This window comes from Sphaeramia orbicularis, chromosome 15 (assembly GCF_902148855.1).
Source record: "Sphaeramia orbicularis chromosome 15, fSphaOr1.1, whole genome shotgun sequence".
Lineage (NCBI taxonomy): Eukaryota > Metazoa > Chordata > Actinopteri > Kurtiformes > Apogonidae > Sphaeramia > Sphaeramia orbicularis.
The window spans coordinates 36,832,614-36,945,037 of record NC_043971.1 but is presented as its reverse complement, the minus strand read 5'-3'; the positions used below and the strand labels follow the sequence as shown (position 1 = coordinate 36,945,037).

General features: G+C 36.1%; 1 protein-coding gene across 3 annotated transcripts; it reads left to right on the top strand.

Annotated features, from left to right (window-relative positions):
* Positions 1-3,910: 3,910 nt before the first annotated feature.
* On the top strand, positions 3,911-82,952 carry LOC115434793 (endothelial PAS domain-containing protein 1-like). 3 transcript variants are annotated; one of them, XM_030156932.1, is made up of 17 exons: positions 3,911-4,216; positions 48,667-48,859; positions 49,219-49,228; positions 53,574-53,710; positions 54,806-54,893; positions 58,625-58,743; positions 59,519-59,721; positions 67,182-67,288; positions 72,722-72,869; positions 73,255-73,463; positions 74,416-74,654; positions 75,025-75,135; positions 76,338-76,855; positions 77,631-77,727; positions 78,750-78,837; positions 78,926-79,093; positions 80,687-82,952. In XM_030156932.1, the coding sequence occupies exons 1-17, from the start codon at positions 4,191-4,193 to the stop codon at positions 80,836-80,838; spliced, it is 2,613 nt and encodes an 870-aa protein (XP_030012792.1). In that variant the 5' UTR covers positions 3,911-4,190; the 3' UTR covers positions 80,839-82,952. The 3 variants fall into 3 exon arrangements, with proteins under 3 accessions (XP_030012792.1, XP_030012793.1, XP_030012794.1); XM_030156933.1 differs by lacking the exon at positions 49,219-49,228 and having other exon boundaries at positions 48,667-48,857; positions 53,571-53,710; XM_030156934.1 differs by lacking the exons at positions 3,911-4,216; positions 49,219-49,228 and having other exon boundaries at positions 48,758-48,861; positions 53,571-53,710.
* The last annotated feature ends 29,472 nt before the right edge of the window (positions 82,953-112,424 follow it).

Sequence of the window (112,424 nt, the reverse complement as noted above, 5' to 3'; positions counted from 1 at the left end):
CACAGGTGTCAAACATGCGGCGGGCGAAATCTGGCCCGCCAAAGGGTCCAGTCCGGCCCGTGGGATGAATTAGTGAAATGCAAAAATTACACTGAAGATATTAACAATCAATGGTGTCAAAATCATTTAAATTCAGTTCCACATACAGACCAATTAGATCTCAGTTGGGTCAGATCAGTAAAATAGTATCATAATAACCTATAAATAATGACAACTACAGATTTTATCTTTGTTTTAGTGAAAAAAAGTAAAATTACATGAAAATGTTTCCATTAGCAAACTATCCTTTTACAAAAAATGTGAATTACCTGAACAAATATGAATAACCTGAAATGTCTTAAGAGAAGTAAATGGAATTTTACAAATATTATACCTGGTATTATATGTTTTGTTTATTTGTAATTGTAATGTAAGTTGTAACGCACATGCGCAAATGACAAACTGATAAACTGAGGCAGAATATTGTTAAAATGTCACTTGTTTTTCTTAAGACAATTCACATTGTTCATGTTATTCAGATTTTTAAGGAAACGTTGTAGATCACAGGTGTCAATCATGCGGCCCGGGGGCCAAATCTGACCCACCAAAGGGTTCAGTCCGGCCCCTGGGATGAATTTGTGAAGTGCAAAAGTTACCCTGAAATTACACTGAAGACATTAAAAATCAAGGATATTAAAATAATTTTAGGTCAATTCAATCTAAAGTGGGTCAGACCAGTAAAATACTATCATAATAACTTATAAATAATGAAAACAGCAAATTTTTCTCTTTGTTTCAGTTTTTAAAAAAAGTTAAAATTACACAAAAATGTTTACATTTACAGACTAGCCTTTTACAAAAAATGTGAATAACTTGAAATATCTTAACAGTACTCTAATTTTGCTAATATTCTGCCTGTTACTAAATGTTTTGTGTAATTTGTAGATCCATTGTGATCTGTATGTTATAATGCACATGTAGAAATTATAAACTAAGGCATAATATTGTTAAAATTGCACTTTTTTTTTAAAAAAAGAATTTTCAGGTTCGTATTTGTTCATGTTATGTTCAAGTATTGTTCGTAGATGTCAACATTTTCATACGGAATTTGACTTTTTTTTCACTCAAAAACATAGAGCAAACTTTGGAGTTGACATTATTTATAAATTGTTATCCCAGGGGTGTCAAACATGCGGCCTGCCAAAGGGTCCAGTTCGGCCCTTGGGATGTTTTTGCCAAGTGCAAAAATTCCACGGTCTTGAACTGAATTAAGAAAAAAAAAAAAAAAAATTAGCTTGAATTAAGGAAAAAATCTTGAATTAAGCAAAAATAAAAAAAATCTTCAATTAAGTAAAAAAAAAATCTTGAATTAAGCCAAAAAAATCTTCAGTTAAGTAAAAAAAATATCGTAAATTAAGCCAAAAAACATTTCAAATTTAGCAAAAAATCTTGAATTAAGCCAAAAAAAAAAAATCTTCAATTAAGTTAAAAAAAAATCTAGAATTAACAACTTATTTTATTTTCTGTTTTAGTGCAAAAAATAACACTAAATTATGAAAGTATTAACATTTACAAACTATCCTGTAACACTAAAATGTGAATTACCTGAACAAATATGAACAACCTGAAATGTCTAAAGAAAACTAAACACAATTAAAAAAAAAAAAAAAAAATTCTGCCTGTTCCTCAGTGTTTAGTGTCTTTGTAGATCTGATCCATAATGCACATGGACAAATGAGAAGTTAAGGCAGAATATTGTTAAAACTGCACTAAATTTTCTTACATTTTTGAATTTATATTTCAGTTTTTTTCAGGGTTTTTTTTTTTTTTTTTTGGATAGTTTATAAAAGTAAGTATTTTCATAATTTAATGTTTTTTTTGCACTAAAACAAAGACAAAAATTTTGAGTTGTTATTATTTATAGGTTATTTTATTATTGTTTTTTCTGGTCCGGCCCACTTCAGATCAAATTTAGCTGAATATGGCCCCTGGACTAAAATGAGTTTGACACCCCTGTGTTACCATCATCATCATCATCATCATCATCATCATCATCATCATCATCTTTATTTGCAGACTTGGGAGTCCATTTAAAAACAGACAAACAAGCAATCAACAGACAGAATACATTTAAAAACACAGGTTAAAAACACAGACAAAACATCATCTATATTATAAAAGACAAATGTACCAGTGTCGCCGCAGGGATGACTGGTATCGCACCGAACTATGACTGCGATTAATCAAAAGCTGAATGATGGCATTCTGAGAATCGTTCAATCGACAGATAAATTTGTACATTAAATTTCTCATAAGAGCCTGAAAAGTGTTCACTCCTACCTTGCAGAATAACTCACTTGCACTAGTCCATCGAGGTTTTTTAAACAGTATTCTCACGGAATCATTATATGCAACTTAGAGCTTCTGTACGCTAGCCTTTTTAAACCTGGACCATAAGGGGGCAGTATAAAGAGGAGTACAAAATGCTCTGAGGAGATTCTTCTTGACATTTTCTGTACACGGTGGTGCAGTGGTTAGCACTCGTGCCTCACAGCAAGAAGGTCCTGGGTTCGATTCCAACACCTGTCGATGGGGGGATGGGACCTTTCTGTGTGGAGTTTGCATGTTCTCCCCATGTCTGCGTGGGTTCTCTCCGAGTACTCCGGCTTCCTCCCACCATCCAAAGACATGCACTAATAGGTTAACTGGTTAATCTAAATTGCCCATAAGTGTGAATGTAAGTGTGATTGTTTGTCTCTATATGTTCAGCCCTGCGATGAACTGGCGACTTGTCCAGGGTGTACCCCGCCTTCACCCCTATGTAGCTGGGATAGGCTCCAAGCGACCCCCGTGACCCTAGTGAGGATAAAGCGGGTTCAGAAAATGAATGAATGAATTTTTTGTACACACTGAGAATTTTCTTGCCATCATATTAACCTGGGCATATAACATCCGACATTGCCTGTACATATCATCATCATCGGACATTTGATCCATAATAAAGTGACCTAAATACTTTATTTTGGTACTCACACTCACACCTGTCCTGACAGGTAAAATTAGGGAAGTTTAGGTCCTTGTCCGCTTTTGTTCTGCATATCAGAACTGTGCTCTTTGTAGTGTTGTATTGCACTTCATATCCTGTTATTTCTATTATTTTAGTGGTCCGGCCCACTTTATAAAATATTAGACTGTATGTGGCCCCTGAATTGAAATGAGTTTGACACCCCTGTTTGTAGATGTAAACATTGTCATAATGTCATTTTACTTTTTCACTGTAATTATTTTACTGGTCTGGCCCATTTAAGGTCATATTTGGGTGAATATGACCCCTGAACTAAAATGAGTTTGACACCCCTGTGTTATCCTATTATTTCTATTATTTCACTGGTCCGGCCCACTTTATAAAATATTAGACAGTATGTGGCCCCTGAACTAAAATGAGTTTGACACCCCTGTGTTTTCCTATTATTTCTATTATTTTACTGGTCCGGCCCTCTTTATAAAATATTAGACAGTATGTGGCCCCTGAATTGAAATTAATTTGACATCCCTGTTTGTAGATGTAAACATTATGATAATGTCATTTTACTTTTTCACTGTTATTATTTTACTGGTCTGGCCCATTTAAGGTCATATTTGGGTGAATATGACCCCTGAACTAAAATGAGTTTGACCCCCCTGCTGTAAATACAGATCATGTTCTGAAATGTGTCACTCGCTCATGGGTTTCTCCTGTGGGTGACTTTTTCCTCCGTTCCCTGAACACACCTGTTGCTGAGCAGGTACAGGAGAAACGGTGCGGAGGGGGCGTGGCCGAGGGGGGCAGAGGCAGTGGGCGTTTCCCGGCGCCACTCTCGGCGAATCAACGCGCCGCATCTGTGAGCGAGCCCGTTCCAGCTGAGGCTCAGTGTCAGAGGCTGAAGGAAGAGGAGCTGAGAGAGGAGAGCCTGGACCTGCGGACCTGCGGCGGACACACTGTCACTGAGCGTCCAGACCCGGCTTGTGTGGATCTCTTTCAGCGTGGGAGAGGCTGTACGATCCTCGGCAGTGTTCTGAGACCGTACGGCCCCGACCCGGACTCAGTGGACTGAGCAGGTCCACAGGTGGACCCATGTACACACTGTCCCCCTGCTGCTGACACGGTGTGGACTAAACTGGAGACTGCTGCGGAATTATTACAACTGTTACTGAGCGAAAACAGAGAAAACATGACGGCCGACAAGGAGAAAAAGAGGTAAGACACCGGACATGTGTGTGGTTTTAAACGGAGTCAAAGATAAAGTCTGTGTTTGTTTAGTCTGACACTGGGGACAGGGGCACGCGGGCAGACCTGCATGTGACTGGGCTGGGATTTCACATCAGACTGGGTCTGCAAAAAGTTTAGGATCCTAGACTGGGTCTGCTGGAAACCCAGTCTAAAAGTTTACTATCATAGACTGGGTCTGCTGGAAACCCAGTCTAAAAGTTTAGGATCCTAGACTGGGTCTGCTGGAAACCCAGTCTAAAAGTTTACTATCATAGACTGGGTCTGCTGGAAACCCAGTCTAAAAGTTTAGGATCCTAGACTGGGTCTGCTGGAAACCCAGTCTAAAAGTTTACTATCATAGACTGGGTCTGCTGGAAACCCAGTCTAAAAGTTTAGGATCATAGACTGGGTCTGCTGGAAACCCAGTCTAAAAGTTTAGGATCCTAGACTGGGTCTGCTGGAAACCCAGTCTAAAAGTTTACTATCATAGACTGGGTCTGCTGGAAACCCAGTCTAAAAGTTTACTATCATAGACTGGGTCTGCTGGAAACCCAGTCTAAAAGTTTACTATCATAGACTGGGTCTGCTGGAAACCCAGTCTAAAAGTTTAGGATCATAGACTGGGTCTGCTGGAAACCCAGTCTAAAAGTTTACTATCATAGACTGGGTCTGCTGGAAACCCAGTCTAAAAGTTTAGGATCCTAGACTGGGTCTGCTGGAAACCCAGTCTAAAAGTTTACTATCATAGACTGGGTCTGCTGGAAACCCAGTCTAAAAGTTTACTATCATAGACTGGGTCTGCTGGAAACCCAGTCTAAAAGTTTAGGATCATAGACTGGGTCTGCTGGAAACCCAGTCTAAAAGTTTACTATCATAGACTGGGTCTGCTGGAAACCCAGTCTAAAAGTTTACTATCATAGACTGGGTCTGCTGGAAACCCAGTCTAAAAGTTTACCATCATAGACTGGGTCTGCTGGAAACCCAGTCTAAAAGTTTAGGATCATAGACTGGGTCTGCTGGAAACCCAGTCTAAAAGTTTAGGATCCTAGACTGGGTCTGCTGGAAACCCAGTCTAAAAGTTTAGGATCATAGACTGGGTCTGCTGGAAACCCAGTCTAAAAGTTTACTATCATAGACTGGGTCTGCTGGAAACCCAGTCTAAAAGTTTACTATCATAGACTGGGTCTGCTGGAAACCCAGTCTAAAAGTTTAGGATCATAGACTGGGTCTGCTGGAAACCCAGTCTAAAAGTTTACTATCATAGACTGGGTCTGCTGGAAACCCAGTCTAAAAGTTTAGGATCATAGACTGGGTCTGCTGGAAACCCAGTCTAAAAGTTTACTATCATAGATTGAGTCTGCTGGAAATCACAGCAAAACAGTCTATAAAGTTTAGGATCACAGTTAATGTGTTTTTAATGGAGTGAGGGTAATGAGTTTGTATTCAGGATCATGTAGACTACGGTAAGTGATGAAAGAGGACATAATGTTTGCAAGTCACATTATCAAAGTGTTTTTATTATTTAATCTTTATTTATTTATTTAGCTTTATGCAACTTTTAGCAGCGTTTAATAGAATATAAACCTTTAACTTGAAATTAGACAGGTGGGACATATCACTTGTATTGACTTTAATATAAAAAAAATGAGCCTGTATCGAAATGTAAAGTGGGAAAAAAAAACTCATCAGATTCTCTAATGCAGCTCAAAATGATCTGTTTTAATTTGGTCTTTTTTAACATGAAGCCTGTATATCCTCACAAACCTGTGCAGACAGGATGCACAGCAGACAGGCAGTAGGCCTACTAAAGAAGTAGGCTTGCATCTGTTGAATAACAACACTGATGTGATTTTTTTTTTTTTTTTTAAGAAATTATTATGCCTCAGATTAAATGTGCTAAATCTTACACTAATGAGATGAATTGAAAACAAATGGCCAAAGTGCTGGTTAGCTGACGTCTTCAATCTATATGATAAAGTGTTATCACACATATATGTTGGTTTATGTTCATTTTTACAGTAGATTTAGGAATCTTCTACTTGAAAAAACCTGTAAAAAGTGTTTTGAAGTAGATCTAGTAGCTCTGAGACAAACATTTCTTTTAAGTAAAAACCATTCTTTCATTTATTCTCAGATTTTTCACATTTTGATTCCTGCTTTGATCTTGGAAACTACATTCAACTAGGAATTTTGACTTATTTTTTCTTTATTAGTGAGTCAACCTCGTTAAAGTTTCACTACTTTTATTCTGGAGGCATTTTACTCGTAGATCAGTGTAATATTTTATATAGACTTCTAAGTCCACATAACATTTTGAGCATGTAAGAGCAAGACAAAGTGTGTTTTACCACAGAGTTATGACCTCTCACCTCTTCTAACACTGTCTACATGAGGCTGTAACTAATAGTAATGTCAGGAGATAACACAGTGCATAGTCAGGAACTTTCCAGAGCCTCAGGTACAGTATAATGTACAGTAGTTGTCGTGCTGCTCTCCTGTGGAGAAGATCAGAGTTGGGTAATCAGCCGCCTGGAGTCGGTGCAGATCTGAAAAACTGCTGCTACATATTTGGTGACTTAGTCTGCGACGTTCATACACTCATGACATGTCTGTTCTTCAGTCTGCTGAAAGATATGGTGTTATATTCTGGTAAAATGTGTCATCATTCAGATCTTACAGTACCATTTCATTTCATACCTACCTTACACACAAGCTGCTTAACCATTTAGCCGCTCATCTGATTATAGCTGTAGATTTTTCACTTACGTTTTCTTGCTTTTAAACAACTTCTTTATTGTTTTGAAAGAGCATTTATGCTGAGTGATTTCCTCCAAGTGCTAGACCGGGTTTTGGTGGTTAATTGTTCACCAGCACTGATGAGGTCATGTAACTAATCTTGCATAATAATCCTTTACTGGTTGCAACTTGTAGGCGTGTGCATCTTCCATAACACTACCTCACCACTAAAGGTGGAGAATTAACACCTTACCTGTGGAGAAGGTGTTTACAGTCAGATCATGAGAATTTTGATAGTTTGAGACATGAAAAAACCCAAGATATGCAAGAAGTATGAGGAAGAATGTTCCTGAACAGCAGTTTTGTCTGTCAGCTCCTCATCATTTGTGACTCCCTTTGTGTCAGATTAGGCCTAAACATGAAGAGCGCAGGTATTGAGACACAAACTATAAGTGGACTGTGCTGTAGAGGATGAAAGTGTGTGTGTGTGTGTGTGTGTGTGGGGGGGGGGATCACATTAAAAGAGCAAATGAGTCCACCGAAGAAGTATCGGCCATTTTAGGAAGGGAGACCTGTGTGTGTGTGTGTCGGGCTGCAGATGAAAAGCGTCTCTGTGTGTATGTGTGTGAAAGTTCACAAGTTTTTGTCTGCTTGTCGATGTGTTGTGTGTTTCCCTGTGTCATAGTGTGTGTATTTCACAGTACTCTCAGCTGCTGCCTGGAAGTCCTAATTACTCTGATAAGTTGAGATTCGTGACGGCTGCCTGGCAAACACACACACACGCACATGCAGTGTTTAGAGAAGCTGCTTTACAGTTTGGGTTATCATGTTGATAGAGGAGGATGCTTTCGCTGGAATGTTTTATGTGATTGTCCACGACGAGTCTTCACATTGGAGTAAAAAAAAAAAACAGCTTAATAGCTTCGGTTACTTCAGATAACAACTTCCTGTGTGTTTGTACCACCGCCAAGGCCCCACAGTCCTGTAATTCAATCAGCTGCTCTATCTCTTCTCTGATAAAGTGGGGGGAAAAGTCCGGATTGACCCCATTTTATAGATCTGCTTTGAACAATTGAACAGGTTTGTTCTTGGACTGTGCCCTTATTTAATCTGTGCAGTAGTGTTTTTTTTTTTTTTTTGCATAATCCTGGTGATGAACAAACAGATACAGGTGATACCATAATCGCTCATTTGTTAATGAACTAATTCTGGACTCCACAACAGCAAGATCTCCAGATAAAATAAGACAGGGGTGTCAAAGGAACCACATTCAGCCCTATTTGATCTCAAACAGGTTGGACCAATACAATAACATAATAACCTTAAAATAATGTCAACTCTGAAATTTTCTCTATGTATTAGAGTGAAAAAAGTACATTTACAAACTATTCCTTCACAAAAAAATGTAAATTTCCTGAAAAATCTGAAATTTCTGAGGAAAAACACATGCAATTTTAAGAGTCTTATGCCTCAACTTATCATTTACACATGTGCATTACAACTTACAGATCACAGTGGATCTACAAAGGCACAAATCATTTAATAACAGGCAGAATATTACATTTTTGGAGTCCGGCATTTGGAGTTTGGAACTAATTTGAGTTTGACACACTTGACTGTTAATGACTTCACTATAATTTGTGCATTTCAGAAATTCATCTGAACCTTTGATGGGCCAGTTTTGGCCCATGAGCCATATGTTTGACACCCCTGAAATAAGAGATAAAAAATTTAAGTGTTAACTTCCTCAAGTGTCCTATCTGCTTTATAGTGTGTAATACCAGTCATATATGATAGCCAAAAAGAGAAGCTGAGATTGTTTTAACTTCTGATTATATTCTCATTTATTGGTGTAATAACAATAATAATAATTTAAAAAGTGGAAAGAAAAAAGTAAAATAGGCTCAGTTTTGGACGCAATAAACCAATTGTAAAGCTATTCCATTTAATATCACAGAAGGGCAAAGAAAACATTTAAAACTTCACATTAGAGATGCTGACACTGGAAAAATGAGTAATGAGGCAGATATGTCATGACTGAAAAGAGTCATCGTAACCCTAAAGGCAAGGACTGGTTTCAACATTTTCTTCATCCCATGTTTAGAGTTCTTATACTTTTGTGCAATCTTTAAAGTGACCTTGGAATTTGACTAATTATGCAAAATATTTGAGTAAAGCAAAGGTTATTTTCACACAAAACAGGATGACAAAACAGAACATTTCAACACAGCAGACCTAGAGTTCCCGTCCTGAGGCCTGTCTGTAGGTTTAGACAACAAACACTCTGGTTAGCCTCAAAAAAAGATGCTGGTTGTGCTTAAATATTTAAGCAACAACACCTCGGACCTGACCTAAATACACGGGGGGTGCTTCCACCTTCTAAGTGTTTTGAAAGTTATTGTCTATGCAAGCAGTGGCAGAAATGTAAAAAATAACAAAAACTAGAAGCACTCGGAGAGCGCAGACCTCCGCCAAGGCTGATCAGTGGCCCCCCCCGTGGGCCCCCCCACCCCCGATCACCACCAAAATTTAATCATTTCTTCCTTATCCCATTTCCAACAAACCCTGAAAATGTCATCAAAATCTGTCCATAACTTTTTGAGTTATGTTGCATACTAACGGACAGACAAACAAACAAACCCTGGCAAAAACATAACCTCCTTGGCGGAGGTAAATATGCAAAAGACACTGTGGTGCTTTGTTTATAGTAAAATCAAAAAGCAGGTTTGTTTAAAGTTGGTTTGTGGTTAAATCTCTGTAAAGGTTTGATGACATAACATCATAGTAATAATTATGTGGTTATGAAACAATCATGAACCAGTGATGGAATCCAGTATGCACGAGTATCCACGATTTATGTCATTTACATGTATCTTTTACTTTAATAACATTTTTCATACCTGCTTTTCTTGAAATTATATAAGTGTGAAAATGTGCAAGTAGTCATCAGACTGTGGTCTTGTCTAAATGTTATGGTTATTTATTTGCTACTACCACATATTATAATTTATAATACCCCCAGTTCAGTACGAAAATGAACTGTTGCATTTTATTTTGTTAAGATCCATGTTATTCTAATATCTGACATCAAGATTTTACTTTTTACTGCAACTTTTAATCACCTCCAAATGTCAGTTTTGTGTTGGTATTGGCTCATGGGTTAAAGAAACATACTTGAGAGTATTTTCCAGTGTTAACGTCCATCCGTCCGTCCACCCTAATCTCTTCACTGTGTCTTAACAAATACGTCATCAGACTTCTTTGTTCCTCTCATTCTTACTTAAACATTAAAAATGACCTTTCGTGGCTTTGTGTTAACTTCTGATACTGTCTGACACAACCATTAGATGTCACTTAGAAGCACAACGTGTATCTCTGCTCAACTAATAATGCATAGTAGGGTTGCACGATATTGGAAAAAATGAACATTGCGTTTTTTTTTTTTAACCCTGCGATATATATTGCAATATGAAAAACTACCCGGGAGGATATAATAGCTGTGTGGTGCCAACGTAAATGGTCAAAGTAATTAATTGTGTTACCTCTGGTTGTGGCAACAGGTGCAAGGCACTATCGACACCGAACACGTGTTTCAGTATCATCCTTCTTGTAGCCGAAATAATTCCAGATAATTGACGTTGCTTTTCTTTTTTTTGCACCAAGTCTTTGTTTTTGGTGATTTTGTCTTGTTCGTTGCTCATTTTTCAATGTTGTCACCAGCGACTCACTCCATGTGCAGGGGCGTGGTCTGCTTCGGCAAACTGATTAAGAACGATTGTGATTGGTGGATCGTTGCGTGCAGTGTGTGTCAGGTACCCTTGAAATTTAATGAGAACACGCTGAGTTCATTTGCCTCCTACATTGCAGGACTTGCAATGTGGCTATTGCGCACACAGACATCGCAATGATGATGCTCAAACGATGTAATGCATAGACATCTTTTAACGCAAAAATCACATCCACAGATACTGATATTTTGGCACAAAGTAGATCAAGCACATTGACTCAAAGCATTTTACCAATATACTCTGCATCAGCGTATCTATGAGGTGTCTAATACTTAACATTTTCTAATTATGTTGATAGAAACATAATCTGTTTGCCGTATTTACAAATTAGTTCTATAAATCACTTCTAACCAGACACTGTAGGCTGGCGTCCAGGTTTCGGATCAGTCTAACACCAGTAAACACCCCACCGCTTCAGTCTTTGCTGTAGTCTTTTGACACAATTTCACACACTCACACTTCAGCTGTGTTTCTCATGTTATTGAATCGCTTTATTTTTACATCGTGGCCCTGTGATACCAGAAATAAGTCGAGGGTCTGCGAGGAACCCTGCTCACTTCTTTCAACATGTGATTCCACTGGAAACAATGTTCAAAGGTCAGAGTCCAGAGCAGCTGCCAGACTGATATACATTACCAACAACCACTGGTGAGAGATTGATCCATTTTGCATATTTTCTGCCTTTTTTATAAAAGTTCTCACTATTACGTCTGGGCATGGTGAAACAGTAAATTTAACAGTATATATATAAAAAAAAAAACAAAGATGTGTATTTGGTATATAGAAGAAGTTTTTCAACTGAACAAACCAACTCTAGTTATTTTCGTACTTAAACACACTACATCAGTCATATATTTTATATTAAAAAAAAAGATAATATAATGTAAATATATAAGTAGCGACTACAGGGTTGTAACTGAGTTTTCCAGATGCTACTGGAAAGTTAAGGTGTTGTGAGGGCTTTATTTATTTGGATGGAAACTATGCACTTGGGAATGTTTTTGGATTGATGTTATTACAATAGTCAGAGAATAACCGGAAGAAACACAAAATAAATCTTACAGATGAACTAAACATCTGCAGCCATGATTCAATTCAATGAGTTCATTCGACTCTAATTTTTGCAATTATTTGTAGTTTTTAGGGTCTTCCTTAGGTTGTCACCTGTGTAATTTTTGACTTTTTGATAGATATTTTTTTATTAATTTCTACATTAAACACTGTGGAGACAATCTGACTTCAGTTACTTTATTTCTCCACTGTCAAGGGGAACCTGTTGCACAAACTCCTGCAGGTTAAAGTGGACAAACCAAACAGTTTTAATAGTGAAAGAATCATGAAAAATGGACTTACCTCACATTAACCCATCACCATTTACACTGTACCACACAATGATGCAACACTGCAAAATGCTCCACTACACTTATCACTCATAGTCAGGTCATTTATGGTGGACATTTGGGGAGTGCAGAGGTTTGGATGTCATTTTAAAAAATTTATTTATCTATTTATTTAATGACATGATCTGTTCAGTTTCTCTAAAAATCAGATCATGTGACAAAACTGTTAATTAATCAATAATTTCTGGTTTTTGAGACAGTAAAGGCTGTGCTGCTGCAGATTTGGATGATTTTTGTGAATTGTATTTTCCAAGTTTAGGATTACAACCTAAAATCGGTCAAGGTGCTATCCATCGGAAGTATTTAATAAATGTTGACCTCACCAATGTCATTCAAAAATGTGGAGTTGCTCAAAATGACAGAAAATGCAATAAAGTTAAAGGAAAAAAATATGTAAAAGATCTAATGAGACAAAAATGACACAAACAACAAAAATAAAATGTAATGAGGACAGCATTTTTCTTCAGTCTTTTGGGAACCGTTGGCATGTAAATAGCAGTAAATGGCTTTTTTTTTTTTTTTTTTGAGATACAGTTAAAAACCATAAATAATTCTAATAAATAATCCTTGACACAAGTCTTGTCCTAAAGTTCAAGAATAAAGTTTTAGACTCATCTTTTATTTCTTGTCTCTGCATAAAAATAAGCAGGAAGCAGAGCGTTGCATTGTAGTCACCTAAATAAATCGCAGTACCTTACAGTCCCAAAGTGAATCATACTTTTACCGTAAAGCTCTTCCCGTGTTATAAATCGCTTTATTATGTGCTGTCATGTTTAATCACTAGAAAACAACCACTGGACAAAAAACAAATTAAGTCCATTGTTTCCCTCCGGTCTCTGTCCATTTCCCTTTGTGTGTTTATGAGTCAGATTGATAAAGCGCTGGGATAATCAGGAACTAATCCTTCAAATAGAAACATTGTTGTTAAAAATGGCCCAGTTGTGCCAGAACACATGTTAAGAACTTGTGTTATGTATTAAAACACGTGACGGCTTTTAACGCATACGCAAAAAAAAGTTGAACAGCAAATTGGACACTGTACACTTAAAGTCTGATACAGGAGTGGTAAACATACAGCCCGTGGGCCAAAACCCACCGGAGGGTCCAATCCGGCTTGTGGGTTGAACTTGTGAAGTGCAGAAAATTAAACTGACAATATTAACAATCAATGATGTCGAAATCATTTTAGTTCAGGGGCCACATACAGACCAATATGATCTCAAGTGGGTTAGACCAGTAAAATACTATTTTAATAACCTATAAATAATGACAGCTACAAATTATCTCTTTGTCTTACTATAAAAAAGTCAAATTACATGAAAATTCTTACATTTACCAACAATCCTTTCACAAAAAAATTTGAATTTATTTAACAGAAATTAACAAGTAAGTGTAATTTTAACAAAATTCTGCCTGTTACTAAATGTTTTGTGTATTTGTAGATCCACCGTGATCCGTAAGTTGTAATGCACATGTGTAAAAGATAAACTGAGGCATAATATTGTTAAAATTGCACTTACTAGGTTTAGGTTGTTCATGGTTGTTCATGTTATTCTTTTTTTTTTTTTTTTGATAGTTTGCAAATGTAAACATTTTCCTTAATTACCTGAATGTAGTTTAATTTTTTTCACTCTAAAACATGACAAAAGATGTGAGTTGACAGTTATTTAGACAAAGAGGTGAGAGCTAATAAGCTATGCTTCTTCTCACTCCTTTTTGAATATGACTTTTCTTTTTCTTTTTGCATGTATCATTATTTTATCCTTCCTTGAATTTTCATTTCTATGTTATGTTGTGCAAAGAAGTCAAATAGTAGTAATCAGGAAGCTTGTATATCATATCCATATTTGAAATAAATCAATAAAAAAAAAAAAAATTCTAGGTTGTTATAGTATTATGTTACTGGTCTGGCCCACTTGGGATCATATTGGGCTGCATGTGGCCCTTGAATGCAAATGAGTTTGACACCCATGGTCTGATGTTCTGTCTTGATGTAATTCCTGGTTGCATTTAGCTCAAATTCAGTTTTGGATGGAGTTTGTTGAGTTTGCTGCTGCTTTATATGCTGAGATTGTTAGACTGTTTTTTTTTTTTTTTTTTTCCCAACTTGTGAGTAGAGAGGAGGGAGGAGAGGAACAAGTTGCAAAAACAAGACATAAAGAAGAGAAGGGGAGGACAGAGGGTTGTTAAACAGGAAAGAGAATGAATAAGGCGAATGCAGAGGTGACAGAGATGAAAATCAATCACGGCCGCTGTGCTTCATGCATCGCCGCGGCGTTCTGCAGAGAGGCCGAGGCCTGGTTGGCACAGCGCCGTCATGCCTCTTTTGTGCACTAACCCCCGGTCGGCCCGGCCTCCCAGCGCTACCCAAACATCACGCCACTTCCAGCGGCCGCTGGAGCTGCCCGCAGGAATGTAAGGAGACAGAGAGCCAAGCCAAAACACAGACAAGTACAACCATGAGTGGGTTTAAGACCACTTGTATGTTTTCACTGATGGGAAGAAATTAAGTACATCAACTCTGGCACAATGCAAACAGTCCTGCTTTAGTCTGTTTGCCTTCTTTTCCTGTCTGATCATTTCTTTGTTAAATGTATAACAAGGTTTAAGTGGGCTCTTACTTCTATATTTCAAGGCCCATTCATGCTCACTTTGCATACATAAATAGGTACGCCTGTTTCAAACGGTGTCAGGCGTCATTTCCTTCATACTTAGACGCGTCCATTGCGTTGGAATGAGCATTTGTCAATCAATCCACCAGAGGGTGCTGCTGTGAATTAACATACAAGCCGAATACTATGAAGAGTAAAGTTTTAATTGTTATTAATAATAACAAACATGGTGACGACAGAGTAGGTATAACTAATGTTGATACTGAGAAGGGTAGTCGTCAGAAATAAGTCGGGAGCTATTTGAAAAGTTCCACCATTTCTGGAAATCATTTTCTTCAAATCTCGACATTGCCTCCGTGGTTCCCATTGGTACTGCATCCACACACTCCCAGGGAACGGACAGAATCACACACATATTGAAGGCAGAGTACAGACTGATCCATATACGTATGCATCTTCAACATAGAGCATGAATGGGCCTTGACACTGCACAGAGGAATGTACTGTTGATTAGACTACCAACACAGATACTTATCATGACAAATATTTAATCTGTATCTTTCTGGTTCTACTGGAGTGAACCTGGCGGCTCAGCGTTGTGGTTTTAAATCCTTCACAAAACACATGACTTGAAAAGCACTCGGAGAGCGCAGAGCTCCGCCAAGACAGAATATTTATCAACCAGCCAACCAGCAGTAACCCACATAGAAACATATATAAACCAGATAGAAACATATGTAAATGAAAAATGTGTCGTAAATGGGATTTTCAATGTTAAATTGAAATATCCACAGAGTTCACATTCCACAGTGGATGTGGACAATTTTGTGCCAAATACAAGATATTGTTATAAGCTACGGGTGTATCAAACTGGAGGCTAATCGGAGTCGTTTTAAATTTTTTATGAATTTTCAAAAATTGCTCAATGATGAGAGATAGGAAAATTTGAGATTCTGTGACCTTGAACTTTGGCCTACATGGCCCAAAATTTAATGGGTTCGTCCCAGGGCCTAGGCCTATCTGTGTGTAAAATTTGATAAAGATGGTTGTAATAATTTTCCCGTAAAGTTGGTAACAAACACACAAAGCAAAGTGATCACAATACCTCCTGGTGGAGGTAACAAGATGAATATTTCGTTAGGCTCATAGCTTAATTGCCTAAGTCATATTTTTTCAGGACAAATCCAATGATGCAAAATGAAACAGCAGTGTTAGGAGAGTAAAGTTACACAGATATTACAATACTATTTGTTAGGCAATTATGGTATGAAGCTAGCGATTTGGTAAAAATACAGCAAGGCGAAATCATCATAACAGACACAGCTATTTTATAGTGAAATAAAATACATAACTACATGCAAATAACATAACTCTTGCATTCAGTTATTTAGCACTTATTTGGTTCAATTTATTTATTTATGTTTAGTTTTACAAAAAAAAATCCAATGTATGACAATGAGACCAATCTGTCAGCGTCAAAATAGAAATGAATACAATAATGAACTCACTATCTGAGTTTTTTTTATCACGCATTTTTGTTTACTCTGTGTAGACAAAGGTGTACATTTTACTGGATGAATTTGATCTTTCTGGTCAGTAATCCATTTATTGGAAAGCTTTTATGAGGGGTTTTGCAAGACTCATTTTCCTGGATCCTTTTGGGAAACGTTCACGTGACAAAGCTGAATACTGAACTTTGAACAGTGCTGATATTTTTCCTTTCAGTTCCTTGCCGTCCAACAGTAACTCATGACTGTTCCCAGACTATTCCCACCATTGCGTCAAATGGGATTTTATTCATTTTTGGGCGTTTTCCCACATAAGTCAGCTCCTGTTTGATTAAACAAACAGCGCAGTAGCAACTTTAAACACTTGAGTGTGTTTGTCAGTTTGAAGGGGCTGTTAAAATGTCTCTTTGTGCTCCAAGTCTCTGCTTTTTGTGTTTGGGTTTAAAACTCAGATTCAGAGGGTTTCAGTAGCTATAAACACTTGAACATGGACTGAGACAAAACTGACTGAGATGAAGGAAGAAATGCAGTGTATTCCAGTTATAGTTTTGTGGTTTCTATGATTAACTCTCTTAAAGTTGGACAGAGGAATCTTTGAAATCAGGGGTGTCAAACTAATTTTAGTTCAGGGGTCACATATAGCCGAATGTGATCTCAAGTGGGCCAGATCAGTAAAATAAAAACTTAATAACCTATTAATGATCTTTTTTTTCTATTTCTAAAAAGTTTTCTATTTGTTTTAGTGTGAAAAAGTAAAATTGCATTATGAAAATAAGAATACTGAGCAACTATGTGCAAAATGAAATTTCTTATGAAAAACTAGAAGCACTCGGAGAGTGTAGACCTCCGCCAAGGCAGATCAGTGGGCCCCCGTGGCCCCCCACACCCCCGGTCATCACCAAAATTTAATCATTTGTTCCTTGTGCCAGTATCAACATTTCCTGAAATTTTCATCCAAATTTATCCATAACTTTTTGAGTTATCTTGCACACAGACAGACAAACAGACAAACCAACACCGACAAAAACATAACCTCCTTGGCGGAGGTAAAAAATTTCAAAAATATTATGTTTCAGCTTATTATTAAAACAAATTACAGATCTATGAATGGACAAGACATGTAGCAGCAGACGTTAAATTGTAGTTGCATTATAAGGTTGTTCATATTTTGTTCAGGTAATTCAAATTTTATTGTGAAAGCATAGTTTTAAAATGTAAATATTTTCATTTTCATATATAGTTTTACGTTATTCAAATTACACCAAGAAGAACATTTGGAGATGTCGTTATTTATAGGTTATTATCCTATTATTAAACATGAGGTCACATTGTGTGACTCCTGAACTAGAAGTGTAATCTTTGCATTTCACAAATTCATCCCATTGGACCGTGTAGGCGGGCCGGTTTTGGCCCACAGGCCTTATGTTTGACACCCCTGATTTAAAGGCTAAAACACTGACTTAAGTTATAGCTGAACTGAGACAATGAAGGGCTTTAAACCCTGGAGCTTTATGTGGATTTCTCACATCGCAGAAAACACTTCAGAGCCGATTATAGACGAATACTAAACACTAAAGCCAACTGATAATGAAGAGGGATTTTTTTTTTTTTTTTATGTTAACTTCCCTTGCAAAATATATCATCCATGCAAACACGTGTGATTCCTTTAGGGGCATAAATGCAAATCCCTGTTCTGTTTGTGGACAGAAGTGTTTTGACTGTAAATGTGCTGCAAAACAGCAATGGAAAGCAGTGAGGAGCATCGTCTTATAATACAGTTTAGCTGCACAGATAAGCTCTATCGAAAATACATTATGAGTTCATCAAAGTAAACTACCTCATTGTTATAAGTAGATTTTTTTTTCCCGAATGAATGGCCAATAAAGGCTGAAAGTCTAAATATAACCATCTACTAGAAACCTCACAACACTGATTACTGTGACACTTTCAACATTTTTTTTTTTTTTAGTATTTTTTGGGGTTTTGTTGCAAGAAACTATGGTCTCAGAAAGAAAACTGCAATCATAGCATAAAACCAATGCAGCACTACATCAGCTATTTACTGATATCAGAAGAAAAAAACATATAGTTGAACTTCTAGCACTGAAAGTGTCATAGCCGCCTGTTTCACACATTGGTTTGATTTGCAGATTAGAGCTAATACAAGCTCCACTTCTAAACAATTGTTTGGATATTTTTGACCATATTCACATTAGGCCTATATTTATTTATTCATCAACCATTTTATTTGTCATCACAATTGAAAAATAAGTCTATTTATCCATGTGCTGTATATGTGCTGAAAATATATGCTATAAAAATATGCTATATGTGTGTTATCTGTATCTAAAAAAAAAATAGCCTATATGACCACTCGTTCCACTAACTTTACTGATTAAAGCCAAATGTATGAGTCAAACTGATGAAACCTTGATGACATTTTTTTTTAAAAGTTGCATTAGAGCATAAAAACATAAAGAGACATCTCCTGTTTACAGTTTAAAATAAATGAAAGCATCCATGTTTTCAGTCGGGGATGTGACCTTGGACCGTTCTCTAAAGTGGCGTTCAACATGAGGTCCTGCAGAGCGGATTGTATAGAAGTCCCAGCAGCCTCTTCGGGGAGAATTCGGCACAGGAGGAGGCGGTGTGGGAACCCTCTGCATCTTTCCATTGTTATTTTTTTATCTCTTTCGTTCTCACCCACCTCCTCCTCCTTCATCATATGCTTATTTTTTTCTTCTTCTGTGTCTTTTTGCTCATAACACATTCCCCCATATTCGTCCTCGACTCCCAGCTGTGCTCTTTGCCTTTCCCTGCTCCCCCTGTTGTTGTTGCCCCCCTCCCACACTGACATCCAACCCCCCCCTCCCGATCCCTGCATGTTTGAGGTCATCTGACCAGACCTCCTTCAGAACTCTGTCTCCTTGCCATTTCCTATTTCCCGTCCGGCAGCTCCCCTCCTTCCTCTTCCTCTGCTACCGAAATGGCTGAGCTCCATTAGTGTCACCTGGCTGAGCTCCAGACTCCTCTGTGATGCCTTCAGGTTCATCAAGAAACTCCAGTTTAGGAGACATTGTGCTTTTCACACCGACCTTGTTTGGTTTAGAGCCAAACCTGCAGGTGTGAAACCTCACCTGGAAACCACGGCAAACCAAGTCAACTTGTGAAAGTGTCTATAGGTCTTTCACGCCATTTTCAGCTCATGAGTGAAGCCGCTGTGTCATCGTTGTCCTCGTCTTTGTTAGCAATTTCTTCAAACATCTCCTCTGACCAAACTACTGATCAGATTCATTTAAAATTTCTGAAATATTAAACATTCACCTTTACTTCTAATGGGCCATATATTGATGGCTTATAAAATGGAAAGGGTTCCAGATATCAGTATAGTTACTATGAGCACTGATTGGAAGTCATATAGGGACTTTCACTGAATTAGTTGAGTTCTCCTCCAGTGAAAGTACCACCCACTTCTATTAGGAGATTCATCTCCTGCATCAAAACCACTGTGACATAGTGCTAGAACCTGACAACCTCACAAATTCAACTTGTTATTGATTCTTGATAGAACATGTCATTGAGATACAGGGACACTAGTCCTATTGTTAGTTTAAAACTTGAACAAATGAGTTGACAGAATTTCTTCAAATTTCAGACAATATGGTTCCCAAACTTTTTCAGCTCAAGACCTGAAATATTAGTTTGTTTTACAGACTCTTTCATGTCAAAGCACTATTTAATGAAGTCCACTTTGCTGGAATATGAGAACATTAATCATGGATAGAAAAATTTGATTAATAATCACTTCTAGCAGTGACAAGCAATGTTAGCCATCAGCAGACATGCAAATGTTCACAGAGTGACTGACCTGCCTGTTTTATTTTACACTGTTGTCATCTTGTTAAAAACAGATGCTGTTTTCATCTTGTCTTTTATGTCTCCTTTATCTCCGTCTCCTACATTTCATATGGTGTCAGTAGGTTGATACTTACATACACACACCTCCATAGAATGCACTTCATTGGTTTTAATCAGGAAAATAATTTCACATCACATCACATACCCAATTAAAATACCATTATGAACTGTTTTGGGTCCTGACCATAGACTGTGTAGTGGATGGAGGAGCCATGACATCATCCATAAAAGGTTAAAGGTTAAATCACTTTATTATCCTTGTAGGGAAATGCGGTTTCTGCATTTTACTCATCCTAATACACACAGCACCTAATACATAGCACACACTAGGAGCAGTGAGCTGCCATTGAAGACGCTTAGGCACCAACTCCAGATCCTCATCAGCATGGTGGTCAGGGGTTCTGACAGAAGAACTAACTTATATGTCCCGGTTTTTAATGGTAGGGAAACCCACACAGCATAGAGAGAAAAGGTACACACAACATAGAATCAAACCCAGAACCTTTTAGTCATGAAGCCAGTAGCTTGTGATTTGGTCATTCACATGTTTCTTTGTGGAGATGAAGTGACCGTATTTGGACAACAGGTCCAGAATGTTGTTAGTATGAGGGGTCATAGGTGAGCTAATGCTAAGCGCTAGTTTACTAGTTTGGTAAAATGATAAACTTTGTCGGGCATAACTAAGTCATTTTACAGTCTAGTTTGAGAAACCTATTAACCATAACTACAGTGAAGGCATCTGTCAGGAACGTATTATTATTATTATTATTATTATTATTATTAAACAACCAGAAACTTAGGAAGTCCATTTCAGTAGATCAGGGGTTCCCAAAGTGGGGTACGTGGAAGATGCCCAGGGGTACTTGAATTAAAAAAAAAAAAATGCATTAAATAAGTCATCATGCACTGAATACAAAATAAATAATGAAAATTAGTGCTGAAATGTAAAACAAATACATTCATATTATAGTTTCATTGTCAATCATCTTGTTTAAGCTTTGGTAACATTTAAAGAATATTTCTATTTTATATTATTCAAAATGAGTTTATTTGAGTGGCTAAGTAATTATTTTTTCTTAGTGACAGGTTCATTCATTAAATAATAAACAATTTTTCTTATCAATGAAAGAGGGCACTTTTCAGTTTATATTTTGCACACAAAATTTACTTGTAAGAATGTGTTAATTATTATGTATTACAGTTAAATATAGGTTTGTTTACAATGTTTTGAAAATGTAACAGATACAATTAGCACAGGATCAAATTTTGCCAAATTTTTTAAAATCAAAAATGCTGAAGCAAGAGTTGGGGGTACTTGGCTAAAAATTTATATTTCAGGGGGCACTCCACTGTAAAAAGTTTGGGAACCACTGCAGTAGATGAACGAGCTGTCATACCTACCTGGATTAAGGATGGACCACCATGTCAGCTACTGTGGAGTTCAAATAAAATGAGTCACACTGGAGTGATCCCTGAAAAAAATTACTGATATATTTTTAAGTCATTGCCCTGACCCTAAGTTTGGGTAAGGCAGACTAGGACTCAAAGACGAACTGAAAACCCATTTTTTTCTGTAATGTCAGACTTTTAGAGGCCAGTTATGAAAAAAAATCACACATGTAGTGTGATGTGATAATATTTTGTACGTGAAAGATCAACTTTGAGCATGAAAACTCAGCAATTATTCGATTGAATTATGAACTGATTAGATTTCAGTGGCTAAAGGTCAAAGGTTAAGCTTCTTGTGACCTCTGAATATACAATTTTGACCTTTACTGTTAGTAAATGAGAGAACTACATGAACAGAACATGATATTGAGACAGAGAGATGAAGAAATTACAGTGCTTTTCATTTTACTTTTTATTTGCTCCCATTACACCAAGTATAACAGGAAAAAGATACATTTTGGGCGCTACCTCTTTTGATGAGGAGCTTCTCTAGAAAAAACATTTTAGAATAAAATAAGGTGTACATGAAATTGGTTTTCATAGTATATTTAAGGGAAAAGCAACATAAAAAGGGTAATTCAGATCAATTTCTCAGTGAATCATGTGCTTTAAGCAAACCTACTATCTTGAATGCACTCAGTCACAACAAATAAAATCATTTTATTGATTAAATATCTTGAGTGTAGCCAAATAGAGTTCACCTGGAGGCTAAAAAGTTCATTTTATTTGTGTTTCAGCTCATGATGTAGGACACAAAATACCTGTACTGATGATGGAGCGGTATGTCAAACAAAGTCTACACAGATTATCGTATTGAATGTTCTTTCCACCTTCCAGCTTCAGATTTTTTACTCACTGTTTTCTTATCAACCATTGTCCTACATTTCAGTCCCCAAAGTGAATTTGTTGCCTCTCTGGATAACTAACTAGTAAAACCACACCACAGCTGAAAGCCAGACATTCTTAATAGGATACTATATCAGGCATGTAGAGCTGTGTCTGGGCTCGAATTCTACATTAACGCGAGGGGTTTTGGCAACTGAAAAACATTTTTGTAAACAACCAAAAATGCACCAAGAGGATTCATACCAACATTCAGTCTTCATGTGGTCTGAGTTATGTAACACACATATTCTGGTATCATGACTTTATACAGAACATGAGCGTCGTGACTACATCTAATCCACATTTATTTCTGTCTATAGCAAGGGGAAAAAAGGTCCCATTTCAGAAAGCTCTCCAGTTTGGTGACCTAGAAATGAGGGAAACTCCAGATCTTCACAAACTGAATTCAATTCAACTCTGTGGCAACTTACTCAGTGCAACTTATGTTGAGTGCAACTAACTGTAAATTTTTGTATTTCTTCATCCTCTTACTCTCTGATATGTTGCTTCATTTCATTGGATAATTTCACTGCACATATCAAAAGCATGGATGCATCAATAATCCACACGTGGTGATTATAGATCTTGCTTCATATATACATTAGCTTATCTGTACTATCAGTTTTTCCCTTTCCTGTTGTGTTGTTTTTAAACTAACTGTGTAATGTTGATATCGCGTCAGCTTGTCACTACAGTTCACCTCCGCAGAACCTTTCAATACTGTGAGTTTTTATTTAAACAACATTATACCTAGCACTATAGAGCTGTTGCCAATAAGTAAACATATATATAATATATATGCAGTTATTAGCTGCAATAAAGGGAAATTCAATTACATACTGGATAATGAGAGTATTTAAGTGTCAGCAGTTAAAATTATTCAGTTTAAATTTATGCAACAGTAGTGCTATAGAGGTCTGGTTTGTGTTCAGTTTTAACAAGATGCTGTCATACTGAAATTGCATAGCCAACTCTATGTAATTTCGTGAGTGATGGGTTTTGTTGTGTGTATGTACCTCCTAGTTTCCTCATGTTAAAGAAATGCAGCATAATCTATTGAAGTGCCATCTTTGATCATTTATTTTGCCATCACCTGGGACAAAGTCCATAATCACCTTTTGAGTGTAATGTTTTTCAAATGGTCTAACAAGGAACCTGAACCCTACCTCCCTCTGGACTCTGTTGTAGAAACTCTATCCTTCATGGCTGTTTGAGCTGCTCATAGGTGTTTTTTCAGACTGGGAGGGGTTAAATATGTGATTGACATGAGACATGAAATGGTATCAAGTCACTTGGACTGAGAGGAGAGAGCTGCAGAAGGAAATTGTGTGGGTTTTTTTGTGATTTGATGAATGGGAATGTATTTTTGCACGTTATATTTTTACCTCTAGAGAACTGACATGTTGGATCCACTGTTTGATTACCTGTTGCAGTTGTCAGTGCCTTTTTCATTGACACCTGTTGAACATACTGAGACTTGACTGATCAGCTGTTCTGAAACCAAACCACCTCAAGGTTTAGCAACTAAGAGTTGAGGGTTAACTTCAGTCTTTGTTAAACCCATCCCCAGGTAAATGTAAAAAAAAAAAAAAAAAAAGTCATTAAAACATGAGCTGACTGGCCTTTAACATGAGTGAAAGTATTGACAAAGTGAAAAGCAGACTTGCATTCCTTTCTCTTTAAGTCTCCATAATCCTTTCTGCAGATTACACCCAGTCATCCCCATTCCTAGCTGACATGAAAACTGGTGAATTGCCGCTTTCATTTTCTAAAAACAGATCTCGTTAAACTTAACCATAGAGTTCATTAAGTGAACATCACCCATCGACATGTAAAATCTTTATTTTAAAATTGCCATCACAGCCTCCAGCAGCTAATGCACTCCCTTATTCCTGTTATTAGTTCCCTGTACAATAACACCAATCTAACCCAAGACTTTTTACTAGAGTAGGGAAATAAAAAGTAAACATACCAAAATTAACATGAATGCATGAGTCTGTCACTGTCTGCAAAACGCTGCAGGTATTTTCCCTCTTCTGTGGGTTTTTGTTTTGTTTGAAGTTGTTTTAGATGATAGTGTAAGGAGGCAGGAAATAGAAGGATCTCTTGTACTCGTTCCAAACTTCTCACTCTGGACTTTTTGTGCATTCAGTGTAACTGTGTTATGGTTGTGCTGGTTGTGTGTGCCTGCCTAAATGTTGGTCGTGCAGTTTGTTTGGTATTCTGACGGGGGTCTCATTCTGGTCAGCTGACCTCCCTCACCACCTGTGGTCTCTCTCTCTCTCTCTCTCTCTCTCTCTCTCTCTCTCTCTCTCTCTTTCTCTCTCTCTCCCCTTTCTGTGCCTCTTTCAATCAGCCAGTCTATCCCGACCATCAGCGTGGCGTGGGCGGGTTTGTTTGTTTGTGCCAGAGAGTGTGTATTTGTGTGCCTCTCTTTCATGGACTATCAGAATCATCAGCAATCTCCTGCATCGTTCTTCCCCTGATTGAGCTGAAGTCGGGGCCCCTGTCTGGGATAGCTGTTTGTTCGGCTTGTGTGTGTGTGTGTGTGTGTGTGTATTTGGCTGTGTTTCCAGAACTTTATGTTCCTCGGGATCACAGATTAGCCAGTGCTGTATTGTTGCTCTGTGTTTGTGTTCGGCCAGGCGCCACAACTACAGGAAGACCCACTGTAAGCAAGTAAAGGTGTGTGTGTGTGTGTGTGCGTCTGCATGGATACGTGTGTATTTTGGGTGTGGGTAAACTGTGTGGCCTTTTTTGACCCTAATTTAACTTTTAAAGTTGAATGAAATATATTTGACAATTAAACTGAAAACAGCCCGACACAAATGTTGACAAATTGAAGGAAGATTTTGCACAAGTGCACAGAAATTAAAAAGACTTTCTTTAATTTAATGGAGCTAATTCATGACTCAAAGTTCAACAACGCTGAATATTTCCACAAATTAGTTTTGCTTTCTCAACCGAAAAAAACAAATCCAGCGCAAAGTATTTTCACTTACAAGGTTGGAATAACTTTACTGTTGAGTTTTAGTCAGGAAAAAGGATTTTTAAAAAGGGGAGAAGGATTCCCTTCTAAATTACTTGAACATGGGAAATGTGGTTTTGGAATGTTTTCATGGTGTAATGTTTTAAACCTATGGGATTACACATGAGATCTGTGTTACAACATGTTGCAACAGGTATCCAACATATCACATGGATCCACACAAGATTGATTATGTGTGGAAAGTAAAGGAAATTAATGTGCGGTTGTTGTAAGTGAAGAGTGATTTGAAGCGCTATACAGATATTTTAGAACTGAAATTGATCTTAAAATCAGTTCATATGCAAGTAGGGGTTGAGGCTGTGAGGGAAAAATGTGAAGAAGAAAAAAACCCTATGAAACCAGTGAACTGAGAACAATATTAGTTGCCGAGCAAAAGGGTGTTAAACCCATGGAAAGTGCACATGCACCTACACATGCACCTACACACCTGCTCTGGTTACTGGATCTGTTTCCTATAAGCACCTCTTGGCTTGTTATCACAACAGTCACACAGACACCAGGGGTTAATGTGGAGGCCTGTGTTTCTGTTTGTAAAATACATAAACAAATCTGACATTTTAGTCCAAACGTGACACAGCTGTTTGTATGCAACGTAAGAAAATCTTTTAAATAATTAGTAGGTGGGTGTACGCATGACCACTGTCAAGTATCCTGATAAATATTGTGTTTTTTGCCTTTAAAGTGACTGAAACCTTCACATAGTGCTAGCTGCAAATTAATAATTTTTTCATCTTGTCATTTAGATGACATTCTCAATTTAGTGTGAATGTTTTCCTCTTTCGAACTTTATTCTGTTCACAGTTAGTGCATAAACAACAAAATCTGTATTTCATTTTTACATCATAATATTACATCTTGAAAGATCGCATCATTTTCCATATTAGTTCATCCACAGTATTTGATTTTTGTCCATTACCACACATGAAATCATTCTTTTTAGCAGTACACTAATGTATAATAATGATTAAAAATGGTTAAAATCTGTCTGCATTCATGTCCATATGTAAAAACTTTGTTGATCTTGTTCCATCCCTCCACTCAAAAACATAAATAAACATATGTGAAGCTTATTTTCTTACTTTTGTACACGATGCACTCTTAGATAATCGTGAACAACACCCACTTTATCTCCTCATGTTTTCACGCAGATGCAAACAGATGAAGCGTTGTGCAGATGGCTGCTGTTGCTGCCGCTGCAGGGCAGAGCTGTATTAACAGTCTCATTACTGCCCACAGCAGCAGCAGCAGATACAATATGTCTCAAAGCTGTCCTGCCGTTATTGTTTTCATGTTTGCATTTGTTTGGTTATGATCCGGGCTTGAACCTGAGCGTCGTGCAGAGGTTTATTATTAGTGTGTTTATATGTGAGTGAATGTGTGCATGTAGGCCCGACCATCGCCCCGGGTTCCAGTTTAGAGGCTTCAACTGACAAGTTAAAAGCTCACAGAGAAAGGGGAGGTGATTGAAAATGCTGCAGGGTTTGTAGAGAATGAAAAATAAATGAAGCGACGAGGGCTAGAGAGATAGCTGCTGTCACAACATCTTCATTTAAAAGAATAAAATCAAGAGAAAAGTACAGTTAATTGTCTAAAAAGCACAGCGAAGGTTAAAAAAACATCTCCTGACTTGACCTGACCTGAAACTAATACAACTTTTCGGGTAAAGTCAAGTCAAGTACACCTTACTGTCAGTATCCTGCAAAAATACTTATGATAAATAAAAAGTACAGGGTTTCCACAAAGTCTCTTTACAATTTAAAAGATTTATTACAAAAGCAATTGGTGAGATATGTTAATCAGATTTGTTCTATGTACGGTTATCAATGGCTCATAGGCATGGTGCAGGAGGGAGTGATGAGTTTTATTTAGGGCTGGGCAACAAAATGATAATCAGCTAAAATTTACTCATGGGGTCAAATGAGTGGCCATTTTTGTCAAAAAAAAAAAAAAGTTGTAAGAATCGCATAGAACTATGTTGAAATAGTGCTAATACATTTGTGCACAGACTACTGATATTATTTGACAGTGGAAGCTATAGTTTTAGAAATACTGGATTTTGAATAGCACGTGGATGTGAAAACTTTTGCTGGTGGACGGACGTGACATTACCCATGATGATCTGGTCAGTACCAGTACTTTATTAGTAATAAACTTATATACTTACTATTGCTAATTCTCCTCTTATTCATAAATGCTAGTATTGTGGATCTAAAACAATAACAGCTGACACAAAAACACAAAATGTGGCAGTGGACGGATGTGACATTGTTGTTACGGATCCCATCATACTGATGCTCGGCAGCCATGTCACCGTTTCCACAAATGATCCCTGTGCAAAAACTAGTATCAGAATTATTTATTGTGTAGTTTCATCATACCAAAGAGTAAATAACAATATAGAATTGTTATTTCTTTGTAAAAATGCTTATTATTAGAAAACTGTTGATTTAAAAAGTGACGTGTGACATTCTTAATGTATGTATTGGCGTAACATAAGCAGGATGGATCAGCACCATACTCCATATTGCAACCTGTAAAAATAAAACATGTGATATGTAGTATAGAATCTTGTAAGAAAAACTGGGGAGTCTAAAAGAATAGAATATTTGTTTTTCAGGTAAATTCAGTTAAAATATAACTTGGCCATTTGTGACATGAAAATATAGCATTAATTGTGATGAAACTGGACATTTTTGAGCTGAAAACATAGTTCATATGACCATCAACATTTTGCAACAGAACTGAAATCCTGTAAATTTGCATAACTTGCATTTACCAACACAAAGTTCCTTTGAGGATTCACTTATATTGATTTCTTATGCACAAAGACATAAATAAGACCTCTAAGCAAATTTTAGCCGTAATGATATGTATCACGATACAACTTTTCCTCAATAGAAATATGATACATGCTCGATTCAATTTCGATAGATTTCTTTCGTCTATGTTTTGACAGACGTAAGAACAGCCTATCACAATTAAGTAGCGCCGCACTGAACCAATCACGCTAGAGCCACATCAAGTTAGGTTGACAAACACAGCACACGCGTAAGAGCAGTCGCAGCACACACACTAATGTTTGGGCTGCAGTGGGAGGTTGAGTGCTCCCTCAGGAGAAAATCTGACTGAGAACTCAAGCGACCAGGTTACTGACAAGTAGGGTGCGGCATAGAAGCCGGTAGTCTGATGTTCAAAGCATGTTAGGTTTTATTTTCAGTTTGCACCAGTTATGGCAGTTAAGGAATGCACCCCGCATATACACCCCCCAGCATTGTTTCATGAAGATGGTCTGTTTTGTTTTTCTCTTTTAAAACTTAATAATAATAATAATAAACTTTATTTGTATAGCACCTTTCATACAGAAATTGTAGCCCAAAGTGCTTCACATTGATTGAAAAAATACAATATTAAAATACATTAAGATTTGATTATACATCAAGAAATAAATTGAAATTTGAGAGAAATACAATAAAATAAAAATAAATATAAAAACAGCGCACATTAAAATATTTGATTATGCATAGAATTTTTGAAGTGCAAGAAATAAGATGAAATTTGAGAGAAATACAATAACTTGAAAGCTTTTGCCTGCTGGTCAGACTTTTAGTTTAGTTTTAAATATATGTACCTGTTTTATGTATCTGAAACAGTTGTATAATATTCTTCAGCACATCTGTCAGGTTTAACCTAATAAATGATATTTAAATCAAAAATAGCCTTCTGATATCTTCACATCTAACTTATGAGTAACGGAAAATTTAAGCTTGACAAAAAGAGTGATCTGATTTACATTGTGGTACATATCGATATCATCTGATATGAAAAAAATTATCCAGATATGATTTTTTTTCCACATAGCCCAGCCCTAGTTTTATTAAACAAAAGTGAGTATGAGTATACAACATGCAACATGAGTATACAACACACATAAACCTGAGGATGAAATAAAAACCTGAAGGAGGAATAGAGTCTGCAGTGCTGTGGCAAGAACATTAGTGGAGAAATGGAATGGAGGGTATGAGGTATAATGATCTGGTACCACACAGCCGCAGAGGAGCCGCTTATATGGGCTCCTGCTGATAAGGAGCTGTGGCTATGGGGCACACAGCAGGTGAGTCTGATTGATGAGGGAGGGGTCAGCGGCAACACCAGAGAGGGCCGTGACAATTGTGGGATCATGTTCAGTCGAATCATTGGTCCATTTTTCTTCAACGAGAGATCAATTAGTGCAAATGTTGACCTTGACCTTTTGACTGAATATGTGTCACCACAACTGGATGACCTTCAACCAAACATCATTTTCCTGGTAGATGGTGCACCACCACATTGGGGTCTCCATGTTGGTGGGTTCCTAAATCAAACATTTCCAGACCAGTGGATTGGAAGGGATTCCCTGAACACCTCATTTACCAGATATCACTCCCATGGATTTCTTTCTATGGTGTTAAGTTAAAGATATTGTGTATCGAACAAAGATATAGCACGTCAATGACCTGAAGCTAAAGATCACTGATGCCGTTGACACCATTGATGAGCCTATGATATAGATAACATGAAAACAAATCCAGTCCCGTCTGGATGTTCTTTGTACAACTAATGGTGCCCATATAGAGGTGGATTACATAAATGAAGCAAAAAAAATCAATATTTACTTTTCATTTTGTGATAATTTCCACAGATTTGTCTATTCATTTGCTTTTGTAATAAATTTGTTAAATTGTAAAGAGACTTTATGGACACCCTGTCCTGTAAAAGGAATCTGCGTAAATGACAAACCATCGCAATCCATGTAACAGCCTTTATAAATCAGACTTTTGAGGAGATATGACGTTAATAAATCACAAGTTTTTTTTACATAATTCTGTATAAATACAGTTATGCAGAGTTAACAGGTGCCTCTTTGTGTCTTATTGGTAAAACAAACACAGTCTACTCAGGCCTTTTACACTAGATTCAATGCAACAAGTGCAAATATCAGAACATGAACAGTCACTTCTATCAAAAAGTCTTATTTAAGGTCTAATATTTAAGTTGTTTTTTTTTTTTAAATTCTTGACATGTAATTTTTTGCAGTATATATTTGTACACATGACCACAGTAAACTCACTTCACTTTAGCAGTAATAAAAGCAGCAATTGTGTGTGTGTGTGTATGTGTGTATTTAAAGTGACAATGCAGTTTATTAACAGATGTGAGGGAAACAGGAATTTTTCAGTCGGCAGGGTGTGTGTGGTTTGTGTGTTTTATGCAGCTGAGAAATGTCACAGGTCGTATTCTTGGGCTGTTCTACTGCATTTCTATAGGCATTCACTGATGTAAACCGTCAGCGAATGTCGATAGAAATGCAGTAGAACAGCCCAAGAATACGACCTTGTTTCCAAAGCTGTTAATGGCACGGACGTCTGACAGGTAGAACATAAAGATAATTGCTAGTGATGGTTTCTAAAACAAGTTATTCCACTTTGTGAAATGTTGTAAATGTCAGGTGCACCTTATAATGGTGTATTTTACCTTAAGAAAATATATTAGCTCTGTGGACAAATGAAATGACAAATTCAGTCGTAGAGCAGTAAAAATTCAACATTATTCAGTGTTGGGTTTTTTTGTTTGTTTTTTTGCTTATTTCTTGATTCTCTTTAATACATTAGTAGTAGTATCTATAGTTGTCGTAAAACTCAGCATTTAATATTTTTGTTTTTATTATACTAAAACAGGCTAATGTCACTCTTCTCATACCCGAGTCTGTTTACTGTAATATATAACACAATCATACAGTTTCACTTTCTACTGTAATACAAATAATAACGTTTTACCATTAATAATTCTCAGGAATGTCAAACCAAACCTCCAGAACAAACGCTGAAGGCATGAATCAATCAATCACTGGCTCCACGCTTCAATAGCTCCTACCGTCCAAAGGTTATTTATCGGCTAATGTTGAGCTCCACCTGATCAATCAGTGCATCCATAGAACAAACTGCTGCCTCTTTCTTCTCTCTAAGTGCTGCTTTTAAACTATTTGTCAGTGGTGTGTCCGTGCCTCGTCACTCGTGCATGCTCATTGGCTGTGTGCCTCGCTGGGGTTTAGAACGGCGGTGTTACTTCTGCCACACAGGTTTCAATATGTGAGGTATTTTACATTTTCTTTCTGCCTCTCACTGTGTGTGTGTCCACGTTGAAGAACAGAAACAACTTGGATGAGTTTAGGGAAAGATCATGATTGAGATTAGAGGTGCACCAAAAGTGGATTTTTAAAGGTCAACATTGTAATAGTTTCTAAAAAGAAAAACTGAGTTGAACTGAATTGAATTGAAATGAAATGAATTGAATTGAATCTCAGCCCTGCGATGAACTGGCGACAGGGTGTACCCCGCCTTCGCCCATAGGTAACTGGGATAGGCACCTCTGCGACCCCCTCGGGGACAAAGCAGATGACGAATGAATGAACTGAATTGAATTAGTCAACCAGTATCACATCAGTGTTGAAAAAACAACACTATAGCAAATGATCTATTTTTGACTTGATTAGAATCTTGAAAAAGAAAAAAAACGAGGCAATTTTAGGTGCATTTTTTTTCTTTTTGGCCTGTTTTTTTTCCCACAAGGTTAGTAATTCCACTCAAGAAGTCTGATGTTTGTTAAAGTTCTGCTTATATCAATACTTAATGTCCTAATTGTGCTGTGTTTAGCTGAAATTAAAGCAAGTACTCTGGTAACTTGAGTTTTGTCATCATAATTACAAGAATTGAAACAATAAAAATTACACTAATTTATTGGTTTGAAGCTGGAAACAGTGGTCTCCTATCAGCTGTCAAGTTATTTTTTTATTATTTATTTATTTTTCAGATTGTAATTGGTTAGTTTTGGAAAGTCTGGACTGGATTATAAATGTATTTCTACAGATAAAATGACACAAATAGATTATTTTGCTTAAATGTGATTTATTTGTTAATCCCATTTAAACCAATATATAGCTTAATGCTTCTAATTGTTCTTCAGTAGACCTCAAGAACACATGGAAATATTAGCCTATGTAAAACACAAAGGCAGCAAATTTTGCGAAAATAACACGTGTGTTATTCCCAAAACATTTGGCTACGACTGCTGATATGGTTTAGTCGTCTAAAGTTCCCTGAAATTGGATTTGCCCCAGCTAACCTTTAGTGCAATACACACTGACATTGTCAAATCCAGAGTGATGGACGTGTTTGGCAGATTCCATGCTGTTGCTCGCAGTGTGTGGTATACACAACCATATGGAAATGTAGTTGATTTTTGTTATTTCTTCTTATTAAAGAAGAAAATGATATTGCGATTGTGACTTGAATTGTGATTTAAGTGGGAATGGTTATTTTCGGGGGAAGCACAGCAGTGTAGTGGTACTGCAGTGATTAACACTATGGTCTCACAGGCTCACATTCTTATTCTTATACCTTATTCCTGTAACAAGTATTAACACAATCACAATGTTATTTTTACCTCCGCCAGGAGGTATTGTGTTCGCTTTGCTTTGTGTGCGTGCGTGCATGCGTGTTTGTTTGTTAGCAAGATAACTCAAAAAGCTATGGATGGATTTTCATTAAATTTTCAGGAAATGTTGATACTGGCACAAGGAAGAAATGATTAAATTTTGGTGGTGATCGGGGGGGAGGCACTGATCTGCTTTGGCGGAGGTCTGCGCTCTCTGAGTGCTTTTCTGGTTTTCATCAATTTTTTTGTCGTCCATCATCCATTTTGTTTTTAATGACTGTGACACTTGACTTTCTGTGATTTCTGTGATATTCCACTTGGATGTGTTGTGATTTCAATTACATAGTTATTAATTGTTCAGCCCTGGTATAGACACATAAATCTGACCATTTGCAAAAAACATTGTGGATTTTCTATCATAAAAACTGATTTTAGAAACAAATTCACTTGCAGTTTGACCAAAGCCATTATTTTTTAACATCACCTGACTTCCTTATTTTTTGCTGCTTCAGTGACTCTAAACGAGGAGATGAACTTAAATGGCTTAAACTTATGATTTAATATTTTTGTCCTTCTTCTTCTTCTTCTTCTTCTTCTTCTTCTTCTTCTTCTTCTTCTTCTTCTTCTTCTTCTTCTTGTCTTTGACCTCCCCACGTCTGAACCCAGACCTCAGCCTTGGTCCAAAGATCCTTCTCACCTGTTATTCTTGTGACTCTCAGACCACATCAGCCTCTTTTACAGCTACAGTAATGAAATAAAATCCCATGTTAGGAGCACAAACACAACAAAAACAATCCAAGTGTGCTGCCGGTTGACGGCAAATCCTTTTAGGGCAGCTCATTCAATGTTTGCGTGCGTGCAGGGTGATGAAAATAGCTGGCAGCCCGCATCGTCGTGGCTTAAGTTACTATTCTCAAAGGTCTAAAAACGGTGTTAAGATGTGCCAATGTATCAGAGCAGAACAAAGGATCTTATCGCTCTGCTTTTCTGGTGAGATCAGAAGTAAGAGCTGTGATTCATATGATGTTCTGAAACCAGCATAGTCAAATTTCTTGTGTTTGATTTCTGTTATGATGAGGGTGTTGAAAAGTGTGCTTTTTTTAGTAACCACTTACCTTACAATAAAATTTCAGCTTTGATGATATAGTGTCCTTTAACAGTATACCCATTGGCTTTTAGGTACGTGTACTGGAGTATATGCATGCACACATGTTCTTGAACATGTGCTAGTACATTGATCTGTGGTTCAACACATCTGCAAACACTGATTGTTTAACTGATAGGCAGAAAATCTAACATTGAACACTGGTGTAATCACCTTTGATGAAACAGCTTTCCTCAGGTAGTGTTATGATTTTGCGTAATCATTTTAAGCCACTTGCAAAAGAAAAAAAAATGAAAAAAACAAAACAAACAAAAACCGAAACATCAGTGTATTTTGTTACTTTTTCTGAAAATAACCCCTTACCCAGGGCATGTAAAATGCCACATCGGGCTAGTAAATCTAGATGAAATAGAATTAAATATATTATTTCTTCTGGGGCTAATGATTAATGTAGCTAAGGAGTGAACTATCTCACTTCCTTCCTTCCTTACAATCAATTTTTTCTCTCTTTTTTTTTTTTTTTTTTAAATCTTTAATAATTGACTTTTGTAGGTTTTCTGTTGAAGTTAGGTTGCTCATCCAGTTTCTGAAAAAATAACATGAATGTTTTAAAGAGCCGACAGTTGCACATGGATGGCATAAGAAGGTGGCAAATCAACCAACCTGACAAAAACACAATTACATCTGACAATAAAGGCTATTAACAAGTTACGTTTGTTTTATTATTTAACCACTTATAAATAAAATATTCTGTATAGAGGTTTGACTGTGCATGTACATTTCTGGCCCACTTACCTGACCAGGTAAATGAAATCAAAACATTAATAAAGGCTCAGTGTGTGGCATTTAGTGACATCTAGTGGTGAATTTTCAGATTGAAACCAGCTAAAATCATCCTAAACCCCTGCCTGGCTGTAGGAAAAGAACCAGTATTTGTCTCATGGACTGTATATAATGAGTGGAACCTTAATGTCACCTCTGGTTTTCTGAACTGCTGTTTCGAAGTCAGTTGTTTCGGATTTGGTTTCCACATGTTGGTTGTTTGGAACTGGTACTGACCATATATGGAAAAGAGGGGCGGAGCTCCGGTTGCACCAAGGGTCACAGCCATCTGGTATGGGTCATGGGTGAGCTAATGTTAAATGCTAGCTCACTGTGTTCAAATCGATATCAAATCCTTTTAATCAGTCCTAGGTCGAATCAACAGTAGAAAAATCACCACTTAGAAGATCCAGTTAAAACAAAAGAACCTGAAATTACTCCTGTGGAAAAAATCTGAAAGTCTGTGGGAACCTGTGCTTTTGGAGCCAGCCCATGGGGTCATCAGTGGAATTACAATTTTAAGATACTTCCCCTTTGTCTTCAGTTTTGGAGTTGAGGTCCTTGCGCCACGTGGATCAGAGGAGTAACCGGTTAAAAGCCCAAATATAGTAAGTGAATGTAATGCATCCGTCCTTAATAATGAATGGTACCTGCTATAAAATGGAAAAAGAGCTAGACAGTGTCAGAGTTGCTGTAGAAATAGGTAGTCCGTTCCTTCTCTCTAGTTATCAGCGGCTAAGTTAAGAAAACACAACAGGTATAATAAAAACATAACTATGAATATTATATTGAACTTTTATGAGTAGATCCTCCTGAAGTCCCCTTAAACTTTGATCTTAGTCCTTTTTTATCATTTTGCAAACAGGACATTTACTATCTGTTTTTGCAGTGTTGTAAAAACTCCAACTACTTCCACCACTGGTTTGTTGTCTTTTTCTGCTCAGCGTGTTATCATTACTCACAGCTTTTGAGCGTGACCTTATCGTGCGTCGAGTCTTTGGTCAGCGGGCGGTGTTTGAGTCTGAAGTGACAGAAAGTTGGTTTGTGGTACGTTTGACCTCAGGCTCATCTGTTTGTCTTCACATGTTCATTTCATAGCCGAAGGGCACCGGATAATTCCATGGAGGGTTGGTGCCAGCAGCAGCTGAGAGGCCACAAGAGCCAACACTGGCTGTTGGAGAGTCTGTGACCTTCGTAAATCATCATGAGACAGTGTTGTGACAGGCATGGTGTTTATTGGTTACATCTGTAATTGGCTGCAGATGATTTAGCAGATGTCTAGCCTGTATATGCATTAGAGGTTGACTGATATCACTGGTCTACAAGTAAAATGCTTCCAGAATAAAAGTAGTTAAACTTTACCAAATTTGAGTCACTAATAAAGAAAAATTAAATCAAAAGTTGTAGTTGGTTGTAGTTTCTAAGATACAGTCTTAGGCCAAAATGCGAAATTCTGAGAATTAATGAGAGAATGGGTTTTATTCAAAAGGACTGTTTGTCTCAGAGTTAGCGCATCCACCTCAAAACAGTGTCTGCACATTACAATACAGTCACTTTTCTGGTTCTTTGTAGTGGAACATTTATAAATCCATTGTATAAATGTACATAAACCAACATATATGTGTAATAACACACCATCATATATACTGAAAACATGAGCTAACCACCACTTTTGTAATTTGTTTTCCGATTCATCTTATTAAAGTATGTAAGATTTTGCACATTTAATGTCTGAAACAGATATTTTCTAAGAAATTGTAGAGCACTGTATGGGTTTTTCTAAGGCTGATGCGGATTTTAAAAACTTGGTCTGCTGGTGGCCGATATCTACAGCCAGTTTTTGAGGCGGATATTTGATGCCAGTTTTTTTTTTTTTTTTTTTTTTAATCACATTGAACGGAAAATACAATTGAAATACTCAGATAATTAGGATTTTTATGCAGCAATAAAAATGAAATTATTAATACACATACACATAGTACTCTTTTAATATTTATTGAATTTCAAGTGCTGCCCACACAGGTGCCTGATCAAATATCTCATAACATTTTTACTACTGATCAGATATTGGCTTTCAAAAAAAAAAATTAAGACCAATGGCCGATAAACAAAATCTAAATACTGGGCCCATATATTGGTCTACCTCTAATTTGTGTATAGGAGAAACACAAAGCACCTAATGGACTGTGGAAATGATTTATGAATGGATGTTGTGGAATTTGTTTACAAATCTAAGCAGCAGCAAATATTTACAGCACTGATGGATTTTATAGTTTTTAAAAGACAGTGACTGAGTAGAAAAATCACCCTCTGGATGGTGAAAGTGGGGAAAATAAATCTAACCATCGCCTCAAAGACCTAAACAGTTGCCAGTGACTAAAAGCATCCACTGATCTAAAATGTTTAATAACTTTTGAACCACTAATCCTATCAATACATATAAATAAGTCAGATAAAATACAGTTTCTCAGCTTTTCTTTGACATCAGACATGACCCATTCAGACAATTAGAGGCTCCGTAGTTACCATGGAAACACCATCATCTTTTGCAACATTGATTCACCAGTAAAACCCATGTAGTTTGACCAATGACAGTGTAGATTCTTGTTTTTATGTTGGTTCATGATTTGTTTGGCTGAACGTCATGTTTTCTTCAGTTTTCTTTGTTTTGATATAAAACCTTTTGAATTTACTCTACTTGTATGAGCCTCTACATGATCAGTTAACCAAATGTAGGAAAATGCTTAGTTTTCTATGAAAAATGCTAAATGCAGAACACAATATCACAATAAATGGTGACAATTTACTAAGGAAAGGTAGAGATGGTTTGGTGATGTGTTAACAGACTTCAACTTCAACTAATTAGGTTTAGCAATTATGAAACTTTGATAACATAAAAATTAAATTGAAAAATGAAAGTAAACATTTTTACTGTATGTGTAGTTTCTTCTTTGTCTTCTTTTTCTTATTCTTATACTTACTATTTTGTTAAAACACACAAAAAAGTATTGTCCCAGCCCTAGAGATACTATAATATGCCATAAATTTATAATAATACAGAAAGGGTGCTCATTTTGTATGTATTTTCACATTATAATGGATTCTCTTGTAGTATTGCTATTTATATTGAAATGATCTGAATAGGTTTGTTCGGTTTCATGTGTGAAAAGTGACATTGGTAGCTGGTTGATTTTTGTTTTGGTCATAGTCAGTTTTAAGTAAAACAGGAGTAGAAATGTGTAAAAATTTGATGAGTCATAAAACAGTATTGAGCAGATAAACTACAGTGTAAGATGGTGTTTATTCATTGAACTCTTTCTTTTCTTTTAGCTAATGTATTCTCCTTGCTTTGGTTTTATTTCAGGTTGAAAGCTGTAATAATTTAGGAAAATGATTAACATGTAATAATTCAATCATTGCCTCTTAAATTAATCTTACAGACAAATTACCAATTAAAGATACAGTTGCTTTATTCCTTATCATATACTGAACTGTACAAACATCTCAGAACACTTTTAGCTTTGTTGTTTTTGCAGGTTGAAATGAACATACATATTTATTTCTCATTGTTTTTTGTTTTTTTCCAGATACCACAAGAAAATACATGAAATTCTTGCACTGCCTTAAAAGACACAAAAAACCTGAACTAACAGGGTTGTAAAGGTTAAAGTCACTCTTTAGTTTGACCCCTGACCCTTTGACATGAAGCTGCACAAACAGAAACATCTGACGTGTTGAATAAAACCTGGTATAAAACTTAATAAATTCCATATTGTCTGAATAAAATGGTTGAACACATGTTAAGTTTAAAGGGTTGCACTAAATTCAACTGCTTTGATTTAAAGTGGCTGTTTTTCCCAGATACCTTTGCCTCCAGATCCAGATTGGATCTTAATACAGAAACTGAGAAATGCATATGTGTGGACATTTGAACGTGACTAAACCAGCAAACCTAACGTAGACTTTTGCATGATACTATACAGGGGTTGGACAAAATAATGGAAACACCTTAAAAAATCAACAAAATATAATTTAATATGGTGTAGGTCCGCCTTTTGCGGCAATTACAGCCTCAATTCTCCGAGGTATTGATTCATACAACTTGTGAATTGTTTCCAAAGGAATTTTAAGCCATTCTTCAGTTAGAATACCCTCCAACACTTTTAGAGACGATGGCAGTGGAAATCGACGTCTTACTTGAATCTCTAAAACTGACCATAAATGCTCAATAATGTTGAGGTCTGGGGACTGTGCCGGCCATACGAGATGCTCAACTTCATTAGAATGTTCCTCATGCCATTCTTTAACAATTCTAGCTGTATGGATTGGGGCATTATCATCTTGAGGTGAAGGTGTTTCCATTATTTTGTCCAACCCCTGTATATGTAATCCATTTTCAGTTTTGTTATCATAGAAATGAAGGTAATGTTTAAATGTTACAAGCTGACCTTAAATATAACAACAATAATGACCATTTTTTGGGGACTTTTTCCACAATGTCATTGGTCTTACATTTAAATTTTTCTTATCATGGAAGTAAATTAAAGACATCACAGTTTACATGTTATTAGTTCATGATGGTCCTTTTGTGTAACGTTTATATCATGTTACAAGTTTTAATTACCTATTTACTGAATATAATTACTGCTTGATACCATGTCTGATCAAAGTGCCTTTTGTCAGTGATGTTAATGAGATACTTTACCGACCTCAAGCAGCATTTCATCCCTCATCATCAGCCTGAATTTGTTTTATCCTCTGCTCTCGACTGTTGGCTGCAAAAGGAAATCAGTCCCGGCTAAAAAAAACACGACTAAAAAATAAATCCCACAAAAGCCTTTCAAGTGTTTCCTTTTTTTTCATTCTGGATGTTTGATAAACGTCCAACTTTTATTGGGATGAGTTGACTGCATGTAATTGGCTGAACTCAGATTGTGATTTTCCACATGGTTTGACTGCCTGAACTCAGTACCCTCTGCAGTCAGACTGGTGTGCAGCCAGTTGCCGCTCCGAATGTAAATGATGGAGTGAAGTTTATTTATACTTTTTGACGGTCGTCACAAAATGCGTCACAAAATGACAAAACGGACACAAACTGAGGAATGAACAAGGATGAGTCACAGCAGGGTTGAACAGACAGGGACGGATTTAATTCAGTGACCCTGTTGCGAAATCATTGATGTTCAGTCTGGACATGCATGTATGGAGATGCTGCGACGTCAAGATAGCTTTATCAACACTCAAGACTGGTCATTCGACGGAAAAACTCAGTGACCCGTGTTAGCTCAATATACAGGGTGTCCCAAAAAATTTGACATAATTTCATCACCTAATAATTTGTTTAAAATTTGTTTGCTCTTTTTGATCAAAAAAAGTGCAATCATTTTATTTTTCTGCTTTCAGGAATCGACGTGCCGTTTACTGCAACAGAAAAGGCGTTCTGTGTATTGAAGTACGCCCAAATTCAGTCAAATGTGAATGCGCAACGTGAATTTGTTAGAAAATTTCATAAACAACCGCCAACAGGAAAGGCTGTTTGTGTCGGAAAGGAACTCTACTACCCACTTGATGTGTGCCGTGTCGCAAGTGGTGCACACATTGAACATTTGTAATAACTTTGGAACATTATAAAATTACCATCCCCCAGAATTTTTTGTTTGAAATTTGTAGAATAAAACATTTTATGTCCAAAATCAATCCTATTAAGTATTATTTCTCCTGACCGTGTAGTCATTCCGATATGGACATGTCAAATGATGTCAAGTTTTTTGGGACACCCTATATAGTGCTCTTTAGAATTGATATATTTTCAGCTCTCATGAAACTATGAAATGTGTATTTTCTTTGTCGTCTACCATTACAATGACTGCCAAACACTCCTATTATTTTTTTATTATGTACAAGTCACACCCTGGCGACAAGTGGGTTTGGTTATTACTCAAAAATGTTCTGCAGCAGTATTCATAATGTCACTTTGGCTTTGACACCAGTTTCTAAACTCTTTTTCAATGTCAATTTTAACAAAAAAAGGACATTTCAATGTACATTACGGTATAAATCTCTTCATCTTATGTGCGTTTTTATACACTTAATAACACAAAAATATACACCAGTATCTTCAAATTATCTCTTTCAGCTCTTTCTTCTGCATCTACCCCTTGCCTGTTCTGTCAGGCTGCAGAAAATCTGTCCAGTGATGCCCTGATTTTGGCCAGTCAAAGGTGTTTTCCGAGGTAGGGTGGTGAAATGAGTGATTACCAGTCACTGATCAGATTCTGTGCAGTGCGACATAGAGGTGTCTTTACCGCTCTTGTGATGTCGACGTGAAAGAAAGCCTTACTCCTGCTACTTTCATTTCATGTTTCAGTAATTGGCTTTTTTCCCCTCAAAGCAGTTTCATAACATTAGAAAAGAAACCTATTTACCCCATCCTGAAACTGACCCTTAGCGTATCATAAGTAATGAAAACACAATAGTTTTGCTATATGTATTCAGTGATGAAGTACTTTGTACATATTGAAAAATCAAACAACGTGTGTATCGGATTTGGTTGATGACGTCAGAGTATAAAATGCTAGTTCAAAAGGCTAATTTCACACATTGACCACTATCTGAGCAAAGTTCTTCCAAGTCCAGTTGTTGTGAAACACCGTATTGACCCAGAGTAATCGGTAAAATCCACTGATTGGTCCGTCGATCCACGATAGTGTCGCAAAGCAAACGCACTGACAAACAAAGGGTGTCATGCGAGTACAGTATGTACGCCAACATACTTGCAGATACTTTTCACACACTTGCAGAGACATGGGTTTGTCGCATGCGAAGAGCTTAAGAGCATGAAAAAACAGGTCGATCCCTGGAATGATTAATCACCGTCCATTAACTTGTCTGTTTTCACTGATGCCTGCTTTTACTTCATCACTGTCAGTGCTCTTTGTGTAAAAATAACATGATTGCAAAATCAAAATTCTTTCCTTTTGACCCTATTAACTGCAAAGGCAGAGCATAAAGCAGCATTATCTTACCATTGAATGTGTGTCACCGCTCATCTCACCAACGTTTTAAACTCATTAACCCGACTGAAAATCACCCAAACGCTCATTACTGTAGTCTACCAGCCACCAGCTACATCCATTCAGCCTAAGTCAAGTCAACTGGAGCAGCTAACTAATGTTGAGAATTAATTCAGTTGCGTTTTACTGTCAAAGCATCTCTGTGTGGATATTGTAGGCGGTCCTTGCAAGTTGAAATAATTGATTTTAAATCAAGACTAGATTAGGATTAAATGAAGGTGCTCAGTGAGATCAATGAATGTCCCCACAAACACACACAGACATGACTGACTGTGTGTCTGGTGCCACTCTTTGATTGTCTGGGGCCATTGTTGCTGCAGGTCCCAGTAGACCATTTCAGGATATTCAACAATGGGAGTCACAGCGCTTCAGTCGGGCACCGAGCCTCCTGATGCACCCGCTGACCCTCAGTTATGTTCGCACACGCACAGTCGAGCTCCCGTCACATTTAGACAAGGCTGGGCTGACACTAATTTTTTCAGCCTGAACTACAGCATACCTAAACCTAACCTTTGATCTTCATGTGTCTCCTCAGGGGATCTGAGTTTGTCTGTAAAATAAATAAGAGCCAAACACAGTCAAATGGATTAAGTTCAGCAGTAAAATGCACTTTTTGTTAAGGCTTGAGGATTTATGTTAAACTTTTAGCACGTGTCATGTCATTTAGGAAATATCTTCCTATTTGGTGGATGCTATATGTTTCATATTGCATTTTATCTGTTTCATTGAAGTAGATTGTGCCTCTACTTGTTTTCTTCTATTAAACCTTTAGGTGCAGGAGTTATTATTATTATTAGCATATTTTCAGAAAATATTCAATTTTGATACCAAGATTTCAAAAAGATCATAATTACATGGAAGTTTTCATTGTCTTTTTGGGTTTTTTGTCATCTTATCCTTGAAAATATGAACTTTAAAATTAGTAGAAAGTAAAATGCTTATAATTTTTAGTAGCTCTTTAGCCAAGAAGCATTCGCCAAATCTGTCCTTATCTATGAAAACACTAAAACTAAATACACTTTACTTATTACTTACTAAACCAGCTTGGGACCATGCCTTTCAAACTGGATTGTCTTCTTCACTTTGAACAGAAACATGCCTTGAAATGGTGTTTGGATTGAAGGGGCACATGTCCGTCATTTATTGGTGGGAGGTGGATTTGGCAACTCTACCTGGAGCTATGGTCTGTGTCACTTAGTTATGTCGCTAAAAGGGTTAACACTTTAACCCCTGAGACATTATCTCAATAAAATGAGCTGCTTAGAATTTTTGGCTGTAGAAGTGTCATAAAAGTTGCCGTGAGTATGTGCTTGTCAGATCTGATCTGAGTGTCAAAGCAGGGTAAATAACAGAAAAAGACAAAGAGAGGAATTTAAGTTTGACAGGTTTTTACTAAATAAGGCACTCAGAATGTGCATCAATTAAAGATTTAGGATGCTGAACATGAACTGTGAACTGGAACATACTGAACAACAAGTATTTGAATTTGGGCCCAGTAGTTTTTGTTTAGTGGTTCTTTTTTTCTAAATCAGTCCAGCTGTTTTTTTGGCATCTGGTTAAACTCCAAAAATCAGTAACACAGTCAAAACTCTGTAAAAACATAGCAAAAAATAAATAAATCATGACAACACTGCACACAACAGTAAAAACAAAAAACGACAAAGAAAACAGTTAAAAAAAAAAAAAGCCCAAATTGTTTTTTTTTTTTTAACAGGTCCGTCTCACGCACTGCTCTGTGTTTTACCCTCTATTCCACAGGTGGTGGGGGGTGCACTGAGCATGCTCAGATGTCTATGGAAAGAACAAGATCTATTCTATCAGCATGTTTTGAAATTTTTGCTATTGAACAAATGGTTGAATTTATTTTGATAAATATTTAAAATAAATCATACATTCAGAACATTCATCACAGACACATCAGGGGCTAAAGGGTTAATTATACATTATCATAACCCCACATGGCCTAATGAACCAAAACAAAAAAAGGAAACATAAACAAACAGAGCTACTTCAAAAATACGCCTGACCCAAAACCAGGCATGGCTGATATACAAATCATGTAAACGCTATTTATGTGGATAAAGCCCCACATCTGACTATTAAATTACCTGAGAATATTGGAATATCCTGAGTATAATAGAGCTCAGGAAAAGGAAATTAATCATATGTTTGTAGTTACTTAGAACATTTGAATCTATTACAGATTATAATGTAAATTGTGTCTCTTAGCACATGTTTAAGGGCCCCCATTTATAAGCTGAGGACTGCTTCTGGGGTGCCCTGTTACAAAATGTATCTTGTAAATGAATTGTTGATTTTAATTGTTGCAATAATTTTGTAAAACATTGATTGATTGATTGATTAATTAATTGATTATATCAGTGTGTCTGTGCATGAGAAATTGGATTTTTAAAAAATGTGTTATTTTAGTAAAATTGACTCCATAAATATAACTGGCACTGGTGTTGCTGATGTGAAACTGGTCTTTTGTTTTTTGCTTTTTTTTTGCTTCTACCAAAATATCTTAGAAAGTTACAATGAATTTGGTAAGCTTGGTAACATCATAGCAATCAAAATAAGAATGTTATTTTGGTTGTTTTTAGGTACGGCTTAACTTTAACCTTTTTAGATGAGTAAAATGTAGAACCTTTCACATTTTTCCTAATGCTTCAAATATTTACAAAAGCAGCATGCCATGATTATTCAGATTTCTTAAAAAAAACAAAAAAACAAAAAAAAAAAACAAGGAAATTCCCTCATTCTAGATTGAACTGTTTTCTTTTGTGGAGTTTTCCTTGAGCAGATATGACATGTGTTGAATGTCTGTATTTCAGTTTTACCTGTTTCTAATTAGGATATATTTATTCAAGTGTCTCCCAGTTAAATTCTCTGATTGGAAATAGTTTGCTCTGGCGAGTGGGCAGTTGAAAAAGGTCTCACTGAGTAGAGAATGAACAGAAGTAAAGAGGCAGGTGGAAGGCGTCTGCAGACTGTTGTTCTAGGTCAGGACCCTCCCTCAGTCTCGGTCCATGATGTCCAAAAACAAACCACAATAGTTTAATAGTGTGGTAGTTAGAGTGTTGTTAATGTTGGCAGTGGTGAATTATATTGTTGGACTGTGTGACTAAAGTGTTGGTACACCAGCCCCCATTCAGATGGACTTGTGCGCTACACTGTACCTTCACCACTAAAGGTCTGAACTTTAACTCTGAAGATTTTGGGTTAATATAGTCATGGAAAAAATTATTAGACCACCCTTTGTTTTCTTCAATTTCTTGCTCATTTTAATGCCTGGTACAACTAAAGGTACATTTGTTTAGACAAATATGATGATAACAACACAAATAGCTCATAAGAGTTGAATTTCAGAGCTGATATCTAACCATTTTCCATGGTTTGCTTGATAATAACCAAAATCACATAAGTTCTTACATCAATAACTATGGCATTGTACTCCCAAAAACAGTGCTTTTAGAAATTCAGTGTTTTTTTTTCTGTCTGTTTTAGTCACATGATACACAGAGGAGTTAGTACTTGATTGCATAACCATTGTTTTTGATGACTTTTTAAGGTCTGATAATTTTTTCTGTGACTTTGTTGCAGGAAAAGGTGTTGAATGAGTTTATTTATATATTACAAAGCTTACTGAATCTCTTCACATTCATCTTCACTTAAATCACATGTTTAAGGCTCAACAAGGACCTAGATTTGGACTAAAAAGTAAGCGATTAATCGACTCAAATCAATTGAAACAAGAAAAGCACTTGGAGAGTGCAGACCTCTGCCAGGACAGATCTGCCCCCCGCCCCCCCCAATCATTTCTTCCTTGTGCCAGTATCAACATTTCCTGAAAATTTCATGAAAATCCATCCATAACTTTTTGAGTTATCTTGCTAAAAAATAAACAAACACGCACGCAAACACACAAAGCAAAGTGATCACAATACCTCCTGGCAGAGGTAAAAACTACTAAGATTTGTTTCGTTCGTGCATCTCTTGATATTTTTGATCTAGAAAACCGCTTTAAAATAACAACAACATCCATCATCATCATCATAGTCATCATCATTGCATGTTTTTGGGTCTTAAGCGTCTCAATTCCTTTAACCCTTACTTCTTATTTAACCTTTCCTAAGCAATTTATCATCATTTATTATAATATTGTCACCTGCATTTTTAATTTTTCAGTGAAAATCTGGAATTTTTTCATGTAGATTTTCATAAAGAGACTGAGTAAATTCAAAGGTTATCAGATCAATGTGACTTTTTCAGCAAAATTCATCATTAACTGAACAAGAAAAGAGTCATCTGCATCCACTGTCACTGATCCAACTCCATGGGTTTTACTGGTGAATCAATGTTGTAGAAGATGTCAGTGTTTTCATGTTAACTACGGAGCCTCCAAATAGATGCGTCTGACGCCCCCGAAAAGCCAAGAAACTGCATTTTACCTGAATTGTTAACATGTAATGATAGCATCAGTGGTAAGTTATTAAACCTTTTAGATTGGTAGATTATTTTTGTTACCAGCTGCAGTTTAGGTCTTTTAGGACTGAAAACATAGAATTAGTGATTTAATTTTAATTTGAATAATTATCTGACCCTTAAGTTCATAGCAGATGGCCTTCAAAAAATAATAATAAAAATCTCTGTGCACCTGAATATGTGTCAGTCTAAAATTACCTTTTAGTGATGTTTTAAGAAGATATAATGATATTTTTTATTATTTTGGCAGTGGATTATTTATCTTTGAATGGTGCCTTTTTTTTGTCTGTCTGTGTTTCTTTTGAGTTGTATTATTTCTTTGTCATCATGATATTCATACATGATACGCTTCATAAAAACCCTTTACACCATGTCTCAAGTAGTTTTTTAAGGTCCTGTCATCATCAGCTTCAGACAGATCTGTTTTAAAGCCTTTCGGAGGAAGTTTTCAACATGCCATTTTGGTTTTCAACACACTTTCATAGCCTGTAAATCCTGAATTATGTTTAAAAAAAATATTTCACAGACACTGACACAGCTCCTGCTGATACATGTCTGCTCACTTTACAGCTGCCCTTTCAGTGTGGGAAACACTTTAATCCTCCTCACGGGACCTGTGCAGCCTTTAGGAGGCCCGTTCTGAGTCTTACAACTGCCTGTCACCCTCTTAACATGTCCTTATTGGTGATGTTGATGAAAGACTAATGGGTTTTTAGTCACTTCACAGTCAGGGTTAGCCTCATAATAATAAAACATGGCAACAGCCGAAACGGTGATAAATCTTCCTGCTGCTGTGCATGTTGTAGGAAACTTTGCCTAAGAATTAGGGGATTTTTTTAAAAGGGATTTTATCTCATTTTTGTTTCAGTTTATTTCAAATGTGGAACAAAACAAAATATTCCTACTTTAGTGCCTAGAAATAGAACAGATTTCAAGAAAATATGAAAACGTATGTTATACATATACAAGAAAACAAACTATGACTTCATTCACATATTCGCAAAGGAAGTTTAACTTATTTTAATCCCACCCCTTCTCTACATGACCATCTATCCTTTAGTGTCCTGTTAGCATAAGGCTTTATGAAAAATCACTTCCCTTGGATGTTTTGTAAAATTGTTAACCCCACTTGTCATTTTCACATACTCATACTCACACATACCAACACACCTATATTGACAATAAATAAGCAAACAAATAAATAAATGAATGCATACATCCTTGCAGGCAACAATGAATAAATAATCAAATAAATAATTAAATAAAGTGAACAAAAACATCAATCAAAAACAAAACATAACAAACAAACCAACAGACAAACAAACAAATAAGACACACAGTACCCATCTGGTGATATTTAAACATCTTCTGCAATTTTATAATGTGCATAAACCACCTCTTTAAAACATTACATTGTTCTGTTGTGCTATTAAAGCCCATTTCCCTCACACCTTCCTTTTCTGTTCTGTGGCTGGATTCCAAACACGTATCCATGCAGCTCTGTTTTCAAAGTAAAAATGTCATTTTCTTCAGTAAGCCAGGCCTTGTGTAGTCCACATCAACAGTGAATAAACTGAGCAAACAAACACCAAAACCTGAACTCTGTGATATAAAGATGTTGCTTCTCCCCCTCTTAAAATATTAACATTAAATTTTTTTGACGGCATTTCACTATTAGAGACAGTAAGAGTTAGAGAGATAGAGAATTTAAGGCCACAGAGTGAATTTAGAGACAAAACACCCCATTGTGTTTACTGTAAGACTTTTATTGTGTGTCTACTTGTAAATGAATCATAGTGAAACTAAACTGTAAATTCACAACAGCTGGTCGGCATCGAATCACATGAAGATTGATGATACAGTGTTTTCTGTCGTCGCCAGCAGCATTTTACAAACATTGCACTGTAAAAGACACAAGACACTGATGGCATTCATGAAGCATCTATTAATACAGTAATGCAACAAGTCAGTGAAGTATCGACTTATAACTAATGAACCAGGGAACAAGGAGCACTCTCTCTATGAGGACTATTACTCTTCAGTAAAATGTGAAATTTTCCTCCCATGACTCGGCTTTATTTCACTGTCACTAGATATATTGAAGGTATAACTGTGGTCCGGTGTGTTTTTCTGTGCAGGAGCAGCTCAGAGCGTCGTAAGGAGAAGTCTCGGGATGCAGCTCGCTGCAGGCGAAGCAAAGAGACGGAGGTTTTCTATGAGCTGGCTCACCAACTGCCTTTACCCCACAGTGTCAGCGCTCACCTGGACAAGGCCTCCATCATGAGGCTGGCTATCAGCTTCCTGCGAACACGCAAGCTGCTCTCCACAGGCATGTACACGTCACACACACACACACACACAGTGTTCATACAGCTGTACATACTATATACACACACATGCTCTCCGCTGCTGTTCGGTGCATTTATTTTTTTTTACAGAAAGGAAAATATGCAAGTAGCAAAGGCTGCTTCCAGAAAGTTTATTGTGTGTGTGTGTTGGTATGTGTGACTAATGTCCAGAGAAACAGGGAGGTATTTGTCGGCCCCTTTCTTTACACTTCTCCTCCTTCCTCTTGTCTTTTTTAAAATTAGACGCTGAGGAAGCTTGATAAAGAAACAGCGCTATTGTTCTGAAATTCCTGCCGCTGTCTGTGTCTCGAAATGAGATCAGAGAACAGAAAATTGAAGAACTGTAGCAACATGAGTGGTCAAATCAAACGATAAAGAAGAAGAAAATACTGATTTAATTCAACAAAACTGTTTATGCAGTGTAATGTAGTTTAGTTTTTAAAAAGGAAACTAATAAGACTGATCTTTTACAAAACTGGATATTCTAAAATTGGTTCAACAGTCAGATCTTTTCTTTATTTACTACAATAGTCTTGAGTGAACGTTATTTTGTCCATTATTAACATTAATATGACTCACATCAGCCTTTTTTATTACCATCAAGATTGCCATCCCGTCATGATTCTTAATGTTATTTACACCCTGTGGGACTCAGTTTCTGGCTGCTCAACTTGCTTTTGCAAAATTGAACTGCCACCAGGAAAGTACTTTTTATGAGAGCATAATTTTATCTGTCAATCTTTACTGCCAAAAGCCCATTTTTATTTTGTTCTGTAAAGTTTGTTGATGTAACGCCAGGTCTGCATTGTTTAACAAACAGTGTTTCCTTAAACAACTATAACCGCTACGCTCTTGTTCATGTGATTTGTAGAGTCTCATTAATCAGACACTTCTCACCTCACAACACTAAGTAGAACAGTAAATACTGAACTGGTTGAGAGGACATGACCTGGGGCAGCAAATACATAAAATGCAATTAAAAAAAAGTTAGAAAAGAACTCATAAATCCAACTCATACATCCTCACAGTTTGTACAAATACCTATCTATGAAACAAAACCACTGAAAGTAATATTAAAAACAGCAGAAAATACAAGAAATAGATATTTAAACAGATTTTACTATAATAGATTTTAATTGTAATAACCCCTGGGAAAAAAATATCAGAAAAAGTGTATTTTTCAGCTTTCAACCTCTAAATATGAGGACTGCATTAATACTATGAGGAATCTAAATCCTCTGCCTTTAGTTGGGTTAAAAATATCCCACTTTGATTTCAGTGAGAATTATATGTCATAAAGTATCATTAGGGTCTGCTGGATATTTAGAACTTATTTCAAGCAAATCCAGTAATAAGATAGGACACACACACACCTACATAGGATGGTGATGAAATATGTGTTCCATCCACACTAATGGATATTTTGCAAAATCAACATTGTTTATATATTGAGCCTCTCGTTCGCACATAAATGGTGTTGTAAGTCCCTAAAACTACAAATTAGAAAACAATGACATTACACCACAACAGATACATGTCTATTGTTGCATTGTGTCATGAACCTGCACTTGAAACATCAAATATAGCTCATACAGGTGTGGTACCAGTGATGTTATTGCATGCAGTAGACTGAAATTAGCATAGATACATTGAAGATGGACATGCACTGGAATCATTATTATTATTCCATGCTGTTGTAAACATGTAAATAGTTTGTGTAGTTTTTATTACTGTTGTTGTTCTTTATTTTATCTTGTTTTTTTGCATGCACACTTTTTCTTGCATTTTATTCTGTTGCTGCCTTGATCACTGAATTTCCCCATTGTGGGATCAGTAAAGTCTAGATTAATCTAATCTAATCTAATTATGGCAAAACCTATATCATATAAAAAAATTTCATGGCAGAACTTATCTGAAGTCTGCAATTTCCACAGTTTAAAGGCCAACACAAACAATGTTGTTGTAGAAGTTTTTCATTTTATGTTATAGTGCATGCAGAGTTATTTTGTAAAATGACTCTCATGTGGACACATTTTTTCTGAACAACAAGAAAAATGGAGGAAAATACCTTTTAGAAGAAAATTCATCAAAATTATAAAAAAGAAGTATTTGGAGAAGAGGTTTGGGATTTTGTGTGGTCCCATGATTTTAATAGAAGTTTTCACATTCATTTTTCAAGAGAATCCATGACATTGAACTAGTGTGATATACCAGCTTAAACCCAATTTTACTGAAACTGTCCAGAGTATGTGCAATAAGTAGCTGTTCGGTAACTAGTCTGTATCACATTTAAGAGTGTTCACTTTCATGTTCCTAGATTTTGAGACGTCTTCTTTAGAAACGTCACCGCCACCCAAGCCTTTTCCAAAAATATCCTAGTTAAACCGCAGACCCTCCTCTGAAGTGATTTTCTAAATGTGATGTTAAAAGGGTAAAATTCCTGCAGTGGATGAAGACTGGGGACAGAAGGTGAAGATTGTGAAGACATATTTGGAAAAGGGGAATGGGTTCAAAGAGGCGGCAAATGAAAAAGAGAAAACCAAATGGGGAGGAGGAGGAGGAGGAGTAAAGGTAATGAGGGTAGGGAAGCAGGGGAGGAGGGTTCAGGCAGATCCGTGAGATACAGCAGCAGATACAGCGTTATCAGGTCCGTCTGATTGCTCCATGATGGAAGGAGAGATCTGAGAGGAAGCGCGAAGCTCTGCCCATCGTTCGGCTGCTGCTGGCATCACCCCCGCTAGCCATAACACCCGACCGCCGTGGCGCCAAGCACACTGGCATGCACACCCACAAACACACACAGGACAAATACATTGTATGCATCCAGCTGTACTTATGCAAACTGTTGTAGGGAACACCTCTGTTACATAAGGTCAGATGGAGTGATTAGGACGTAGCTTAGCGGACTGTGGAACCGACACGGTAGATTATAACAAGTCTTTAGCATTAGTGTATTGTTGGTGGGATCTGTATCGTCTAATATTTGAGGAAACAGTTCATTTGCATCTACATAAGGAACCAAGACCAGGATGTGTGCAGGGTACCTCAGTAAAAAACAAATATAAAAGTATTATTGTTTAATAGGTTTTTACAGTTAGATGTATAAATATAATGAAAAACGAAAGATATGTAGAAAACAGAAAGAGACAAATTAAGACATTTTTCCACTTAAATCATTATTTCTGTTTATTACAACTACTATAATGGAAGTACATATAACATACATCATCCTTATTTTAATTTACCAAAAGGAAAGTTACAAGTGTTTTATGTATAAAAGAAAAACACATAAAACACAACAATAAAATAATAAGAATATTAAACAATGCGTGTAAAAACCTGGACTGGAATGACATGTATGTTGTCCACATTTACTGACATCTACAAATCCACGTGAAGTAACGCCGGAACTTAACGTTGGCTTTTTAGTTTTCTGTTATTGCTTTTCCGTCTTATTACAGTTTACCAAATCTGTGGTAATTTTGCTCTTTAAATTCTATTATGAAGCAAATTATGTGCAGAACAGTAAAGAATAGTGTGTTCTTAAAAGATTGTCAAGTTGACATTGTTTGATTCCAGTCATAAAACAGTGTTAATTCAATTATAAAACAGTGCAATAACAACATGTTTTATGATAGCCTTCACTCCAATTCTTCATTCTCTGTCAGGAAATTCCAGGATGGAAAACACAAAATTTCAGTCTTGGGTCACTGTAGCCCAGATCAGAGGGTCAGTGACGTCAGCAGAGTTTCCTCTTATGTTTTTGTTAGGCTTCACACACCCTGAAGTTAGTCTTTTCAAGTTTCTTTGCTTGAAAATGTTACAGTCAACTGGAAAATCTGTCAAACAAGGGAGGAATGATAAAGTAGAAATGTCACCATGAACATCACACATTCCAAGTCGGGTCTTTTCTGATGCTGCTGTAACGTCACCGGACTTGGTTTTGTCCACTTCAACACAACGATCTAAAACCTATCGGAGCTGCAGCTGTCCCTATCAGATGCTCTGTTCTGTGCCCCATTATTTTGAAATGAGGGTGGTTATGCAACCAAAGAACAACAGAGAGAAGAAAAGTACAACTCAATCCAAATGTCGGGTAATCACAGCTAAGTATTTAGGCCAAAGGTGCCATTGGTCCTTGGACCAGGTCCCGAGAGTCTCCCCCAGCTCCCCGGGGCTCATGAGAAAGCTCTGTTCTCCCCCGGGGTGAACTCTATCTGGGCCTGGCTCCAAACTCCAGCCCCAGGCCTCGCCGGGAGCCTTGGGAACTCTTATCTCAGGGAAGCACACTGGAGGAATTGCAAACTTCCCACCCTCCGCCCCGATCGACTACTAGGCTTTGTTCAGCGTGAAGCCACCGTCCACGCACAGACACACACTCCCACTGCACGTGTTTCGGGTCTATGAGTGTGAATGTTTGGAGATATGCTGGTTTTACTGTATGATGTGTGATCTGAAAATGGGCAGTTTTTTTATGCACTTGTGTAGTTTTTTGAGTGTAATTTGTCACGGTTGGGGGTCAGGAGTTACTTTAGACGCAGGAAGAAGCTCCATTAATTTGTGTTGGTTCAAAGCCAAAGCTACAAACACGAAAACAAGCTTGATGTTTGCACCAACACACACATACACACACACACATACAGTTCTGAAACTCTATGAGTTAATGTAACTTGATCTGTTTTCTGTGACTGCAGGCTGCAGCAGCAGCAACGAGGATGGACAGATGGACAGTCTGTACCTGAAGTCTCTGGAGGGCTTCATCACCGTGGTAACATCTGACGGGGACATGATCTTTCTGTCTGAGAATATCAACAAATTCATGGGGCTCACACAGGTACACAGATGCCACAATAATCAGGAGAGGGAAAACATCACACACTGGATGTAATCTGCAGATATTTTATGGACAAAAATGTTATGAAGAAAACGTTTAACAATTCTCAAAATAAATTTCAAAACATTATATTTTTTCAACTTTCAAGGCTGAGTTTTGGTCCTCAATGACCAAACAGGTGGTTATTTATCATTTTAAACTATTATATATGGTGAGAACATGTAAAACACTCAATAAACAGAGGATAGTTTCATAAATCACATGATGATAGGATGATTTTTCAACATAAACTTATGCACGAGTGAAATTACATAAAACAGCAAGACTAGGTGATAATTAATACAAAATAAACCCTGAAGACTAAGGAAATTTGTATTGCAGTAATGACCATGATATGACCTTATGAGATGATGATTGAGACGTTAATATGCTATGTTTTTGTAATTTTGTTTAGATATTTACAGGTTTTTTATTTGAAAGGGATTGAAATTATGACCATCAGCATAATGTTTAACGTCACCTTCCTAAAATAACGCCTATGTCATTTTTTCAGATTTTTCAGGAAACTCAAAAAAATTAACCCGAAATTGATTATATGATGATCTAGGCAAAAAAAAAAGAAAATAAAAAATAAAAAAAATATTTATTTTTTTACTTTGGTAGTTATTTTTATGTAGATGATGATATGTACTTATAATTGCAGAAATAAAATATAAAAAGAAGCCAAAGGATAAGATTATTTTGCAGTGTGTATACTTACACAGTGTGCACTAACTTAGAAGGGTTAATGTTTTTTGTACATTATAGATTTACCTCCATTTTTAGGTGTTTTTTTTTTTTTTCAGGGTGTGTGTTTGTTTTGAGATGGTTTCCCGAATGTGACACACTCTTAATGATTTGTTGAATCCTGGGTATTACTCACCATTCACCCTCCTCTTCTTCTTATCTCACACTACTGTTAGTCACCTAAGAAAACAAATATACCAACCCCACCATAACACTGAAAACGAAGCGGATGAAAACTGAAAGCAAACCCTTAACTCTACAAACTGTGCTGTTGGAGTCAAATGATGATCTGTTGTTTTTGTTTTTCAGGTGGAACTCACTGGACACAGCATCTTTGACTTCACACATCCATGTGACCATGAGGAAATCCGAGAAAACCTCAGTCTGAAGGCAGCAGGTTAGCAACCACTTACGCACCGAGAGCATCACCTCATGTACCATCACTGACTCATCCTGTTTTCACTTCATTACAGTGGTTTTCATTTACTCACCCACTCTACCGCTTTAATTTGGAATGCCATGTATTACTCAGATAACACCTGTCTGAAGTGGGAACTGTAATGGGTTTAATAAAATCATATCAATGGAAATCCTCCCATTAGATTATTAAATATGTAAAGGGAACAGTTTGGACAGAGAGTCGCAGTATGTTGTGTGTTTTCTGCTGTTAGGGTCAAGAATGATACTGACTTTAAGACCCAGTCATATCTGATCATACAAATATGAAATGAACATGTCTTATACATTCAGTGTGACCTACCCATTTCACTAGTTTCATTATAACTCACCTGCCAAAGTTGTTTGTTTTTATTTATTCCTCCTTTTGTTCTTAAAGACACAAAGACATCTTCATTATTAAGAATTAACTGTACTGTTTTAAAGTCCTTAAATGAGCACCAATTCAACAAATTTATGAAACGACCATTAATAACTCATACACACTGGCCAGTGAACCATGAACTGCGCCATCCATCCATAACATTTGCGGAGGAACAATGTTGCATCTTCTCTAAATGCAAATAAATAAATAAATGCACATGCACACACACACTGTATTTACTTACTTGTATTTACTGTGTGTCAGATTTTGACAGTTTTTTTTTGGGGGGGGGGGGGTTTGGACAGTTAACAGTTATATATTTTGAACATTTAAGAGAATACTTTACGTAAAACTCTGATCCTTTTTTTTGTTTGTTTTATCTAGTATCTAGAGTTTTATCTAGTATCAACTAGTTGACAACATAAATGTGGTGTAATTGTCTAATTTGGCATATGCTACATTTGCTTAAATGTAATAAATCGGGACTAAAACAGTCTTTTTTAGGTGTTACTGCATTTATATTTCTTCCCCAATTCCCTCAAAATATTATGTGTAGAATAGTAAGGAAGAATGAAATCTTCCAATTGCTACGACATCGTTTTTATTCCTAAATGAACTAAATGCTGACATGCAGGTGGCAGTAGAGAAAACACAGGGGAGTCAAAGTCACAAAAATAATTAGACATTTCCCTCTGGAGACCATGAGCAGCTGTTATTTGTCTTGTTCCAAACCAAACTTTAAAGATAGTGAACATCTCATGTCCTCCAATGTGCTGCCTTAAAAACCTCCCTCTGAAAACAGGTCAGTGAACGCCCTAAAACAGTAAATACCGCCAATCCACGGCATGTTTCACGGTCTGCGTACAGGTCAGGGTCACGACCTCTCCAGCACCTCTGCTTCTGCTTGAGGGGAAAAAAAAATAATCCAAGAAAAACATGGCAAACGCATAGAGTACATGCAGGGTGTTACATAATCTATTACATGAACAAGGGTCCACCGAGGCAGCGGGTCAGAGGGCGTCCAGAAAGGAATCTAAAGAGAGATAGAGGAGTGTGTGTGGAGCTAGTGACGAAGGAAACACAGTGATAAGAATAAGGCTCAACACATATGCAGCGTGTTTTTATTGGTAATAATAACATAGATACAATTATGTTTATAGTGTACATATAACTGACTATTAAATCACTGAGGAAGTAACAGAGGCGTTTGTGAAGAAATTAATCACATACACACACACACACACACACAGACGGAGCTGTGGTTGATAAGTCTTATCAGCAGCGGCCACAAACACACAAGTGGAACAATATACAGTATTTTATAATCACTTTCCCCTTTAAACATACACATGCTCACAGTATGAACACACACTGAACATGTGACCACAAGTGTGCGACTGTTCGTTTGAAGTGTTGCTATACAAAGATAAAGACACATGTTTGAGGTGCAGATCGACAAAGGACACACTTCGACACTCTGCTGTGAGGCTGCAGCTCCGGGGGTGAACTCTGACCTTGTGATGTAACAGTTTGACCCAGTTTTACGTCCTTGGTGTGTGTGTGTATGTGTGTGTGTGTGTGTGTGAGGCATGACTTAACTCTAAACCTTGACCATTTTCCCAGTAACACAGAACACAAGGAGATAAAGGTGGAGCGTTCATTATTGTGCATCAAACAGATTTTAAAATGCTGTTTTTAGCTGTAATATATACATTATTAATTCTTTTATATTTACATTGTTTTCACATAGATTTAACAACACCCACCAGAAAAATAACACACTACAAAGACAGGAGTAATATCTTTAGCTTCTATTAGAATTCTTCCAGAAAAGTATGAGTTCAGTTCTTAAAGCATGTATATATCCAAAGAACTGAGTCACTGTAAAATCTGTACGTGTGTGTGTGTGTGTGTGTGTGTGTGTGTGTGTGTGCGCTCCTATAAAAACACCACATGGAACTAATAGAACACATTCATAAGTATTAGAAACTGTAACACACCCCATGTCCTTTTATTCTGTGTATTGTCTGTGGGATAGTTATGTCTTTGTAGAGATATTTTTAATAATGGTTTTTGCACTCCGCCTTTGTGTTTCACAAGTTTTACAATTAAATTAAATCTAAAATTAATTAATGCAACTTCATTGTCAGTTGAGTTTTTTTAGTTACAGAGACTAAAAAAAGTGCCATTTGTTGAAATACTACACTGTAAATTTCATTTTTTCGGATATGTTTGGAATTGTCAAGCCTATCAAATTAAAACTATATTTTAAGAGTTATTTCATTGTCTGTAAAAATACTGTTTTTAATGACAGAGGTAATAAATAGGATGTTTTGCAAACTATCAGTAAGTTGATGCAGGTAGAAGCTTATAAGGTGGTATTAGACTCCGTATTATAAATATTGACTTTGAGGCAAAATAACATTTTTTTTTCTACAATCCGTCTAATGCTCAGTTTCACATTTATTAATTATTTACTTTTATTTTAATGTTCAATAATGCTGATTTTTTTTGTTTTATTTAGGTGTTTATTAGGTTGTTTAACTGTTATCCAGTTTCTAATAGAGTAATTAATCAATTAATTAGTTACCAGCTTATTTCCTGCTCCAGACTGTTATTAAATCAGCCTTTAATATTTCACCAGAGGTCCCTCTGTCAGCCTCTACTGTGTGGAAAGTGTCCCTTTTAGTTTGGTCCAAAATATTTTACGTAACACAGGACTATTGTGCAAAGTTGATAGTGATAAGAGAATTTTTGATCAAGTGGGTAAATAGGTCATTCATATAGTGGAAGTGTTCCAGATAATGTTGTTAATACAGTCAGGACATTAACTTTAATCTCTGTATCAGACTCAACATTAAATGTGATATTTTCTATAAATATTAAAGCTCCCTCCACTTGAAAACAGTATGTTTCAGTATTTGTTCGTGGGGACTTTCACTGTTTTCTTAATGTCTGTGCAGTTTTTCCTACAAAGGGTTTTTTTTTGTTCTCATAAAAAAGTAGGATTTGTGATATTAGAAGCATTTAGAATCCAAATATGACCTAGAGTGATACGGAAATCTGAAGTTATTTGTGCAAAGCTTGAAACTGGACTTTTAAGGGAGACAGCAGTTTATAAATATATAATATAACAATATTCCCATTTTTAGAAAATATTTTTATACTGTTATTAGAGGAAAATATGTCAATATAACGTTTTGCTGAAAAACATGTTAAAACATAATTCACCGCAAATGATTTCCATTATTTCTCACCACATGTCTGAAGGGAGTCTTTAAATCTGTTGAATCCTCTGTGTTTTTTAGGAAGTGGATTTGGAAAAAAGGGCAAAGAGCTGAGCACAGAGAGAGATTTTTTCATGAGGATGAAATGCACAGTGACCAACAGAGGACGCACCGTCAACCTCAAGTCAGCCAGCTGGAAGGTGAGATGAAGGCGGGAGATCCATGGCATTTTATGGGTTTAACACGTTTGGGTGATCAAGACACAGGTTTGTTGAGGCATGAGCCCCCAAAAGAGACAATTTCCACTTATCGGGTTGAATTTGTAAGCATTTTGCGAATTGTTAACTATATATAAGTGAAATAAGTGAATATTGTTGCTGTCAGGCGGAAACCTCTTATGGCCAAAACGGATATTTTTCAGGAAATTGGAAAAACGATTTATATTCTAAATAAATGAATGGAGTTAAGAGATTTAATCAGAAGTAGTTTTCAACACTTTTCATAGGTTAAATGTAAAACTTAAGTTGCAAATTGCGCTCACAACGAGGCAGGAAACCCAGGGGCGATGGTTCCTGGTGGAGTGGAGCATCTTTTCTGCACTTTCCTTTTGTTTAATGTTTTATTCTGCTATGGTCCTGTGTAATTATATGTGTTTCTGTGCCATTGTGAAGCACTTTGAATTGCCTTATGTGTGAATGGTGCTATACAAATAAATTTGCCTTGCCTTGCCTAAATTTTTCTAAAACCATCAGGCCAACATAGATTCCTTTTCTGACAAAAAAAAGAAAAAGATCAAAAATGGACTTACAAGGTTTCCATCCAGAAGCGAGGATATGTATGTGCTGAATATATTGTGTAAGTGTTGGTGTGCAGTCCGTTTTGAGATGGGGTTTATTTCTGAAATCTGTCCTTATCCACCCCTTCCAGCTTTATCTGTACAGTTAGTTTCATTTGCCGTCGTCCCACTCCCTCCAGGTGCTGCACTGCACCGGACACTTAAAGATGTACAACAGCTGCCCTCCACGAGTGCTGTGCGGCTTCAAAGAGCCCCCGCTCACCTGTGCAGTGCTGATGTGCGAACCCATCCCACACCCGTCCAACATCGACACGCCGTTGGACAGTAAGACCTTCCTGAGCAGACACAGCATGGACATGAAGTTCACCTACTGTGACGAGAGGTAGGAACAGGGATTAAACTGGTACCTAAAACATCTAAAAACCCTGTAATGTTTTTATTTAAAGTTACATTAACTTCAGACAGGTGTGTGTTGATAAAGAAAAAAGGACTGATCGTGCTTTAACAAAAATATTAATGAAACCAACATGGACCCAGTGTCCACTGATATAAACTGGTAAGAATTTATCAGGATAAACCTGATACTATGACTTCTAGAGATAATAGGTTAGTTCATTAGTTCAGTCTAATATTTTCAGTATTTCAAGATGAGTGCACATGGTGTTTGGTTGAAGCTTGTTGAATATTAATTGAAACATACTGCACCCTGCAAGAAAATGCTCAGATTCGATCACCTGAAAAAGATAAAATTGCTGTAAAAAGTGTACAGCAAAAGGCCACTGCCCCCCCGATTACCAGAACAAAATCAGAAATCAGTTTTCCTTCATAACATTTGTGCTGTATTTGCTAAGGTAGACACAAGGTCTTAAACTGCATTCATAATGGTCCTAAAACATCTTAAAAACACCTTTTAGAAAATATGAAAAATAGAAGCATAGAAGGAACCTAGAGTCGACCTGAATTACAGAAAGTCAAAAAGACTCCATGAGGAAATGGTCTGACACCAAAGAACAACAGTTTATACAGATACAGTTGAACTTTACGGATCCCAATGGGAAATGTCGATTGGCTGAAGAAAAGAGATGAAACAAATCTGTGAATTATTTACAGAACATTCAGTCAATCCTCAGTTTAGTCTCCGATCAATGCTTCACTGACAGAAGGTGTCATACAGTCTGATTCAGGGGGGTTGGAGGGTCCTCTGTGACATGATGTGGATGATCTGGACTGTTCAACGTGTTCTCCACCTGATTCAGTGGGATCTCTCCACAACAGCCCCCAGCATGTGCAGCTTCCTGCCATGGGGGCAGCCATGGCTCAGATGGTAGAGCGGGTCATCCAGTAACCAAAGGGTTGCCGGTTCGAATCTCCAGTCATGGGCTGTTGTGTCCTTGGGCGAGACACTTCACCCTTTCAGTGCTGCTACTTACACTGGTGGTCGGAGGGGCCATAGGGGCGGATTGGCAGCCACGCTTCCGTCAGTCTGTCCCAGGGCAGAGTGTGAATGAATGAATAATGGATCCACTGTGCGCTTTGAGTATGCGTTCATAGAAAAGCACCATATAAATCTAATCCATTATTATTATTATTAAACCATGATCCAGTTTGTCCCTCCAAATGAAAACACAGAAACAGGTAGAGGACTTTTATTCTGAAAAATCACATTTTTCAGTAATATTTGCTCGACTATTGACACAGCTCAGCCCAGACATTTGGTGTTAGTCAGGCTTTCATCATCAAAGTGTATGACAGACACCAGAGCTTTATCTAAGTTGTGGATGGTGGCATTTTTCAAATCGGTCTCTACTTCGTAAATGGCTGCAGGATACACCTCATTCAACATGCACAGAGTTATGCATGTTATGCACAGAATGTGGATGCTTTTTATAGCTGTGCTTTAGACATTTTTAGAGCTGTCAGAGTGCAGGACTATAAATATTACAAAGTGATACAGATATTCTGAAAGTGCATATGTGTAAGACTTTGCCACCATAAACTGATGATATAAATGAGTTACTTAAAATCACCAGAATGTAGGAAATGATGTTTTTAACACTCAAAGACAAAAACATACACTCATGCATAGAACAGCACAATGGCCACCACTGACTGATCAAATTAAAAGTGCTCCTTCAGAACAATAAGTGACTTCTTGAGTTTTAATTTTCTACCATGCAGGAATGAAAAAAACATATAGAAATATTTTGGTAGAAAGAAATATTGTACATTGTGGCCTTGAGGAAGAGTCTGAACAATGAAGTTGAACAGAGTTCAATAGAAGTCACCATCTTCACATTGTGGACGGCTGCCAGTTAAAGCACAATCAGTCAAACACACACACACACACACACACAGAGTTCGGCTGATTTGAGTGTGTTGACTGAATCAGTTTACCTTGGCTTGGATGTCAACGCCAGATCTAAGCCAGAGATGAAACATTAATACTTTAATAAGATGCTGTCACGACATGTCAGTAGAGCTGAGCATTTATGATAAATACAAGCCAGATTCGCAGATAACCGTATAAACACACATACACATATTTTTAGGTTGTCATTTAAGCTGCTGTCTTGTCACCGGGACAGAACAGAGCTGGCGTCACACGTGTCACATGCTCATTACCATGGTTACAGATGTGACATGATAAGGTTTGTCCCTTGGAGGCCACAGCTGTAACGTGCATAGCAGACATGCTGAAGTCAAGAAACCTGTTTGTTTAGACCCAAATATTTCACTCTCACCACACAAAGATGACACACACACACACACACACACACACACACACACATATAGACTCGGGTTACACAAGCACCTACAGGCAGACTTGTAATCTTATCAAGCCGCTCATACAGGACAAAGGTTTCTTGTCGCAGAAAGCTCATGTGTGCTTGTGTACTGCCTGCTCAAATCTTTGGGTGTACGTCCGTTCAACAAACAAGGACCCATTTTCTTTTTCGCCTTTTCGGTGCAATTTAATAGCTGCATAAATCTTCTCTCCAATTACGCAAATGAGTTTATTGTAGGTGGGTCGCCTTCCCGGCTCAGCAGGGACTTAGACTCATTAGCGAAGGGACAGAAAGTTTCTTTAGCTAATGTTTGGCAGTATGAGAGGTGGAAAACAACAAAGAAAGAGAAGGAGCAGGAAAACAGAGGAAAAAGTAGAAAGACTCCTCACCTTGTGGAGGAAATGGAAAAAGGCCACATGATGACATTGAGTCCACGGTTAAAGTTGCAATGAAACAGATGCTAAAAGACTGAACACGATGAATATTCACTCAACACACTGGATACATTTTATACCAACTCCTGAGTCATTAAATATATTTTATTATTTTTCAGTGAGGAATATGTATTTAAAAAGCAGTTTATCTGTCATGGACACAGGATAAGTACTTACAAAATGATTTTTTTCCATTTCAGTGTGCATATTATCTGAGTGTATGCTATACCCATGCACCCTAGAACATGTTTTGGAGTTATTTTTGTGTAGTTTGCTGTTTTGTGAGGAGCATTTTGTACTGTTTTATGTTTAAGACATAGAAACATGTCATAAATTTGCAGAAATAAGACATGACATTTAACAAAGATCTTGAACCGGTACTGATGGGACGACTAATGGTCTTAGTCTTTTAGGCATCAGACAGTTTCAGCTGCAGAATATCCAGGATGTGAGCACAGCCATGAACATGCACGATGTTCCATACATTGTAAGATTCATTGTCTACACTGAAGAAACTGTAAAGTAAAAGTAAAAATAAAAAAAGAAATAAAAAAAGAAACGGTAAAGTTATACTGAAGATTCTCTACCGCTGTGGAGAGAAAAGATACCATGATCATTCTATTAATTCTATCAATTCATTTTCTTATGTTGTTTCATTTTATTCATTCATTTAGTTAGTTATTTTTTTTCCATTTTCTATTTATTTTTTCATTGCATTTATTCTTTTTTATCTATTTATCGGATGACTTCCTTCTTCCTCGATGACAGGTAGTTGATGGGGTGTGGTAGTCGGTCCTTGGCAGTTTCCTTCTTATTCTTCACCTCTACAATTGAATCCCATGTATAACTTCTAATCCAAAGAGAACGCCCAACAACCTGAGGTCTGTTAGTTCAAAAAAGGACTCTATAAATAATATCACACAAAAATACTGAAAAATGTGAGCAGTGTGCAAAAGCTACAAGTTGAAATATTAGATATACATAGACTACTAAAGCACTACAAAAACTACTGATATATACAAAAAGCTAACTCTATACAACAGATAAGAAATACGTACATGTACAATATGTATGATTTGCTTAGAAAAAGTTGATGCAAACAGAGCCGCGAGAGAGGTTTTGACAAAACAATAACCATGTTCAGTGTCAATGTGCAGATTTGTTTGTATTTCTTCTACCTAATATCCAAATATTTCAATATTGTTGGTCCAATTTTTGGCAAAAATCCATAGTTTTTAGTCAAACAAGTTGTCCTGAAAAGTGTGTATAAGTGTTGACAACAAAACGTTGCCATAGGTTTTGAACTCAAAGTGAGGCGGTGAAAAATATGCGTGTATAAGTGTTGCCAGCAGTCATCATCATTATTGTAATTTAATGCTATTTGAGGTGAAGTTATTAGATTGTTATAGATATGATGTTCTTTCTCTGTTTTGAAGAAAATGTTCCCTTTCTACATCGTTCCATTTCTTTCCTATTCTTCTTTTCTCCAGTGGTTCCTTTCTTTACTAATGTCAATATTTTTGTTTGGCCTCTAATTTGCCCTTTTCAAGTCTCTTTGTACATTTCAGGAGGTGTCACGCCTCTTTTCTCCTCTTTTTCATTGGTGCTCTTCCTCCTTTGTGTGATCCAAGGACCGGACCTTGACTCTTCTTTCTTCCTTGGCTTTGTTCAGCCTCTCCTGCATCGCTGATCATCGTTGAGTGTGGATTTTCATTCTACTGTGTCTTGGTGACTTGTCTTGAAGTGAATTTTGGTCTAAGAATATTCAGTCAGTGGTCTTTTCCAGGAGTTGTGGAGGAAATAACTGGGCAGCTGTGTGAAAAACCTACAGTACATTCCAACTATATTCAGTCACAGAACATGAATATGGGGATTGTGTTCAAGTTCAAGTCAGATTTTATTTCTAAAGCCCAGTATTAGAAATTTGCCTCTTCTGGCTCTACTGAAACCTAAGAATGAGCACCTACAGAGGAGTTCTTCCAGTACATGTTTGCATCTTTACATAAATGCATTGTACTGTACAGTGGAAAAGTCTAAGGCCGCTTTTGCAGGAAAACTGGCATTAAACATCAGAAAATTAATGCAATAAATTTGATATTGTCTGAAATAAAATTGCTAAACAAATGTTAAATGCAAAGGGAGGTCACACTAAATTCAACCACTTTGGTTTATAGAAGCAGTTTTTTCCCTGAAACATTTGTTTTTCCTGCTCTACATACTTCACAAATCTTAATACAAAGACTGAAAAAATGCATATCTGTGGTCATCATAATGTATATTTATTTGTGTCTCTGCTCATTTTAAACCTATCAAACCTTGTGTTGATAGAGAACAGGGTAGCCAGATGCACAGACGGAAGGTTGTCTAATCAAAATGTAACTTGCTTTTGGTGTCATGGGATTTTCTCCTCAAATGGCTGATGGTCGATTTGTGGACCTCAATTGTTACATGCTTTCAAAACAGTGGCCGGTGGTACATTCAGAAAGATTTTCTGTAATACCTGTCACATTACAAATGTTACCAAAGAGTATAAAAGTATCCCAAACCTCTGTTACTTCTGATACATTCTTTGATTAGGATTAGACGTATGTTCACATGTATGTCTGTGGATGAATACTTGTACAATCTGTGTGATTTATAGTCACTCACACTGCAGCTGAAGAATAATTTCTTCTATTTTAATTTAGTACATAATAATGATATAACTTTGTTCTTGTTGTTTTTTTCTGCATCGAAAATATAATAATTGACCTGGCTCTCTGACCTCAAAAACTAAGATTAAATGCACACATAAGGGATACTGTAACAGAAAGAAAATTGTTTAACAAAAATATCATCTACAGTATTGTCAGACGCATTCCTCTTTTTATTCCTATTTAGACACATCAGTATATATTATTTCATTAAGATAAGATGAGATAAGATAAGATGAGATAAGATAAGATAAGATAAGATAAGATAAGATAAACTTTATTGATCCCCCAAGGGGGATATTCAAGTGTACAGCAAGGTTATTAACGTTAACGAAAACTAACAAATTGACGAAAACTAGAATTGTAAAAACATTTTCGTTAACTGAAATAAATAAAAACTATAATTAAAAGAAAAAAAAAACATAACTAACTGAAACTGTATTGTCTGTTTACAAAACTAAATAAAATGTATAAAAATTCTGGTTAAAATTCCCTTCGTTTTCGTCTTTGTCAGTGTCGGATTGATATAAAATCGATTTATTTCCCTCAAGCAGTTTTAGCTGCTGGCACCATATGATATTTAACGGTCCATCACTTCTTGTCACTTGTCATTTAGTCCTACCTGGAAACATGTAGACTAAAGTTAAAGCAGCAGAGTCCTGTCTGGGATTTATTTAAATTCGACGGTGAAGAAGATAAAACATAAAGAAACTAAAACTAAACTAAAAGTAAGCATTTAGAAAATAATGAAAATTAATTAAAACTAGCTGAATTAGAGACAAAGAAAAGTCAAAACTAAATAAAACTAAACCATAATGAAAAATCCAAAACTATTATAACCTTGGTGTACAGCAGCATAACACAATAAACATCAAATACAATAGAAAAACAGACAGAAGATAAAAAAAAAATTACATTTGATAAGTGACTAATTTGTTAAAGTGACTGAATGACATAAGTAATAATAATAATAGTGAATACAGTAACAAGTGCACAAGTATATCTTATTAGTTCATGAAATATTTCAATATTTCATTCTAACTTTTTGAACAGTGCACCATCCACTCAAACAGGTGCCAGCAGCAGCAACAGTGAAAATCAACACAGACAAATACAGAGATATACACCAGCCAAGGAAAGGCCCCGAGTCAAAAACAAATGAGCCGCAACAGAAAATGAACTTGTCTTTAACACTGTTTTATGTGGGTTGTCTGTGTTTGCTTAAGGTGAACCATCTTGTGCTGTGTCTGCAATACTCTTACTGTAAATTAAAGAATATATCAACTAATTAAAGGTGTATGGGTAAATAAACACCTAAACTAAAAAAAAAAAAAAAAAAAAAAAAATGAAATATGTCCACAGTCATTCCTTTACTTTTCTGATGAAGTAATTGCTCACTGATGTAGCAAAGTGATCATTTGAAATTCATTTATTCGACACATTTCCCATCACTGGCTTGGATTGCAAGACTTTAATATTTAGGATTCCAGTTGTAATTATTTAATTTCTAAACCACTGGGGATAGGACAATAAAACAGTCACTTGACAGGTTAAACAGTTTGGTATTAAACCTGTAATCTACCTTCAGTACCTTTTATATGAGGAAAACGAGAGTCTGAGATCAGCAGATTCAAAGCTAGTAACAAAATCCTCATGAACAAAGTGAGCTCGTGATGAGAGCGACGGGTAAAGATTAGCTCTTCCCAGAAACACAGGGAGTTATCAAAAAAAGAGGGAATGTCAGCAATTCGTAGTTTTAGACGGCCGTCCACCTCTCTGTTTGATTTCCAAATCGTGTGTGAAGCCTTTTGAAGTGCAGCAGTTCAGGGTGGACTGCAGGATTTGTCTGTTAAACATTGCATGTAAGAGTAAAAAAAAAAAAAAAAAAAAAAATCTGAGACTGAGTTTTAGTGAATGTGTGTGTTGCAGAGTAACAGAGCTGATGGGATACACACCTGAGGATCTGCTGGGTCGTTCGGTTTACGACTTCTACCACGCCCTGGACTCGGACAGCATCGGCAAGAGCCACCACAACTGTAAGAACACAACCCACACACACTGTACATATAGGAAAGGAACGTAGTCTGGCTCACAGGATGTACTCCAGTGCACTGATTCTCAACCGGCGGGTCGCAAACCATTTTCAGTGGGTCACCTGCCTTTGTCTGGGCAAAAAATAATGTTAATAAACCAATCCTGTGCTTTATTTCTATATGTGGCTGAGCACCGCCCATTCACACTCCCCAACAGTAGGTGGCAGTAATACACTGTAATGCTAATCAATTGACTGATTTAGTGATTTATTCTGAACATCCAATGAAATTTAACAGATGCAAACTAGCAAAACATACATAATAATACAAATATCAAGAATCATTACAACAGTGGTTCCCAACCTTTTTTGGTTCGTGACCCCATTTTAACATCACAAATTTTTGGCGTCCCCAGACATTCAAAATGGAGACTTGTTTTTACTAAATATTCATTTGTTTTTGATCATGTAATAGTTTGCTATACTATGTTGCAAATAAACGTCATTTTAGATGACATTTAGTCTATGTAATGTATATTATTATGGACGGAGGCAGAAAAGCCAAGTGTAGATTACTGCACAAAGTGAGAATTTGATTTTCCTTGGTCAGGATATGTACAGTCAGTCCAGCTTGGATTTATAAGGCTGACAATTAATACTGAACAAACAAGAACTCAAACTTTGAATTATGAAAGAGCTGCAGCATCTGAAACCGACCACAGTGAACATTTGAAAGATAAACAGTACCACAGTGCTTCAGTTTCAGCTTCACAGTTTTTCATGTCGTTTATGGATTGTGATTGTCTCTGTCAACTCACCATATATTTTTTATATTAGTAAGATTTTTATTTTTATCAATTAGTAGAAAAAATCCAGGCGACCCCACATGGGGTCCTGACCCCAAGGTTGAAAAACACTGCATTACAATCGTACACAGAAGAACAGCACAATAGTTCCATTTACATGCCCGAAAAGGGGTGGGAAGAAGTGCAATTTATTTAATCCCACCCCCTCTCCCTAAAATATTATTAATAATATATATGTCCCTCTTCCTTTTACATTACTCTTTTATATTTATACAGGGTGAGGAAGCAAAATGTACAATATTTTGATTGAAAGGGATTGAAAGACAGTGTATGACCAATTAGTTTATTGAAGGTCATGAAAATTTATTTGCCACAAGAAAATTGACATAATAGAAAATGTTTTTATTCTATGTGTCCTCCTTCTTTCTCAATAACTGCCTTCACACGCTTCCTGAAACTTGCGCAAGTGTTCCTCAAATATTCGGGTGACAACTTCTCCCATTCTTCTTTAATAGTATCTTCCAGACTTTCTCGTAATAGTTTTGCTCATAGTCATTCTCTTCTTTACATTATAAACAGTCTTTATGGACACTCCAACTATTTTTGAAATCTCCTTTGGTGTGACGAGTGCATTCAGCAAATCACACACTCTTTGACGTTTGCTTTCCTGATTACTCATATGGGCAAAAGTTTCTGAAAAGGTATGGATAATAGTGTTAGGTATGATTATGACATCAACATATGTTTGGTTTCAAAACAATTGACGTAGTGCCTGCTGAGAAAAAACAACTAAATGTTCATTGTAAATTTTGCTTCCCCACCCTGTATATCCACACACTCACACTCACAGACATTTCACAGCATAAAAGAAGTCCCAAAAGTTCCTATCATGGTGAAACTCAGGTATGACAACGACCACATCAGATATGGTTTTACCTACACCGAGGACAAAAACCTCAGTGTGTTTAATTCTTGAATAAGTGACTGAATGCACTTTTAGATTTTAACTGAGGGCATGTTTTTGGTTTTGGTTAAAAGGTACCCAATTTAGTGTCAGAGGGAATATTTCCATCTTTAGCATCACCACCTGCTGGTCAGTTCGGTTTATCATTAAACTTGTCCTTAGTTATTGGCATACTGTGATATTCTGAAGTATCTCAGGTTCAAAACACACCATTAGAGACCTCTGCGCTTTGTGAATTAACAACCATCTCCAATGTGCAACTGCATAAAACTGGCCAATACACATCTCCGTATTTGGTATATTATTTTGTAAGGATTCATTCATTTCAATACCATGATGGACCTTCTCATGTATATGTTTGATCAAAACAACTTTTCTCCCAACACTGTTTTGCAAAGCCATCCTCATTGCATTGATAGTGGTTGGTGCCAAGCCTATCTCTGACCCTCCACTAACAGAGTGTGGAGATAGTGTCTACGCTGTGGCTATGCAGGACTAGGAAGAATGCACAGAGGTGATTCTAAAACAGGGGTGTCAAACTCATTTTAGTTCAGGGGCCACATCCAGCCTAATATGATATAAAGTGGGCCGGACCAGTAAAGTAATATAAACAATAGGATAAGAACTTTTGAATGAAAAAAGTGAATCCCGTAAAATAAAAAATGCACTTCAAAATGCTTAAATATCCTACAATACACACAAAAATACACTTAATTATGCTTAAATATCCTACAATACACGCAAAAATGCACTTCAATAAGCTTAAATATCCTACAATACACGCAAAAATACACTTAAATATGCTTAAATATCCTACAATACACGCAAAAATACACTTATGTTCAAAAATCCCACAATACTCGCAAAAATGCACTTAAATAAGCTTAAATATCCTACAATACACGCAAAAATGCATTTAAATAAGCTTAAATATCCTACAATACACTCAAAAATACACTTATGTTCAAAAATCCTACAATACTCGCAAAAATACACTTAGATATGCTTAAATATCCTACAATACATGCAAAAATACACTTATGTTCAAAAATCCTACGATACACGCAAAAATACACTTAAATATGCTTAAATATCCGACAATACACGCAAAAATACACTTAAATATGCTTAAATATCCTACAATACACGCAAAAATGCACTTAAATAAGCTTCAATATCCTACAATACACGCAAAAATACACTTATGTTCAAAAATCCTACAATACTCGCAAAAATACACTTAAATATGCTTAAATATCCTACAATACACGCAAAAATACACTTATGTTCAAAAATCCTAACAATACACGCAAAAATACACTTAAATATGCTTAAATATCCGACAATACACGCAAAAATACACTTAAATATGCTTAAATATCCGACAATACACACAAAAATACACTTAAATATGCTTAAATATCCTACAATACACGTAAAAATACACTTATGTTCAAAAAACGTACAGTACACGCAAAAATACACTTAAATATCCTACAATACACACAAAAATACACTCAAAATTCTGTAATTAAAATGTTTACATCTACGAATTGTACTTGAACATAACATGAACAAATATGAACAACCTGAAAATTATTTAGTAAAATAAGTCCAATGTTAACAATACTACACCTTAGTTTATCATTTATACACATGAATCACAACTTACAGATCCCAGTGAATCTACAAATACACCCAACATTAAATAACAGGGAGAATATTATTAAAATTCCTCATACTTCTCTTAAGATATTTCAGATATTCACATTTTTTTGTAAAATACTAGTCCGTAAATGTGAACATTTTTGTGTAATTTTACTTTTTTTACACTAAAACAGAGGCAAATTTTCAGTTTTCATTATTTATAGTTTATTATGATAGTATTTTACTGGTCTGATCCACTTTAGAATTAAGTGACACAAAATTATTTTAACATCCGTGATTGTGAATATTTTCAGTGTAATTTTTATATTTCACAAATTCATCCCACAGGCCGGATTGAACCCTTTGGCAGGCCGGATTTGGCCCCCGGGCCGCATGTTTAACACCCCCGTTCTAAAACATATACTATCTACATTCAACAAGTGTCTCTTCTGCTCCTCAAGCACATGTTTACACCCAAACTTTTAGGGCTTTATCACAAATACTGGATGCAAAACTCCATTATAATTGATGGTCATTTTAAAGCTTTGACATTTGTGCCAGTAAATGTGTGCCTCTGTATGTTTGCATGCATTTCTCTTTGTGTGCACAGAACAGGTCTGGGATATTAAGGTGTAATTTTATTAAATTAAGCATAGTCACCGATGGCCTGACAAGGTTTGTACATCTGCTGCTACAAACACAGTGCAGGGGGAACCAGGTGGCCTCTGTTACTTTCTAATCACACAGTGTATGCGTGTGTGTGCATGTGTGTGTGCGTGCATGCATGCGTGTATGGAAACCAACGCTACAACATAATGGCAGTGTGTATGTTTGTGTGTTTCACTGTGAACAACCATTTAATTAGTGCATCACTCTGTTTTTTTTGTTTTTTTACATCTGACTTTCACTGCAAGTAACTACAAAATACCATGTCAATTAGAATATTTGTGTTGAGATATATTAATTAAATTGTTTAATTGTCCTAAATGATCTAAATACAACAATTATATAGGAATAAATTGAAAAACAAATTATCTTCCGAAATTGGAATAAATTAGTTAAAGTCATAATGTTCCCGTACACTTTGGCCAAATGCAGTCAAACCCAAACTCAATTCAATCAGCTCTGAAAATATTCTTCTATTGTGTTTAAAAAGAGGCTCAAGAACCAGCTTTATTCTAACAAGTTGACCTGTAAGACTTATTTTTTTCTAACATCAGCAAAGAATTGTGTGTGTATTTGCTCGTCCCTGCTGCAGTTTTATCAGCCAGTATCTGGAAATAAAAACATTGTGCATTTCTTTAAAAACAGGATTTAATGCACCTGTAGTGTTTTTTATATTCACCCCAGTCATTATTTAGCTGTGGTTCCCGCCACTTCACTGTTTAGATTCACTTTCAGCACATGCAGGAGGCAGCTGTTTCTAGTGCTTTACAAACTCCGCTACAAACAGCAGGAAGAGCGTTAGCAACGTAATGGAGCATGTAGCAGCTTGTGTGTTTTGTGTTTCATGTGGATCTCATGTGTGTGTACAGTCGTCTCCTGGTCTTAATCATCTGTCTACAGTCCTTAGCTGGCTGAAATATGTGCAGATAAAGAGCGCTCTATCACACACACACACACACACACACACACACACACACACACACACACACACACACACACACACTGATGACCCGCTCTCACGGCCAACGTGACCAGCATGTCGATCACCACATGCTAACACTTTCTCTGCTACATGAAATGCTGCCTCGAGCTTCTTCCGTACACACACACACACACACACACACACACACACACACAGTCACTGGCCTTATGTATACTCTGACCACAGTCCTCCTCCTTTCCCACGCCAGAGCTGAACTTTGGACCAAGTCCAGCACATCTTCTCCACAGCTCAAACTTCCCACTTTGTCCTGCCAATGTAACATTAATTCATTTATATTTGTCGAAGAAATAAATTAGTGAATTTGTATATTGACCAAAGATACAAATCTGGTCAATCTGTGTGTGTCTGCAGTGTGTTCCAAGGGTCAGGCCGTCAGCGGTCAGTACCGTATGTTGGCTAAGAACGGAGGCTACGTCTGGATCGAAACCCAGGGAACCGTCATTTATAACAGTCGCAACTCCCAGCCACAGTGCATCGTGTGCATAAACTATGTCCTCAGGTAGGTACTTTGATCCCATTGGCTATGATGCAACCATCTAGAGTGAGATGATTAGGCTTTTGGGTAACTTTCCAGAGCAGCATTATTTCATCAGAATTTGAATATGTATTTCAACATAGAGCAGGTTCTGTAATATCCTGACTGCATGCGTAATAAGACTGTGAGAACAAAACACTAAATATACTCTTTAAGATACATCCCCATTACATAAGTGTTCATTTGTTTGTTTCGTTTTTAAGGAATTTCTTAGATAAAATTTAGAGCCATTCGAGTTCATTTCACCGCAGCTTTATGTTATGTTTCTCTCTTTCACTTTTCTGTTGTTTGTGAATATAATCATGATGCAAATCCAACTGACTCCACCTCCCTTCAACCAATCCCGCAGTGACATCGAGGAGAAGGCGATGATTTTCTCCTTGGAGCAGACAGAGTCCTTGTTCAAGCCTCACCACATGAGCAGCTTCTTCTCTTCAGGAGGAACGGGGGTGACCAGAGAGCTGGGAGATGCCCTGTTCACCAAACTCAAAGAGGAACCGGAGGACCTGGCCCAGCTGGCACCAACGCCTGGAGACACAATCATCAGCCTCGACTTTGGTCGGTATCCACGACTGTCAGGTTTTTAGTGGAATTTAATGACATTGTGAAATCAGATACGTAAATAGCCATCTAAATGTCTGTCATGGGTGTGTCATGGCTTCTCCGCAATGAAAGGAACATGATAATTTACCAAAACTACGGTCAACTATCAACTGCGCTGACTTGATTTTATCAGTTGTTACTCACCTAATGGTCTTTTCACAACTTAAAATCTCGACCAACAGTCATATTTTGTTATATATATATGTATTTTATCTGCATATCTTGTTTTTGCATTGAAATTTCATGCACTAAAGGGCTTTGTCTGTTGTCATCACCTACATGAGCTTCATCTTTCTGTACACTGACTACATCGTAGACTAGCTTAAACCCAACAACTGCAGGTTGTCCATTTACCACCTTTTTTGACTGAATAAAGAAAAATGGCAGATTCAGTTTGTTGCCACTACACTATTATTATTTTGGCATGTTTACTGCTACCCTTACCACTATGAAAGTAATACTTGAGCCTAGTTTGAACCTGTTAAGGTTCTAATTTCATTTTGCCCTTTTTTACAATATTACTTTATTACTGAATATTTTTCTCTTAAAAACTTAATCTCCTCCTCTCCTTCATGTGCTACTATGGTTTTTCCTTCATCATTTTTCTTCTTCTTTTGCATAAAGGTTGACAGTAGCCCACTGTACTTGGTCCATAATTCCAAACCAAACAAAAAATGTTGTCACACTAGAAGTGTAATTAACCACAGTTCACTTTAATCAGGACCATGTTCACCTCTATTTGTTGGACCACATTTTGGCTGCAGTTTTGTGGAAGTTTCATGCATGCTGTTTTCAATGTGTATTCACAAAAACTGTTAGTGTTTTGTTTCCATCAGTTATTATTATCTGCTTTTTAGGTCTTGTACCTCATCACTTAGGAAGTTAATTTTTGGATTCTGTTCTGCAGGTCGTCCTGACTTCGAGGAGCCCCAGCAGCCAGCAGGATTCTCCCAGGTGTCAGGAGCTGTCATGCCACCTCCAGGTCCTCCGTCTTGGTCCAGCGAGAGCCACAACCTAAACCCTTCAGTGTCAAGCCAAACTTTGGGTGCAGGTCCAGGAGACATGGCTAAAATGGCTGGGACGTTCACCATCCAGCAGAAACCCCCACCAGGCAGCGCCACCCCGAGCCTCAGTAGCTGCTCCACGGTGAGGACAATGTGAAACTGAAAGCATGAGTCAGTTAGTGAGTGAGTGGGTGGTTATGTTCAGTTCATAATTTGTTGTTTCTGTGTTCACTGAGGCCTGGGGTTAAAGGTCACTAACAGTGGGCAGCGTTTGTGAGAATAACAGGGGTGGAGATTTGGAAGAAACAGGCTCTTAGCAGTGAATAGTGCCTTTGTCAAAACTCATCTCCCTTTTCTTTTCTTTTCTTTTCTTTTTCTGTCCCCCTCTCATCACCCGTCTTTTGTCATCTTATTACCAGTACATTTTCTTCTATTGCTCATCCTCTTTTTTCCATCCCTATTCTGTTACTGTATTGTTTGGTTATTCTGTTTTTTTTCCTCCGCGCCTGCAGCCCAGCAGCCCTGGTGATTACTACAACTCTATTGAGAGTGACCTGAAGGTGGAGCTGACTGAGAAGCTGTTTGCTCTGGATACAGAGGGCACCAACAGTCCCAACACAGACGTATGTGGAAAACACTTCAAACACAGAAGTTATTAGTTTTGACAAACTGCCTAAACCTGCAGTTCTTCAAATTCCCACTTGAGGCTTCATCAGTTATGTCTCCATTGCTAAATTTCCTTATTCATGACAAATGTACAGTGGGAGAAGAAGAAAATAACTCATCCTTTTATTGAAGTTAACCTTAAAGTTATCCATACTTAAGGGGCTGCTTTGAACTGATGCGTGGGTAGCAGGCAGCTAGCTGCTAGCTGGTGAGATTAACAGCTCACTTGACGAGTTGAGCTTTAATACTTTCTGTTTATTGAATAAAATGTTGTTGTTTTTTTTATGTTTTTTCAGCTCCACTGTAGTTGCATGTGAGAGATTACTCTAGCAAGACCGTAGCAGAATTTATTACATAAAAGAGTCTCAGTGTTTAATTACACTTCCAAGTCTGTTAGCATAACTTAGCTAACATTACAAATAATTTTGTATCGCATCAAATGGTTTGTCAACTAGTCAGCTAATTAGACAGCTATCACACTTGTTAGTGTGTTTGAAAATTGTTACACATCACACACTTTCATAAAGCATAACTCTTTGTTGACATTTAACAAGTAGTTGAAGTTACTTGAGGGCTTTTAGGATAGAATAGAATAGAATAGAATAGAATAGAATAGAATAGAATAGAATAGAATAGAATAGAATAGAATATACTTTATTTTGCCATTTGCACAGAGACATAGTAGTATAGGTACATCAGAATTCTTGTGCATTTCCGTGAGTCAGAAAAGGAGTTAGAAAAAGGTAAAGATATGTCAAAAAAGACAGATACAAAACATAAACACAGCTAAAACATATTAAAAAAAACAGTTATTGCACATACAATCACAAATACACATTTGTAAAATAGACTATTATAAAAAAGGAGTAATAATGATAATAATGATAATAATAAGAGTACTGAGAGATAACAAGTTATTGCACATTTGAATTAGAATGAAAAGTACTGGGATGTAGTTAGCAGGTTACTGCACATTCAGTTCATAATATATCATAACATTTTCTGTTTAGCAGTGTGTTTATTGTTTTCTCTGTGTCTCAGCTCCCCTAGAATTAAAAAAAAATTCTGGTTTTGAACTGAGCTTGAGTACATTATGGAAATGAAATGGAAATAAAAACAAAAACTCCTTAATAAGGGAAGGAAATGTCTTGTTCTGCAGAGGGACTTGAGTGACTTGGATCTGGAGACTTTGGCCCCTTACATCCCCATGGATGGAGAAGATTTCCAGCTGAATCCCATCATCCCCGAGTCCGAGCCACTGGATGGGGGTCAGTCAGGATCCATGGGGAGCAGCAGTCTCTCCCAAAGTCACCAGGCCACCCAGCAGAGCTTCAGCAACATCGCCAGCCTCTTCCAGCCGCTGTCGTCCCCCCCACAGCCTCAGGGCCACTACCAGCCCCAGCCAGCTGCATCCTGGGCTGGAGGGGAGAAGAGAGGGTCCAGCCAGGGGACCATGGACACCCCAGCAGGACCATATATGATGGGCCACATGCCGAATTCCAACTACCAGGCCCCAGCGTGCACCCCTCTGTCTTCTATGGGAGGCCTGCAGAACTTACAGTGGCCACCGGACCCTCTGTTAACATACCAACAACAACAACAGTCCAGGGCCGCCAAGGCCTACAGAATGGACACTTTGTCAGGAGAGAACATATCACATCAAATGCAGAAGCAGAGGTGAAGTATTTCTATGTTCACAATAATGCTTTTTACAGTGAATGTAACCATTCCTACACCTCTGTTTGAATAAGCTCCTCTGTCATTGCAAAATACCATTTTACATTGTAATGAAATTTGGTTTATATACAGTACCCGAATGGTGGACTATGTTACTACTAGGGTACTTTAACAATGACATGACACTTTGTTGGGGCAGATAGTGGCATAATCTCCACCTCAGTGAAAGGGGTCACAAGCGAGTAAAATTAAAAACATATTATAAGTTATTTTAGTATAACTGAATTGAAATTGTGTGACCAAACAAGGTGAAGGTACTTTATATTATTTTATATAATGTTCTGCCAAGTGGCAATTTGACCTTAAAAAAAGAATGTTGTGATCATCATTTCTGGTAAGTTGTGTTCAATATGAGAAAACAGTGAGTATGTAAGTTATTCCATATTGCACTGCTACTAACACAAGTATCTGAAATGAAAACTGTGTCAACTAAGAAGAGAGTCAGGGTAAAATAATGCAGTTAAAATAGAATAGAATAAGCTTTATTGTCAGTGTAAAATACCATTGTACAGTGCAAGGAATTGCGGCCATATAACTGCTCATAGCGGGATTCGAACCACCGTCTCCCTCATCGCAGACCATAGTGTTACTAACTGACCTATCCATCCAAAAGATGGCAGAACTCACAAAATAACATGGGGCGAACCTTCTTTAAAATAATATTCGGATGTGAGTCGTGGGTTTAGCTTCAGTGATTGTTTATGTTTGTGTGCAGGTCCGCTGAGAATTTTTTTCAAGCCTACAGAGACATGAGTCCAGCCAGAGTGGCCATGGCCAACAGCATGAAGCGCTCCTTCACCCAGATGGCAGTGGTAGGTTTCTAATCCCACTATGCTCTTATAACTACATATCGGCTAAAATTTGCTTAGAGGTCTTATTTATGTCTTTGTGTATAAGAAATCAATCTAAGTGAATCCCCAAAGGAACTTTGTGTTGGTAAATGCAAGTTATGCAAATTTACAGGATTTCAGTTCTGTTGCAACATGTTGATGGTCATATGAACTATGTTTTCAGGTCAAAAATGTCCCATTTCATCACAATTAAAGCTATATTTTCATGTCACAAATGGCCAAGTTATATTTTAACTGAATTTACCTGAAAAACAAATATATTCTTTTAGATTCCCCAGTTTTTCTTACAAGATTATATACTACATATCGCATGTTTTATTTATACAGGCTGCAATATGGAGTACGGTGCTGATCCGTCCTGCTTATGTTACGCCAATACATACATTAAGAATGTCACACGTCACTTTTTAAATCAACAGTTTTCTAATAATAAGCATTTTTATAAAGAAATAACAATTCTATATTGTTATTTACTCTTTAGTATGATGATAAACTATACAATAAATAATTCTGATCCTAGTTTTTACACAAGGATCGTGTCAACCAACCATGTGTGACAACCATGTCACATCCGTCCACTGCCACATTTTGTGTTTTTGTGTCAGCTGTTATTGTTTTAGATCCACAACACTAACATTTATGAATAAGAGGAGAATTAGCAATAGTAAGTATATAAGTTTATTACTAATAAAGTACTGCTACTGACCAGGTCATCATGGGTAATGTCACGTCCGTCCACCAGCAAAAGTTTTCACATACACGTGCTATTCAAAATCCAATATTTCTGAAAATAGAGCTTCCACTGTCAAATAATATCAGTAGTCTGTGCACAAATGTATTAGCATTATTTCAACACAGTTCTATGCATTTCTTACAACTTTTTTTTTCTGACAAAAATGGCCACTCCCTTGACCCCCTAAGTAAATTTTAACCGATATAGAAGTACACTCAGTAGCTAACCATGTACCGACTGTTCCTATCAGGATGAAAGTAAGATGACAGATATCATATGGAAGAAGATGAGGGGTGATGGTTCCATGGATCGCTCCCTCAGCACTGGATCACTGACAGGTACTTAGAAGAACACCAAATAACAGTAGACCGTTTTACAACATTATGTCCCTCACCAAACACATGAGCTGGTGCTGTTTTCTCTCAGAATCAGGCATGGGGAGGATGATGCCGAGCAGTATCTGCCTCAGCTCTCTGCAACTACACAGGAAGTCTCAGTATCCAGGAAATGGGATACGTGGTGCAAACGACAAACACTTTCCCCAAAAGAGCAACTTTACTGAGTATAACATGCTGCCTTCTAACAAGACTGAAGGTAAAGTGAACTCAGGACAATGCACTTCTGTATTGTTTGCTGCAAAAACCATCTACATTTCAGGTTATACAAGTTTTCTGTGGAGTAATTTAAGAGTTAAACCAAATAACCCTTCACTTGAATACCTGACTATTGTTAGGATTCGCAGTTCACACACACACACACACACACACACACACCAAGGTTCTAATAATTTTGGATTTTTAATTATAGTTTAGTTTTATTTAGTTTTGACTTTTTTTCTCTAATTCATTTAGTTTTAATTAGTTTTTAGAGCAGGTTTGCTAGTTTTTATTAGTTTTCGTTAATAATCTAAATGCTTAGTTTTAGTTTAGTTTTAGTTTTGTCATATCTTTTCTCTTCTTCACCGTCGTATTCAAATAAATCCCAGACAGGACTCTGCTGCTTTCTTCCAACTAGGGATGTAACGATTACCGGTATAACGATAAACCGCGGTAAAATTGCAGACGGTTAGTATTACCGTTTAAATTCTAATTATCATGATAACTGTTTGATTAACGCACTTTTCCGGAGAAAACGCCTATGTAAAGATCTGATTTTATGTCAAATATTTGAGTGTAGTTTTAATTTATTACAATTTTAATTTTCTATGCCTATTTGGAACCAATATTCACTTTTAAAGTCTTTGAAAAGGCTTGTTAAGCATCTTTGTGTTATTTATGCAATAAATTATATACATTTTTCAAATCGGATATTATATATTTTGTTGGTGTTTATGGCCTTTTATGTTGATATAGTAGGTTAAAGTGAAAAAATAATAGGCAGATGATATAGATGAAGTTGTGCTGAAAAAATCGATCCCAAACATGGGTATAGTAAACATTTGTTTATATAGTATATAAAGGCAAAATCAAAAGTACTGAAAAATGGACAAAATATACTCAGACCACTAAGGGTTAATATTTGAATGTTTCTGCCAAGAAAAAGTGCATTGTGCCAATTATTTTATTATTATTTTTTTAATACAACTTGGTTAAATTATTTCAGTGTGTGTATTAGTACTTTTTGAACATTTTGAGCACAATTTCAACAATACCGCGATAATAATGATAACTGTGATAATTTTGGTCACAATAACCATGATATGAAATTTTCATATCATTACATCCCTACTCCCAACTTTAGTCTCCATGTTTCCAGGCAGAGTGGGGACCAGAAGACGACTGTAACCCCCAGTGATGGACCGTTAAATATCATATGGTGCTGCTAGCTAAAATTGCTTGAGGGAAATAAATCGTTTTCATATCAATCCGACATTGACAAAGACGAAAACAAAGGCAATTTTATCCATAATTTTTATACGTTTTAGTTAGTTTTGTAAACACACAATACAGTTTCAGTTAGTAATCGTTTTTTTCTTTTAATTATAGTTTTTATTTATTTCAGTTAACGAAAATGTTTTTACAATTCTAGTTTTCGTCATTTCGTAAGTTTTTGTTAACGATAATAACCTTGAGACACACACACACACACACTGCTTATACTCTATCTTTTCACTACAACTCAACATCAAGATGTAGGGAATAATAGCTGCTACAAATAATAGCTGCTTCTGTCTTTGCTGTGTTTCAGGAATAGCGAGCCGTTTGCTGGGTCCTACTTTTGATTCCACCTGTCTGCCTGAGCTGACCCGTTATGACTGCGAGGTCAACGTCCCGCTGCAGGGAAACCTTCACCTCCTTCAGGGCTGTGACCTGCTGAGAGCCCTGGACCAGGCCACTTAGAGCCCAGATTCTAACCCACCACAGACCTGGATTTACTCACAGCCCTGAATCCCCATCGAGCCCTGAGGCTAAGCTATCGGGATTTACATTTAAAACAACATCCTGCCTTATTTAGATGTTTTTGTTTGGCCCAATTGGCTGCCGTTTATAGAGCTGAGATATCCGGACCAGGTCTTATATACACCTGTATGTGTTTCCCCCACATTGTCTCAGATTGGTCCAGGTTTGGCTACCGGTGTGTAAGGGTTGAGCCTGTCATCACATCGATGACCCGGGGTCATTTAGTAGGAAAAGGTCAACATGGGACCAGCAGAGTACAACATGATGTAACACTGTGCCTGAGCTGCGTCCTGTGTTAAAACACTGTTAACATGCGACTTATCAGGTTCAGTGTAAACATCTTTCACGGGTCAGCTCTTTGTTAGGAGACGGGCTGACCTCAGGTCTTTGGTGTAAAAGAGGATTAGTGGTGTGAGATTCAAACTCAACAGTCTGCCTTAAAGCCCAGCTTCGCCAAAACGTCTACAACTGTACCCCCCCCCCCCCTTCCTCCTCTTAGGTCAACGTCCCAGTGCAGTTTCCTGCCATGGCCTAGAAAGAAACCTCCAGCCCTGTTCTTACTCATAGCCCACATCGCACACACACACACACACACACTGCGATATGGATTCTATGCAGCTCAAGCCCCCACCCTGCCTTCTTTTATATCAGTTACACATTTTACTCAAAGACCAGAAGAGAAGATATTTTACTACCTATAAAACTGAATAGAGACCATGTTCTATATGTGCAAGATCAAGATTAAGCCACAGATAAAAGTTACAGAAGAATATAGTATTTTTAATGTATCAGAATTGGATAAAGCGTGACTTTCACATCCACCTGAGAAAAAAAAACTTTATTGTAGCAAAATAGAAAATATATTTTTTTGTATCTTTTTATTGAAAACAACCTTAAAGTGTCTCATTTTAATAAGAAATTACAATTCACACATTTGACGAATTTGGTTCAGATAAAAGTTTCTGCTTCCTCTGCTTCCTCAAGATTAGGAATCAGCAGAATTGAAATCAGAAAAATGCAAATGATACACACAGCAAGCCTTTTCTACGTACATTATAGGCTACAGACGTACACACACTAACTTCAACTATTACCTACCACTTCTTGACTAAGTCACTGTTTTTGATTTAACAAAAGTAACCATGTAGTTGAGTGTGTTCATTCTTGAAAAGTCTTCATTTTAAGTGGCTCATGACGTTTGGGTCAGCTCTAATCACATATGCATTTTATTGTTATGTTAGTTATCATAATTAGCCTAATGTTTCTGTTATTGACCTGAGATATTTTAGCTTTTATCAGATCTCCCCACATTATTTAATCCAAATCAATTGACACTTTAGCGTATGTTTCTCTATCACATTTATTGTTCTTACTTTACCTACAGTTTTAGATTTGTGTGTCTGTCACTGACACAATAATAAGCATATATTGCAATATACGTACTCTACTGTAAGTTTGATATTAAGGTTTTATTTTCTGTCGTCTCTTCTTGAGTCTGTCTTCGATTTATCTAAACGTGATTCTCAGTCAGGTTTAGGAGCCTATCTCGTGTGACTACAGGGTTTTTTTTTTCATATCGTGCAATTTTTTCATGGAGCTATAGCGTATATATTGTGCAACACAGCTTGCCTTATTTACCACACTGATAGCATTTGCAAGAAATCTGACTTCCACACTATACATGTGCAGCAGATTATTTGTATATTATAGGTTTACACACTTTGACTGAATTCTAAACTGCAGTGGTGTGCACAGACAGGGTTGAGGACAGAAGCATATGACAACGATTATCAAAATATATTTTACTAATTATATATTTTGTATGTTTTGAGCACTATTCTGTATTATTAAAAGCTAAAGGTGTAGCTTAGATTATACTGTCCTTGTGGGAAGTTTGTGTCGGAGTCAGTTTTGTGGTTGTTTTCGAACATTAGCTAACTCCATTTCTATGCTAATAATAGATGGTGTTTAAATGTAGCTGCTGTAGAAGAGCAGCGGAGAAGAAATGGAAGAACGTGGTGGTAAGCACCAGGATTTTTCTGGGAAAAAAAACAGCCAAATATGATACAGATAAGTCTGTGAACAAGCTTCTTATGGAGAACAGAGCCATTCATTCATTTATTCATTTATTTCAAGCGAGAAAGCATTTTTTTCTGTAAATTGGCTTAAAATTAGATTAGATTTGATTTGATCTGTCTCTCCTTTATGTGAAGCACTTTGTAACATGTTGTTTTAAAAAGTGCTATATAAATAAAGCTTTACTTACTTACTTACTGTTTACAAGACAAATGACCTGCATGCAACAAAAACAATCAACAGAAAACATGCAGGTACAATACTTCAAATACATTTATTTATGCTCAAAAAGGACAACGAACAAAACCAGGACAACGAACAAAATCGGCCTACACCAAATTATAATAAACTCATTCACAGTATTTACATTATTTAACCAACAAATGTGTGAAAAATAGAAACAAAGTACATTCATGGTGACGTCACCACGGGTAACAGTTCAACGTTCATTTACATTATAATAATAATTACATACCAGCAATGGTAAGAACAATAGCAGAAGGTAAAGGACAACACATACCAACTTAGTGAGGAACAACAAGCACACATCAACATTGTCTGGTTCTCTGTCATTCATTTCAGTCAGAAGTGAATGTGATTTATATGTTATGACTGAAATATACTATAAATATATTATAATAGGACACTGAAATATACAGGAAACATATTCTGAACATTCTGACATTAAAATGACATTTCTCAGATGGACTTTAGGACAAAAACGACTGTTTGAGGCTTGTAATATCTCACAACACAAACGTCATCTGAAAGAGGTGAAAGTGAATGGATAGCATTTGGTAATTATACTAAAATAATCTATTAGTCAATCAATCAAAGTTTATTTATATAGCACTTTACAACAACACAAAGAAGACCAAAGCGCTTTACATCTGAAAACATGATCAAATTATAACGTAAGCTATGTTGTACTGTTGTTAAGATAACAACAGTTTAATCAAATACTATAAAAGTGCATCAAACAATGACACAACACACAGAACACATAGAAATAAGAGCAAGTACCTCTAAAAAAAAAATGAAAAACCTTGATATTAGTGGATTATTATTTTATTGAGACCTTTATAATCTGTTTTCAAATGTTCACAACTCTTAGGAGACAGGAAGTGAACCATCTGATAAGACTGGCGAAGTGTACATTTGTACATGATTTACGATATAAGTCAATGTACAGAATGTTATTAACAACAAACTGAACCGAGACTGTCATTGTCTTAATGGAAATGGAAGTGGAGTTAACCGCCGTTGATATCGACAATACAAAACAGACTCCTACAGCACGAACTTAACATAATATCCAACCTTTGAGTTTACAAGTAATGTTCCAAATTATGAAGAAATTATCCAGGTTTTTGTTTTTTTTTTTTCAGCTCAGAAAAGTTAAAAGTTAATGATGCTAATTAGTTTTTAGATATAGACATTTTGATTTGTAGAAGCAGTCGAACCCCAGGTGTCTGCGATCGTATTAACAATGTCTGTGCTGTATTTAACCCTTTCATGCATGAGTTATGAGAGCCTTAATCAAATCTCTTTAAAAAAAAAAACAACTGTTAATTACAGTTTAATAACAATAACAAGCACTTGATTTCCACTCAAACATGTTAGTGCAGATCAGGTTTATCAAGAACAGTAAAGTTACAGTAACGGTATGAATTGCAGTGTATGGGATGATGCATGCACCGCAAAAATCTAAATCTTACAAGGTGTATTTTTCTCATTTCTAGTCAAAATATCTCATCACACTTAAAATAAGACAGAATCACCTAAAGAGGAACATTTCTTTGTTGAATTCAAGCAAAAAAAATCTGCCAACGGAACAAGTTTTGGTAAGATTACTTGAAATCAGATTTTCCAGATCTATTGTCTAAAAATCAGTTCTTATATCTCACCGTAAAGTTCCTCTTTAGGTGATTCTGTCTGATTTTAAGTATGATGAGATATTTGGATTAGAAATGAGACAAATACACTTGGTAAGAGTTAGATTTTTGCAGAGTGAGTGTCCACTGTGTTGGCTGATATGGAACTAAAACAACAAAATCCATGAATATACAAGAGAACAGCTGTCCACTGTAGTGACCACTATGCATGAAAGGGTTAATTTACCCATGAGGCCATTGCAGCGACAACATGTAGCCTGAAACTGACGCACCTAAATAAGACGCAGGGGAGGGAGTTGCACATATCGCTGCATTAAAATGGATGTAAGTGTAAAATTGGACCTGAACGCTTCCCATTAGGGCATAGGTGTCAAACATGCGGCCCGGGGGCCAAAACCGGCCTGCCAAAGGTTCCAATCTGGCCCGTGGGATGAATTTGCAAAGTGCAAAAATTACCCTGAAGATATTAACAGTCAAGGGCATCAAACTCGAAAATAAGAGCATAATAACCTATAGATAATTACTCCACATTTTCTTCTTTAATGTGAATTTTTTTTTTTTTTTTTTTTTTTTTAAATGACATTATTCCTATAAATAATGGCAACACCAATTTTTTCTCTTTGATTTATTGCAAAGAATATTAAATTCTGCAGGGTGTCCCATAAGTCTCCATACATAGGAGACATAATACATATCATACATATATGGTTCTGACATGTATTTCTTTATATTTCTTCTTTATAGTTCTTCAGCAGTGGAAGACACGCATTGAAATGTGTTCCCGACAAAATGGCAGTCATATATAAGCATATTATATCAATAAAAATGGTTTATGTCAAGAAACGTTTATTTTTCGTATGTATGGAGACTTATGGGACACCCTGTAATATCCTTTAACAATAAAATGTCAATAAACGGAACAAATATGAACAACCTGAAATATCTAAAGGAGAAAAAAAAGTGCAGTTTTAACAAGTGTTTTGTGCCTTGGTAGAGCTGATCTGTAATGCACATGTATAAATCATAAGTTGAGGCATAATATTGATAAAATTGTGCTTATTTTTCTTCAGAAATTATTATTATTGTTATTATTTTTTTTAATTATTCACATCTTTTTTGTTTTGGATAGTTTGTAAAATGTAAAAATTTTCAGAATTTAAGTTTAAGTTTTGTTTTTTTTTTTGCACTGAAAAATTTGGAGTTGTCATTATTTATAGGTTTTTATGCTATTATTTTATCGGTTTGGCCCGCTTGAGATCGAATTGGACTGAACGTGGCCCCTGAACTAACATGAGTTTGACACCCCTGCGTTAGGGCTTTTAGTAAAAGTGTGTTTCAGTATTTAATCGAGGGGAGGGGAGGGGGGGGTCACTGTGCACACCACTGCACAAACAGGGCAGTGTAAGGTCAAACGAGAGCAAGCAACTGCCATAAACCTGAGCAAACGTGTACATAGCAGCAGCAGCAGCAGCAGCAGCAGCAGCAAAGTGACTTGAAAGTGGAGTATGTATGTATTTTTCTTTACGATTAGGACAAGGCCAGTTTTTCTTATGACTCATAACACTGAATGGCTGCCACGAGAAAGCTTTGATATAGATTATTAGTAGTAGTTTGATAATAAAGTTGGACCGGAGTAAGAGCAGAATCAGGATTTTTATTGTTAAAAAAATAGGAAATTTCAACCCAATTATGTGCGTCGGTTAAAAAAAGCCTTCAGTAAAAACTCATCATTTTCCTCTTTTCTTTTCAACTATTGTTCTCTCACTATTGTTTTGAGGTAATTGTCTTTATGTGGTGACCACTTTTGAGTATGAACTATAGCGCCTTGTACATGCTATGTATTTAAAAGACAGAACTAATGTTATAGCTATAGTGTTTTTAGTATTTAAGTGTTCTGGTACTTTGTCCTTATCTACCCCTGTAGATGCAGATGGATCAGATCCCTCCCAGTGCTGATTTTCTCTTGTGCTGTTCCCGTGTTGTGGCATTTTTAATGTTTTTTTTTTTTTTTTTTTTTTTTTTTTTTTTCCTTTAGAGAGTTTTATCCTAAAATATCTATTGAATCTGTTGGCTGGCCAGTACTGTTTTGTTCTTGCTTTAAGAAGATAAAACAAACAAACAAAAAAAAAAAAACACACAAAAAAAAAAAAACCTTCAGATTAAAAGATGAATATCAGCTTCACTTTTCAGATATGTAGCATTTTGAATATTGTTAAGAAGGTGAAGTTGCCACATAATTAATCACATAGTTTCCCAGTTGCGTATATAAAGCAATGGTGCTTCATAGACCATGTAAGTGTCGTTTTTAAGCTTTTATTACATCTCTTGGATCCACTAACACTGTATTTTTATGTTCTGTGCTTCATGTTATGCTGATATTTTCTTTAAAGTTTATTTTTAATCATATAATGTGCCTTATTATGACTTTATGGTTGCCAAAAACCCATTGACTTCACCCTTCAAGAGCACAGTTTGTTGCCAGTAGAGGACCTCCTTAAAATCTGGAGCACAGGTGTCAAACATGCGGCCCGGGGGCCAAAACCTGCCCGCCAAAGGGTCCAATCTGGCCCGCAGGATGAATTTGCAAAGTACAGAAGATATTAATAGTCAAGGGCGTCAAACTGGAAAATAACAGCATATTAACCTAGAAATAATGACTCCAAATTTTCTTCTTGGTTTCTTGTGAAAAAACGAATATGACATCATGGCTATAAATAATGGCAACACCAATTTTTTTCTCTTTGATTTACAGCAAAGAACATTAAATTCTGATATCCTTTAATAATAAAACGTCAATAACCTGAACAAATATGAACAACCTGAAATGTCTAAAGAAAAATATTTATAACACTGGGTTACAAAAAAATGTTTTTTGCAAGTTGTCTAGGTTTTTTCAACTGAATTAGGACCATTTTGCACCGCTAAATCCAAAAATGACATCTGTTTTTCTCAATCAGGTCAGGTTTTTTTTGCTAATTGGATTTTGAAAAGTTTGATCTTCTCACAATCTGCACCCAAACTTTATCTTGGTCACCAAGTTTAATACCAAAATAAGATTGGTAAGCACACTTTATGAAACTTGTGACTTGATTCCTGTTAGGTACAATGGTGTATTCACCGCAGATGTAGCAGAATACGTCAGGCTTATTTTTCCAAGATCTTCTAGTCGAAGCCATTTCATTCACCTGTAATATTAAAAAAAAAACATTAATCATGAATTGGCAAAAGTAAAATCTTCAGAACTCGTTTATTGCAAGAAATATGAAAGAATTTTGTATCATATGATGTGAAAATGCCCATAAATGTAAGCAAAAATGTTAAAAAGCCAATATGTAGCATAGTTCAGAAAGTTGACCTGATTGAGCAAAATTAATGTGATTTTTGGATTCAACACCAAAATTATCCTAAATCAGCTCAAAAAACTTAAACAATAAATTTGTTGTTGACCAGTGTAATGTAACACAGGTATATTAACCCTTTCATGCACGAATTATGAGAGCCTTCATCAAGATTTTTTTTTCCTGAGTGTTTTTTTTCCTCTTTAGACATGAAAAAAAAGTGAGTTTTTATGAACCTATTTATCATGGAGTTACAAAAATGTCCACTAGGCTGAACACCATTCGTTTAATTTCTGAAGCAAAGAAACATGTATTTACTGTCATACTGTGTGAAAACTATAAAAAATTTTTAAAAAATAAATTAAATTCTGCTAATCAGATTTTTTCTCACAGTTTAACATACTGTAATACTAGCTATTACTCTGATAATATGCAAAAAAAAAAAAAACTTTTGTTTTAAAAAGAAACTGTTCATTACAGTTGAATTGATTTACACTCAAACATGTTTCTGCAGATCAGGTTTATCAAGAACAGGAAAGTTACAGTAATAGTATGAATTGCAGTGAATGGGATGATACATAAACGTCCATTGTGTTGGTTGATATCGAACTAAAACAACAAAATCCATGAATTTACAAGAGAACAGCTGTAGTGACCATGAAAGGGTTAATCATAAGTTGAGGCAAAATATTGATCAGATTTTTCTGATTATTTCTTCTTATTTTTCTTCAGAAATTTCAGTTTTTTCAGGTTATTCACATCTTTTTGTTTGGATAGTTTGTAAAATGTAATGTTTTCATAATTTAATGTTTTTTGCATATAAAAAATTTGCAGTTGTCATTATTTATAAGCTATTATGTTATTATTTGACTGGTTCGGCCCACTTCAGACCAAATTGAGCTGAATTTGGCCCCTGGACTAAAATGAGTTTGACACCCATGCTCTGGAGGATAAACTGACATTGTATCTCATTCCAAATTTATAATATTTTAAATTAAAAGTGGCGGTCCTTGCTTCTTATCCATCTAAGCAGCATGATTTCCTTTTGTAGTCAGGATTTTTGTTGTAATTATTGGGAAAATGTCTAAAATTAGAGACGCAATGTCATTTTATCAACAGCATCCTAAACATTTAGCCCCTGATAGGACAGAAACCTGGTGATAAAAAGCACTAGACCCCTAATAGAACCCTCTGTAGAACCTCCTGGTGTCAAATTAGTTCAAAAACAAAAGGTTTGTAAGGTTTTTGTTCAAGGTAAAACTCATCACGTGGTGTTTCCTGACACTGATGTGGTTGAAGATGAAGGTTTAAGGGTTAGCTAAAAAAAAAAAAAAAGGATTTGACTGGATGGTAAAGGTTCTTCTGGGGGTCACGGGCTAAAGGAGACATTAGTGCCCACCAAAGTTAGTGCTTAAGTGCATATGTTGCTTTTAAAGGCTTTAAAGTAAAGGGGTGAGTGGTGCTAAAGGTGTTATAACCGGACCTGTACGCCTCGCAGGGGTAGAGACACACAAAAAATGTAGAAAACCACCCTGAAGTATTTGATTGTTTTTTATTTTTATTTAACCTTTATTTACCCAGGCAAGCAATTAACCCTCCAGTATCCGGGTGTGCCTTTTACACACACTTTGTACTTCGTTTTAAAAAACTTCATATTATTTTTCACAATTTAAATAAGGTTAGAATTTAAAAGTTGTTCATTTTTGCATGATCTTTAAAATTCTGGCCACCAACTAAAATGTGTACATTGTAAACAAAAGAAAATTACAAGACTAGCATGTATCTCTCAAGTGTGTCTAAAACGCACTATTTCTTCCATTTGATATGTATGATTAGGGCTGACCTTGATTTACAAAAATAAAATCAAATTAGAGCAGAAAAATAAATCAATCTATGATATTTAATAGTTTGATTTATAGGTGTGCATTTTACGCACACTTGGTGACAGATGCTAGTACTTTTGAACATTTGACCTAGCGCCAAAAATAATAATGCAAATGAACCAATGTTGGAGTTAATTACTGACATATGCCAGGCTGCAAAAAATCCAATAATATGTGATCCACTTTTTATGTAGTATATTGAAAAAAAAATTTTTTGTGTGTTTTTTGCATCCAAAAAAATGGTTTGTTTACATTACAAACATGGCATTTAAAAGATTAAAAAATGTGACAATTGTTGAGTATTTGGTATTTTTATTTACAGCTCAAGTTGATGAAATAGAAAAAAGTGTAAAAGAATTAAAAACAAACTCTATGATTTTTTTTTTTTTTTTGACATTATTCCACAAGTGTGCCAAAAAGGCACACTTGGTGCTTAGTAAGGGCCTTGCTGGACGGGATACCGGAGGGTTAAGAACAGATTCTTATACAAATGCAGCCTAATCTTATTGTAGGTTTTGATGGTAGGTTTGTAGGATCTGATTTTGTTGTAGGTTTGGAACTAAACTCACATTGTGATTCATTCAATTGTCTTAATCCAAGTTACCAAATTCAGATTATGACCTTCACGAGTCACCACACCCTTATTTGAATATTTTCTAGGGCACAAACATGACACCTGAGGGTGACTTTAATCTGCTGAAAGCCTGAGGTCGGAGTGACTCATGAGGAGGGATACGTCCTGCTCAGCCTGACCACTGACGCATATCCCTCCTCCTGACTCATCACTCATCTGTTTCTCCTCTTATGTCGGAGTCCCTCTTCACACTCTGGAAACACAGAGGCCAAATAATGTTTTCTAGGCTTAGCTTCCAAGAAAGAGGTGATTTAAAATACTATTAAATCATCTCTAAAAGTTCAGAAATAAATACTGATAAACAGATGAAGTCCTGACCTTGACCCGTAAATGCCTAGATCTATTTTTTGTAGTGACTTGCAAATGATTTTTAATAATATACCCTGTTTCTTATGAAGTTGAGTAAGATATTTTTGACCTCTTCTGATAAAATTATTGTGACAACGTGATTTATTTTTGATCAAGTGAGTGATTATTAATGTGTGTAAATAGGGCTAAAAATAGGAAAAACAAAACTATTCCAACTTTATAGGTAACAATAACCACAGTCCACAAATACTCCATTACAAGAGAAAGGACAGAATGCAAAATGTTACTTAAGTAAAAGTATTTTCACCAAAGTATTAAACACTTAAAAACAGAACTATTTTGTGTCAACTTCCAAATTAAATTCTTCTCTAAGGGATTTATCGCCATATATTGTTATATAATCCTCTGCATTTTGCATTTTTCCAGTGAAAACCAAGTGTTTCCTATATTTATTACAGATTAGGTAGTAAATTTGAAGTTTATTTTATCAAAAGGTAAATGGTCATAAAAGAAATAAATTTAAAGGTTATGATGTTAATGCGTCATATGTTATGTTAAAACAAACAAAACTGAAGAAAAAGTGACTTTTTCAGGATAATAAGTTGAATACGAACAGTGTCATTTGTCAAACTACATGAGTTTTACTGGTAAATCAATGTTGCAGAAGAGAATGTGGACTATAGAGACTATGGTGCATTCAAAAAGACACATTTGATGGTGCAGAGAAGCTAAGAAACCACATTTTACCTGAGGGAAATCGGTGTATTAATGGGATTAGTGGTTGAAAGTTATTAATCATTTTTAGTCAAGTATCGTAGATGCTCTTTGGTATTTTGGGGTTAAGTGTTGTTTTTTTTTTTTTTAAATTAACCCATAAAGACCCAAACATCCACCACTGACCAAAAGCATCTACTGATGGAACCTGTTGATCCAGTAATCTGATCAATTTATGTAAATAAATGGTGTAAAATGCAGTTTGTCATCTTTTCATGGTCATCAGATATGACCCATTTGGACGTTCAGAGGCTCCGTAGTTACCGTGGTAACACCATCATCTTCTACAACATTGATTCACCAGTAGGGCTGTGTATCGGCAAGAATCTGTCGATACGATACAAATCACAAAACTAGGATCACGATACGATATATCACGATATATCATGATACTGTTAAAAAAGGCCATTTTTTCCCGGAAGAACTGAATTACGTCAGAAATCTGCACAAATACTAAAGACGTTTTTATTTGATCAGAACAGGATCTAACACTATATCACAAAATGTTCCTGTGTTCAAACTGAAATGATGTTTCACAGACATTACAGTTTCAGATCCTGTTCAAATGTTCATATTCTATTAGTTCAGAACGAACATCAGAACAGTATTTTTGTGCGATCCCAACAAAGGAGCTAACGTTATTTAATATAAGAGTGTTAAATAAAATATAAACAAAAAAGAAAAACCAAAAAAAACCAAAAATGAAACTCCACCATATCTGTATTTGAATAAATACCTAAAAATATCGATACAGTTCTTTTTAATTTTGATACAGTATTGTCAAATTAAATATCGCGATATATCCGATATTTTCTTACACCCCTATTCACCAGTAAAACCCATGGAGTTGGATCAATGACAGCGGATGGACACACTGGGTTTATGTTCAGTTAATGAGAGATTTTACTGGCAAAGTCACTTTTTCTTAATTTTTTTCCATTTTGATACAATAACCTTTAATGTTACTCTGAGTATTAATGAACATCTATATGATCAGTGAATTAAATATAAGATAATAGATGATTTTCACTGGAAAAATGCTAAATTCAGAGGATAACATTATGATCAATGGTGATAAATCACTTAGAATAGGTTAAATAGACAACAGTTCATTTGGGAACTACCACAAAAGTCCCGCCGGGTCCTTTTGGGTTAATATTATTATTCAATGTTCTCAGACATGCAGGTTGAAGAGGACAAGCACCTCAGATGGACTTTATAGCAACTGATGAAATCTGGACAAAACTGTGTTACTGCATGTGGAAATAGTTGGCTGGATGGAAGTTGTGTCTAAATACAAATCTAGGAGAAGTCGCTCCTGTTTTAGCTACTTCCTGTTGCACTGGTTTGGTTCGATTAGACAGATACAGCTGGTGTGTCCTAAAGATTGGATATAAACACTAAAATGGGTTCAAGAAATGTTTGAAAACAAAAACAACCTCTTCCGTACATGTCGAAGTGAACACCAGCGAGTGCAGCAGGAGCTAACCCGAACACGGGCGCCGCTTTAACCCTCGGAGGTTTGTCACTAGTCTTAGCGTCGGGTAAACGGTGCTTCTTGAAGGGGTCCCCATCCTCCCCTTCCTCAAAAATAACACTCTCAAAACATTTCAGGACTTTTATTCCAGAACTTGCTCTTTAAAGATAATTTCAGCATTTTGTCTTGTTGTGTAAAAACAGGGTTTTGTTTTTTTGTTTTTGTCTTCACAGGATCCACGTTGCGCTAACCTTTTCTGTTTTTGTTCTTGTCCTTCAGTACAGTTACAACAGCTGATTCTGCCTTTTTTTTTTAATATGCTAAAAAAAAAAAAAAATCATATTGCCTTTATTATCATATTGTTATCATTGTTATTACTATACGGGGAATTTAACCCAATAAGAAGTTTGTGTTTCTGCACTGATATCTTATTAAAGCATACAGATCTTACTCTTTCTCCTCAGCTCCGTGTGTTTATTGTTTATTTTTCTTTATAAAGATTTTCAGCAGCTGTAAATGAACAAACAGTAATAGACAAATGGACAATAATACAGGAATTGACCCTTAAAAAATGAAAAATATGCATAGCGGCTATTTGTCATCAAAATTAAATCAACTTAAAGGTGATTGAACTGAAGACTGTAACATAACTCAAATAACCACTAGATGCACCATGGGTTTGTGGTTTACACAGTCAAAAATAAAATGTTTATATCATAGATGTAATTCAAGTGGTTTATTTTCAAGATTTTGTAGCAAAACAACAACTAAGACTGTCTGATCGTCTGGTAAAAAAAACATAGGCCCACCCAAGTGCATGCTAGCTTTGTGCTCCCTATTTATACCCAAGTGCCCAGGGTCTAAACCAGGGGTGTCAAACATGCGGCCCGGGGGCCAAAACCGGCCCGCCAGTGGGTCCAGTCCTGCCCGCGGAATGAATTAGTGAAACACAAAAATTACACTGAAGATATTAACAATCAAGGATGTCCAAATAATTTTAGGTCAGTGCCATCTGAAGTGGGTCAGACCAGTAAAATACTATCATAATAAGAAAATTATAATTGACAGTCAGAGAAAGCAAAATATTTTAGAAATTTAGAGGTAGAACATTTAAAATCATAGTCATGGATAAAAAATAAACAAAACAATCAGTGTTGACAAATTAAGTAAAAACCATCTCTGAGGCATTTTGGAAGCAAAGATAATAATTTAAACCAAACGAACCAATGCAATGGAATGATGTTTATTATAAACACCACACAAAAGAAACACCTGAATTCAACGTGTCCCAATACTTTTGTCCATATAATGTAAATAGGTCAGTTTAAATGTCTAGGTTAAATAATAAAACTGGTGACTTTAACCCTTTCATGCATGAATTGTGAGAACCTTAAGCAACATTTTTTCCCTGAGTGGTTTTATTCCTCTTAAGGCATGAAAAAAAAATAATGCAATTGAAATTTTTTTTTAAGAAGCTATATTTCTTGGACTTGCAAAAATGTACACAAAGCTGGACACCATGACATGACACCACCGAGTAGATTGGCAATAGAGCATGAGCAAAAAAAAAAATAATAATGTTGCCGTAACTTGATAAAATAAATTCAAGCAGCATCTTTTTTAGTTCTCTTAAGTAATATTTTGAAGTCCTCATGACTTGACACAGCAAGTTGAGTCAACAAATTGCAGGTTGTATCAGTTATGTATTCCATGTTGAGCCTAACTGAGTCACAGTTGTAAGAACTTGATAAAATAAATTCAACCAGCACCTCTTAAAGTTATCTCAAATAATATTTGCAAATTCAACTTACTTGATACAGGAAGTTGAGTCAACAGACTGCATGTTGCATCAACTTGTGTTTTGAAGTGTAATATACTTGACACTACAAGTCAACTGAAAGTAACTCAGTCACAGCAACAAGATGACTTCACATAGTTAAGTTCAGTTAACTTTTTTTGAGTTTTTTTGCAGTGCATGCATTTAATTTTGGAAGCAAAGAAACATGTATTTACTGATATACTGTGTAAGAACTATGAAATACCAACATTTTAATGCTGCTAATCTGATGTTTTCTTACATTTTAACATACTCTATTACACAAGTGTCAAACATGCGGCCTGGGGGCCAAATTCGGCCCGCCAAAGGGTCCAATCCAGCCTGTGGGATGAATTTGTGAAATGCAAAAATTACACTGAAGATATTAACAGTCATTGGTGTCAAAATCATTTTAATTCAGTTCCACATACAGACCAATTAGATCTCAGTTGGGTCAGATCAGTAAAATAGTATCATAATAACCTATAAATAATGACAACTACAGATTTTATCTTTGTTTTAGTGAAAAAAAAGTAAAGTTACATGAAAATGTTTCCATTAACAAACTATCCTTTTACAAAAAATGTGAATTACCTGAAATGTCTTAAGAGAAGTAAATGCAATTTTACCAATATTATACCTGGTACTAAATGTTTTGTGTATTTGTAATTAGGGATGTTAGAAAATATCGGTTCTGCAATATATCGCGATATTTCATTTCACAATATTGTATCGATATGAAAAAGTACTGTATCGATATTTTTTAGGTATTTATTCAAATGCAGATATGACGGAGGTTAATTTTTGTTTTTCTTTATTGTTTATAGTTTAATTATTATTATTTAACACTGTTTTATTAAATAATGGTTATTTGAAGCATCCTAAAAACACTTTTTACTGTCTGAGAGGCAGATGGTAGTTCCTTTGTTGGGACTGCACAAAAATAATGTTATGATGTTAGTTCTGAACTAATAGAATATGGACATTTGAACAGGATCTTAACCCTTTCATGCATAGAGGTCACTTCAGTGGACAGTTATTCTGCAGCTGTTCTCTTGTATATTCATGGGTTTTATTGTTTTAGTTCCATATCAGCCAACACAGTGGACACTTATGCATCATCCCATACAGTGCATTTCATACCGTTACTGTAACTATGCTGTTCTTGATGAACCTGATCCGCAGTGAAATGTTTTAGTGTAAATCAACAAACAAAACAGTTTTTTTTTTTTTTTTTTTTTTGCATATTATCTCCATGAAATGAATAATAAATAGTATTAGAGTATGTTAAAATGTGGGAAAACATCTGATTAGCAGCATTAAAAATGTTTTCATTGCATACTTTTCCATATCACTTTCTGATATTAGGTTTTAAATACGTGTTTCTTAGCTTGAAAAATTAAATGTATGTTTTGTAACTCCTTAAAAAAAAAATCTAACCTAAATCGCATGTTTTTTTCATGCCTAAAGAGCAATAAAAACACACAAATACTGTGACCAAGGTTCTCACAATTGCATGAAAGGGTTAAACTGTAATGTCTTTAAAACAGAATTTCAGTTTGAACACAGGAACATTTTGTGATATAGCATTAGATCCTGTTCTGATCAAATAAAAATGTGTTTAGTATTTGTGCATATTTCTGGAGTAATTAAATTCTTCAAGGAAATAATCATTAAAAAAAAGAAACAAACAAAAAATTGCCTTTTTAACAGTCTCATGATGTATTGTGATATATCGTATCATGATCCTAGTATTGTGATTTATATCATATCACCAGATTCTTGCCGATACACAGCCCTATTTGTAATTGTAATGTTTGTTGTAACGCACATGTGTAAATGACAAAATGATAAACTGTGGCAGAATATTGTTAAAACTGCACCTTGTTTTTCTTAAGACAATTCACGTTGTTCATGTTATTCAGATTTTTAAGGAAACGTTGTAGATGTAAACATTTTCATAATGTAATTTTACTTTTTTCACTGTTATTATTTTAGCTGGTCCGGCCCACTTGAGATCATATTTGGGTGAATATGACCCCTGAACTAAAATGAGTTTGACACCCCTGCTGTATTACTAGTCATTACTCACTTCATGGAAATAATATGCCAAAAAAAAAAAACAACAACAACTTTCTGTGGTTTATTACAGTCTAATAACAATAACAAGCAATTTATTTACTCTCAAACATGTTAGTACAGATCAGATTTATCAAGAACAGCAAAGTTACAGTAATGGTATGAATTACAGTGTAGGGGATGAAGCAGAAGGATCCAATGTGTCGGCTGATATGAAACTAAAACAACAAAATCCATGAACAGCTGTAGAATAACTGTCCACTGGAGTGACCGCTGTGCATGAAAGGGTTAAAGCATATATTCTAGTTCATATTCCTCATATTCCATATATTTCACTTCATACACAGCGATGGAAAAGTCTTTTTGATGGGAGTCTGGTTTGTTTTCCCATTTCAAAGCTGTAACTCCACCTTTGTTATTGTGTTTGATGTTTTTGTTTAGGATTGTGACGCATATCCTGTACTTGATTAGGACAGATAGACAGAAAGGCTGAAATGGGCCAAAACTGAGCCAACAGACAGACATAGTGTCTCCAACCTCGTAGTGGTTTGGTTTTATTTAAACATGTGGGACGGACCTACAGAAGCAAACAAAAGATTTGGACAAATTATGATGGATTTGATGTGAATTGTTTAATACTGTGGTTCCCAGATGGAGACAAACTTGATGTTTCCTTGGACCCAATTAAACAAAAGGGACTCTGGACATCTTTGGAGAAAGGACTTTTGTTTTTCTTCTTACTTTTCTAATTATAGAATGCACTTCTATTGGAACTAAGCAAAGCTACAAGAAATAAAATATACTGTCACCCATGAAGTTGGAATAATTATTTTTACCCCTTCTCATGAAATGATCGTGATAATGCATTTTATTCTTGATTAAGTGTAACTGGGACTCATGTAATCAAAGGTGATTACACTGGTCTACAAGTAAAATGCTTCCCGAATAGAAGTAGTAACATTTTACCACATGTGAGTCACTGATAAAGAGAAGTCATGTCAAAAATGCTGACTGGCTGAAGTTTCCAAGATACAGTCATGGGTGAAAATGTGAAATTGGAGAATTAATGATAAAATGGGTTTAACTCAAAAGGAATATTTGTCTCAGAGCTACCAGATCTATTTATTTATTTATTTATTTATTTATGTATTTATTTATTTATTTAGAACATGCAAAGAAACAAAATAAAATAAAAACAAAATAACATTTAAATGAACTGAATTTGTCTTCAAGTACAAACTAGTCTAAATCTGCATGGTGGAAAAGGAGTAGGGAGAAGTATAAATAGGGGGGGTGTTAATGTCAAATACCACATTAGCCCTGATTTTCTGATGCAACAAGATGTTCTAAGCATCACTGTGTAATTTTTTTTTTTTTTTTCATCCATAAACCCCCCTCTTCCCCAAAAGTTATTTTTTTTTAGCTCTGAAAATCCATGTATTTTGCAACTTTCACAGCTTCTCCACTCTTTTGTCTAGTGCAATGTATAAGTATCTTCATGATGGGCCATTTAATGATCTTGTCAGTGCCATATTGTATCGTAAGAGTACTTTCTACTACGAAAAGTCTAATGTCAAGGTCACGTTGTAGGTTAAAGGTCACCAAAATGACTAGTTTTTTTCAAAAATTCATACATTCTGACATTTTATCAAATCTGTCCTAAGTTCTCTTCCCTCTGGTTTCCTGGTGGGAACCCCCCAAGCCACATTAGAGACTAAGTATTGCAGCATGTACATTCCATTTGAATGTGAATATTTTTGACATGTCTATACGGATAATACGTTGTGTAAATAGTTCTGTTTAATGGGTCTTATTGAATGGAAGTTGTTTGTGGTCAGCAGATGTGTTCTGAGGAGAGAACCTGAGCCCACATCAACAGCTGAATTCCATCAAATATGTATTTTGGACCATTTGGGTGACCTTTGACCTATAATTTGACCTTGACACTACACCTTTTGTAGAGCAAAGCACTCTTAAAATATGACATGTCGCACAAAAAAACACTGAAGGGCCCAGCATGAGCAGATTGTTACATTGAACTTCATCAAAAGTGAAGAAAGTCTGAAAGTTGCCAAAAAACCATGTTTTCAGGGATGAAAAAGTAATTTTCAGGGTTGGGGGTGAGGTGGGGGGGTGGGCTTGATTTGAATTTCTTTTACATTTTTGTATTCCCAAAACATTAGAAGACATTAGGGAGTGTTAGAAAATCTGGGCTAAAGATGAAAATTTTCCTGAAATAACCCCCCCCCCCCCCCCCCCCAGTATAAACTTATTTGATCCTACCCCTCAAATACTTTTACATCAAATACTTTCATCTTTATCTGTCACTTCATTCATGAATCAAGCAATAAGTGTTTCTTAATTTAGCATTCTACCTACAACTACTACATAATGCAGTAATTAAATTATGCACAACAGTATGATCATGGCAGTACATTCATACAGACATCAACAGTTCAACAGTTTTCTTCAATTGTTACAGTACATTTATCAAAACCACATTATCCATAAACAAACAGACCTCATAGTCATTATTAAATACTGTACCTCACAAGAATCAGTTCTTTATATCTTTTTTTAAACTGAATTATGTTTGATATTTGTTTTAGCTCCACACACAGTTTTACTCCCCAGATGGTGACACAGAAACTTTTTAACATAGTACGCACTTTATGAATCTTTAAATTGAACTTTCCCCTTAAATCATAACCTTACTCTCTTTCAAAAAAAAAAAAACATTTCCTAGATATTGCGTGGCCGTAAGTTATTCTTTGCTTTATACGTTATTTAAATAGTTTTGAATTCCACAAGTTTAATGACTTTGAAAGTTTTAGATTCTAAAAATAGTGGAAAACACTGTCTGTACATGACAATACATTCACTTTACTGGTTCTATCTAGTGGAACATTTATAAATCTATTATATAAATGTACATAAACCAATATATATATATATATATATGGAATAACACTTTCTCATGTACCTTGAAAACATCAGCAAACCAGCATTCTCATCATTTGTTTTGTCATTAATCTTATTAAAATACATAACATTTAGCACATTTAACCACTGAGGCAGATGATTAAAAAAAAAAAAAAAAGTAGACCAGTGTTGCTGATGTGTAGAAGTAGGAATAAAAAGAGGAATGTGTCTGAAAACTAAATTTTTCCAACTTTATGGGCGAATAATTTAACTCTTAAACACAAAACTATTTTGGGTTAACTTTCAAATGATTTTTTTCTCTACATTTAACCATTTAAGTGATTTAATCCAGTTATTATAATATTATCTTCTGCATTTTTCAGCAAAAATAAGGCATTTTCCTATTCACTGATCACATAGATGTTCATAAAAGCTCAGAGTAAATTCAAAGGTTATTATATCAAAACAGAGGGAGCTGTGAGAAAAGGGACTTTTTCAACAAAATATATCATTAATTGAACATGAAGCGATTTATTAAATTCTGACTTTTTTGGTGAATAAATCTTGCAGAAAATGACAGTGTTTCCATGGTAACTACGGAGCATCTAAACGTCCGCATGGGTCATATCTGATGACTGTGAAAAGATGACAAACTGTATTTTACCTGAATTGTTTACTTATATTGATAGGGATATTAAATATTTTAGATGCTTTTGGTCACCAGTGGCTGTTTAATATTTCATATTTCAGCATTAAAACTGAAAGTAGTGCCGACTCATAAGAACGCCTCTGTTTAAGGTGTCACTACTGCACACAAGTTTTTGTCCGGCTTTAGTTTTGTTGTTTTTGATGGGTTTTAATTTGTATACTCTTATTTCACAGTGTCACAAGAAAATATAGGAAATACATCTACAGTATTAAAAAAAACAAACATAAGCAAATAAGAACGATAAAACACCGGAGGATTAGTTTGGTAAATCTCTTATTGTCTGAACATATTTAGCACAAATGGAGGTCGCACTAAATACTCTACTTTAAATGCTGTTGACATATTCTCTACATATTCTGTTTGTATCATGCTACAGAGACTGAGAAATGCGTCTATATGGACATTATAACCATATTAAAACATATATATTATATTATAGTACAACAACATTATAGCACTACTCTTATTATTAACAAATACAATAACAATATAAACAGTATTGCAGTTGATTGTCAGGTTTAATCACTTATCTTCAATATTTTGGAGTGTTCTGTTTAAATTTGTTATTTCTTTTTGCCTTTTGTTCAACTTTACATTTTATTCCTACTTGTGTTTGGAATAAAGTTTATCATTATCAATTTATCATTATCATTTGTAGACTAGAACTACTACTACTTTACTAAATGGATACTGTAGTACAGCAACACATCTTACAAGTACAACATGAAGCGAATCCCTGAGTCTACATGAACTGCTGAACGAGACTAGATACCCCTAGTGTAAGAGGACAGAAGCCGTATTAGATCATGAACAAACAAGGTGAATGTAGCGATCTGAAGTCAACTATTTTTTTAATGTTAAAAATGTTAAAGTTTAATTGCACAAATAAAACAACGTAAGAATGTCATAAAATAAATACAAACGATAAATCCATCAACCAAAAGCTTTCCTGAATAAAAAATGTTTTGATGTGTGATTTGAGGAGGTTTTCCATAAGCACTAGAATGTAACTAAGTGCAGTTACATTTATCTTTAAATACAGGGTTTGTACGGGTGCTTGAAATCCTTGAAAATGCTTGGATTTCAATGTTGTGTTTTCAGCACCTGGAAGAGGCTTGAATTTTAGTTGAAGTGCTTGCAATTATAACTCTGTGAAGTGAATTATTTATTTTTAATATTAACTTAAGCCAAAGTTACTTACAGAGAAGTGATACATTTAGAAAAATAAACTTTATGTCAAAAAAAGAAAATTACCTGTTGTTCTCAGGTCAATTCCAGGTACATTTTTATCTTTGTCTTTTGCTCGGTGTGAATGTGCCTGAAGAACGCCAAGTGGCTTCCCCTTTTTTGGATGAAACTTTGTGTTCTCCTTTAATTTTTAAATTTTTTGCTATTATGAAACCTAATGTTAGATGTTTATAGCATAATACAATGTACATTATTATGATAAAAAGTGAAAAAAGTGAAAAAAATAATCATGAATGTATGTATTTCTATAGATAGATAGATAGATAGATAGATAGATAGATAGATAGATAGATAGATAGATAGATAGATAGATAGATAGATAGATAGATAGATAGATAGATAGATAGATAGATAGATAGATATTAGACATCTTGCAGTTGTAACCATGATGTGTCCCAATATTTTTGTCCATATAGTTTATAAACATCAATATTTCCTTAAAGTTTAATGGGAGATTTTTCTTCCTTAGTGAAATGTGAAGATGGTCAGTTGTGGTAGAAAATTATTATTGACAGTCAGAGAAAGAAAAATATTTTAGAAATTTAGAGGTAGAACATTTAAAATCATAGTCAAGGATAAAAAAACAAAACAAAACAATAAAACAATCAATGTTGACAAATTAAGTAAAAACCATCTCTGAGGCATTTTGGAAGTAAAGATAACAATTTAAACCAAACTAACCAATGCAACGAAATGATGTTTATTATAAACACAACACAAGAAACACCTGAATTCAACGTGTCCCAATACTTTTGTCCATATTGTGTAAATAGGTCAGTTTAAATGTCTAGGTTAAATACTAAAAGTGGTGACTTTAAAGCATATATTCTAGTTCATATTCATCATATTGCATATATTTCACTTCACACACAGCGATGGAAAAGCCTTTTTGATGGGAGTCTGGTTTGTTTTCCCATTTTCAAATGACTGAGTTTGGAAAAGTCCGGTGTAATAAATAAATAAATGCATTCTATGATGTTCCCTGCCTTTCACATACATTCACCACAGTGATCCCACTTCACACTGGGACAAATGTCTGAACTCACTTTAATGCCAGTTCATCCAAAACCTGTGCTATTTATGTTCAGGTGGTACCAGACCCCAGGCATCCGCCTCGCCTGTTTATCAGCTTTTGTATAAAAATACATCAAACTTATTTGTGCTTTGTACATTTCTTCCTTCCAAAGCAGCAAGACAGGAACCTGAACTGTAAAGGTCCAAAAACAGGCCCATGAGGCGGTGGAGGTGCAGGTAAGCAGCCCTTTGTTCCAGATGATTCACAGCTTTTGTTTCCATCAGGTGGGGAGTCAGGAAGACATGGTGGAAAGTCGAATGAGAGGAACCGCTGTAAGGCCGACTGGTTTCCTCTTGTTTCAGGTATTTTTGGGGGAAGTCTGTATCCAGAGTCTGCCGGTCAACAATTACAAACCTTTTCCAAACGTCTCTGTGGTACCGACTGATGCTAATACCATACATCGCAGGTGTCAAACATACGGCCTGTGGGCCAAAACCGGCCCGCCGAAGGTTCCAATCTGGCCCAAGGGTTGAATTTGTGGAATGCAAAAATTACACCGAAGATATTAACCCTTTCATGCGTTAATTATGAGAACCTTAGTTTAGATTTTTTCTTGAGTGTGTTTATTCCTCCACAGGCATGAAAAAAACAATGTGATCAAGGTTTTTTTTTTTTTTTTTTCATGGAGTTACAAAAATGTCCATGCATTTAATTTTTGAAGTAAAGAAACGTGTTTAAAACCCAATATCAGAAAATGATATGAAAACAATGAAATAAAGTAAAATCTGATGTTTTCTCACATTTTAACATATTCTAATGCTAGTTATTACTCTTTTCATGGAGATGATATGCAAAAAAAAAACAAAAAAACTTTTTTTTCTAACAGATAATTGATTTCCACTCAAATAGATATTAGATATTAGCCCTTTCATGCGTTAATTATGAGAACCTTAGTTTAGATTTTTTTCTTGAGTGTTTTTATTCCTCCATAGGCATGAAAAAAACAATGTGATCAAGGTTTTTTTTTTTTTTTTTTTTTGTTTTTTTTCATGGAGTTACAAAAATGTCCATGCATTTAATTTTTGAAGTAAAGAAACGTGTTTAAAACCCAATATCAGAAAATGATATGAAAACAATGAAATAAAGTAAAATCTGATGTTTTCTCACATTTTAACATATTCTAATGCTAGTTATTACTCTTTTCATGTTTATGTTTATGTTTACGCATTTGGCAGACGCTTTTTTCCAAAGCGACTTACAGGGGAAAACCAATTAAATCACTCAGTCAATCAAAATTTTATTTATATAGCGCCAGATCACAAAAAAAAGTTATCTGTTGACATTTTATATATAGAGTTGGTCAAAACCAGACTCTTCAGACTTTTCATGGAGATAATATGCAAAAAAAAAACAAAAAACTTTTTTTTCTAACAGATAATTGATTTCCACTCAAATATGTAAGTGCAGATCAGGTTTATCTAGAACAGTACAGTAATAAGTAATGGTCTGAATGTCAGTGTATTATTATGAGATGGTGCATAAGTGTCCACTGTGTTGGCTGATATGGAACTAAAACAACAAAACCCATGAATATACAAGTGAACAGCTGTAGAAGAACTGTCCACTGGAGTGACCACTGTGCATGACAGGGTTAACAATCAAGGATGTGAAAATTATTTTAGTTCAGGTTCCACATTCAGACCAATATGATCTAAAGTGGGTCAGACCAGTTAAATACTATTAAAATAACCTATAAATAAGGACAATCCCTAGTGTATCTCTTTGTTTCAGTGTAAAAAAAAAAAAATTACATACAAATGTTTACATTTATAAACTATCCTTCAACTACAAAAATAGTTGACTTCAGAAGCGGGCTATAGCATTTACCACACTCTTAGCCCCAAGGTTGATTCTACTTAACTCACAGGTGTCAAACATGTGGCCCGGGGGCCAAATCCAGCCCGCCAAAGGGTCCATTTCAGCCCTTGGGATGACTTTGTGAAATGCAAAAATTACACTTAAGATATTAACAATCCTTTCAGTTCAGGTTCCACATTCAGACCAATTCAATCTCAAGTGGGCAGGACCAGTAAAATACTATCATAATAACATAGAAATAATGACAACTCCATTTTTTTTTTCTTTGTAAATGTAAATATTTCTATGTATTTACATTAAAACAAAGAATGATTTCATAAAAAATGTGAATAACCTGAAATATCTTAAGAGAAGTAAGTACAATTTTACCAATATTCCACCTGTTACGAAATGTTTTGTGTGTTTGTAGATCCGCTGTGATCTGTAAGTTCTAATGTACATGTGTAAATGATAAACTGAGGCAGAATATTGTTAAAATTACATGTATTTTTTCAGTTTGTTCATGTTATTCACATCTTTTGAAAGGATAGTTTGTAGATGTAAACCTTTTCAAAATGTAAATGTACTTTTTTCACTCTAAAACAGAGAAAAGTTTGGAGTTGACATTATTTATATATTATTATGTTATTATTTTACTGGTCCGGCCCACTGCAGATCAAATTTAGCTGAATGTGGCCCCTGAACTAAAATGAGTTTGACACCCCTGACTTAATTGGAAGGTCTCCCATCCTCCTTCATATGTCCGGTGGGTACGTGAGGTGCTTTACAATCTTAAGGTTGAAAAGTTGAGATTCTCTCTTAGAATCTCAATTAAATCGTTTCATACCACTTGGGATCCATTTTTATGGTATTTCGATTCTTTAAATTTTCCTCAGAATATAGATGATTAAACATCATTGAAAAAGAGGGGAAAGGAGAGGAAAGGAGGGAATGAGAAATTATGTGTAGTCTTTTCCTTTCTTCTCTTATTTCTGTGTACTATACTACCTTTTTTTATTTATTTATTTATTTTTGGCCTGTGGGTTGGGTGGGTGGGAGGGGATGGGGGTTGACAGTCAAATACAGTGATCCCTTGCCAATTCGCGCTTTAAGTTCCACGGTTTTAGTTATTCGCGGATTTTTCAGAAATATTCATCAAAAAATAAAAAATCAAGAAAAAATCGTGGAAATTCCGCGAAAATCCACCCCACAGCAGACGAGAGGCCGCAGCTGCCAGCGAAATGTCAAACGAGGACGTGAACGGCCTTATCGACTGCCACTCCGACCCCCTGACGGACGAGGACCTGGTCGAAATGACTAAATCTGGCAGTGAGGAGGAGGAGGAAGAACAACCCGTCGAAGATGAGGAAGTAGAAGAGAGGGGCCTTACTCTTGTTAACTTGCAGAGGCTCTGCAATATCGCCAGGGAATTGCAGAATATGGCCAAGGAAATAGACGACAACATGGTGAGGGCTGTTGAATTCTGCAACAGGATAGAGGGTGTCATGGCCCTGTATAAAAGCATCTTCGCCGAAAAGAAGAAGCAACGGCAACAGCTCCCCATCACCATGTTCCTTGTCCCTCAGAAGCCATCAGCCGAACCCTCAGCTCCCCCGCCAGCCTCCCCGTCTGCAGCTGCTTCGCCAACTCCCTCCGAAGAAGCTGCATTACTAGACGATCCAGCGCCTCAAGTAACATCTGACGACGAGGCGCCCCTAGAAGAGCTATAAGGCTCCCTTGACACCTGTGGATTGTGTCATCTTCATCGTCTTCATTGAAGTGCACAGGTGTTTCATCATCATCATCATCATCATCATCATCATGGGCCTCATCGTCAGTCAAGGAAGGAGCCGCTGGAGTCTAATGTAAGTGTTATTTTATATAAAAATGTTAAAAGAGAGAGAGAGAGAGAGAGAGAGAGAGAGAGAGAGAGTTCTAGGATAGGCTCGGGGGGCTCCGGCTCCAGTTCGCGGATTTTCGATTTTCGCGGGGGGCGCCGGTCCCCATTAACCGCGAAAAATAAGGGATCACTGTATGTCATTCTTGATTGTGCATTGACTGTTATGAATTGATATAATGTCTGTTGTGTTCATTGAAAATGTTCAATAAATATAGTTGGAAAAAAAAAAAAAGTTGACTTCAGATTGCTATGTTCGTCTAGTTCATGATCTAATATGTCTTCTGTTCTGTCTGGTCTCATTCAACAATTCAATTCTCAGTGATTTGTGAACGATTCAGTGGGTCATGGATTTGTGAACAATTCAGAATCGATTCAGCGACTCAGCTCTACTCTGCCGCTCTTTCCTCCAGTGGTTCACTACCTCAGCTCGGTCTGTCCGTTGCCGGCAACTAATCTCACGATACAATCAGAGAACCTGCCGTAGAGATGACCTTCTGCACAGTGTGTCACACAGCACTTCCGCCTCCGACTTAATGAGTGATTCTGACTAGTTTATGTGATAATGAACAAAATATTAGCAAAGTGCTGCTGAATTCAGCTCAATTCAACTGCATTTGCAAATCGAGTCAACTCATTCACTTAAATCAGGGGTGTCAAACTAATTTTCTTCTGGGGGCCACATTCAGCTAAATTTAATCTGAAGTGGGCCGGACCAGTAAAATAATAGCATGATAGCCAATAAATAATGACAACTCCAAATTGTTTCAGTGCAAAAAATAACATTCAGTGATTCCAATATTTACATTTACAAACTATCCAAACAAAAACGATGTGAATAACCTGAAAAAAATGAAATTTGCCTAGAAATGTAAGTACAATTTTATCAATATTATGTCTTGAATTTTCATTTATATTTATATATGTCGAGGTCCAAAACGGAATCTGGCCCGATTCAGAATCGGGCCGGCCCAGAATGGAATTCTATTCTAGGCCGGCCTAGAATGGAATCCTGCTGCTATAATGTTATTTTTATACCATGTTTAATGGAAATGATTTAAATTATTACAAAAATCAATACATGGAATTTGCAAATATGTGAAAAAAAATGAAACAAACAACATTTTAATTGTAAACTATAATACACTTTATTTACAAATAGAACCTAGTGGTACTCCCCACCAATATATGGTACAGTGAAATCGACTGAAATTGACAATAGTTACTCAAGGTATGTAAGACTGAAAATGTAAAATTATGACAAATTATGGAATTATGGATCATTTGCATTAAACATGGTATAAAAATAACATTTTGGCAGCAGGATTCCATTCTAGGCCGGCCTAGAATAGAATTCCATTCTGGGCCAGCCCGATTCTGAATCGGGCCAGATTCCGTTTTGGGCCTCGACATATACATGTGCATTACAGATCAGATCTATAAAGGCACAAAACATTTAGTAACAGGCAGAATATTGTTAAAATTGCACTTAATTTTCTTTGGACATTTCAGGCTGTTCATATTTGTTCAGGTTATTCACGTTATCGTTAAAGGATAGTTTGTTAATGTAAATATTTTCATAATTTAATGTTTTTTGCACTAAATCAAAGAGAAAAAAATGGTGTTGTCATTACACTGGTCTACAAGGAAAATGCTTCCAGAATAAAAGTAATGAAATTTACCACATGAGAGTCACTGATAAAGAAAAATCAAGTAAAAAATGCTGGTTGGCTGAACTTTCCAAGATACAGCCTTGGGTCAAAATGTGAAATTCAAGAATTAACGAGAGAATGGGTTTAACTCAAAAGGAATATTTGTCTCAGAGCTACAAGATCTACTTCAAAACACTGTCTGCACATTAGAATACATTCACTTTACAGGTTCTATTTAGTGGAAGATTTATAAAACTATTATATAAATGTACATAAACCAATATATATGTGTAATAACACTTAATCATATACCTTGAAAACATCAGCAAACCGGCACTTTTGTCATTTATTTTCCAATTAATCTTATTAAAATACGTAACATTTAGCACATTTAATCTCTGAAGCAAATCATTTCTAAAAAATTGTAGACCAGTGTCATTTATAGGTTGTTATGATATTATTTTTGAGTTTGATGCCCTAACTTGCACTTTGCTAATTCATCCCGCGGGCCGGATTGGAACCTTTGGCGGGCCGGTTTTGGCTCCTGGGCCGTATGTTTGACACCTGTGACTTAAATGAAACAATTCTTTTGAATGATTTGTTTGTGGATCGTCCATCACTAGTGAAAATGTGGCTGGTTTTGTAGCTCATCTGTTCTGATAAGGCCTTACTCTGACTTTCCAAATTAAGTAAGACGAGTAGAAACCACTCTCCCTCTTCTTCCACCTGTTCTCTGCTCAGCAGCGCCTCCTCTGTGCGTAACTGTCACATTCCTGCCAGGCACAAATGTGTCAAAACATTAGATTTTTAATTTTTTAGCCATATTAATTTAAATTGATTCATATAAACTCAAAACAGATAGTAACTGATACAAATACATTGTTACAAATGTTAAATTATTTAACTAGTAGTATTGTGACTGCCTCCGCCGCTACCGCTGCCACAATAATTCTCGCAAATTGGGCTACTGGTGTTATTAAATATTTTTGTATTATCACAACAATTATTATTTTCCCCCTCACTCCCCCCTCTCTCTTTCACACTTTTATTTACACCCCCCTCTTCCCCTTTTCCCTATCACCCCTAACCAAGTTAAATGGTTTAGTTGCTATTAACATTTATGATCTTTTTCTTTGTAATATGACGTTGTTGTTGTTTGTCAATACTCTGTCATTGTTGTTGTTTTTGGTTTGTTTATTTGTTTGAGTTTCCCTTTGTTTATGTGTTGTTGTTTTTCTGTCCTCATTGTCTTGTTAACTATCACTAATAAAAAAAAAAAAAAAAAAAAAATTAAATTTTTTTAAATGTAAAATAATACCACGATCAGCAGTAAATCATCAGTCACAAACCTTAGTAAAACAAGGTTCATCATACATTTAAATACTTCCCAAACTGCAGATTTGCACAAAGTGTTGGTGAATGTTTCCCTTTAAGTCACTGTCTGCACTTTCCTGGACACAAGACACCTGTTGTGTGGCGACTCAGGAAAAAAACTGGAGTCAGGTAAGACACAGAACAAAACCAGCCTTTTCTTTGCTGCGTCACTCTGATAACTGAGCCGGTCTCACCAGTCTGTCTGTCCTCTGAGACAGGACAAGTGTCCAATAAGCCCATCCAGGAACAGTTTGTTTATGTTCTGATCCAATCCCAGGACACTGAGCTGCTTTGACTGGGAATGACCCTCGACGCAGCCCAAAACTGTCAGAGAGCAAACATTCAGTTTCCCATGTTAGTGTCTGAACATCAAGTCCACAGTTACAGTTTTAACATGAACACTCTGTCCTTCTATTCACACACTGTTCCACAGCTGTGTGGGTGACAGGATGGCACAATGACACGCAAAATGTTTGGATCCACTTCTCTGAGGAGCTAAAGATGACCAAGAAAACTTTTGTCAACACTTAAAACAACTGTAGTAGGGCTGCTGGACATGTTCAATAACACTGTTAAATACTGCAACAATCATCTGAGTGACTTTGACACAGATGCCTTTAATTTGAAACTGTGCTGCTGCTGCTCGAGTCCTCACTAAGACCAAGAGAGTGGACCACATCAGCCCGGTTCTGAGGTCTCTACACTGGCTCCCTCTCTCTCAGAGAATAGACTTCAAAATTCTCTTACTAGCATATAAAGCACAGAATGGTTTAGGCCCAAAATACATCAGAGACCTTCTAGTCCAGTATGAGCCATCCAGACCACTCAGGTCATCTGGTGCAGGTCTGCTCTGTGTTCCCAAAGTCAGAACTAAACATGGAGAATTAGTGTTCAGTTTCTATGCTCCATATATCTGGAACAAACTACCAGAAAATATCAGGTCTGCTAAGAGTCTGAGTTCTTTTAAGTCCAGGTTAAAGACCTGTTCACTGCCGCCTTTGACTAAAAGGCTTTTGACTTTTTAAATTTTATATTCTCTTTGAAACTCTGCACTGCAACTTTTACTTTAATATGTGTGTGTTTTTATTTTTATTTTATTTATTTATTTATTTATTTATTTATTTTATGTGTTGTTTTCTTACTTGCTGTTTTTAATCACCTTTTATGTTTCTTTTATAATGTTTTAAATGTGTTTCTTTTTGTTTCTTTTATTTCAATGCCCTGTGTGAATCACCTTGAATTGCCTTGTTGCTGAAATGTGCTATACAAATAAACTTGCCTTGCCTTGCCTTACTGGCTGACAGTGAACTGAGGCTTCATCTGACTGGAACAGGCTGTGAAAGGCCTGTGTTCACAGCGCTGATGTCATGGTCAGAAGCTGTCAAATGCTGAATGTGAGTGCATGATGAATATAATGCATGTGCAAATGTATTTATTCAATACATATTCATTTGAGTCTTTTTGAGTCTTTTGTGAAGTTTCTCCTCCCTGTTGTTATCAAGAGCTTACTCTCAGGGGATTTGTTGGGATTTGTATTATTACAGGGTGGGGAAGCAAAATTTACAATGAACATTTAGTTGTTTTTTTTCTCAGCAGGCACTACGTCAATTGTTTTGAAACCAAACATATATTGATGTCATAATCATACCTAACACTATTATCCATACCTTTTCAGAAACTTTTGCCCATATGAGTAATCAGGAAAGCAAACGTCAAAGAGTGTGTGATTTGCTGAATGCACTCGTCACACCAAAGGAGATTTCAAAAATACTTGGAGTGTCCATAAAGACTGTTTATAATGTAAAGAAGAGAATGACTATGAGCAAAACTATTACGAGAAAGTCTGGAAGATACTATTTCTTTTCAATTCAGGACATTCCATATAATCTCAGAGGTGTTTGCAAATTTACTGTACAAAAAGCTAAAAAAGGTATGAAAAGGAGATGTGTGTCCATTATTGGAGTTAAATTTTGGAATGATGCCAACATAAATTTAAAAACATGTCATTCTTTTTTGGTTTTTAAGAAAATTGTTTGTAAAGGTATTTTTGAAGCTTATAAATGCAATTAATTATCTGTTGTTGTTGTTGTTGTTTCTTTGGAGGTTGGTAGACTAAAAAGTTGTAACATAGGATAGGCCTTGATAAGCAGTCTGCTTCTGCCTATACCTTTTCAGTCATTATTCAACACATTATTCAACACAGGATCCTTGATTTTGTGATTCTGTGATTCTTTTTCTTTCTTTTGCGTGAAATGTCAATACTGTGTACAATATTTGGTGTTGTCATGACTGAATAAACTACTACTACTACTACTACTACTATTAAAGAAGAATGGGAGAAGTTGTCACCCGAATATTTGAGGAACACTTGTGCAAGTTTCAGGAAGCGTATGAAGGCAGTTATTGAGAAAGAAGGAGGACACATAGAATAAAAACATTTTCTATTATGTAAATTTTCTTGTGGCAAGTAAATTCTCATGACTTTCAATAAACTAATTGGTCATACACTGTCTTTCAATCCCTGCCTCAAAATATTGTAACTTTTGCTTCCCGACCCTGTACAAGGTCTTG

What these genes read in the sequence shown, in the direction of transcription:
- LOC115434793 (XM_030156932.1), top strand. Translation starts at nt 4,191, where the DNA reads ATGACGGCCGACAAGGAGAAAAAGAG. An exon ending in AATTCATGGGGCTCACACAG is followed by an intron (nt 53,711 to 54,805) that starts GTACACAGATGC and finishes TTTGTTTTTCAG; the next exon opens with GTGGAACTCACTGGACACAG. An exon ending in TCAAGTCAGCCAGCTGGAAG is followed by an intron (nt 58,744 to 59,518) that starts GTGAGATGAAGG and finishes CACTCCCTCCAG; the next exon opens with GTGCTGCACTGCACCGGACA.